Source organism: Lissotriton vulgaris, unplaced genomic scaffold (genome assembly GCF_964263255.1).
Source record: "Lissotriton vulgaris unplaced genomic scaffold, aLisVul1.2 SCAFFOLD_1715, whole genome shotgun sequence".
Lineage (NCBI taxonomy): Eukaryota > Metazoa > Chordata > Amphibia > Caudata > Salamandridae > Lissotriton > Lissotriton vulgaris.
The window spans coordinates 109,017-253,195 of NW_028246546.1; the positions used below are offsets into that span (position 1 = coordinate 109,017).

General features: G+C 45.1%; 1 protein-coding gene across 1 annotated transcript; it reads right to left on the reverse strand.

Annotated features, from left to right (window-relative positions):
- Positions 1 to 18,320: 18,320 nt before the first annotated feature.
- On the reverse strand, positions 18,321 to 109,844 carry GRPEL1 (GrpE like 1, mitochondrial). The gene is made up of 4 exons (XM_086949455.1): positions 109,677 to 109,844; positions 76,351 to 76,519; positions 52,208 to 52,289; positions 18,321 to 19,661 (listed from the first exon to the last, which is right to left on the reverse strand). The coding sequence occupies exons 1-4, from the start codon at positions 109,739 to 109,741 to the stop codon at positions 19,315 to 19,317; spliced, it is 663 nt and encodes a 220-aa protein (XP_086805581.1). The 5' UTR covers positions 109,742 to 109,844; the 3' UTR covers positions 18,321 to 19,314.
- Positions 109,845 to 144,179: the final 34,335 nt, after the last annotated feature.

The following is a 144,179-nucleotide window of genomic DNA, read 5'->3' on the forward strand; positions in this document are numbered from 1 at the left end:
TCCCCACGGCCAGCGGTGGACAGACGACGACTTTGAAATGTACAGATAAACCATTTGGAAAGCGACTACGTCCCAGTAAGTGCCCCCATGGTATCTTCATCGCTCATTATGGAGTCAAGGGACTTCCTTGTACATCCTATTGTAACCTCGATCCTTTAAATAATTGCAGGCTATATTCCACAACATAGGAACCCAGGATGGTCCTATCCTAACGGCCATTGAATTGGCCCCACGTAAAGTATGTACTTTATTTTTAATCCAGGCCCAGTGCATGACTGTTCCTTTTCAGTGGGTTGATACATTCATTGTAATTGTATTATTTGTAGGTGCTCCAGTTCCCTTTGTGTCCTGAAGAAGACCCCGGCATGAGGTTTCCAATAACCTTTAAAACCAGGGGTCGAAACGTAGACGACCAGTCCACATCATCCCTCTAAGCATAGGAGAAACTAATGGATTAATACAGATCCTGTGTTAAAGAGTAGTATGGAACTACTGATCTAAACTAGACTGTAAAGGGTGCACTGAATTTTACTGTGATTGTTTTATGGTCACAAGACCTTTACCCGTTCCCCACTTACATCCCATCACACCCATCCCCTCTAACTACCTCTTTTTCCTGTTCACTAAGAGCGCGCTGATACACCAGAAAGTAATTAATTCCTGATAACTTTAAATCACATATATGAAGAGCTTACCATTGAATTGATTAATACTTGTGTCTTCCAATTTATTTTGATCCAATGAAATAATTGATATGCCTTTAGTTTTGATTTCTCAAATTCTGATACTTATTGACTGATACCAAGTATCCTACTTACGATGTGCTTAAATAAAATACGAACTGCATTTATGAACTGTTTTGGGCGAATACTGGGCTAATGTGGCGACTACATTGGCCAACTGTAAAGCCTGCAACATTCCCTTTCGCTGGGAGGTGTACATACTGCATCTTTTTAGTTGCAATAAGACAAAATGGGCTACCTACCGATTTCTCGACACGGGACTGATCGCAGTAAAACACTTGATCACCTGAGATGAAATCCCCGATAGCACCTCACAATAGCTTGGCACCGTTCCATACTCAATTGGGCTAGGGGCGGAGGGGGTAGCGATGTGCCAATAGGATCTGCTGGGGATCCGCAAGTTCCCTCTGGCGAGTCACTGGGAGAATATAGTGTTGGACCTGCAGGGCCTGTATACTATCGCAGAGATGCTTCAGGAGGGGGAATATGACCAGTTGCCCAGCATTTAGTCTCAGAGAGTACACATATGGAAGATTAGGAGAACAGGCCCCACTCACATAGCTTAAGATCCTACATCAAGGAGCTGTACCTATTAGGTTTTAGCAGGACTCTCCCTTTCCAACACTCTCAGCAACAGATCTCAGACGACTACCCAATCCATCATTTGATTACTTTGTCCTCATTTTGTTGTACCCTACGCCCTCAGTTTAATTACGTAATGCACCATGATTAGACTGTAAGCGTGAGACATATTACAATGTCTCATTAACACCATTAAAGTTATTCTAATGCTACTCCTTCAGTACCTATTTGAAACGTTGCATTCACCAACTAACTTGCTTTCACAATAATTTGTACTTTGAACTGCATTGCCTACATGTTGTCATAGAATATGGTGTCATTTTGCTGTTCGTGTTGTATGAATATAAGAAAATGTCAATCAAAAGATTTAAACAAAAAAATAGATAGACAATAGCTTGCAGGGCCCAACTAATGGGGAATGCCTCTGATATACTCTCCTGGATTCCGGGAGCTACGGTCGGTCCAACTCCTGGCATTTAGAGATATTACTATGAAACTCTGAGACCGCACCAAATTATTGTGCCTCATCCAAGAAACCCGTGAGTGACCTTGCCGGTTCCCTTAGTGCCACTAGTACATCATCTGCATACCTGGTAATTAAATTATCTTCCCCATCGAAGGTTACTTCCTTCACCCCTGGATTGTCCCTCACTCTCTGGGCAAACGGCTCCATATACAGAGCAAACAAGAGTTGAGACAAAGGGCATCCCCGACTAGTGCCCGCCTAATCGGGAAGCATTGTGAACTATGCCCATTTACCCTAACCGAGGCCACTGGAGAATCATAGCCACTCCGCACCCACGCTCGAAATCTGTCTCTCAAGCCAAAGTGTGCCAGCGTCTTCTTAAGATAGGGCCAATGGACCCAATTAAAGCCCTTCTCTGCGTCTTACGGAAAGCAGCATAGCTTTGCTCTTCTTGAGAGTGACCTTGTCTATCAAGTGAAGAATGCTTTATGTGTTGTATGCACACTGCCTAAACTGAATAAACCCCGCTTGATCTGGCTCTACTAAACCCAGCATCAACAGACCCAGACAAGTTGCTATTATCCCTCTTAGCAGTTTCCAGTCAACATTTAGAAGTAAAATGGGCCTGTACAACCTGCATTGGAGTTTTTCTTTTCCTGGCTTAGCTATCAGCGTAATGGACGCTTCTGCCATTGATGGAGGCAGAGTGCCTGGGCCCTCATTTGAGTAGAAAACTGGTCAAAATCGGGGCCAATTCTTTACAAAATGTTTTATAGAAGGCCGCCGAAAAGCCGACTGGTCCAGAGGACCTGTGTGATTTTAATCAAGATATTACCTCCTCTATTCCTATGGATGCATCAAGGGCCTAGGTTTGCTGTTCAGAAAGTGTCTTGATGTTAGCTCCCACCAGATAGCGTGCAATATTGGAGGTCAGGCAATCCTGGGGCCATAAAGAGCTGTGTAATAAGATCTACAATTTTCCGCCATCTGCTTATTCCCCAATCTCCCTTTTTGTCCTCTCTCAGGGTTGTAATCGTATAGGACTGCCGGAGGCCCTTAAGCTTATTTGCTGGTAACCTGACGCATGTGTTACCCCCCACACCCCAACATAAAAGAAATGTTTAAGGCGCAACAGGGTATATTCCGCATGGTCTAAGTCAAGTCCAGCAAGTGGTTTTCCAGCTACTTTTAACTGCCTCCAGACTTTAGGCACCATCGTACGGTGATGAATCCGCTCCAGCTCTCAATTGCTGTTGAAGGTGTACCAGTTTCTCATGCTGCGTCTTATTGTCTCCTGTTGAAATACTAATAAACTCCCCCTGTATAACTGCCTTCAACGCTTCCCATACCATGGCTGGTTTCCCCTCCGGAGTGTCATTATTTGCATGTAGTTTTCAATAGCCATTCTAATCTGCTCCACAACGTATTTCCTGCTTAGTAAACTTTTCCTTAGCCTAAACAGACATGATCTGTCTCCTACCCTAGGGAAAGATACCACCAAAAGAATCGCGGAATGGTCAGAAGTCTGCGGTTCTTATTGTGCCTAGGGCCTAGTTTACCACCCACGTCCCCAATAAATAGTCCAGTCTCGCATAAGATTTGTGCGCATGAGAGTAAAAAGTGTAATCGCTCGTGTTCGTATGTTTGACCCTCCATAAGTCGTACAACCCCAAATCCTGTAGCCATTGAATTCCTTCCCTTGATATGGTCCCGGTTCTGTACTGAGAGATCCAACTCTCTGTGCATTACTAAATTAAAATCTCACAGAGGATCATCCTCTGTTTTTTGTAGGCATATCTGCTATAGCCCCTTTTATAAAACTTTTCTGCCCTTCATTAGGCACATAGAACAAGCCCACCACCACCATCATCTGCGTGCCCACCTGCACCTGGTATCCCAACAAACTGCCTTTTATCTCTGCTCCTACTTTCCCTGAAAAAGAACGTGCAAAGAGTATGGCTACCCCTGCAGCTTTACATGATGTCAAAGAGAAAAACTGCTGGGGGTAGTCCCCAGACCTCAACCTGTGTGTTTCTTGGAGAAGACAGATATCTGCCTTAGACTTTTCTAAATAGGAGATAATGGCCCTGGTCTTTACAGGATTGTTACGCCCCTTCACATTAAGAGTCAACACCTTCAGACCTTCCATTATAAAAGGCAACGGACAAGCATGCAACTTTGTGCCCTCTCCCCTCCCCCAGCTCCAATTATCTCCCCCACCCCAGATCAAAGTTCCAATGTCTTCCCACAAATAGTGGTATCAACCACTAAAAGCAAATATAGCACCCAGAAACACCCCCACCCAAAGAACAAAAAACAGTAATTGTCTCTGAAGTGAAGGAAGAGTCAGCAGGAGGGAAGACCCCATTCCAGCGGATAAGTGCCGTTGGGGGACGCAACCATCCCTCCCAGAACTTGCGCTCCAAACCACCCGGCTATCCCTTCAACCTTGTGCTCTCAGGCAGGGCCCTGTGAGTTTGAGTCTTCCGAGAGCTTGTCCAGCAGGGCCTTTCTCTCCGATGCAATGCACTCCGAATCTGGCCTGGAGACTCCTCGTTTAGGAGCCACTGTTCTCCACTGCCTGTATCCCTCCAATCGCTCACTCCACTTTTCTGCACGGCTTTTCTCTTCTTGTTGAGTATCTATCTGCAACAATGTACATGCCCCTGTCGAGGATCGTAGATGGTGTAATCAATCCTGCCAACGGAAAGTTAGCCATAATGGGTGACCCCACGAGTGAGTGATCTTCTACGCTGTCAGTAACCAGTTTGATCTCCTTCCGCTTAAGAAGTGTGGACGCGGCCAAGTCTCCTGTAGGATTCTTTTCTTGAGGGAGAAACTATGACACATGTCAAGATGTCTGCAAGATGTGTTTGCCCCGGTCCACTTCAGCCCACTCTGTGTGTCCTATCTAAGCGGATCTCGGTTGCTGAAATGTCCCTCCGTATCTGGGAAAACAGCACAAGGACATATTTCTCCACTTCTCCTTTATCCACATCTCGAGGGACTCCTCGGATCCGTAGATTATTCCGTCTCGAGCGATTTTCTGTGTCGGCCTGTAGGTCGAAGTGTTGCTCATTAAGACAAATTAGTTCCTGCTGTAGTTGCGTGATCTCTTCCGCTTTAGCTGACCCTTCGCTCTCGAGTGTCCACCCAATCCTCTTACACTGACTAGAAGAAAGTGTCCTTACTTGGATAGATTGCAAGCCACTGCCATCTACAAGATATCCCCATTTCTAACAGACTTTTATTAAAAGAAAATCTAAAAGAAAATGAGCAAGTAAATATAAATGCAAACTCTTAGTGTACTCATGATCTAGCTAAAAGTTACATTCCAAATGGTGTGAACATTAAAAAGGTAGAACGCTATGATAATAACTAGTTGCCACTTTAACTAGGAGGTTGCAATTGCATCCATTTCAAAACGACTGGCACATTTGGAAAACAATGAGATGATGTGCTGTCATAAATCTGCTCTTTATTCTTGTGTGCACCAGAATGGAGTTTCGTCACCAGAAGGAAGCTTCATGGGATGTCAAAAGCATCAAATGCACGGTACTAACACCATACAAGGACTAGAGAATGGTGTGATTCGAAAACTCCTACATATTATTCATAACTGGTTAAGATAGAAGTGGGCAATGCCATGGAGGAAACAATCCTGACATACTATCCTCCTCTACATACTTTATAATAGAATGGGCATTGAAAGCACAGAATTGAACAGGCTCAAGTCATACCTCTTCAAGTAGAATGCATCAAAATAGGCAACTTATTGTCGGCCCTTATTGCTATAACAGACGTGCCCATCCTTACTACCTTACTGTTCAACTTGCACACTGACCCAATAGCTCATTTTCACTAACGTTTCTTTTGATTTATGCAAATATGCAATTATACCTTAAAACTAACATCACAGATAACATTGATACACATGCTCAATGCCTCAGACGTTTAACTTAACGGTTCCCCCGATAAACATCAAGCGAAGTGAAAAGAAAAAAAGCCTCTTTCACTATTGTTCAATCTCCAATGTCCTCCCCACCAGCCGAAATTGCAAAACTACAGGCCCATAACATCTTCCCCAAGACGGTCAAGCTCGCAAACCCTTTGACGTTGGAGACATTTCAATTTTGACATTCATTTCAGAGAAATTAGTAAAAGTGCATGAATTCAATTAATGTTACTCTACAATATTAGAAACTTCGTCCCAAAAAATATTTCAAAACAGCTGTTCAAGCACAAGACTACCAAAACCCAGTCTAAACACTCTCAAAGCCATCGTCCATTCTGCAGCCAGATTGATCACCAGGTACAAGAAAATCTGACAGAACCACTCTTGCCATTAACTAAAATGGATTACTCTTGAGGTGAGTTCCATCTACGTGACTCACGTGTAAGATGTTGCACCACATCTTTCCCCCTCCTTACATCACATAAAAACTGTATTTATTTCAATCAAAAATGGGAACTTAGGAAGCAAACAAACTGCCTCACATTACTGTATTTCAAACACACCTATCTCAAACGCAAGATGTGGAATGCATGACTGAAATTGATTTTATAGAGCACAATAGCTGGCTCGAAAGGAGGCGTCTCAGCGCTGGGCTATTAAAGAAAGCAGGGCTGACCAGTTACATCTAACATAAGAGAGGGGGTCTTTCAAATGCGCCTTAAAAATATGTTCCTTGGAGATAGAACGAAGATAATACGGTAAGGTCTTCTAAAGCCTGGGGCAAGAAAAGAAAACTATCTACCTCCTGCTCTGGTTTTGGGCACTTTGGGTATAAGCAGGATTATGATTGGAAAGGCCCTAGGGAGAAAATATTTTATGACTTTTTCCTGAATATAGCATGGACCAATTCTATGAAATGTCCTGTGCGAGATCATCAGTGCTTTACATTTAATTCTCAAATTAACTGGCAACCAGTGCAGTTGTTTCAAGCCTCATCAAATAGGTTGTCTTTTGGGAGTGTTTCATATAAGATGTGCTGCTGCAATCTGAATGACCTTCCCAATAACAGACTAGCTTCTACAAATCGTCAAAACAAACAGAGAAATTATCCTACCAAGCCCTCCCCCGATCCCGGTCAGAGCGAATCACAAAAAGTCAATTAATTAACTTGTGCTTAGACCTCTGGTAGGCTGGCACAAAATCAGTCAGGCTTAACTTAGTGGCAATGTGTGAATAATGTATGCGGTACACAAACAAAGTGAACACACTACACAAGAAAATACAACACCAATTTAGAATAAATTGAGATTTAATAAATTTAACACCAAAATGACCAAAATCCAGTCGGTAGACCCAGATATATGCAATTTCAAAGACTTATGGTAAGTACAGTGCCTAAAAGCACAGAAACCCCACTTATGGTTATGTGATCGTGTGAGACCAGAAGATGGTCACAAGTTCAGGCCGACTGCAGTGAAGCACAGCCAGATACAGGGACCAGGTGAAAAAGTTATCTTCTCAAACTCCAGTTCACAGTGGAGGAGGGCGCGAGGAGCAGGGAGAGTTTTGCAGATAGTTGTCGCTGAAGCACTGATAGCAGGACGGTCATTGATTTTTTTTTTAAAACCTTTCTTTTTAGATTTTATAAGAGATACAAAAAGCAGAAACACCCCACCCCCCACATAGGCATCATTAAAAAACACAGTATTACATCAATCGATGGACTCATGGCATTCTGCAGAAAAAGAAAACATCTGTAATCAAGGAAGTCTATGTGACACTGATGCATCACCAACAGTACAGTACAGAAAAAACGTGAGGCATTATGGCCAGGTGCCATGACTCGCCCTCCACATGTCGATGTTCATAGACTCACTTCCCCCTCCCCCTCCAGTTCCGAGTCAGGAGCAGAGAACAGCTCGCAACTGGTCCCCTCCGAGTCGGACTGGGACTCCCGACCAAAGCCCGCCATACAAATCTTCCTGCAACTTATCTCTCCTGGAGCATTGCATAAGCGCTTCCTCAGCTAGCACCCATTCCCTTACATCTCTGAGCCAGATGTCTACCCCCGGAGCCCTCTGTCCCATCCATGTAATAGCGACCCTACGCCTAGCTAAAACTAACATCAATTGCAACAGCCTATACTGAAGTTTCCATTTCCTGGGTTGAGGTACCAGGCCCAACAGGCAATGCAAGGGGGACAAGTCAATTCGGAGTCCGGTAACGGCCGCTATACGACCAACCGCTCCCACCCAGAAGCTTCCAACCAGTGGGCATTCCCAGGCCAAGTGTAAAATAAAAATCCCGCCCCTCCTACGCCACACCTGGGGCAACTGTCGCCTTTGTCTAGTGAATAGTGGCTCACCGTCTTGGGGGTAAGATAGGTGCGATGGAGAAAATTGAAGAGAATGGCCTTGAAACGAGCATTACAAGACACTCGCTTCGTCAAGGTCCCTATGCGTTTCCACTGACCTTCGTCCACGGATATGCCCAAGTCCGCTTCCCAGGGGGCACCGGGGGGCCGAATCTCGCCGTATCGCCGCATACAACAAGGTGATCAATTTACGTCCCCTGCCACAGGAAAAAATGATATGAAGAGTGTGGGTCATCTGGGGATCTCCGGACATTGCGGCCAGATCGTACGGACAATGGAGCGTAGTCCCCGGTAGTGAAGAAATTGCCCTCCGCCGAGGCCAAAGTTTTCCTCCGCCTGCTCATAAGTCAGGAAGCTATCCGAAGGGTACAAGTCCGCCAACAACTCACAACCCCCCTACCTCCACGCTCGGAAGGACATCTGGGTCTCCACCTCCACCATGGGGGCCAAGATCCAAATTGGCAACTCCCTATGAAAAGGCGCCGAGCACAGGACCCCTTCCACGAAGCGCTGCCACACGTTAACCGTGTGCCGCACGACATATGGCAGCTCCGAGGGAGCTCCCGAACCCCGCATTAGTGCCTGCTGAAGCTCGTGCGTCGTGGCCCGCCCAAGCAGCAGTCGCGACTCCCACGTGTCAGCATCTGCAAACCATCTAGCCGCCGGGAGGAGTTGTGTTGCATAATAGTAAAGGTCAAAACGCGGGGCCTCCAATCCCCCCTCCTCAAAGGAGCGCACAACGGTGCTCAGGGCCACCCTACTACGCCGCCCCGCCCACAGTAGGGACGTAAGCAGTGAATTGAGCGATAGAAACACCCTCGGAGGGAGGGGGCACATCGAATTCTGTAGGACATACAGCGTTCTCGGTAGCATCATCTTGGGAATGGCGAGCTGGCCAACGGTGATGGTTTAAACCCAGATCTTTTGACTGGGTGTGAGTGTTTGATTGATTCAGATGCTCCGTCCATCACCAGCCCCGGGCCGCCATAAGTGTGGCAGGGTATGCTCAGACGTGAGTCCCTTGCTCACTTTGCCACTGGATTCAAGCAAGCCGGGCTGAAGACGGCTGGAATGACAGAAACCGGTCCTCGGAAGCTTGTTTCCGGTCCAGGGAAGACATGGCTTGGCAGTTCGAGGCTGGAAAGTTCCCATGAGGCACAGGGTCAGACTGATTTGCATATAGCCATGTCTGAACTGGGGTGGCAGAGTGGGCTAAAGAACGGTGATGGTTTAACCCCAGATCTTTTGACTTGGGTGTGAGTGTTTGATTGATTCAGATGCTCCGTCCATCACCACCCCCTTTTGTACCGCTTTTGGCCGCCATAAGTGTGGCAGGGTATGCTCAGACGCGAGTCCCTTGCTCACTTTGCCACTGGATTCAAGCAAGCCAGGCTGAAGATGGCTGGAATGCCAGAAACGGGTCCTCGGAAGCTTGTTTCCGGTCCAGGGAAGACATGGCTTGGCAGTTCGGGCTCGACTGTTCCCATGAGGCACAGGGTCAGACTGATTAGCATATAACCATGTCTGAACTGGGGTGGCAGAGTGGGCTAAAGAACGGTGATGGTTTAAACCCAGATCTTTTGACTGGGTGTGAGTGTTTGATTGATTCAGATGCTCCGTCCATCACCACCACCTTTTGTACCATGAGGGATAATGGCAGGGCATTCCAAAACTTGACCGATTGACGCAGCGAGGCCACCACCCTGTCTGCATTGCTGGCGAGGGACTGATCCTCCGTTGAAGTAACGTGTATGCCCAGATATCTAAAGCTGGTCAGATCCCACCGTAACCCTAGCTCCGGCAGGTCCTCCACTCGCATAGAGTTAAATTCCGAAAGCGGGAAAATCAGATTTATTACGATTGAGCTGCAATCCGGACGCCTCCCCGAAGGAGTCCAGCAGGCGTAGCAACCGCGGGAGGGCCACCCTAGGGGCAGACAGATAGAACAATGCGTCATCCGCGTATAGCGACAACACATTGCAGGTGCCACCCACCGTGATGCCCCATTGATGAAGTTCAGTGCGAATACGAACCGCGAAAGGTTCTATAGCCAAGGCGAAAAGCAGCGGCGATAAGGGGCAACCCAGTCTCGTTCCCTGCCCCAGCTGCCACTCCTCTGATCTCGCTCCTCCGGGGCGGACCCGGGCACGGGGAGAGCTATACAAAATCTCAACCCAGCGAGCAAAGTTGGGTCCGAAACCCATCTTCCGGAGCACCTCCTGGAGATAACCCCAGTCGACCGTATGGAAGGCCTTGCCCAGATCAATAGAGACCAACACCGTCTGCTCATCCCTACCGCTCACCTCGTGCTGTATGTGATTTAAATGTCTCAGGTTCATCGCCGTATTACGGCCCGGTATAAACCTGCACTGGTCTTGCTGAACCAAATGTTCCATGTGAGGCGCCAGCCGGGTAGCCAGCAACTTGGTCAATATTTTAACATCCCTTTTAATCATAGTGATGGGGCGGTGCGAGGAAGGGTCATGCTTGCCCCCCTGGCTTAAGAATCATACAGATCTCCCCCTGGGCTATGCTGCCCGAAAGTACCAGGTACGAGGCACCAGGGACCCCCACCGGACCTCACAGGTCACCGGGGAGTGGTCGGACAGAAACCGGGCCTGGCGTGTTACCTCTATCGCCAAGCTAGTCCCAGCGTCCGCCACCAAAATCCTGTCAAGACGGCTATGTGTATTGTGTGTGGGTGAATAACAGGTATAGAGCCTCTGGGACTGGTGTTTCAGGCGCCAGGTGTCTACTGTACCCACATTATGCATGACCTCCCTAAGCTGCGCAGTCATGTGGGGTTTAGTACCCTCCCGAGGCGGGGATCTATCTAGGACCGGATCAAGGTGCAGTTAAAATGCCCGAACCAAAGCAATGGGGTCCCCAAACCATGGATGAACGTGTCTTGCACTTCCCCAAAGAATGTCGCGTTGTCAGTGTTGGGTGCATAGGAATTCAAGAAGACCAAATCCTTTCCGTCTAGCGTAGCTCTAAGGAGCAGGTACCGCCCTTGGACGTCCACCTCCATGTATTGCATTGCGAACGGCACCCCTGGCGCCACCCAGACTAGAACCCCCTAGGATAAGAGGAGAAGGATGCATGAAACAACTGCCCTCTCCACTTTTTCCCTAGCTTCTGTGCCCCGTCGTCAACTAGGTGGGTCTCCTGCAGGCAAGCTATAGATATTTTGTGTCTCCGGAGGTAGGAGAGTACCCTGTATCGCATGGCGCATGTACCCAGCCCCCTCACGTTCCAACTCAAACTTATACCCCCATGGGCTCCCAAAACTGTCATCCCGTCGTACCCTCCCCCACACAGAGTAAGTCTTCCACAGTGCCCAGCCTGCAATACAAATGATGCCGTAAACATTTCCCCACAACTCCCCAATTAAACAAACCCCCCCTCCCCCCACCCATGAGCAAAATGTCAGCAACAACCACACGTGCCACTCTGCCCTTACCCTGCCGGTGCCAGGACGTGCACAGCCACCCCATACGGCTGGCCTCGGCGGGGGAACCAATGCACGGTGGGCCCTTTCAATTACAAAGACCTCCGAGAGCCCCCTCGGGCACAGGTGAGTTCAGATCCAGTCCTCTAAAAAGCGTTCCGCATTTCCCACTTCTGCCCGCTCTGGCACTCCAAGGACTCTGATATTACTGAGACGTGCCCTTCCTTCCGAGTCCTCGGCACTCCGCTCCAGGACCCGTCGTGGCAGTCAACTGTGAGACCATCTTCTTGAGGGTGGCCACCTCGCTCTGCAGCTGTTAGATATTACCCTCCGCCTCAGTGACTTTGTCCGCCACCTTCCGCAGGTCCGCCCGCAACAGATTCACATGTATAGACACTGTTTCTATTTGGCGTTCCAACGCTGAATGGGAGCCCTGAATCGCCTTCAGGAGTTCCGCCCTGGAGGGATCCCCAGGAGCGTTCGCGCCCTCTTCTTGGCCAGATTGCCTCGTCAGCCGTTGGGACGGGAGCCGCGGGGTGGTATATTGCGTGATGGTGTTGGGCTGCGAGGCCCGAGTCAGCTTGTCCTTGCGCATCCTATAGGTCCCGTTGCGGCCCTTCCGGTTCCGAAAAAGGAGTGGGGGGAACCACCCCAATGTAAGGCCAGAAAATCCGTCCCCAGGCGGGCCGCTGGTGTCGAGAAGCTCCAACTAGACCATCCGTCTACATGGGTCCAGGTTACAAATGTAAGCACCACCCCACCTGTACGATAAGGTGCTCCACACAGGTAACCCCCCTAGTCCATAACACGCACAAAGTGCGGGGGGAGTTATGTTGAGCGTCCTGTCGCCACGATCTCCAGGGTCCGCAAGGGCACTCCCCGGGGAGCCGAAACCCCCCAAATCAAGGCAGAGAACAATGGACCCCCACAAGTTCAAACAGGGGAAGAAGCCCCCGCGGCAGTTTGCTGATCCAGAGGGCAACCACTACGTGGCCCCAAGGCAGCGCAGGTCTGGCTCAACTAAGCCGGTCCCTGCCCACAGCACAGTCCGAGATGCCACCGCAATCAGGCGCCCCTCCGACCTGGGGGGCAATCGAGGGAGGCACGGGGGCCAGGCGCCCCGCCGGATCTTTGTGTTCAGTTATGCCCCAAGCAGCTTCCCAATGCGGCCACTTGTATTGCGGGTGGGGCCAACTGCAGCGCCGGAGATTGCTCAGGGGCCCCACTTAGCTGCTTTCCACATCCATGCGCCGCCACCATTGCCCGCAAGCAGCTTCCCACGTCAGGGCTCGCCCGGGCTCTCCGCGACCGTCCAAATGCCCCCGGGGCACAAGGGGGAACGTATACAAGGATCAAGCCGGTGGCCGGGTTTGGGACACCCGCCTCCGGCGGAGCTCCAGCTCCGTTCTCCGCCCTAAGGCGGCGCCCGCAGACTGTACCCGGCATCCACTCGACCGGAGCCCCAGATGGCAGCAGGCTCTGGTCCACGATCAACTCCCACCGGGGGGACCACCAGTCCGGGCCCGCGTCAGCCCGCAGTCGCAGGGCTCCGCCCCCACTCTGCCGCAGGCCGCAATCCCCGGTCTCGAGTTGCAAGAGGCACGGGGTGCCGCGAGGTCAGGATCTTCGGCGTCTCCACACGGGAGGCTCCACTGTCCCCCAGCACCTTCCAACCTCAGGGCCCGCCCGGGCCCGCCGCGGCCTTCCAGATGCCCCCCGGGCAACAAGGGGGAACTTCCTCAAAAGATCGAGCCTGAGGCCGGGTTAAACACGCCCACCTCCGGCAGAGCTCCGACTCGGTTGTCCGCCCCCAGGCAGCGCCCGCAACCGTTCCCAGCTGCTTCACAACCGGAGTCCCAGATGGCAGCGGGCTCCGGTCCGTGATCCGCGCCCACTGGGCGGACCACCAGTCTGGACAGTCGTCAGCCCGCACACTCTGCCGCAGGCTGCAATCCCTGGCCTCGAGTCACGAGAGGCCGGGGTGCCGCGAGGCCAGGATCTTTGGCGTCCCCACTCGGGAGGCCCACCCAAGGACTCGACTGCCGGGTCCCCCAAACAGTAGGGGTCCGGCTCCGATGCCGAAAATCTAGCCGTCGGGAGCCCGAAAAGGATGATAGACAGGATTTCCAGGGTCCGATGGACTGAGCCGGCGGAGCTCACGTCCTGTAGGCCATGCTGCTTGGCCACGCCCCCCAGGACGGTCATTGATGTAGTGAAAAGATCCTGTCGAGTGTTGCAGATGGTCGTTGCGTTGGAAGTCACAGCAGGCTGTCGATGCTGTAGCGTTAAATTCAGATCTTGTGTGACGATCGTCACTGGCGATTGCTGTAGCACAAAGAGTCTGGTTCTCTGGAGCTTCAGGTTTGCAAGTTCTTGCTCGTTCAGAATGTCTCAATGATGCCACACCAATGGTCCAGCACCAGAGAGGCCCCTCTAGGGTGATCAGGAACTGTCTACAGCAGAGGCTCAGGCAGGTACAGTTGCAGGTCCACAAAGGTCTAGTGCAGCAGGTTAGTTGTAGGGAGGCCTCTGGAACTTGTGTCCCTGTCACTAAGAACAGGAGGTCAGTCAGCTGATCTTTGGAGTACTTTCAGCCTGGGATGAAGGGAGCAGGTCAGTCTTTCTTCTCAGACAGCAGGGTAGGTCCAGTGCAGGTCAACTGGTCAGTCCTCCTTCTGTAGTATCCACAGGCCAGGAGTACACTGAAGAGTGAGTCTGAGGGTCCTAGTTTTATACCTGGTGCCCCCTTGAAGTGGGAGAGGATTCTGGAGTTTTCCCTTACCAAAGTCCTGGAATTTCCTGGTCCTAGTCTGTCTGGGGGCACAATAAACTAGTGAGAAGTTCTTTGTGAGTGTGCTGGGACAGAGCCTTTGAAGTACAAGTGTGGTAGGTGACCACTCTGTAACCCCCCTCCCCCAATCAAGCCAGGATGGCCCATCATCCTGCCAACACCCAGACCCTCTATTGTGATACTGACTGGGAAGAATACACAAAGCCCAACAGCCAACTACACTTAGCCATGAGACCCATAAACAGGCTGCAGGACCTAAAAGGTTAGGACAAACAAATGGCAAAAGTGGCATTTTCAGAATTATAACTTAAAATGTGACTTTACAATCAAAGAGGGCTTTAAAATACAATTAATCAGTCAACAAAAAGGGCCTTTCTACCTGCGCCCACACAAACGTTATCACATATTTAACGCAATAAGGTAACCCAATGATATGGGAAAGGTAGGCCTCACCATAGTGAAGAAAAAAAATAAGGGGGTGGTAGCTTGTCCGACTCTGTATTTCATTTGAATGTACCTAGATTGCTGCTATTGGAGAACTCTAGCTTATTTACAGTTCACAGAATATCCACGGAACAAGTTGAATTTCCAGCCACAGAAAATGTTATCTAAAATTGCAATATTTAGACAGGTGTTCCTCTTGCTTAAGTCTGTGTAATCCATAACACTGATCTCAACTAAAATACTAAGCATTGTAAAAATATAAATACACACATATATACGTATATATATATATATACACACACACAAATAACAAACAAAGTCTCCGCACTTCCCCACACTGTTAGGCAAATAGACAACACGAAACCTCCAGGTATAGGCACTGATGTTATTTATTAGTTAAAGAGCTGCAATCTGACGTGTTTTGGACAGGAATGTTCTTGCTCATAGATAGCTAGATAAAGCCTGCCATGTTTTTAAATATGCTGTGTGCACACCACGTAATTAAAAGACAGACGAAATACTATACACATACCAAATGTGAAAAACTGGTCAGTTTTGTTTTTTAATAGATAAAAACATGAAATCGTATTTGAATGCGAGATCATAAATATAACATACAAACATATTAGTAATTAACTTGTTGTAGTCCCAGAAAAATTCATTAGATTACTGCTCATGCATGCCGTATTGGGTCGTGTGCAAATATCGCCAACAAAATGTAAAAACAAGAGTACAAAAATGGGATCATCTCACCACAAAATTGTATAAGTCTGTGGTATAGTTATGTTGAAGAAAGCGATTGCCACAAACTATCAATATATATATATATATACATATATATATATATATATATATATATATATATACATATACATATAAGAACAATCTCAGCTTTCTCTCGCCAGGAGCCCAATTCACGGATACCAGCGGCGCAGAAGAAGAGAAGGAGACCCAAGTGCAGGTGAGCAGTGATTTATTCAATCGTGTGGAAGGCGCACCTCAGCATAACGTTTCGGCCTTCACAGAGGCCTTGGCCACATATACATACATATATACATACATACATACATACATACATATATATATATATATACACATACACATACATATACACACACACATATATACATATTACAATGCCTTCAAAAATGTACTCGCCCACTGGCTATGGTGATACCAAAGGGGATGATGGACGGAAATCAAACACTCACCCCCAGTCTGGGTTTAATCCAGCATCAATCTTTAGCTCACTCCACCACACCAGTTCAGATATGGCCATATGCAAATCAGTCTGACCCTGTGCCTCATGGGAACAGTCCAGTCTGAACTGCCAAACCATGTCTTCCCTGGACCGGAAACAAGCATTCTGCACCGGTTTCGGGTTCATAACCCTCATCAGCCAGGTTATCTTGAATCCAGTGGCAAGGGACCCACGTCTAGGCATACCCTGCCAACTTAGGGCGAACAAAGTGATACCAAAGGGGATGATGGACGGAGCGTTTGAGCAAATCAAACACTCACCCCCACTCAATTGATCTTCTTTAGCTCACTCCACCACCCCAGTTCAGACATGGCCATATGCAATTCAGTCTGACCCTGTGCCTCATGGAAACAGTCCAGCCCGAACTGCCAAGCCATGTTGACTGGGGGCGAGTGTTTGGTTTGCTCCAGCGCTTCGTCCATCATCCCCTTTCATATCGCACTGGCTATGGTGAGTCAGATTTTATCAGGTTGAGCCATATTTAGGACCTATTCACCCATTCTGGCGTCTTGACAAAGAACAGGGGTTCTATTCAGTCAAAGTGAAGGAGCCATAAAGATGCCTTTAAATCTTGCATCGTCACTTGCTCAGTCTTCAGAGACCAAGGTCAGAATTCAGTTTACAATTACTTTTCCTTCTCTGACTGCCGAGTTCCAGGATTTTGTAAAGTGAACTGTCTGACCTGCTGTAGGAAGTGTGGAAGGAAAGGCGGAAGGTATTAGGTTTTTCCTAACACACATTTAAATAGCCAAAAGGTCAACTGTACAAACATTTCAAATATATATTTCAGTAGTTGCGAAAGTCAATTGTTTTGCACTTGTGTGATCAAAATAAATATTTTAAAAGGATGAGAAACAAATCAGAACACTTGGTAATGTGCAAATTATAAATGTTTTCTGAAACCCAATTTTCACAGATTGTTAATACACTATATAGTTTTAGCAGTAAAGCTGCAAGGTAGTGGGAAGGTTTTTGGCTATTTCTTGGAAATTTACTGTCTGTAAATAACTGTGCGTGACCACATCATTCTTTAGTAATATATTTATTAAAAATGAGTGTTTAAACATGAACTGAGAAACACCCCATCCCTGATGGCAATGCTCTTATTAGGAAACTGAGAGTCAATGTCCGGGATCATGTGTACCCTATATGTGGGCCAGATTCTTATTACACGTGGAGCAAATGCTTAGTCTATTTAATCAAACATAAGTTTTGTTTTGTACAGCAGAAATGCTGAGCCCGTATATTTTAAGGTGCACTCAAGTGCCAATGAAGAAAATGGCGACTCTATAACATATTTGCCAATGATCACACAATTTGAGACAAGTTTATAGGTCAAGCACATTTCAGTTAAGTCTAGTAGATTATTCATATTACTCAACCGACAGGTCTAGAACATTCTAATGATTTTTTTTAGGCTCGATAAATAGATCTATCCTACACACACTGTCCCTGTAGACAAGTTCTTTCATAAGAATCCTTTATAAATTATTGATAACTCATGCTTACCATTTACCCTCTGTCTGAAGTCTTAACCACATCACAAATAATTTTTGTTAATTCACGTCGCTTTTTCACTGGTGAGTGTAGATCCCAGTCTGGTGGAAATGGTAACTTGCCCACCAGTATATTTTATTTGATTTTACCTGGATTGCTGCTATCGGAGGACAGTACTTCCCTAGAATCCATTATGTAAGTAAGTGTTTCCTTCCAATTTCCACCACAGAACACACTTGCCTGTTCTCCCAGGACAAGGTACATTTGTAAACGTTTCCAATAAGAGAAATGCAGAATTTGTGGATGCTCGCCTTCATTTGCCTGTACATAACACCTAGAATGCAACAACTTACCTCAAACCGACATTAGCTTCTGCAGCAATTTCACTGTCGTGACAATTTCCACATCAGAAAATCCACCTTGCAAGGGTAAAATCCAACCATCCGAAAGCAAATGTACCCGTGCCAAGATGTTTAGGGTTGACAAGTTGAACTGCTCTTGGATCATTACACTGGAAAGTTGGTCTCCACATGTGTTACTTCCGATAAGTACATGCTGCATCTCGATAGTGGGCAACACTGTGCACCTTAATGCAAATGCTTTATCATCACTTCTACTTCACTGGATCTGAACTTCAAGTTATTTAGTGGAAGGAAACAACCTTTCTTCCCGTGCAACTAACAGCCCTGTGGTTAAGAAATCAATTTAGGTTAGTGGGTAAAAAACAATGACAAAAATCAATAAATGCAACCTCAGAAATTTACAGAAGACAATCGTTGTCGTTTTATGTAACACTGTTTTATAGTGTATAACACTTTTGAAAATTATTATAAATCTATTTAAAGCAAATAGTTACAATATATATTAACACACACTAAATGTCTGTATAACACAATTTAATTCTGACTGAACTATACAGTTAGCTTAGTATAATTACTTTAGACATCAATGGTCCCGAGAAACTGAATCATCTTCGGAATGTAAATAAAACGCAGATCCGTGCATATCGTTTCTTTCAGTTTCTCTTTCAACTTCAAAATCCCACAAAACATACTGCCACTTTACTGGAAGGTGGGACCGAGAGGGCAGCCGGGCATGTCGCTTTCTATGGCAATCAAGCAGCCTCTGTGTTGACACAAAATCGGAACTCAAATGAGTAATTAAATTTCTAAAAAAAAAATTATTAAAAAAAAGTTTGGAAGGCACAGACTTAGGCAGATTATTTTTAATATCAGCTGTCCCTCAACAATTACGTACTTCGTGCCTATAACTGCCAAGACGCGAGCAAAAAATGGGGGCATAAAAAGGGAGGGCAGCCAGACCTGTATCATTTTTGAAACGTGAAACTGATCTAGTATACTTTGACAGCATCAAAGTCATGAAGATCTTAAGTGTAAATAACTGCAGGTGTATGCAAGATTTAGCAATAAATTCATTATAATTGTACGAGGACTTTGGGTGAATTTGATACGGATTCGGTCGTGCAAGGCTGCAACGCAAGATAAATTAGCCTTTAGAAATCCCAACTTTAGACAGTCTGCAAACGCGCAATAAAAACCAGGTTTTGAGGGGCCTACAAAGTTAACAGTCCAAAGAAAGTAGTGGCGAGACAGTCCGACTCGGCCTTGGCAGTACACACGGTTCACGTTCCAGCTGCAGAACAAGAGCTGTTTCCTGCTGGATGAGCCCAATCAACCAGTCGCAAGAATTGTACAGATTTTTCATTTATTTAAAAAAAAATAATACAAAGCTATGCTCCTTTCACCACCCCTACCAAGGCAGGTCGCAAGGTGCGCTCATGTAGCTTATAGCCGACCTTGGTCACCAGTGCCACCGTCCCTGGCTCCTTCCCTTCGACAGGAGCATGAAACAGTGCTTCATGCTCGTAGGGGTCAAACTTGGCACCCACAGGATTCAGCTTCCGTATGCCATGTTTTTTGAAAACTTTTTGCATCTGTCCTTCTGTCATCACAAGCCCTTCGTACAGGTTCTTCAGATGAGGGTTGTCGGCCTTAATCTCCTCTTTGGGTACACTTTCTGTTGCTTTTTCCAAGATGTCAGCCACTTCTAATAGGTCTTTGCAGAAACTCTGAATGCCTAAACATTAAGAAAAGGGAAAATAATGAAGTCAGAGCGGTGAAGAATGCAAGAGTGGAGACTAGCACATGACTAATCATTGACAATATGCTGGCCTCTGAATATTTATAAACAAGTTACAAATCTAGCGTTTCAAAAATGACAATTCAAGTTTACATGATCATTCAATTCCAAATTTATGAGTTAATGATAAATTTACTTATACCACTATAATATATTCTCATGTGGGGACAAGTGCAAGTGGCTTGGTAATCAGGCTGCGGTTCAAAACCCTAAAAAGAAAGTACTCTAGGTTCGATAATACTGGGTTGTGGATATTAACCCAGATTACGAGACAATGAGGGATACAAATAAAATGCAGAAATCAATATTTCACACAATCAGCTATATTTATATGCAGTTTATTACAAAGACAGTTCACCTGCTTTGAGCAGGGAAAGGTCTCGTTGAAAAACTAATTAGTCATGGTGCCCCTGTGCATCTTTGGACTTCATGAGGCGGGCAAGTAAATATCTCAGTGTGTGTGAAATCCAGCTCTGTTGACTGCTGCGTCTCTAAACCACAAACGCATCTAAACCCAAAATAGGAACTTCCACAAATATTTTCAAATATAACGATATAGAATGAGAATTGAAGTCTGTGCATGTGCAAGGAAACTAGAAGCCCTGTTTAAATCCACAACAAGCTCCGTCGTTACAACAAGAGTCATTTAACGCACATTCGGTAGTTTATGGTGCAAAAGTGTAATTTATTAAGTAAAGTGAACAACACTATGTGTTTCGGCCAGCATGCCTTGATCAGGGCTGCCTGGCCAAAACGCATAGTGTGTTCACTGTCCTTAATTGGTCTGTTGCAAAAGGAGAGAGGGGGAGAGAGAGAGTCTCTCTCTCTCTCAAAGCCGAGAATTCTGGGTAGGTGCAAAACAGTTCCTATGCAGAGCACTCTACAACACCAGCAGCACTTTAAAATATGCTCACCTCAAATGTCTGCTCTTCTAGCAAAGTTTTTTTAAAGCATAGGATTAGCATCCACGCCAGCTAGACAGGGACAGTATTTTGCCATTTATACAGCAAAGGATTTAAGCATTGGATTAGCAAATGCCATCTATGCGGAGCTGTAAAATGACAAAAGTATTATACCACTGCAGGCACAGTATTACAGCGTTGGATTGGTAAAATAACATACAAGCAATGGCAAATGACAATGTTCCCTGTAACCTGTAAAGGAAAGGAATAGTGTCTCCGGGTTCAAAAAACTTGTTTACTGAATCTATTGAATTAAGGCTACCTCCTATGTTAGTGATGATGGGCATTCAAAATGGAGCTAAACTACTAACTTGGGATTGTAGAGGTTTTGGGTTAACGACTACTCAAAAGAAGGATGGGGTTTCTTTTGTGCTGCAAGAAGTGATGAGGACGTCTGCGTCTCAGCAACACTTGCCGGTCTAGCTGGCATTGTACCACCAACAATGTCACTTCCTCAATCTTTTCAGCGCCCAATTTTGAAAACAACCCAAAATCAATGATCAGCCTAGGAACTCAGTTTACTCTCTCAAGCAAGGCTATGCTCTGTGGACAATATAAAGCCACACTTCAATGGTTCAAGTCAGTTATTTCTTCTCCTGAGAAATTGCACCCCATTGTCCGAGACTAAAGTGTGAGGATACCCTTCAATGATAAAGATTTTCTTTTTTTTATGATAACCCCAACAGTGTAAGGATCTTTAATAATTTTTTGGAACAGCCATTTGACGCAATAATATACAATGACAATGAAAAACTGGTTACTTGGCAATAAACAATCCAAAAGGCCCCCAAAATCTATAGCAATCTTTTTCTATGCTCTAATATGGAACTCAACAGGCCGCAAATATTTTATCAGTACTTGCACAAGATACACAAGACCCTACAAACTGCTCAATAGAAGAGTCCTTCGCTGGCCACTAATAACTTTCTCTTAATTTTTCCTTTATGTAGCGGCGGTCCTCCTTTGGTGTCCTTCACGTGCAAGGTTAATCAACCTATTCTGGAGCATCTCAGGAGGTACCGCAAAATCAACCTTCAAAATGAAAATCGCCTTCGATTCTGTACCCGGGCATACCATTTTAGTCCCATCCCTCCCTAGCCCCGAAGACATCCTACCTTGGGCAAACCAACAACAATAAGTCTTTCTACCTCATACAAAACACGCTCAGTATTAGTCAGAGAACTGTTGGAATGAAAAAGTCTTCGGCATGGTATGGACGTGTACTCAACTGTACTGCTGTCTGGATGCCTAATACGGATTTTTTTGGTCGACATGTTTGTGAGAGGGTGGGGGACAAAGCGCTACCCTTATAGTGGTGGAAAGCAACAGACTTCACCAAAAGCAAAGCAGCACTAGTTCGGTGGTGGCAACACACCTTGGAGCGATCAGTAGGAGTGAATAGGTCCTTAGTCGAGCCTGGGCAGCGCATGAGCTGCTCTGCGAGGCATGCTGAATTCAGTGTATGAGCTTTCAACATGCCCAGCACTTTTGGTTGGCCTGCATTTCAAAATTCCTTTACTCTGGTTTGCCAAAAGTTTCAATCTGTCCCGCCCTAGGTTGCTTGGTTCCCGAGCAGGGACATCACAAATGAATCCTTTTGGTTGACCATTTGCTGCTTCCTCGCACACCCTTCAGTTACTGCTGCTCTCCTTCCTGTGCCGCTGCATGTTGCTATGCTCCTCCCACCAAGCCCTTGCTGCTGTACCTCGCATCAACAAATCCACCATGGGAGGAAGATCCTTCTCCTACCTGGCGGCTAAAACCTGGAACTCACTTCCCACTCACCTTCGCCTCACACAGAACCACCTAGCTTTCAGAAAGCAACTTAAAACCTGGATATTCGACAAGTAACTCCCCACCCTTCTCCAAGCGCCTTGAGACCCTCTGGGTATGTAGCGCGCTATATAAATCACTGAATTGAATTGAGTTTCTTTGCACTGCTTTTTGTTGGCCATCTCTATCCTCCTCGCTCGCACCCACTCCCTCCCATCAAGAGCTTCCATTATGTTCTTGTTTCAAGATATCTGGCTGCTCTGGAGGCCAGCACTTTTAGAGCATTTATGTGTAAACATGATGGAGAGAAAAGGTTAATGTTTCAGTACAAATGGATAGACAGGAAAGCGCGCTTTAGGATCACAGACTGCAGTCAGGGAGCAGAAAGGCAGATTCCTCAGGTCAGAGAGCCGTATGACTTCCACGTCCTGAGCGCCTCCCTCTGGACAGCTTACAGTTTACATTTTCGCAGGGCCTAACATATTACAGCACCACCAGGTCGAACCACATTGCAGGAGGTGCTCAGAACAGTTTTAAAGGCCGGAGAATCCTTTCTGAGCAATAATCTGTCATCATTTTACTGAGCCAGACAGCATCAGGAATAAACCTGTACTTCCATTAACACAGAGGAGTAAATCATCTGTCTCCAGGAGAAGTCATCTTGAAAGACTTGGGGAAATTGCCGCTGGAGCATTACGGAAGTAACTGGCTATGAGCAATCCATGAATCACCTCATTCACTATTATGCAATTACGCTCTTGTTCTCAGGGGCGATGGCCACTTCAAGGGTCTGGCATTCAGTGCAGAGCTGCAGTTGTTTATGCAAATAAAAATGCAGTGCTTTATGCTGTGGAAATGTAAGGAGTATCCGCACATGCAATGATTGCGAGACAGCCGATGCGCCATGCCAATCATGGAGGTCTCCTATATATTTATAATATAAACCCTAAATGTCCTGAAACTTCATAGCACTTCAAATCCACAGTAATGGTCCTTAGAGGGATAAATGTGATTATGATAAATTTGAGCGGTAATACAGCATCTGCTGTGCTGGTGTTGCGCATACAGAGGCCTAAAATTGTTTACTTCTGTAGGAATATATGTAAATTAGGCATTCTGCCCCTTATATGGAACACACTCCCTTTGAGGTGTGCCGTAACTTGCAGAGGAGAGTGCAGTGCATGCAGGAAGAATGCAATTCCACCATAAAATGATAGATCTTTTGACCACCAGACTGATCTAGAGCATTGCCATGGCAAGTTATTGTTCGCGCAAACCTATAGTATTTCCAAAGTATTCCCAAAACTATATATGGTGCTCCAGAGGGAAAAGAGTGGCCAGCAGCACTCTCAACTTAGATGAGGGGAAAACCCCAACTCAAATGAATTAATGTTATGCCCGAGCAACTCAATGTCCAAACTAACAGTCCATGAGTACACTAGCATGTCTTTGTTCTTCGTATTTTTAATTTTATTTTCATCTTCACAATGCATTAGGTGTCCTTCAATATCCAGTAATCTCTTTATTGATTCCAACAACAAAAGAAGCCAACACGCGTTGTCATTAGGTGTGTCAACCTTTGACTTCCTCAGGGCTACGAAAAATAAATGAACGCCATAAGTGTTCATTCTAATCAAAGGTGTAACCCCAATATAACCCTGTGCTCATTCATCAGTTATTCATGAGAAGAACGTCTACGATTCTAACATATCAAGATCATCGCAACTGAGGTCACCAGTGAGATAGTAAAAGTAGTAGGTGTGTAAGGACTGTAAAAAATATAAATAAAATCAGACCAAATCAATAAACTGGTATACAAACATACATATAACTTTAGACCAAACTAATAAACTGGTTTACAATGTAAAGGTGGTCAATCCTTTGACCTTATCGCAACCAAAATGATATATACCCGCAAAATGGGCAAAAAGTAGCAACTCAAGAGGTGAGCACGGTTTGCTTCATGCATCCTCTTTGTGCTACCTTATATCAAACTAACTATATCGCTGTGTTTGGATGTCATCACACAAGCTCACTTGAAACCAAATGGCTCTATCTAAAGTAATACCACAGAGAAAGACTATGGCTCATGTATCTCCATGAATCTAATATAAAAGAAACTATATAGAATTCAGTACCACAAACTCACTGTAAACATGTCTAGGTGCCCAGCATGCACATACTACAAAAGGATCTCACCGGTATTAAACCAAGTGTAATCTTCCTCTCCTGTGTTCAGTTCTGTTCTGCCAAGTCAAATATCAGCATCTCAAACCTATGTAAATTAGGAATCGGTTATCAAACCCCGGTTACATAAGATTAGAGCCAAAACAAACTATTCGTACAAACCGTACTGTACTGTAATTGATTCTTCAATTCATTGTTAACAATATTATCGGATCTTATAGTCCCCCCATGCCCAACAATTAATCCGTTTGTTGCTTCGAACGTTCTGCGCCAGTGCTGAACGTTCGAAGAAACGGGTGCGGCCTCGTCAGCCAACGGACGTGCGAAGCACTGGCAAGGTAGTGCTTGCGACGACTGTTGGCCGACGGCAGCACTTAAGGGGTTAATAGATACTTCTAGCCGTACTCCAAACATTTACCAAGCCCTGATCTCCTACACCCATATCAAAAGTGGGGTGCATACAGCAAGTCAGAATATAAAAAGTATTTACTGGTATAACCCGCTCGTTTCCGAATGGAGAGTACTCCAACGTTGCATGTATGTCTGTGTGTAGAACCAGCACCATATTGTGTTGGGTTTAAATACCGTGAAAGTCAGCACTCATCATTCACTATAGCGGAAGATAAGGAAATAAGAGTAACTACATCCCAACTTTACGTACTAACAACTAGCGCGTCTACTTCTTCGCTGTAGATTAAAGAGATATATTTGATTCTTAACCTAATGTAAAAAGAATTTCCTATTTTTTCTTATCCATAAGCCACTTAAACCAGCATGGCGATCAAAAGTGCGTCTGTGAACTCCTGTTCTATGTTGTGAATCAACTCAGCGGCCATCTTGGAATGGTCACTTCAAAGTTTGAGTTTAGGATACCAAACCAACGTAAAAAGGGGACATCCCAAATGTCCCACGGTAAGGGAGTAACCAAATTTTGCTCACAGGGTGAATCATGGGTTCTCTGTATTTTGAAACCAAATGATCATATATGATATAACATCCAAACTTCGGGCGATTCACTCTATCGATAGTACAGTAAACCATGTGTGCATAGATTTCAGTATCATAGGTGAAAGCCACTAAAAGAGTAACAACCATAATATATGCACATGAGATCAATGGGTTCCAAGCTTGTACATATTTGTTGGGGAACAATACATCAGTTGGTCGGTATACTGAATCATAATAGAGGTAGAACAACCTATAGAATTATGTTCCAAGAAATTATTGCTTTCATGACCCGCATTAAGCCCCTTTTCACCTGCACATAGCTCCATTATGTCTAAGAAAATATTGCATTTTATAATTCACATGTAGACCCTTATTACCTGCACATTGCTCCCTTATCCAACATGACTCCAACTGTCTTAGTCTATAGGTATTACAGTAACCCATGCGTGCAAAGATTTTAAGTATTGTAAGAGGAAACTACTGGAAGAGAAATATCTCTAATATAGACTTGGGGTCAATGAGTTCCATGCTTGTACATATTAGTTGGGGAACAATAAATCCGTTGATAGGTTAACAGAATCATAAATGAGCCACAGAGGTGGATCAACACATATGACTTATGGAGCAGACTTGTATATAATTCTGTCTCAAGAAAATATTGCATTTCATGATCCACATGTAGATCCTCATCAACTGCACGTAGCACCATTACCCAGGGTGATTAATACGGTCATCCTCAGAGTTCACGATTACCTCCCCTAGCATCATGTGCTATGGTTTATATTCCATGAAACATAAAGCTTTTGTGTCTGGCCTGTGCATTACAGTCCCATACATGTATTGCAATTGGATATCTGGGATCATGCTTAAGTGCTTGCTAATGTTCGGATATACGTTATTTAATTGTTCGGATGGTGCTACCAACATATATATTAAACCATATTACAAAGAAGGATGTAGACAACATATTTAGTGGTGCAGTCTATGGGTGTTAGAATCTCATATTTACGGGAGCAGTTGGAACTGAAATCCTTGATACCATCATTGGCCAGTCTGCACATATTGCAGTGTCCACGTGTCTTAAGAGCCCTTAGGTCTCTTATGTAACCATGTCTCCTGTGTGCGCTGTGTAGAATAACTGGGGCTAATCATGTTAAGCAATGTCTTCCCTTTCCTATACGCGATGCTGGGTCGATCCCAAATAAAGGAGTTGAGAGATGTATCAGACACTAGTAAATATAGTATAGGGAGAGAGAGCAGTGCTATGCACAGTGTGTATGATGAGTGCATGTAGTGGGTTTATGTATACAGCAGTGAAATGCAGTGTGTCAATGAGGAGTGCATGTACTGGATGTATGTATATCTGCGAGGAGTACATTACACCGAGAGATGTAGTGTTGTGCGTTGCGCATATGAGCAATGTATATCCTGGCAGTGTCTGTGCACTTGAAATTAGCTCACCCTGGCACAATACAGAAAGGCAACAATACAGAGCAGTGCACACAGTGAATGTGTGCTGAACGTGTGCATGCTGAACATGTGCATGCTGAATGTGTGTAAGCCTGGAGTGGCACAACACATGGAGGTAACAGTGCTTGACAATGTGCATGCACCAAGTGCAAACGTACCAGTAATGCTACAGTGCATAGAGGACCCTGGGTTCCATTTCGAGAAGCACAGGTCTGCCTGGTTAAGACATGAGGAAGTAGAGGAATAACCCCAGACAGGTTTGTGTATCGCTGGATTCCACTGAGCTGGGTTGGAGACACCGGACAAGGAAGGCAGGGGAGGGGGAGAGATAGAGCTTGAGACTGATATACATATATAGATAAGACTGGAGAGAGAGACAGAGAAAGAAAGAAAGCGTGAGAGAGAGACACAGACTACCCCTGTACACGCCAAAAGGTGCTCTTTGATTCAGTAAGAGATCACATGGAAAGGGCCTGGAAACATATCAGGAAGGATATGGGAACAACAAAGGAATCATAAAGAGTACAGCTGGGAGCCCGGAATTAACCTTTTAATGCACATATCATTGTGGCCAACATCTAGGTGTGAACCCTAGTCACTCCCATGGCCTGTTTTGTGGGACTATCATAATCTCCTGCTCTGACAGGCGCAATGTCTAGAGGGAGAGGAGATGCACTTCAAAAGAAGTAGAACCCCAACATAAAACCGCAAAGACCCAGACCCTAAATCTCATTTGGTGTGTCTGGAAATTAACTAAAAGAAGGAGAGGTTGAGATCCCTAAATCGGTCATCTGCCAAGCAGCCAAACGGGTGGTGTGAGGAGGACAAGCTCTGCAAGACTTCTGCCTGTTACCAGGACTGGGGGGCCATGGCCTGGTAGACTCCCTGATGGATGAGGGGGCATCACCCAAGGAAACCAAGACCACCTGATCTGAAGCACCAGCACCTGCCAGCTTTCCAAGACCAGTGTTGATCTGTGAGGAAGAGCAGAGCGTTGGAGGGAGCAGGGTCCAATGGGCAGCTCGGTCAAGTGGACTCCTGGTGGGAGGTGCAGGCTGCTGCACAGAAACGGTTGTTGGACGGGTGCAAATTAAATTCTAATATTCCCCCATACTTTATGCAAGAAGAGGGCCACTGCATAGATAGCTGATGGCAGACCCCATATGCCAGGAGGAATACTGCTGGATAATGAGGGCCAAAGCCTGTGTGGAACCCAAGCGGCAACACTACATGCCAGGTAGGACCTCCATGGTACGGACTACCATGCAGTGAGGGCAGGCACCTTGGCTGGTAGTTTTGCGGCAATCGTGTAGGAGAGGAACATTTGCTGGTATCAAGAATGCTGTTGCCCGAGAACTGTTAAATTGTGACCCACAGGTCACAAAGGCGCACCGAAGAGAACTTTTGCCTCTTCCCCCTCCCCCCTCCCCCCCCCCCCAACACAAGTCTGAAAATTTGCTTGCAACCTACAAACATGCATGTGCTTCTCTTTTGATGGTGTTTAGTTTTGTTATTACTTTCTGAAATCCCGGAGGGAAAAGTTACTTACCTCTGGCAACGATCTTTCTGGTGGATACTCCATCTACCTGCAGATTCCTCACTTTTGAAAATCCTAAACGCAGACTGAAGCCAGTAACTTTTGCCACAGCTTTTTGTCACTGGTAGGTGGTGCTGGCTTTGTTGCGGCGCCCGCAGTGGAGTCACCTCACTATAGCAATAAAGCAGCCACATCTGCAGCAGTTTATCAGTGTTTGCCAGATCGTATTTGTATTACCAGGACAAGAATACCATCAGTTTTTTCCAGGTGCAGTACAAGACTAACTTGGAAACTGTTTACAGTATATATATATATATATATATATATATATATATATATATATATATATATATATATATATATACACAAAAATATCTATAAATGTAGAAACAGCCTTTCTTTAGACAGTGAGGAATCTGCAGGTAGGCCAAGTATCGCTACAGCACATAGCAGATTTTCAGTGAAAATGTGTAAAGCATTTAGAAGTACTAAAACAGTTAGAGTCATAAACACAACACAAAAATCCTACTCCAATGTATAAAAATAGAGAAGAATTTTATAAACAAATGGCCACCGAAATGCCAATTATCCAATAAGGGGAACCAGACATGAATTTTATAAAGAGTCCGGAGAAAAAACCCCAAGAAAAAGTAAAGCACCAATTGAAAGTTTTGTTCGTATGTGACTGAGACCCCAAGCGTGATTTAGGTTGGCAGAGATGGAGTGCAGGTCAGATGCACCATGCAGATTAATTCCAGTAAAATAATTTACCTTTTGACGGTCTCTAAAATCCTCCAGTGGGGCAAGTTGGCTGGCTATTTATTTAGACGGTCTTCTCCCAGCTGGATAGCCATTGGTTGACAACCTGAGGAAGCCACTGGTTTTGGAAGGAAGGTTGTGGAAGAAAAAAAAAAGTCACATTTCGTGCCCAGAGAGGTCCTCTAATGGGTCAGATATTGTTGGCGCCATCGACCAGTCTAAGATCTTTACTTTTAGACTTACTCTATTTTTTGGAGCTTAGATTCCCCTGGTAGAGCAAGGCAGCAGGTGGTAACAGAGAAGGTTATACCGAAGTCAGATAGACTTTCTGCGTGGGTTCCCTGAACTGGATTTTCACCGCCTAAAAGCTTAGAGTGAGACTAACCCGATTTTCTTGCTCAGCCTGGCAAAGCCTTGGGTGGTTGGTCCAAGTCCTCTGTAAGCCCAAACCTTTTCTAAGTCCACATTTTCCTAGCTATTTCAGAATAAGCCTTCCCCGCGAATGCCCCCTCGAAATCTGAGACAGCACTTGGGGGCCAAGTTCACTCCAGCAGCGACACCAGCAGGATCCATGCCTCTTTCTGTTACAAATGTTCACTGGTCATTTCAAGAGAAAGTCCTCTTTCAGCATGTGTCCCTGAAGCCAAATAGGAGGTCAGTCAACTGGGCCCTTGGAGTCCAATTACCCATAATTCTTCTCGCATTATCATATGTAAATTTTGCTCCTCTGAAGACCAGTTGTCTCTTAACTCCAGAACACCCAGTTGCACATTACCCAAAGGTGAAGGTGTCCTCCACAACCGTGGCCTCTGCTGGCAGGGGAAAAATGAGATCATTGAAAAAGGTGGCTCCCTACAGGCAAAATTCGCTGCACAGTCCTTGGATACGAGGAGGATGGAAGTTTGTTAGACTTCCCTCGTGTTGGAACCACTGTCTTTTTGAAGCACCACTGGAGAGTCCTCATGCAGCAGAATTGCATGAGTGACCAAGATAACGCAAGAGACCAAGCAGGCACAGAACCATCAGGACTGGAATACAAGCACCAAGTTCAAATACTGGAATCCTGTTCTGAAGATCTTGAATCTCTGTGGAGGAGGAAATGCTCTAAGTAGCCTATACCGCCCATATGAACGAGAGGTGCTAGGAAGGCTTCAGATGCGACTGTTGCACATTAAAACTCCAAACTGAACAACAGAGATGATGTTTTTTGCAAGTAGTGCAACACCATGTGCTGCAAATCAGCTTTCACAGCCAGTCATCGAGATCCGGAAACAACTTACGACCTCCGGAGATGAGCTGCTACCATAGACATCACCTTGGTCAAGACTTTTGGAGCCAATGCAAGGACAAATGGAAGAACTACAAACGGATAGGGAGTGGAGTGCGCCATGAATCTTAGATACTTCTTGCAGGACTGTAGGATTGGCTATGTGAAAGAAGGAAATCGAGAAATATGATCCAGTCTTTGCTCTCAGAAAAAGATATGTGCCCCTGCTGCTTGTTGCCAGAAAATGTCTTGTTGCAAGTCACAAAGGCCACAGTCAACTTTCCAGAAGAATTTTAACTAAGTTGAATTGCACAATTTACTACTTGTGTAACGATATATATGTATGAGACATTAGTTAGTGATAGATTCCTTACCTTAGAATATCCCCAGGCGTCAGACTGGATTCGGATTTTTTTTGCGTAGCAGTAACCATGCGCGTCGGTAGGGGTCGTCCGCGGCTCCGTGTTCGTCGTCGGCGCCGTGATGACGTCGTCGGAGTACTTAGACGCCGCCTCCGCGTGCTGACGTCAGTTCTTATACACAGCTTTTCGGCGCCAGAAACGCAGAGCCATGATAAAAACCAACACTGGTGCCATGAAACTAGGGCCCTGAAGGGGATGACCTTAACCCTAGATATCGGTTCGCAGAACGGGGAGGCTGGGTGGGTCGGTAAGGAATCTATCACTAACTAATGTCTCTTACAGATATATCGTTACACAAGTAGTAACTTGTGCATCTGAAAGAGACACGTTAGTGATAGATTCCTTACCTTAGAATAGATACCCTAGCAATACCAATCCCGGTGGTGGGTCTGCGAACCAATAATCACACCAGAAAGTCCGGGAGGACGGAACGGCCAAAAAAGCCATCCCTCTGGACTTGGCTGTCTAGGCAGCAGTGTCTTGCGAACGTGTGCAGCGAAGCCCACGTAGCTGCCTGACAAATGTCCTAAAAGGGGACTGCCCGGCCCCCCGGTTACCGTAGCCAGAGTGGAATGGGCCCTCAGCCCAACAGGGGGTTCCTTTTTAGCTGAGTAGCATGCCTGGATACACAACACGATCCACCGAGAGATGGTCCGTTTGTGCACCGCCCTTCCCTTCTTAGCGTCAGCGTAACCAACAAAGAGTTGATCATCCACCCGGAACTGGCGTGTGCAATCCAAGTAGAATGAGAGCGCACGTTTTGGTCTAGACGATGGAGCCTCTTTTCCTCTTTCGAGGGATGCGGAGGCGGAAAGAAGGTGGGCAAGGTGATGGACTGCCCGATGTGGAAGGCTGAGACTACCTTGGGCAGGAAAGAGGGTCTTGTCCGCAACACAACCTTGTCCGGATGGACAGAAAGGAATGGAGGTTTGGAAGAAAGAGCCTGGAGCTCACTCACTCTTCTGGCAGAGGTGATGGCAACCAAGAAAGCAGTCTTCTTCGTAAGTAGGCGGAGAGGACAGTTATGACGTGGCTCAAAGGGAGCGCACATCAGGTAAGTCAGTACAAGGTTCAAGTCCCACTAGGGCATCACGAATGGAACAGGAGGGAACATCTGTGTGATGCCCTTCAAAAACCTATTTACAATGGGGGACTTGAACAAAGATGGTTGACCAAGTAGCCTTAAGAAGGTAGAAAGGGCAGAAAGGTAGCCCTTGAGAGTGCCCAGAGCAGAGCCCTGCTGGGCAAGAGAAAGAAGAAAGAGGAGAACCTCAGAAAGGGGGGCAGAGAGTGGATCCACAGCCTTTGCTGTGCACCATGCCACAAATGTGTTCCACCTGCAGGCGTATACCGATTTCGTGGAGGGACGCTTGGCTGCCAGAATGACATAGACTTCAGGAGGCAAGTCAAATGGCCTCAACTGTCGCCGCTCAATCTCCAAGCTTGTAGGTAGAGACTGGACAGGTTCGGGTGGAGGACCGTCCCCTGTTGCTGCGTCAGAAGGTCCTCCTGAAGAAGCAGACGAATCGGGGGATTGACAGACATGCTGAGTAGCTCTGGATACCAATAACTTCATGCCCAGTCCGGAGCCACAAGGATAACCTGGGCCCGGTCGCGCCTGATCTTCAGCACTCTGGGCAGAAGTGGTATAGGGGGAAAGGCGTACAAAAGACAGCAACTCCACTCGCGACGAAAAGCGTCTCCGAGCGAGTGCCGCCTTGAAAATTCCAACACGCAGAACTGATGACATTGCGCGTTCTCTTCGGTGGCAAATAGATCTAACCAAGGCTCTCCCCACTACAGAAAGAGACCTTGCGCCACGTCCGAGTTCAGACGCCATTCATGATCCATCATGCACCGGCAGCTGAGTTCGTCCGCCCTGGCGTTCAGAGAACCTGCCAGGTGTTGAACCACCAGGGTCACGCCCTGAAGTTCCAGCCACTGCCAGAGGCGCAGAGCCTCCTGGCAGAGGGTCCACGACCCCAACCTGCCCTGTTTGTTGCAGTACCACATGGCGGTGGTGTTGTCCGTAAACACTTGCACCACACTCCCCCAGACAGAGGGGAGGAATGCCTTCAGTGCTAGACTAATCGCCCACAGCTCCAAAAGGTTGATATGGAGCCGGGACTCTGCCGGAGACCAGAGGCCTCTGATCTCCGCCTCTCCCATGTGGCCTCCCCAGCCCTGGAGGGACGCGTCCGTCACAACCACGTGCTCCGGTTGGGGTAAGGAGAGGATCTGCCGCTGACCCAATCGCGGTCCGTGAGCCACCACTGCAACTGTCTTGCAACGCCCTCCGAGATCAAGACATGGTCAGACCAGTTGCCCTGATGCTGGGCCCACTGAAACTTCAGGTCCCACTGCAGAGCCCGCATCTGCCACCTGGTGTGATGCACCAGAAGGATGCAGGAGGCCATCAGCCCCAGAAGCCGCAGCGTCAACCTGACCAAGACCAGGGATAAAGGCTGAAAGATTGGAATCAGAGCCTGAATATCCCGAACCCACTGTCCGGGAGGATAAACCCGAAACTGCCGAGTCCAGAACCGCTCCACTGAAGAGGAGCTTCTGAGAGGGACACAGGTGTGACTTCGGCACATTGATGGAGAACCCCAGCAGGTGCAGGAGGTCGGCCGTAGTCTGGAGGTGGCTGACGACTGTCTGGGGCGAGCCCGCCTTCAACAACCAGTCGTCGAGGTAGGGGAAGACTGAAACCCCTAACCTGTGCAGATGAGCTGCGACCACCGCCATCACTTTCGTGAACACCCGTGGGGCACTGGTAAGGCCGAAGGGGAGCACAGTAAACTGAAAGTGCTCGTGGCCTACCGTGAACCGCAGGTAACGCCGGTGGGCCGGCAGGACGGGGATGTGAAAATAAGCGTCCTGCAAGTCCAGCGCTACCATCCAGTCTCCAGGCTCTAGGGCAGCTAAGACCTGAGCCAACGTCAGCATCTTGAACTTCTCCTTCCGGAGGAAGCTGTTGACGTACCGTAGGTCCAAGATAGGGTGTAGGCCCCCTTTGCCCTTCTTGGGTACCAGAAAGTAGTGGGAGTAACAACCACACCCTACTTCTGGCCCAGGAACGTGCTCGATGGCCCACTTGGCCAAGAGGGCCGTAACTTCCTCCTGCAGGAGTGTCAAGTGATCCCCCGACACGCGGTGGCATGGCTGGAGGGGACGCCTCGAAGGGGAGGGAGTAGCCCCTTCGGACAATTTGCAGCACCCACCTGTCCAATGTGACAGTGCCCCAGTGGTGGTGGTGGTGATGGCGAACCCTGCCCCCCCCCACCGGCATCACATGGGCCTGAAAGCACGGACTAGGAGGGTTTTGAGGCGGATGCTGCAGGGGTAGGAGTGGACTGGCCTCGCCGTGGACCCCGACCACCGCTACGGCGGTTTCCACGTCCGCCACAGCGTTGGATGGTAGTCTGCGGTGCGTGGCTGGCGGCACGTGTGGGGGCGCCCCTTCCTTGGCCACGAAAAGCATCAGTTTGCTGGCACGGGGCCGAGAGGCCCAAGGACTTGGCCGTAGCCCTGGAGTCCTTAAAGCGCTCAAGCGCATGGTCTGCCTTGTCGCCAAAGAGACGACTGCCATCGAACAGCATGTCCATAAGTGTGTTTTGGACATCGTCCGAGAAATTGGCGGACCTCAACCAGGCGTGACGACGAATCGCCACCGTCGTTGCCATCGCTCTGCCCAGAGAGTCGGTAGTGTCCAGCCCACACCGGGTGGAATACTGTGTCGCATCCCGCCCCTCCACCAGGGCTTTAGCCCGTACCTAACTAATCATCCTCCTGTACATAGGGGTTGAAACATAGACAATCTACCACATGTCCGCAAGCTCATAGAATGGAATAACTTATGAAATATGTATCTATGAGCTATGTATATATGGGACCAACTGACCTATAATAGGCTGGAAAGGTCGTCTTTTACGTAACAATAAATGTGTTCATTTCACCATACCTTTACCCTGTCCCTCACTCACCAACTAACTACCATTCACCCTACCCTTCCTTCTCTTCACAGTGGGAGTACGTTGCTGATCCTTTTAGATCTCACAGCTGCGTTTGATACCCTGTCTCCCCTCGTCCTAACATCTCGACTGAGGGAGATAGGGGTGGAGGAGCCCGCTTTAAATTTGTTGGCCTCCTTGGACCAGAGGGAACAGAGAGTGAAGCTGGGGGAGTTTCTATCTCCATCCCTACCGGTGAAGTGGGGGGTCCCACAAGGGTCGGCGTTAAGTCCGACCCTGTTCAACATCTACGTGACCCCCTTGGCCAGGCTTATTAGATCTTTTGGGATGGAGGTAGTCTCCTATGCCGACGACACTCAGATCTTGCTGTCCCTCGCCCAGCCTGTTAGTTCTTCTGCCTCCAAGTTCAGACACTGTATGGAGGCAGTCGCACAATGGATGATTGGCAATTCATTGAGGCTAAACGGCGAAAAGACGGTGATCCTTGTGTTCGGCGAGAAGGAAGACATCTGGTCGTCGGAATGGTGGCCTGTATCCCTGGGGACCTGTCCGGCTCCAACCTTCGTGCCACGAAATTTGGGGGTCATGATTGACCCGGCCCTTGACATGGGTCTTCAAGTAAAAAGGACCATCTCCACTTGTTGGGGCATTATCGGAATCTTGCGGAAAATCAAGTATTGCCCGGAAACAAGCTGTGGTAGCACTGTTAGTATCTCGGCTTGATTATTGTAATGCCCTATACGCGGGAGCTAATAAAGGCCTCTTTTGCAAAGTCTTCAAAAGGTGCAAAATGCAGCGGCGAAGTTCGTACTCGATCTACCTAGGAGGTCGTCAGCCACCCTCGCCAGGAAATCCCTGCACTGGCTTCCAATTGATGCCAGGATTTCCTTTAAAGTGCTTTGTCAGGTGTACGGAACCCTCAACAGGAAAGAGACTGGAGGAGTAAAGGACCTCTTGATTCCCTATGTCCCTGCCAGGAACCTCTGTTCCTCTGTGAAGGTTCTACTTACAGCCCCTCGAGTGCGAAGAGCCAAGTGGGGAGGCAGAGCCTTTTCTAATCTTGCTCCCAGATGGTGGAACACTGTTCCCCTAGAAATCAGGATGTTGTTTTAGTTTTAGATGATTATAGGGCGTTAGTGACTACGTTTAGATCGAAGTAGAGGTCAATGGGATATATTGAGTCCTTGACACTATCCTTACCCGTCTGAGCCACAGTTGTAACGTCGGCGGTTGAATCACCGAAAATCTTTGAAAAGTGAGCCACCCACTCGTCAGCCGTCACGGCCACATTTAGATGTTGAGAGGCTGTGGCATCAACCAAAAAGGGTGATTTAACTGTGCGCCAAAACAGGGAGCTGTCTTTGCGTAGACAACTCTCATGTAATTGGGCCCAAAGATTTTTCTTAATTTCCTTTTTGCGGTTATGTTGTGCCAGTTTGTAAGCCTTTCTAAGTTTGGCAATTTCAACTAGATCTCTATTTTGTCTGTGAAGGGCTTTTTTTAGAGCAGTTAATGCTTTGCGGCAAGTAGAATCAACCCAACCTAATGATTCCTGTTCTCGGGGTTTATGATGACAGAATAATTCTGCCTGTATGATTTTTAGGATCTCCAGAAAGCTGGATATAATCAACTGAGGGGTGGAATCCTCTGCTAAACAATTATTCAACCAGGGGAGGGCTTTGGAAAGAACTTTGCCAGTAAATAGTTCAGGGTCAACTTTGGCCCATTTTACTAAAAAGCCATTTACCTTATCCATGCTCAAAGATTGTTGATTTAGTAAGCTGATCCTGGTGGGGTGAGGCAAAGGGATATTGATTGACAATAAGATACTATTTGGAAAATGGTCGCTGGAAATATCAGAACCTGTCTTAAATTGTTGCAGTTGTCCCTTCAATATTTGGGAGCATAGAATGTAGTCAATGAGACTTGACAGACCCCTGCCGTGAAATGTAGGCTTAAATTCGACGGGCGGGTCCGTAAGGTCATTAGCGTATTCTAGCTCCAGGCTGAAAAAGACAGTCGTTTAAGGTATTGCCTAAATGCGAATGTGAAAAATGGGTCAAGGAGCAGCCGTGTTAGTCTTGGAGACCGCAAATACCTTTCTTATAGTTGTTACACAAGGGAACATTGAAATCCACCCCCCCTCCAAATCACATAGCAAATACAAGAAGGGTGCTTATTTTGTTGTTCTTTTAAAAAAGAAGAATTTCATTTAAAACCTTAACACAGTCAGCAGGAAAGAGATTATAAAAATTAATGAACAGATATAACATGTACTTATTGATCATCTTTCAGGCTTATTCCATTTCATATTGCACTCCACAGGACTGCCAACCTCTGTGAGGCATTCCAACACAAGACAATGCCCCTACACTTTTCCCCATACTGCCACACTGCCAGCCCACCATCATACGATCATCCCAACACTACTGCCCATGGCCTCCTCTCTCCACCCCTCTCAACAGCACACCACCATCCCATCACTGCACTGCCACTACTAGAGGAACACCTCACAGTAGAACTCTACCACCCCTCATACTGCCACCTACCACTGCTACACTGCCTTTCCCATTCTTACAGGACTACCTGAAATAATCTCACCACCATCACACCTAGCACATACACTGCCACCTGTAACCACTCTACTCCACCCCTCTGCACTACTACCACGTAACACTGAACTACCCGCAACGTGATGTCCGTACCACCCACATCAACCTTTCACATTCCAGCTAAAATACCGCCATGAACCCCCCCCGCAAACAAAACCACATGATCAACCCACCAATGCACGTCACAGAACCGCGAGTTCATCCACCACACCGGGCAGTGAGGTCTCATTATTAAAAGACCAAGGTCCCACCCACACTGCTGTGCTACCACCTCCTACCACTACATTTTTGTTTAAAACATTTTTCAGAGTTTATATTACCCGAAGGTAATGGGTATCAGAGCGCTTTACAAAGCACCAATTGCGTTATATGAGGACACATTAATTTTTGTTAGGCACGGGGAGGTGAAGTCATTTGGCCAGAATCACAGGATGTTCAGCATCATTCCCGAGACTCGAACCCGGTTCCCCAGATTCAAGGTCAACCTCCCTAGCCGTTAGGCCAACTCCTCTCCCCACATTACATTACCACCACAAAGGCACTATCATCTAACAGCAGCACACGATCAGCCCCCATCACCACCGTGCTACCCCCGTTACCACAGAATGACCAAGTCATAGCAGCAAATGACCCCCACCGCTGCTCTACCACCCCTGTCAGTATTCTGTGGCCCCCATACTGTACTTCAACCCCACAACACAGGCAGATTGAGCTTGAGGTATGTAAAAAAATAACAATCACAGCATCTCTATATTACAATACCACAACAACAAAACACAGTCCAAAACATAACACCAATATCACAACCACTCCAATACAACCACAATACCATTACAAAACATCAAATATAAGAACAGAAAACAACAAAATACAATGAAATAAGGACAGAGCAACACGTCACAGAAGTAACACAATAATAACAGAAAACACACAACCTGTTGAAAAAAACAACACAGCACAAACATACAAAACAATAATAGACAGCACATGTCAACAACACAAAATGACAGAATACAATAGCAGCAACACAGTATACCAACAAAAACCATTACCACAACTCACTGCTACAAACAACACAAAAGTGACGCAATAACACAGCATAAGAGCCACACAAGAACACAACAAAACAGGCAATATAAAACAACACAAAAATGCAGTGTGTTACATTGCGATGCTGTGTTAGGATGTTTTATTCTGTGGTGCGTTTTTCTGTATTGTTGCGTGTGTTCATGTTGTTGTGCCGATTTTGTTGCTGTATTTTTGTATCAATTTGATATATTATTGTTTTGTGTGGAGGCTGCAGCTGTAATTCTTGTGAATGTTTTTGAAGGATGATGAATCAGTCGCTGTGTTGGCAGGGAGGGCATTGAGTCTGTAACATGCCTTGTGTGTTTAGCAAGGCAGTGGGACTGAGTATGCAGGTGTTTGCTGCAGACACAATGTTGCAGTTGTTTATTTATAAAGTTTTATGCGCTTGGTGTGTGCTTATAGTGCTCAACGCACCATTTTTTGCATGCATGTGGGGGTATATATAATACTAGCAGCCCGTCCCGACGTTGTCCCGGTATGAATTGCTGCCGGCCAGTAATATATTGTTTTGTAGGATTTCATTTTGATAGCATTTCTTATCTGTGACAGGCCTGTCTCCGATTCACAGTGCACTTAAGATTGCGCGTTCAGTAGTGTGTGAACTCTAGTTTCCCTACTTTATTTTTCCTTGCAATATTATATAGTGCAAACTCGACAACATGGCATGAGCACAATTTACATTACAGAAGAACACATTCATTTGTGGTAGGCACGGGGAGACAAAGCGATTTGCCTGGAATCACAGGATGTTGAGCTGATGCGGAGATTCGAACGTAGCTCCCCAGCTCTAAAGTTCGCAATTCTAGAAGTTGTGGCGGGAGGTGTGTCTAAAAGTGTATGTCGGTGCTGGCCTTCAATGAGAGAGACCTGTGCATTTTTCAAATGGGTGGTGAAAAAATATGAGTATGTTGCTGGAGATGTGGGCCGACGTGCCATCAATATACATACCATGAGAGGGTAAACACCCATTATTGCGCAACTTTCTTTCTGCATACCATCACTCTGCATACTATCATTTCGAAAGTACCATGTCTCCGCAATGCCGTTATAACGCATGGCTTTACATTTTATATATGTAGTATCCTGTATATTGTGTGTATGCATATTTCCCACTACTCCATCTGTAGAACACTCTGGTGTGATGTCATTTGGAATGTTGTTCTATGAAGCAGTCAGTTGGAGTAGGGCTGAGTGCCTAGCTGGGTGCTCCTGGAGGGGCTATATACTGATGTACTACTGATCTCCCATCTATCTTCAATAAATCTATCTGAACATCACCAACCTGCGTGGACTCAGTTACTACATTTATTTGGCGACGATTTGAACTAAAGAACCTGCATATGCTACCTCTGAAGACCACTGAGGACATCCTGTGTTCCTACTCTCAACCTCAAGTAACTTCAAGCAACCTTTGAAACTACAATTTTCTCCAACTCTTCATCTGGCACACATCACCCCCACCAGTGACCATCCACCGGTCGCCCTCAACGCTCAAGTGCCAGTTCCAGTTCCAATTTCTTAAGTGAGGGTAAGCCTGCCAGTATGCGTCCTGCGTGATCTGTTTGCCTGTTACATGCTTACACACTTGCCTGCTGTTCCTACAGTGTGTGGATAAGACTTTCTTAGTAACGCAAGCAGCACCTCAAGCTTTCACCTGTGTCCATCACACCGGACAACCTTTGACAAGCGTGCTGTGTTCGGGCTCAAGAGTCAACTCCTTCAAAAAGCTCCATGGAGGCTGCGCAGAGTTAGCTTTCAAATACAGTAAGCCTTTTATTACTTCGAGTTTACTACGCAGTTAGTGAAATTGTTTTTGACGAAGTATAAACGTTTTCCCTGATACCTGGAGACACGAGTCATTTTCTGCTTAAGTATTCCTACTCAGAATGTGTCTGGCATTTATATATGCACGGAGAGAACTGTTTGCCTAACACCAGTCTGTGACTTTTCCAATGTGTGCGCATGGAATTAAACTCTCATTAGTGTCAAGTGGAGTTGCTTTAAAACCTCTATACTTTCAATGGTCATGCCCCAGCTGTTGTCTTCAGCGAGGAAATCACAGTTATTTCGTGGATATACATGCTGTAAAATCACAATCTGGTATCTACATGCTGCCATAGACTAAGCTTTTACAGACAGACTAGTAAAAATATAGAAGCCAGATTTGAACTCTCCTACCGTGGGTCTGTCATGGAGTTTCCGTTTAATTGTGGACCTGTGTGTCTGCCTACGCGCTGATCCGCTCTTCACCATGCCACTTTCAAATCTGATGACGTGGTGGAATTTCTGTGTCTCAGTGGAGGAGCGTGGTGTCTTCGGCGTCATTGCAGTGTGTCAAAGAATCCTGTGTGCGTCGTTCAACAACACCGCGCAACGTCAAGAGCCCTGTGTTTGTCATTCCGTTTCGCTGCACAACTTGGAGTTTCTCACTACTATCTTCTCTGTGACGCATTTTGTGAAGCGCTGCACCTTCGTTTGTTTGGTGCAAAGAGTTGACTTGAACCATCCGGCAAGGCGTCAGATAACGTAGCGCCATCATGGAGTTGGTAGCGCTGTACTTCTAGCAGTTTCTCCTTGCCTGCCAGCCTGTCTTTTTGCCAACCACGTTTTCTTTTCGTTTTTTTTTTTTTATCAACGACGCACGATGATGACAAATTCAGGCAGACAGGATCCCACACAGACGTCTCATCTTTTGCAAAGAGCTCTACATGTACGTTTGGTTGGATAATTAGTGGCTCAAATGACAGCAGTATCGGAGCAGAGTTCCGGAGCAGCAGTATCGGAGTTAATGTTTTCCTACTTAATGTTTTTCTTATGTTAGCCTATATTCCGTGTTTATCTACATAGGGTATCGTGAGGGTTACAGTCAGCATGGTATTTATAAGGTTATTACCTCCATATGTGGTGTCTTTAATCTATGTATCTAGTAGTGCACATTGTTTTTACCTCACAAGGTCCATAGAGTTTCGCTTATCTGATACTGCTCGATCGAATCCGTCATGGGGACACTGCAGTAACAGGACGCGTGGAGCATTTGTGGTAGCAGCTTATTAAGGTCTGCGCACGTGCCTGTCTTTGGACGTCAAAAACATTTTACATTACTTTTTGGAATATTACCTTCTTGGATAATCGTGCCCTTTACCCATAAGCCCTTGACGTGTTTATAATATTATCCGGATATCAGAATTTTGATATCGGCTTCTGTACTGTTTTGGTCAAACGTATTTACTGACGTCATTCCGTTGCTTCAAGATCTAATAACATCCTTGCCCTGACGAAGCTCCCATGGTTGGGGAGCGAAACGCGTTGGCTGTCTTATAAATGAAGAAATAAAAGAAAATATATTTTTGATACTACGTGGTCCTGGTCTACTTCATACTTGGTGCTGCCTCCATTCTGTTTCTAAAGTCTTTGTCTGGATTTCCAGTAGGACCAAACCGCAGCAGGTCCTGGAGGTTATCAGCACAACAATAAATTGGACATTTGAGGGACATCGGAATATAGAGGTGCTGGTTGTCAGATCCGCTGTGGAACTTTTTTCTTTTGATGTATAATATTACCCTCACAATGTGCACAATTTCTAGGTTTCAGTCCTGTTTTCACAATGCACACTCTGTACCTCAACCTGAGGTGTCATTGCACAATATTCTGTTTGTTTTTCACAGTGCACATACCGTGGTGTCACATAGGAGTTTCTCTTGTCATTACAGTGCATATTGTTGTTACCCTATATGGGGTGTTACGCATGTATTTTGATCCTGTTGTTTCTGTGCACAATTTTGACCTCTCTGGAGGTGTGTTTATTGGGTCCGCCCATCATCCTGTGCATAACTTGACCTCATGTCGAGGTACGTTTTTAACACATACATGTTATTTTTACTCATGACATTACATGTATACCTTCACTTCAGTGCACATTTTTACCTTTCTTAAGGAGTCTAGTGTAGGTTAATGTTTTTTTTTGTCTACAGTGCACAACTACTCATGGCATTCCATGTGTTTACCTTTATTTTAGTGCACGTTTTAAACCTTTCTTAAGGTGTCTAGTGTAGGTTAATGGTTTTACGTCAACTGTGCATAAATGTTTTGGGTATCTCGTTTTTCCTCTGCACTTTCATATTTTACCCTGTTGAGTGTATAGTTTGGGTTTTACTGCAGTGGTCTATTAAGACTGGGCATTTCTTTATTCTGTTTTACAAACTTATTTCGCTGTAGCCCAGTACTTTTCAATTGTATTATTTATTCTAATGTTTTTTACTGTATAGAGAGGAAGGAATTCTAGATTGCTTTTCTCTTCTTCCCTATCATCTTATTTTCTCCTGATGTGGTTTACTCTTTTGTGTACTTTCCTGGCCAGTTCGTGCACAGAGGGTTCTCATTGATGGTTTCTGTTTCTTCACTTTATTTCTTTTCGCATTCATCAGAAAGGAGGATGGGAAACGGGTTTTGTATTTCTGTTTCTCATTATCTAGCTTTACTTCTGTTTCTCATTATCTAGCTTTACTTTGTTTCTCTAGCTCTCTTCTCTTTATTTCTGTCTACATTGTTATACACCTGAATATGTTCTTTTGCTTTTATTAGAAAAGAGGATATGTAGTATCCTGTATATTGTGTGTATGCATATTTCCCACTACTCCATCTGTAGAACACTCTGGTGTGATGTCATTTGGAATGTTGTTCTATGAAGCAGTCAGTTGGAGTAGGGCTGAGTGCCTAGCTGGGTGCTCCTGGTGGGGCTATATACTGATGTACTACTGATCTCCCATCTATCTTCAATAAATCTATCTGAACATCACCAACCTGCGTGGAGTCAGTTACTACAATATGCTTTTACCACGCATACATTTACAACGAAATTCATTGTAAATGCATGAATGGTAAAAGCATGTTTTTTTTAATGTTTGGATAAGGTAAGTATGGGTATAGGGGTATATGTTTTGGGGTACTGAGTTATATGTTTTGGGGTGTTTGGGTATTTTAAGGGTTCAGATATAGTTTTGGGTTATGGGGTACAGGGGTAGTTTTAGGGTTTAGGGATAGGTATGGGTTTTGGGGTACAGGGGTATTTTTAGGGTTCAGGGCTAGGTTTGGGTTTTGGGGTACAGGGGTATTTTTAGGGTTCAGGGGTAGGTTTGGGGGTACAGGGGTATTTTAGGGTTCAGGGGTAGGTTTGGGTTTTGGGGTACAGGGTTATTTTTAGGGTTCAGGGTTACGTTTGGGTTTTGGGGTACAGGGGTATTTTTAGGGTTCAGGGGTAGGTTTGGGTTTTGGGGTACAGGGGTATTTTAGGGTTCAGGGGTAAGTTTGGGTTTTGGGGTACAGTGGTATTTTTAGGGTTCAGGGCTAGGTTTGGGTTTTGGGGTATAGGGGTATTTTTAGGGTTCAGGGGTAGGTTTGGGTTTTGGGGTACAGGGGTATTTTAAGGGTTCAGGGCTAGGTTTGGGTTTTGGGGTACAGGGGTATTTTTAGGGTTCAGGGGTAGGTTTGGGTTTTGGGGTACAGGGGTATTTATAGGGTTCAGGGCTAGGTTTGGGTCTTGTGACACAGGGGTATTTTTAGGGTTTAGGGATAGGTTTGGGTTTTGGGGTACAGGGTATATTTATAAGGTTAAGATGGGTTAGTGTTTAAGGGTGTTGGGGTATTTTAAGGAGTAAGGGTGGGTTAGGATTATGGGTGCAGTGGTATTTAAAGGGAGCAGGATGGGATTAGAACACGATACGAGACATGGCATGAAGGGCGGAACGTACCACATGCCCCCAGCGTTTGTCACGCCCACAGCACAACGCAGACACGCCCACAAGGGACTACTTTGCTGGCACGGTTTTTTTACCTTTTAAATGTATGTGGTGGGCGCCTGCACAGCCTATGTCCTTCTGCTGCAACTGCCCTTTCCAACGCTGTATTGGGTTTTGGGATTGGTGCTGTGGTTCCTGAGATTACCCGCCTCAAAGGTTTGGGCTCTCTCTTTATTATATTAGTATAGATATAGATGGGTGTCTGGTGCATGAGGCTGACTTCCCCATAAATAATACATGCTCTGGCATCATAATGGCAGTTTTTCGCACAGTGGTGGTAATTCTTGGCAGAATGTGGCATCCATTTCAGGTGTGTGCTCACCATGAGCACGGTGCTGGCTTGCGCACACTGGCAGCAATTCTTGGCATAATGTGGACTCTGGTGGCGTGAGAATGGCCACTTCTGCATAATGCCCACACTGGCATGGTAATTCTGTATTGTGAGCAGTTTGAGAGCAGTTGTGAGCAGTTTGACACGTTGAGATACCCACTGGCCTTGTGTTAGTGATTCGTTCTGTTTTATTGACATTGTCATTTCTTCCAGTAAGGTTGGTGTAACCTATCTGCATCCATGCATGTAGTCACTCACTCGCCCACGTGAGCATTCTTCGAGGCACTCAGACATCCGTTCATCTATGGACTCACTTAGTCAACCATCTGCGGACTAGCCCACCGACTCAACGATCCATTCATGCGCTCTCTCGGTCAGGCATAAATGCATCAAGTCACCCATCCAAGTTTGTACACATTCTCCCATTCATCCACTCGCACGCTTTCCAATCAGTGACGAAGCGAGTTCACTCAGTTGATAGTGAAGCGTATTAGGTTCTCCTACCCTCGGATTATCGCTTTCTCCTACCCTCACGCAGCAGAGCTAACGCTGCAGCGGGAACGCCCAGCTAATCGCCGCCAGCAGCGAGTCAGCCGGTCCTGTGGCCACGCCCACTCGCTCGAGGCCACGCCCCCTTCGCCTTCTTAAACAGAGCTGATGACGAGCTCTGGTCAGATCACTACTCCTGAGGCACAGCCGGGAGCGCTTTTTAACTTGAAAGTACGCTGATTTTAAAAATAACTTGTGTCTAATAATTTGTCACCGCTACCCCCCCATTCCAACCTGATTGATTCACTGTGGGCTGATTATCGCTTTCTCCTACCCTCACGCAGCAGAGCTAACGCTGCAGCGGGAACGCCCAGCTAATCGCCGCCAGCAGCGAGTGAGCCGGTCCTGTGGCCACGCCCACTTGCTCGAGGCCACGCCCCTTTGCCTTCTTAAACATGTGCATTTCACGTACGCGCAGCGGGCGCGCCTAAGGCAAGCCCGTCTGGGCCCGTCCGGGCCCGGACGGACCCAGGCCCAGGGATTCTGCTGGATTCACCTCACGACCGTCTGGTGTACACAAGCGACATGCTCCGGGCTCTTCACCCAGAAAAAAAATCAGGAGTGTCGCTACATCCACGGTTAAGGCAAACCCTTTTCCATCTGCACACGCTGCAACCCAGTTACTCAGACCCTGGCCAAAGCTGGACTACAGATAGGCCTCCTTAACTGCCGCTCCCTCCCTAAGCATGCATATGAAACCAACCTGATGATACAGGATCATGGCCTGGACGTACTGTTTCTTACAGAAACCTGGCTTTCTGACAGCTCAGATCCTGATATCATCATCGCCCTTCCCCCAGGCTATCTTATTCAAGCCTTGCACAGACCCAGAGGGAGAGGAGGGGGGTTGGCAATAATCTACAGAGAACACCTTATCTGTAGAATCAGCAACGTCAACATTGAAGATTGCGAAAGCTGCCATTTTGCCATCCAAACCTCCCCGGTACATTCCCTTTTGAAGCTGCTGATTTACCGCCCTCCGGGCACACCAGGGAAATTCCTTAATGCTCTCACTGAAATGGTATCACAATTAGCCTCCTCCGCTAATTTCCTCATCGTGGGCGATCTCAATCTTCACTTTACAGACCCCACAGACCGGACAGCATCCGACCTTCTTCTGGACCTTATGTCATTCAACATACGGCTGGTGAATAACGAACCCACCCACGCTAAGGGACACCTCCTAGACCCCGTCCTCACTAATATCGCAGATATTACCACCCGTCCCCCCCTGCCTCTGCCATGGACAGATCACTTTCTAATCCCTATCTTTTGGGATTCACCCACAGCACCCCCCCAAACCGCTAAAATTCAGGTTACCGACAGACGGTGGCACAAGCTTATACCAACCGAATGGGCCACCATTCTTTCAGACTCTATCCCTATCCTTTCCACCGATCCTGTTACAGCAGACGAACAGTTCAACTCTTGGATCACATCCTCTTTAGACAAACTCCTCCCCAAAACCGCCACTCTCAAATATACCAAACGAGTGCCCCCCGCTCCTTGGTATACCCCAGAGCTTAAGTCTCTGCGACAGGAATGTAAGAGAACAGAACGTTCCTGGAGAAAGGATAAGTCTAAGGTAAAGAAGGACGCCTACCTCACCTCTCTACTAACTTACAAAACCGCCATATGCAAGACAAAAAGTTTATTCTTTCAGGAAAGAATAGAAAATTCTGTTTGCTCTAGCAAAGAATCTTATTATCTTGAAAGAACTTCTTAAGGTTCCAGATCCCGGACCGAGAAACCCACCAGACCCCAAGGCAGATCAGGAAAAATGCCATCAGCTAGCTAGCTTCTTCAAATAGAAGATCCAGAAAATCCTCGACTCGATCCCACCCACAAATCCGAGCGAGGAAAACGAGTTCCCCGATACTCCTACCTCCCCCCGCCTATCTTCTTGGGGACAAGTAACCACCAAAGAAGTTGAAAAAACGTTAAATACCATCAAAAGCGGATCTCCCAGGGACCCCGCCCCGCTACGTACCCTCAAGGAAGTAGCACCCATCATCGTTCCTCCCCTCACCCATCTTATCAACGCTTCATTCCAACAGGGAGTCGTTCCCTCTAGTTGGAAGGCGGCAGTCGTCAAGGCGCTATTAAAGAAACCCTCTTTGGACCCTGTGGACTTGGCCAACTACAGGCCAATCTCCCTTCTCCCCGGGACTTGCAAGATTGCCGAAAAACTTGCGAATAAGAAACTATCACAATTTCTGGAAACCAACAATCGGCTAAAAAGCTCACAGACCGGTTTCCGCCCAGGGCAGGGCACTGACATCGCCCTCCTTGCGGCGGTGGAGGAGGCCAGAGCACTTTTAGACGCAGGAGGATCAGTGGCAGTGATCCTCCTCGACCTTAGTGCGGCCTTCGACACCGTCAACCACCAGCTCCTTATCAAACGGCTTAGGAGGGTCGGTGTGGAAGGCACCGCACTATCCTGGCTTTCGTCCTTTCTGGGCCAACGATCCTTTCAGATCTGGGAGAATAACACCCGCTCCTCCGAAACACCCCTCCAATGTGGCGTGCCGCAGGGCTCCTCCCTGAGCCCCACATTATTCAATATCTACATGTCCCCATTGGAGGAGGTTGTCATTACGTTCTGAGTGAGTATCGTCAGCTACGCTGATGACACACAATTAGTTGTGTCCTTATCCCACCCAAGCCAACAACCTGCGGACTTATACAACTGTCTGACGCAGATACAAGGTTGGATGAACAGCTCAGCCTTAAAACTGAATGGCTCAAAGACTGACATTCTCCTCCTTGGTCAGAAAGGGCTCGCCCTCCCCCAGAACATCTGGCCACCCTGTCTGGGCCCCCCCCCCCCCCCCCCCCAAAGCCGAAACATGAAGTAAAAAACCTGGGTGTGTGGCTCGAAACCGATCTTTCGTTCTCCACACAAGCAAAAAAAGTAGCCGGGACATGCTTTGGGCTCCTTAAGTCAATGAGAAAGATTTTGCCCTTACTTCCTCGCAAAAACTGTTAATCCAAGGCCTGATACTATCTAGGCTAGATTACAGTAACTCTGTCTACTTGGGCGCCCCTGAGGCAACTTTGAACAAGCAACAAAGGATCCAAAACGTCGCTGCCCGGATCCTCACTAATACTCCTGCCAGAGCTTCGGCCAAACCAGCCTTGAAGCTCCTTCACTGGCTCCCAGTGAGGGAGCGAGTGAAGTTCAAAGCCCTCTGCCTGGCCCACAAACTGCTTCAAAATAAAGGCCCCCCTATTTTAAGAAAATTTATCAGACCTTATAAAGCTTCAGGATCCCTCCGATCTGATAAGGAGTTTCTTATCATCATCCCCAGATTCAAGAAGGCACGCTCAGGTGGAAGACGCTTTTCGGTCCACACCGCACGCCTCTGGAACGCACTCCCCCGCGACCTGAGAATAGAATCAAACTACCTACGATTCAGGAAGCGGCTGAAAACCCATCTTTTCCCTTAAAACTTTGTCCTCCCTGAACTCAGACCTTCCCCCCCTTCCCCCCCCTCTCTTTGCCCACTGACCCGCAGGTGTAGGGATCTTAGCGCTGGGATACCTCCGGGTGACTACGCGCTTTATAACATTTTTTAATAATAATAATAATAATAATAATAATAATAATAATAATAATAATAATAGGTGCGCCTGTCGCAGCTCCTCGAGTTACTCGGTTGAAGCAGGTTTGCGCTTTATTGGATGAACTGTAAATGAAGTCGGAAACAGAATGTTTGGGTGTATTTTACCCAATTAAAGTTTACCCTAGGGTTGTCACTGGTCACAATTCCTCCCTAGGCCTCGGGGGTGAGTCGCGGCTCACCACAGCGCCTCCCTGTATGTCCTGTGACCTTGGCCGGATCACCATTAGCACTCCGATGGCAAATATCCAGTGTCGCTCTGGAGAATGTGACCACATCATTGGGCCTTCGTGGTGGCACTGTGCCAATCACAGCTTCTCCCTGGTCTCAGAGTGTGATCCTGAGCGGACCATACAATCCACTTGGTCTAATCACCCCCTCCTTCCCTGGCGAGGCTGCGCACCCTACACAGAGCCTTGCTGCGGGCTTCGGTCTGACACTTAAGACACTCACTACGACTAACTGGTCTCGGTGGGGACCGTGAATAATTAAAGTCTCACTATGACCATTGGTCGGACACTTGCAGCATCCCCGACCCCAATCTTCCTTGACACAGCGCATATTCTATATCCCCGTGGTGATCCTGGGCTAATCCCACCGTCACTGGTGTTTTACGGTGCGATCGTGGACTAATCAGCCTTTTTGCTGTAGCTGTGTGAAGGAATTAATCACTTGTATCGTGATGTGATCAGATGCAGTCGCGACCCGGTTCCCGATTCCCGATTTGTCCATGGGCAACTCACAGCGCCCCGTTGTACTTAGTGTGACAATAATTACTCCCCTCCGTCTCATGGATGCAGCGCTACATTATTGACTATGTCCAGTTTTAGAAGCATCTTTCTTAAAAATAACAAGCATTGGCCGTGCGACATCGCGGAAGTCAGGCAGCCTTCGTTGAGACGTGGGCGGGCCTGCACAAGGAACAGGAAGGAACCGCCGGGAGAACGTCCGGAACCCTCCAGCATGAATGCTGAAGTACTGGCCCCATCAGAGGGACTGGGCGAAGACTGCATGGCACCAGAGGCAACACGGGGCTCCCGAGTGCTGAGGAGAGCCCCGCGGTGTGCCAGGAGACGGGCAAGGCCCGAGCCGGTAAGTGAGAGCTTTCAGGCTGTGTGAACACAAGTTGCGTGCACTTGCTGGTGGGGGGGGGGGGATAAATCTTTTAGTGAAGTTGGTTTTAACATTCTGTGTTTGAAAATACCACTTTAGGAAAGTAGGTATTTTCTTGCCTAAGCCTCCAGTGTGCTCTGCTGTTGTGTATGGACTGTCTGGGTTTAGAGGGGCAAGGCAGGCTGAGTCAGACCTGGGTTGAATAGAGATCTGCATTGAGTACTGGGGAGGGGTAGCTCTTTGACCTGAATAGGGCTGTGCCTGCAAGGTGAATGCTGGCTCCACCTCCTACTGTGAGTCTGATGGCAGACCCCCTCTTTCTGAAAGGGAGAATACAGCCTGGTAAACAAAGTGCTCCAGGCCTGAGCAGAACTGGTTCTGGCTGGGTTCAGTGACTAGAGACTGTTGAGAACAAAGACTTTTGGGGTATAAATAGCTGTGCACAAATACCTGATTTTTGTATTGCTCCTGGATGTCAAGAGGAACCTCCGTCTGTGTTACTAAAGGAATCTGAACAAGAGGACTGTGCTTGTGTGCTGTTTCTTGGATTGGCCTACAGTAATTCTCCTTGGACTTGGAAGAAGAGGGAAAAGGACTTTTGAGAGACTTTTATCACCCATGAGCTAGAAGAGAGCTAGCCTCCTGCTGGAGTCACAGGCACATCTGACTCCCCCACCAGCCTCCTGATTCCTCCCAGCAGGGATTTCTACCTGCAGGTGAGGCTCCTGTGAGTTCCAGGGCCTCTAGTTCTACTACAGAGAAGAGAGCGCTGAAAAATCATCGCTAACCGCCGCAGCTGAAGAGCGTAAGAGAAATCATTGCGCTGCTGCCGCAGAGCGCTCGCAACCCGAAGATCATCGCATTGCACGCTTGTGGGCGACAAAGTGCTCGCTAACCTCAGAGATCATCGCATCGCATGTTTGCGGGCTTAATGAAGGCCCGCTAACCCCAGGTCATCGCATCGAGATCATCGCAGAGCGGACTCCGTGTGTCGGCCATTTTCTTAGAATCGCACCCGGATCGTCGCTCGCGGGGGCGACATTTTCTTTCGTCGCAACAAGATCGCACATGCAAGAGGATCAGCACCTCATCCTCTCTTGCAGCAAGGATTCAACGCATCGCTGGCCTAGCGTGAAGAAGTCTGTCGCTTTGTCCTGCACGCACCCGCAGAGCGGCGCATCATCCTCCCTTGCGGCAAGGATTCAATGCATCGCCGGCCTAGCGTGGGGAAAATCATTGCTACGGCTCGTTTGTGACATTTTGCTTGTTTTGCTACGAAATCCAGGTACTTTGTAAGTAAAAGGGTCGCAGAGACCCCTGCTTTGAACTGAGCCCCTATTTGAACACTTTTTCCAGCTTTTTAAGAGTTCCCCCCCCCCCCCCCCCCCCCCCTTTCAGTATTGTGGCTTTTTACAGTTATTGGTCTTGTGTTAAGTCTATATATAAAGATACTTATTTCTTATAACTACTTGTGTGGTGTCCCTTTGTAGTGTCCTTCACTGTGTTACTGTGTATGATCATAAATGCTTTACACATTGCCTCTGAGATAAGCCTAGCTGCTCGTGCTACGTTGCCACAAGGATGAGCAGGTGCTATCAAAGGGTGTAGCCCCCTTACTCTGACTTAGGAAGAAGGATCCCTACTTGGACTGTGCTAGCCACTGCCCACTAGAGACCCCCATTTCTAACACCTTCTATCTTCTTAATCAAAACGAAGGGACAGAGATATGGAAGCTGGGATGCATCATGTGGGGACAAGTACTTTGCACTGGAAGGATGTCTGCACCCATGCACCCGACATTACTCCTTTTATGTGGATTTAAAAAAAAAAAATGGTGTCTCTTCCTAGGCACTAGATCCTCGGTTTACAGGAACGAGACTGGACCCAGCGATGCATACACTAACAGTGTTAATTTTTAATGTTTTAATTGTTGTACTGCGTTTTCAGCACATAAGCCTCGATGCACATCACAAACATAAAAAATGTGCTATACCTGTGCACAAATACAGTTTCGTAAAAACAAGTCACTCGCAGGTAAGACTTGTTCAAGTACAAGCAGGCACATCACTCACCGTATATCTTGGCCTCATCTATTAACTTTTGACTCCTCTGTCTTAGGTTTTCGGTATCTGCAAGGGCTCGTTTATATTTGTCCTGCAGGGATTAGAAGAGAAGCCAAACATTCAGTATTTTGATAGCCAAACAAGATACCAACAGTTCAAAGTGAATACATGGAAAAAAAAACGAATCTGGGTCAGAACTGTTTTTGTTACTACCAGGTAACGTTGAGGTTTTAAAGCAGCCTGGTAATTGCATACACTTTCAAAGGGATCACAGAAAAACTGTCCCTGGCCATTTATGTTACACTTTGATCAGTAGAGCTGTAATCTAGCCAGAAAGATGCATGCATTATTCACTTTATTCATATTTTATTTAGGGCACGGAACCTGGCACCAAATACATAGGAGATCTCTATAGCAACAGCTCAAGCAACACATTGACAATGGACAACAATGCAAGTTTAAAAAAAAAGCACGATTTGTTGCCCCGCGAGATCTGGAAAACTAGGGGTCCGAAAGCTGTTAAAAAAGTGGGGGTATGGCAAAAACAGTTACCTAGTCTGAATCACTAAAAGTACTAACAATAAGCATTGTACTCTACTGTATTATGGCATTTAAATAGAGAGTCATACTCCACAGTGAGGCACCAAAGTGCATTATCAGGGGGAAAGGTGTGAATGGTTGGATGGCTGTTTTATTTGTTTTCCGTGAACCTATGCAGGAATTGTATTGGTGTCATTCGTGAGTGATCAGAGGCTAGTTAGTATGCTGCTGGGAGAAGTATTTGCAGGAAACATGCAGCCTTCCATGCAATCTTAGCTAATGCTTAATAAACTGGGCCTAACTATGAAGGCAATTCTACAGATGACAGCATGGTACACAGAAAATCCAGCCTTGTTTTATTATATTCCCACCAAACCAAAATCTTCATTAAACAAAAATGTCTTGGTTTTTAAAAGTAAAGTTTTAATACCTGCATTCTTCAAAAAACATTTTTGCCCCAAAATCTAATTTCTGCAGATATGTAAAAAATTCGAAAAAAGAAAAAGATCTAAAAACATGTAATCCACTCCGAAATTTGTGGCAACTGGCATCAACCATGTCCAGCTGTGGGCATCAATTATGTACAGTGCTCTGATTAGGTTGATGATAAATCAATTCCATTACATTGTTAGTTTTCATCCTTAAAGGACAACAGAAAAATAACATAAGAATTATTTCCTTCGACAATGACGCTACATAGATTAATTTCCTGATTTGCCGTAGGGTTAGATGTCAGGACCTATGCGGCTGGATTCAAAGATTGATAGGTGGTTGCAAAGGAAGCTTGCCCACCCACAGTCCATCACCCACTGCCGACATAGATCGATTTTACAGTTGACAACAAAGTGATGACTCAAGTTCTCCAGAATGTCTGACGACCAGAATCTGTTGAGCTACTGTGGACTATACAAAAGTATGAGATGCCTTCCTTGCGTCTATAGAATTTGGAGCAAAGTGGACATTATAGGTTTCAGGGGAGTGAGGTGTCCGTTCCATCTTCACACCTGGTTGATAAAATCCACACCTTTTAAACGGGGACTAGATTTAAGTTGAAAACAAGTAGATTTGTTTTCAACTCCGTCTTGAAAAGATCTAGTAACCAGACATGGCAAATTAACCAATTATGTCACAATCATTCCCGTCAGAAGGAGCATAAATTAACCTGATCAGTTTCTTTAGCGGTCTACTCTTGCCTGTATCTAGTTGTGTGGAAGAAGGGAATATGCTGTACTCCTACTATCCAATACCAGAAGGTACATTCCTACTGGTATGTTGTAGGGGCGTAGTTTGCACACTCCCTTAGCATTTGACGTTTAACAGAAGATAGATTTACCACTCCCAACAAGCATCAATCAGGCCAAAACAATACAAGTCAGAAACACAATTGTGGCAATGAAACACGAATACTGGTATAAACCTGGATCGTAAACAAATGCTAAAAATGTCAGACAAATATCAAACAGGTTAATGCACCATCATAAATGAAGTACAATCTTTCAGTAACAAGACTAGAGCCCTCAGTCAGAAACATACATCAGCAATTTGCCATTCCAGCATTCTGTCCAAACAGTATAAATGTACTTTTTATTAATAATAATGGATGAGGCAGCTAAAAGTTCTATTTTTCACACTTACGTAGACTAACATCTAATATAGTACGTACAGATATCCCATAAACCTTCCAATATTTTACAAAGATAAGAAAAACTTTACTTTGGAAAGTCTTAGTGGCCTACAGTTAATACAATCTTACAGCACCACAATATAGTCACTGTCTTGGTCAAAGATAAGTCTTGCAATACATAAACACAAGTCACTGAAGCAACTTAAAATAGAAGATCAGAGAAAATTAAATACAAATGTTATTGGACTTCAAGTTCAAATGTAGACTGGTGAACAGACACTCATATGGGGATGCCATATTTAACCACATGGCTGCTGCTGGGATTTTTGCGCTGTGCTGCAAATTGCCATTTTGCTGGCACCATGACGAGCTCAGCTCGTCGTCATCAGCACACGACACCCGTGGGTGATGACGAGCTGAGCTCGTCAGCAGCATCGAAAGGGTTAATGAAAGCTTGTTGTACAACGTTTTGGCCAGAAAGTATGCTGTTATGCTTGCTGCCAGAGTGAAAATAAATGAGCACGAAAAAAAAAGTTCTTTAATATATAAGGCATTAAAGTTGTGGGTTTGACATTATAGAACACCACTCTTTTTTGCCCCCAAAAAAGAGTAAGAAAGGGGTTAGGAGGATGTTATCACCTCTAGTAGTTGAGTGTTCGTATTAAAACGGACCTGCCTTTAGTAGACAACAATACGATTTCTTTAATAAGCACAGTCACTACAGCACTCACTGCAGTATCAAATATTCAATTTTATTATTATTTCTGATCAGCATTCACTTTTACTACTACTGCTCCAAAGGTTTCTCCCAACAGCCACTGGTAGAGGTTACTAGGAGACAAATCAAATAGTATTGGGGGCCCTAGTTCCAGTGGAACATAAAGTTATGCTTCACCTATCAAGAGTCCAGGGCAGTGAGGAACACGCCTCTGAAATCTAAACCATGAGTGGGAGTGGAGAGTCCTGACCATCGTAGCTATGACCCATTTTACACATATGTCTGTCCCAAAACCACAATTATTCCATGTTGACAGACATACGCTGAAGGGGAGTGCCATCACAGTTGTAAGAAGTTCATATATGTTAAGGGTAAGTGATTTAAAGAAGGTAGTAGGGGTAAACTAACATCTCTTAAGTTCAGTTAGCAGACATTTTCTCCATACTGCCATTGTGTGAGATGGGTAGAGGTTAAGGAAGCAGGAGAACCAAGTATTCATATAAACCCTACACCTCGATCCCCATCAGGGGCCTCACCCCCTCCCGCAAACTTACTTTCTTAGGATTTGTGATCATCTCGGCAGATATGATTCAGAGTCTTTCCTCTTGGAAGATGGCCAAAATAAGGCACGAGGTGCAAAGGAAACTGTCCAAGACACAGACTGCCTTCCGTCAGATCACTGGAGTGGTAGGTCTCTTATTGTCCTCCATTCAGGCCATTTTCTCATGCCCACTTCACTTTCGGGCACTCCAGAGGCTGAAGGTGTCTTATGTACTCCAAATACATCCCTCTTTCAGAGGAAGCAAGGGATTTGTGTCTCACCCACATGGAGGCTTGGAACAAGACCGCCATTTTTGGATCACAACAGGACCTGGTGATCCAGTCTGATGCCAGTGTCATCGGTTGGGGTGCATGGTGTAGGCAGTTCACCACCCGCAGCAGATGAGCCACTGCAGAACAGTCCCTACATATTAAATGCTTGGAACTGATGGCCCGTTTCTTTGCAGTGAAATGCTGGACCAGAGATCAGGAGCAATGCAGTGTTCTTCTGAAAATGAACAATGTGTCAGTGGTCCACTATATAAACCACCTAGGAGGTACCAGACTCGGGCCCTCTCAGACCTGGCCAAGAGTTTTGGAGAATCAGGTGTCCTTTACTTTGAACACGGCAACCCGGGAATGCTTGATGTTAGACGTCCTACAAACCTATATCGGGACCACCAGGTGCTTACCCGCGCCAGTGGAGACTGGACTGGATCCTCTCCCGGGATATAAGCTCAGCTTTCACTTAACAGGAGCTTACTCTCCCATAAACAGACGCCTAGACGTACTTTGGCATTGGAGAGTGACTTGAACTCTTGAAGGAGCGTTTTCCATTATCCGGAATAACACGCATTGGGGATATTCATCCAAAAGGTCACGGGCCCTGCCGGGTCGGAAATATCACCGGTGGAGCGACCTATTGGCCATATTACCTTAACGCAGCCCTGAGGAGTGGCGAAGACACTGTTCCCACGCGACGAAACACGTGTCGGCTGGTTGTGGAACCATTAAACCTTCTCAAAGCACCTCTGCGTCAAATATTGTGCTTGTTGTTCTGTTGACTTTGGCTTTTCCTGAATTGTGTGTCATAACTGTAAATGACTGTGAAAGATTTCTGTTTTTGTGTGCATAGGCATTACCGTAGCAGTTGTTTTGTACGTTAGTCTCTGATAACATACTGTTGAGCGGTTAAGGGGTCTTCTCCGCTCGTCTGTTGCACCTTACTTACCCAGTTTATTCAACCATCGCAGCGTCCACTTCTGGTACAGCGCCCTTTGACATTCTGATACACTAAAAACCCTTTCCTCTACAGTCAGTGAAGGCGGAATACCTCCCAGGGACGGGCAACTAAGTCGCGTATTGGAAATCGCGACACCTCCGAGACATGAGACTGTGGAGGCTACCTCCGGTCTTGTTTCAAGCTCTCTCCTCCCGATGGGGCTCCTTCACAGTGGATCTCTTTGCAGCCAGAATCGACCACTAACTCCCCCTGTACTTCAGTTGAAGGCCAGACCGGAGCAGTGGTGACCGGCGCTTTCCTTCGAATACGGTTGAGGGGAGGTGGGCTAGGCCTTTCCCCTTCACCATGATCATGAGATTGAAAACCCAAGTCTGCAGGCAGGATACGGATCTGGTGGTCGTGACCCCAATGTGGAAGTCGCAAGTATGGTTTCCAATTCTGATGAAACTTTCCTGGGATTTTCCAATCAGTCTACCCTTAAATCAGCTTCTCCTCAGCGAGAAGCGTAGCAGACTTCCTTTCTTGGGCATGGGCGGATTGTACGGTAAAACGTTACTCATCGGCTTGGTCTCAATGTTTTGGTTGGTGTCTGCAGCGGAGCCTGGATCCCGTGGGGATATCTTGAATTTCATGGCTTCTTTGGCTTCGGATAGACTGGCCTCGGATAGATTCGGATTGCTTCGGATAGACTGGCCTATAGATCGTTCAATACCTTTAGGTCGGCGATTTCTGCTGGACACACTATGGTCAGAGGCCTGACTCTCAGGGAATATCCCCTGGTTAAGCAATTGCTCAAGGGCATTCAATTGTCTCTTCCCCCAGAACCACAGTACTCGGTCCTCAGGGATGTCAATAAGGTCTTGAACCTGTTCATCTAGTAGCCTGGTAAGAAGTACTTCTCCCATAAACAACTGTCAACCAAGTAGGCCACCCTTTTCTGTCTCATCTTGTGCAGTAGACTATCAGATGTTAGGCCCCTAAACATCACAGATAGGACCTAACCCTGGTCACTTAGCATGTCGCAAGACGACCAAGTGCAATTCCCGCTTGATTTGTACCCAGCATTTCCAGATTCCCAAAAGTTGTGTTGACCAATGTATCAAGGCCTACAAAGCTGTGACTTAGGAGCTTTGTCCCCAAGGGGAGCGGCAGTTGCTGGTTGCTCTGCGGAAGCCATTTAAGGTGGTTTCGGACCATAGCAAGATGGGTTCGCTGAATCATGCAGGAAGCCGGAAATGAAACCAACTTATTTGGGGCGCATTCTACCCAGAGAGATCTGGCTTTCAAAGAATTTGCTCTAGGAGCCCGCTTGGGGGATATTTTGAATGCAGCAGATTGGTAGTCTCATTCAACCTTTAAGAGGTTTTATTTCAAACCGCTCTCCTCCATTGCGGTTCTAGTAGTGGATAAGCTTTGACTAGCATAATCCTTGCCTCTGGGTCCCGACATACAATGAAAAGTTTCAATTCTATAAAGGACACTGAGGCAAGGATTAGCACACCTGATGGTAAATCGTGGCCCACTCAGTGGATCTGGTTATGGATGTAAGTGAAGTTCTTTTGAATTTACATCAGTAACAATATTACAGTAGGTTTATGCTTGCACGTTAAATCTCAATTGCCCTCGTTATTGATTGTACGGTTTGATTTTTGCTAGAAATGTCCAACTGCTCTCTGGATTATTACAGGAACTGAGTCTTCTAAAGAGGAGTAGAATCTCCTACGGTCAGCATCTGTCACAGGAAGAAAGAGGGCAAGAGAAGAGGAACAAGAGCAGATGATGGCACTCCCTATTAATTATTGGATATTGGGCTTACCTTCTTCGATCTTCATAGTCCCTTGGTTTATGGGAAATGCAGTTTTGTGTTTAATATGGCAGCTATTTGAATAAATGAAGGTCCCTAATAGAATTCAAACTTTTGCTACGTTAGGTAGGAATTTTTCCATTCACACTTGGGAAGACCAAGTTAGCATAATCCTGTCTGACACCATGATAGTCTTCGGAAGATAAAAACGGTTTAATCTTACTAATGGTTCTGAGCGTGAACACACATTTAGAGACAACCTTAATAGTTTATGGCTTAAGGGAAAGGGATTGATCAATGATAACTCCCAGCCATTGGTTTTGGGGAGAGCAGCACACCCATTGCAGGCGGCCAAAATGATCTAGTCCACGGGGAGGGTGTATGACCCAATACCACAATTCCAGCCTTTTCTGCATTGAGCTGGTCTCAACCATCCGTTGATGAGACACATTGTGCTCCTAAAGTGATCTAGTGTGGATACTAGAGTGTTAAGTCGATGAATCTAAGAAAAAAAAAAGTACTCATGCACTATGTGAGCTTTCAATAATTTTGTGCAATAAGGCAGTAGCAAGATGGGCTTGTAATTTTTACGTTTTTTAGAGTCATAACTAGAGTTCTTCAATAGTGGAATGACCATAGACTTTTTACAGAGATCAGGGTCTTACACTGCCCTTGGAAATGCATTTAATAGATTACTAAGGGAATCTATAATAGAAGGAGCTATCCACTTCATCCCTCTAGGTTATCGCTTTACAGCGGTGTCCTGTGGTACAAGTGCTATAGAAAAATCAGCATGACATTAAAACAAATGGGCTTCTTTCTTTTCTCTTGGACATCCCTTCGCAAGTTCTTTGGTCCCCCTTCTCTAGGGCATCCCCTACTCTCTAGCGTCATACTTCAGATCTTCGAATGAGAGGAATAGCACTAAGCAATTAAAATGAGAACTGAATGATTTTGTTCACAAATCTTCTAGTGAGTGTTACATGGAAATAATAAAGATGGCTCCCCGAGGAGTACATGCTCTAAAAGACTGGTATGGGGGCAACCCCAGCTAAGGTTCCTCTTCCCATTGCACCACTGTGCTTCCCACCACTCCCCCACCAGACCTGCACCCACAGTGCAGAGACTTACAGCACAGCAGGTGTAAGAATGTACCCTCTTTTTGCATGGTTGCCCCCACCTTTTGCTGAACTGTTGATGTGCCTTCACGGAGTGTTTCCTGGGCTTCTGCGAAACAGGTACCCAGGGCCTATGTTCTTTCTCTAACCTGCATTGCAAACACAACCCAATTGGCACTCTTTGGCCACAGGCCAGTCCCTTGTAAATGCTACCACAGGTACCAAGGTCACTGTGGCCAGGGAAGGCCTCTAAGGGCTGCAGCCCTTTTTGTGCCACCCTCAGAGGCCCTATATCTACCCACCTGCCTACACATACACCCCCCCCCCTAATTTAGGGAAATGATGGAGCTTTGCAAGAAAAGGAAGGATGTCCGTGTAAACTGTATCTAATTAAGATAATACTGGAACAGACAACGGGAGGCGGGGGGCGTGTGCAACTCTGCAGCTCTACATGCCAAGAACAGATGCATACTGGTAAGTAGCATTTTCCGTTTGAGACATAGGAGCTGCAGATTGCACACTCTGCATAGATTGTATAACAGCACCCACCATTAGCGGCTACCACCCCTATCAGTTGCAGTAGTTTGAAATAATGTTTTGAGAACAGCCTGGCCCACTTTAGCTTGTCACTTGGTTTGCACATCTACACAATAGTGTTTTGTGAATGTGTGCGGGGTAGACCATGTAGCTGCTCTGCAGATGTCATCTAGGGGAATGTTCCCTAAAAATGCCATTGAAGCCCCTATTATCCTTGTGGAATGGGCTTTAGGAGGAACAGATAACCTTGGTTTAGCTTTGTGGTAGCACATTTGTATGCATTTCACAATCCACCTAGCTATCCCAGATTTTGATATGGGATTCCTATTGTGTGGTGGTGAGAAAGACACAAAAAGTTGTTTGGTTTTACGAAAAGGTTGTGGTCTCTCAATTTAGTATAGCAGTGCTCTTTTGACATCTAAGGTATGAAGAGCTCTTTCTGCTACTATGTGGTTGCGAGAAGAAAATTGGCAGTTCCACAGATTGATTGAGCTGGAAGGGAGAAATGACCTTGGGTAGGAATTTTGGATTAGTACGGATAAAGACCTTATTCTGATGCATTTGCAAGAAAGGTTCTTGAATGGTTAGTGCTTGTAGTTCACTAACTCTCCGTAGAGAAGTAATAGCTACTAGGAACGCAACTTTCCATGTTAAAAATTGTAGTTCACATTCATGTAAAGGTTCGAAGGGAGGTCCCATTAGCCGTGTGAGAACAATGTTTAAATTCCACACTAGTGAAGGTGGTACTCTGGGACAAATTATTCTCTTAAGGCCTTCCATAAAGGCTTTAATAGTAGGCACTCTGAAGAGAGATAGATGCTGTCTGTTTTGAAGATATGCTGCTATAGCTGCAAGATGTAGCCGAATAGATGAGTAGGCTAAGTTACATCTTTGGCGGTGCAGTAAGTATCCTATGATGTGTTTAATACACACGTCTAAAGGATTAATAATGTTGTTGAGACAATATATTACAAAACGTTTCCACTTAGCTGCATAGCATGCTCTAGTGGTTGTGCGTCTAGCTTCTTTTATACCATTCATGCAGTCTGGAGGAAGGTTAAGATATGCAAATTCTAGGATTTCAGGAGCCAGATCACAAGGTTGAGCTGAGCTGGGTCCAGGTGCCTAATCTCTAAACGGTTCTGTGTTAAAAGGCGTGGAGACAGGTATAGTTTTTGGTGCGGTACTACAGACAGTTGTAGCAGTGTGGTGTACCACAGCTGTCTGGCCCACGTTGAAGCAACTAGGATGAGGGCCAGAGAATGCTGCTGTAGTTTGCGTACTACTAGTGGCATGAGTGGTAGAGGTAGAAAAGCGTACGCAAATCTGTTTGACCAGTTCATCCATATCGCATTGCCTTTGGACAGTAGGTGTGGATATCTGGTGGCGAAGCTTGGCCTTTTGGCGTTTGAGGGTGGCAAATAGGTCTATCTGAGGTTGTCAGCACATCTGAAGAACTTGCATATGAGTTCCCACTCGTGGGTCTGTTGTGTTTGACGACTTAACAGATCCGCAATGGTATTTTGTACTCCTGGAACATGCTGGGCTAGAAGGAATATGTTTTGAGGTATAGCCCACCGCTATATGTCCTGTGCTAGTTGAGATAGCTGCAGGGAGTGTGTGCCTCCCTGCTTCTGTATGTAATACATGGCTGTCATGTTGTCTGTGCGGACTGACACAGCTTTGTTTGATACTTGCTTTTGGAAAGCTTTTAGTGCTAGGAATATTGCTAGTAACTCCAGATGATTGATGTGGAGTAACTTTTGTTGTGGTGTCCACCTGCCTTGCATGGTGTGTTGCAGTAGGTGGGTTCCCCAGCCGGAGAGCGATGCATCCACAGTTAAGATTATCTGAGGAACTGGCTCTAGGAACGGTCGTCCCTGGGAAAGGTTTTTGGTGTTCCACCACTGCAGAGAGCGATGAGTCCGACCGTCTACCAACACTTGGTCTGTCAATTGACCTTGTTAGAAGAGTTTGTATGCTGGCTATCCTTGCTGGAGTGGGATAGACCAGCGCTTTTGAGGTGTTTATTGTGGAACCGAGGTACTGTTGTAATTTGGATGGTTGTAGATGGGACTTGGAGTGGTTATTGTGAACCCCAAGTCGTGAAACAGTTGTATTGTGGCATGAGTGTGTTCCACGCATTGGTTGTATGAGCTAGCTTTTATGAGCCAGTCGTCGAGGTACGGGACGACATGGATGTGTTGTCTTCGTAAATGCGCTGCCACTACTGCTAAGCAGTTGGTGAAAACTCTTGGTGCTGTTGTGACTCCGAATGGGAGTACTTTGAATTGATAGTGCTGTCCGTCTATTACAAATCTGAGATACTTCCTGTGAGCCTTGTGAGTGGGAATGTGGAAAAATGCATCCTTGAGATCTAAAGTAGCAAGGAAGTCGTTTTGCGACAGAAGCAGAAGGACTTGTTGTAGTGTGACCATGTGAAAATGGTCTGACTGTATGTATATGTTTAGTGGTCTGAGGTCTAGAATAGGCCTTAGAGGGCCGTCCTTTTTTGGAATCAGAAAGTATAGAGAGTAAACCCCTTTGTTTTGTTAGTGCAGAGGAACTGGTTCTTTTGCACTTTTTTGTAGCAGAGATTCTACTTCTTGCTTTAACAGTGCTAGATGTTCTTGTGACATTGGATGCTGTTTGGGTGGTATGTTTGGCGGAGGAGGGGGGTAGTTGTTAGTTCTAGACAGTAACCTGATTGAATAATTTGTCGCACCCACCTGTCTGATGTGATGTTGGTCCAGGCAGGAAGGAATTGTTGCACTCTTCCCCCCACAGGAGTGGAATGTTGGGGGGGGGGGGGGGGGGGGGGGGAGAGGGAAGGAAAGTCATTGGGTAGGGATAGTCAGAGCGGGAGTTGTTGGTTTTGCCTCTGCCTTTGTTGTTGTTACCCCTGTAACCCCCTCTTTGGTAGCCCTTAGTGAATGTGGATTGGCTACGGGTTTAGTAAGAGATGGAGGGACTTTCGGAGGAGTAGCCTCTAGTGTTCCCTCTGTATGATGAGTGACGAAAAGAACGTCTGGGAGCTTGCTGTTGCAAGGCTCCCATAGATTTTGCTGTATCGGTGTCTTTTTTAATTTTTTCTAAAGACATGTCAACATTTGAGCCAAATAAATGTGTCATCAAATGGCTGATTAAGTATGGAGTTTTGTACCTCAGGTTTAAAACCAGAGATACGTAGCCAAGCATGTCTACGTAGGAGGGTGCTGGTATTAATTGCTCTTGAGGCGGTATCTTCCGCATCTAGGGCACAGCAAATGGAAGTGTTGGTAATATTTTTAACTTCATGTATAAGTTCATTGGGCCTATTTTTGTATTTGTCAGGTAGATTCTGCATTATGGACTCTAGTTCATCATAATGAGCTCTGTCATATCTGGCCAGCAACGCTTGGGTGTTGGCGATAAGCCAGATATTAGCTACTTGAGACGCTGTTCTTTTGCCTGAGGCGTAGAGTAGCTTGGATTCCTTGTCTGGTGGTGAGGCCTCACCTGATGTCTGAGAATTAGCACGTTTACATGCATTAGACACTACTAAAGAGTCTAATGGTGCTGGACCTTTAATATAGACTGGATCTGTAGGGGCAGCTTTATATGTTCTCAATGATTGAGGACCCTAGCCCTGAAAGGATTTTTAAAAACCTCTGTTGCATGTTTGAATACACCCTTCCTCCACCGCATCTGTGTGTAAGTCCACCCCAGGATATTGGGCAGCTCTTTGGACTAGTAGGTAAAACCTATGGTGTCCTCTGGTGGGGATGGTCTTGTAGGGTATATGTCGTCTTGTGGGACATAAGGCACATCAGGGGTGTTGTAATCAACCCATGGATTAGGTGACTGAGGGGGACTATTGGTCCCTGCTGGGTCATGTGCACCTCCATCATCAGAGTCTGTCTACATCATCTTGTGGATTAGGGGATGGTGTAGGTGAATGGTGAGGTGGAGTAGGTGTAGGAGGGGGAACAGTATGGGGAGGTGGAGGAGAAGGCACCCGTAATGGAGAGGTGGCAATGTGTCTCTTCTTTGGAGGAGGTGTTGGCGCATCAAGTGGTCTCTTTTTGGAACAGAGTCAATTGACCAGTCTTAGGATCCATGACAAGAGTTTTTTGGTTAGGATCAGGTGTGAAAAGTTCCTCTGCCAGCATCTTGTGGGAGCGGCAAGCTGATGTCCGGAGGTCTTCTAAATAAGGAAGGAGGCAGCCAGCTAAAGAATAATTACATGGTGATGTAATCACAGCACACCAGTACAATCGTACCTTGGCGACATTGGGCCTTTGGCACGGATATGAAATCATACCTGGAGAGCCAGGCTTGGCTCTAGGATTAGGTTGCAACACACAGTCCAGATGAAGACTCGCAGCAAAGGCTTGAATTCCTCATTGCACAGTTGAGTCGAAAGGTCGACGCTCTGATTGATCAAGACCTGTACCTACATCCTAATTTGTCACTCCATTGGAAACTGCATTGAATGCACACTGAAATTTACAGAATACATGTAAATCCTATAAGGAAAGGCTTGCATTAACTGATCTTTGTTATCAGTAGTTGTAAAATATCGAAATGACTATCTTTTACTCTTCGATTCACACTTTCACTACCCAACACCACTACGTATCCTTTCACTCCTCTTTTTGCGTGCAACCCATGGTGATTTAACCATGTTGTAATGACTTCTACAATGTAAAAAAAAAAATCAAATTGTTGGTCACGGACCATTGTTTTCATTACCGTATTGCGCCCAGGTCAGTCTTGACTTTAGGGGCTACCCCATTATCAATAATGGTCCTCTGAACAGGGCAGATCCTTCAGTGTCGAGGTTTTAAGCTCCGTAGGTTTTTTTGGCACTGAGTTGGTAGCAGATTTCGAAGTGTGCCCTTTTGAAGTGTCCTTTACCGGAACCTGTTTCTTCGGTTCCGGTTGTTTTTTCGGTTCCGAAGCGTGTGAATCTGGAGCTTTAGGCGTTTTTTTAGTTGGCTCCGAATGCAGTTTCGGCATCGATGAGCCGCTGGGGGTCGACGATCTTACTTACGACCCGTTGAGCTGGAGTGACTTCCTCGACGTCGGAGTCTTCGGCATCTGAGGAGCTGGTACTCTCTTCGGCGTGCTAGTGTTCTGGCACGTAGACGCCCTCTTCGAAGATGTCGTTGGGGATCGAAGCGGACGAGCGAGCCATTGTTCTTCGAGCTAGTCGGTCCTGAATCGTCTTCTTGGAGCGGAAGGAGGCACAAGCGGAACAGTCTTTAGCCTCGTGCTCCGGTGAGAGGCAAAGGTTGCACACCTCATGTAGGTCGGTGTGGGGGAACTTCGACCCACATTGAGGACACTTCTTGAATGGCGTCCTTTCCATGAGCCATAAGTACGGTCTAGGTAGGCCCGAAGGCCTTAGTCGACGACCGGAATCGAAGACTTCGAAGGTGAAGAACCGCCTCGATGTGGAGAACGATCAAAACAATACCGTTGAACTGGGTGAGGATTGCGCGCCGAAGGAAATTCGGTTCCTAACCGGAGCGCAGGAAACACATCAGAGCCCAATGGCAGAAAAAAACAATCTGAGGATGGAGCTGATGTCCATGCGCAGTATGGTCCAGAGGAGGAGTCACCCATCTCGTGACTTCCAAAGAACTTTCAGGACAAAAACAAACTACAAACATCCGGGCTCAACAATAGGTGGCGATCTATGCACAGTGTGCAATCTGCAGCTCATATGCCTCAAACCTTTTTTTTCCTCCATAGGATTGCATGGGCTGCTTTTTCCTAAACATTGTTCTAAGTGCGGAGTTGGTTTGTATGGAACAATAACAAAACTGCAAATGTACTAAAAGTAATTTACTTACCTTTTGTCTAAGAGATGTCTCAGTGTGATATCTAGTCATAGCACACTGATTATCAAAATGAATATGAAAAGTAATCTAATAAGTAACGTGTAAAGTAATTTACCAAGTAATTGAAAAGTAATCTCGAAACAGTAACTTACCTGTAATTTATTTAACTGCATTTGAACCTTTATTCAATTGTAAAACAATGCAGAAGAATTTAGCAAAACATTGATTTCACTTACAAGCACCAGGCTTGGTTCTAGAAATCATTAATTGGTCTGAGTTCAGTCTGAGTGTGTAACATCATTTGCAAATTGAGTGTGTACAACTAATGCTTAACATTGCCCTCTGATAAAGCCTTACTGCTCGCCCACACTACCACAAATGGTGTTAGCCTACCTTTGGGGTTCCACTGGATTCTGTGTACACTATACCTCATTTTGGTATAGTATATACAGAGCCAGCTTCCTACAGCAGGCAGCACCCCCAAAATACATTCCTGGGCTCTAAAGGGAGAGAACTGTTGCAGTGGTGTAACACAGGGCCCTGCAGTCCCCAGGCTGGGGAGGGGGGGGGGGGGGGGGGAGAGATGGGGGGGAGGTTAAAGAGGAACTTCCTCTACCCTCTTGTCTGCAGTACCCCTCATCCCCATTAGGCCCCTCTGCAAAATGTTTTACTGAGCAGAAAGTCACAGGTTGGGAACACTGTTGACTCTTTCTGGTACACTGGTGAGAAGGCGCCTCATGTCTCACTGTCCCAATGTTTCACCCAAAACATAACAGGCCTTGTCTCTCACACTCTGCCATGGAGGGCAGATCGTTACAGTCCCATTCTGCAGCATGGGGCAACGAGGTACATATCCCACCAAAGCAGCACCATTATTCAATTATTAGTACCAAAGTGAATCCATTCCACTCACTTCAAATGGTGGGCCTCATGGGTGGAAAACAATCCTGGACCCTTGTTAACCCATCACAAATTACAATGTGCATTTGGTGATCAATCTCTAGGCATTGAGGAAAAGTAAACTGTTAAATCTAGCTGAATGCTATTTCCCGCCTGTGCAAATAAACCATTTTCTTCTGACCCCTACCGCAGTGCTTCCCTACTCTCAAACTCTAAACAAATAATTTTCCCAGATAATATGACTATTGTGCTAGTAGTACCCAATTCTCTGTCACTTTCTCAACCTTGGATTAGAAGAAAGAATCCCCTGAAAGACCGTTCCTCTTCTCAGGTTTAGTAAGATGTTGTATGAAAAACAAACCATTTTAGTCCCCAATACTGATTTTAAAATAGAAATAAGAAGACCGTGATCGTGCGGGTAGAGAAGGTTGACCTTTGGAAATCTATTTTTCACAATGCCCCCATTCTACATTAATTAAGTGCCTCTTCTCTGCAAACTGAAAAGCATTTTCTCATTCTAGATGAGGTCACCTAATGTTCAAATTCTAAGGGTAGAGGTAAAAGTGTCGGTCAAACCTGTCAACTGACTAAAACTCACAGCGGAATAACTGTAATGCAATAACAATGTGATCTTGGGCATCACTCTGTAATTGTGTGGTAAAATTGCTGGAACAGCCAAAATCCCCGAAAGAAACATTTAAATAGATGATTCCAAATCAAATCATTTTGGAGGTTATTCTATAACTATGTGCTGCAAAACAGGTAAATTTAGCATCACTGGAGTGTGGGAAAACAAAGGAGAAGAGTCATGTTTCCGGTACGGCATGTTAGGACACAATCTACAGCAAGGAGTGCCCAGCTATCTAAGTACCATGCAATAAATGTTCAAGGAAATGTGATTATGCTATATGTTGGGGGAGTGGGTCGGCATCAGAGAAGAAGACTCAAGAAATTAAAAAGCAATCGAGGAGGTGCTACTTCAGGTGGGAGGCAGCTGTGAGAGTAATCTGAGAGAGTGGGTGGTAGGCAAAAGACAAAAAAATTTGTTCCAAGTTAATAACAATTTCCGAAAGTGTGAACAACAAACTGTTTGCTTTAAGAGTAACTGAAGTCCATGGATGTTAAACCAGGTGGGTATGCAGGGCAGCCAATTATGACAACTGAGTCCGACAGTAGGATCATAGTGGGCAAGGTCTACATGTCGAAAAGGGTGATGAGACTTGGCGGTGGCCACATCAGAAGGATTTAGAGACATGGCTGGACCCCAATGCAGATTTTCAGGGTCCGATTAAGCAAATGGGAGATTGTTGTGCCAAGTTTGAGTGTAGCTTCGAGTCCATGTTTAGCAACAGGTTTGGATGTCTCAAGGCGTATATGCATCATGTTAAGCTGTGTTAGAGTGCCAAAACCGGTTTCAGGAAATAGGAGGAGGGAAAAGGTTGCCTGTGCCGGTATAGGATGCTGTCAAAGAAGAATTGGATACGTTGTGAGAGCTCGGGTCATTACGTCAGTCAAGCCAACTGAGTGGCTTGTACCTTTGCGTTTATGAATAGATCTGGGAGCTCTCAACAAGGAGGTGGTCATTCACCCCGTCTTATATCACTGAGATGCTCATGGGATTGGTAGGGGCCAAGATCTTTTCCACACCTGATCTAGCCTCGGCTCATCATCAAATGAGGCTGCACTAGAATTCAGGATCTCACTTCCTTTTTCACACCAATAGTGTTGTACCTAGAAAGGCACATACTGTTTGGCGTTGCAGCAGCAGCCTCTGTATTTCAGAGGTGATCTGCTTGTATTGGCAAGCTCCCAGAAGTACTGTTCCATCAGAAGGTTGTACTAATATAAAGTGTAACATAGGAGGAACACAATGAAAGAGTCAAAGTAGTATTGGAGATTTTTAGGCGGCATGGCCTGACTCGGAGGCAGATACATGTTTTAGTGGTGAGGAGTTACATATTAGTATGTGTAGAGGCCCAAAGAAGGAATTTGTGGATTCGATCAAGCTATTAGAGTAGCCATAAAATAGAGAGGAGTTCTTCTTCCTAGGGACAGTAGAGGAAGGATTTGTCCCTTAAGCTTGGGCCCATGAGTGTTCATTGAAGAAAAATGCTAAGTATTGTGGGAATAATTAATGAACTGAGGAGTTCAAATCTAACAAGTCTATTGGGAATAGGCCCCATGTCTAAAAGCTTTCCTACCAGGGGGGGGGAGAAGTGCCCTGTGGTTACTGATGCAAGCTGCAAGGGTCTGGGCACTATGTTGTTTCAGATTATGGCGGGTAAAGAGAAGACAATTGCATTTATCACATACTTTAAGTTCAAGTTCAGGAATTTATATAGCGCACTACTCACCCAGAGGGTCTCAAGGCGCTTGAGGGAAGGAAGGTTAATTATTTATCGAAAAGCCAGGTTTTTAGCTGCTTTCTGAAGGAGAGGTGGTTCTGTGTAAGGCGGAGGTGAGTGGGGAGAGAGTTCCTGGTCTTGGCCGCTAAGTACGAGAAGGATCTTCCTCCCATGGTGGATCTGTGAATGCGCGGAATTGCGGCTAGTGCTTGATTGGATGATCGTAGTTGGCGGGTGGGTGTGTAGAAGGACAGTTTTGTGTTGAGGCATTCGGGTCCTAGGTCGTAGAGGGCCTTGTGTGCGTGGGTGAGGAGCCGGAACGTTATTCTCTTGTTGATGGGGAGCCAGTGGAGGTCTTTCAGGTGAGCGGAAATGTGAGCATGAGGGGGATGTCCAGTATGAGTCTGGCTGTGGCGCTTTGGATGCGTTGGAGTTTTTTCTGTAGTTTGGTAGTGGTTCCGGCGTAAAGGGTATTTCCGTAGTCCAGTCGGCTAGTGGCCAGTGCGTGGGTGACTGTCTTTCTTGTTTCGGTGGGGATCCAACAGAAGATTTTTTTGAGCATGCGTAGGATGTTGAAGCATGAAGATGAGACGGCGTTGACTTGTCTGGTCATCGAGAGGGAGGAGTCCAGGATGAATCCCAGGTTACGTGCGTGATCTGTAGGTATGGGTGCTGTACCCAGGGCTGGTGGCCACCATGAGTCGTCCAAGGATGAGGGGGATGATCCTAGGATGAGAACTTCCGTTTTGTCTGAATTCAGTTTTAAGCGGCTGTTCTTCATCCATTCGGCTACTTCTTCCATTCCTTCGTGTAGATTGGTTTTGGCGGTGTTTGGGTCTTTGGTAAGGGAGAGGATCAGCTGGGTGTCGTCTGCGTAGGAAATGATGTTGAGGTTGTGTTGTCGTGCGATGGAAGCGAGGGGACTCATGTAAACGTTGAAGAGGGTGGGACTGAGTGATGATCCTTGTGGTACGCCGCAGATGACTTCGGTGGCCTCTGATTTGAATGGGGAAAGGCAGACTCTCTGGGTTCTCCCGGTGAGGAACGATATGATCCAGTCCAGAGCTTTTCCTTGTATTCCGACGTTGTTGAGGCGTTGTATGAGGGTGTTATGACAGACTGTGTCGAAGGCGGCGGAGAGGTCGAGTAAGATGAGGGCGACTGTCTCTCCGTTGTCCAGTAGTAGTGTTCTGATGTCGTCTGACAGTCAACTGATGATCCATAGCCTTTTAGAATGTGGGTAGTAATGAAACAACTAATCTATTCAGGGCTGGATTCCTTCACTCTTCCCTTCCAATAGCCATATGCTAACAATGACAATTTGTTGATGACTTGCGATAAGACATTTTGAGAGCTACAGAATTACACCCATGACTGTCAGGACACCCTCCTTTGCAGAATCTGAAGTAACACAGCAGATGAATTAGAAAGCTGATCTAACAGGTGTTTGTATTTCAATTAAATAGCTCTTCACAAAAGCTTCAATTTCCATACTCGGCTGCCGTCCCATGGACTAATATTGTATAAACCATGTCCTCTGCTGGATACGGTTTCTTAAAAATTAAAGAAATACTGCTTACACAAAAAAAATTACACCAGTATCAATGAAATAACCTTTCATAGGCAACAGTTTCCAAAAAATAAAAAGGGACTTATTGTGAGTTTAGTAGACATGGCACACCACTAAAAGTGGCAGATGTCCTGTCTGCCCTAGTACAATTTATCTTCAGAAGGGTCAACAATTAAAGCATTTTGAAATCAATGGGATGCCTCACCCTTGGCCCAAGGCACTAAAGCTAAACTGATCTAAGTAGATTTCAAGGTTGGCGGACTTTCAACAAATAGTGGTTGGTGTCCAAGGACTTGGGACAAGGTTTGACCAATTACCTCTAAAGTGGAGGGTGACGTTAACAGATGGTACTATTGTTTCCTCTTCCGAGGCACATCTCATGTACCTTTACAATTCAGAAAGCACCTATTATAATTGCCATATAGAAGAATAAAACTACATGCAGTTACCATGAATGTTTAGATCTTTGATGTTTGTATCATATTTTAAGCCGGTTTTTTATTTGCATTCACATAGGCCTATCCGTGAAAATGTCGATTTTGTGCAAACCACTACTGAACTTCGAGAACTGATGCACTTTTTTAGCCTTCATTTTCATGCTCCACATGAACAGAGGCAACAAGTTCTAGGATTTGCTATTAGCAAAGTCCATAGGCTGTAAATCCTAAAATACACAGATGTCATGTTCTTGAACATCAGGCATCTGAATAACAAAGATTGAAATAAAAAATAAAATATGACCCAACGTCCTCACTGTTTAAAATGCTCCCACCATATACTACTTTTTGTTTCAACTGTGCTCAGGTTCAATGTGTATTATGTAAAGAATGAAGTAGTAGCAGACAAGTTCTGAAATGAAAAAGATGGCAGATAAAAATTGGAAAACTCGGAGTTGTATGAACTAGTTTGCAAGAGTTGCAGTAAACACCATCCAAATATGTTTATATACAATGTCCACACTTTTAAACGTAACTCTATTGGAGTGCAAGATGGCAGAAGAATACACAGTATGTGAATTTTGCAGTAACAGATCTGTGCCGGTTTGTTTCAGAAAGGTAAGTATCCGGGAAATAGGAAATACAAACAAGCATTGGCAAAGCCAGCAGGTCTTAGCTTTTGGCTGCCAATGCAGAACTATTGGCTTTGCCAATAGTGTTTGACGATGTTTATCTAAAAAAAAGAAAAAAGAAAAAAAAGGAGTTTGGGAAAAACTAATGTAGGAGTCCAATGAATTTACTTTTCTAAGATCAACAAAATAACGTGTTAATGTAACTAGTGTTAGCTGCCTTTGCCAAGTTAACTGATGATGTGAACTAATTAAATGACATTACCACCTACGAGTCAATGAAACTCAATCAGTTACAGTTTGTTTCCTGATGAAGCTGCATGGTTCAGCAAACTCCGTGCCAGGCAGATAAGAGCACTCAAAATTAAAATTTGACTAGAATAACTACTAAATGATGAAGGGTGATAAGCAGTTTTGTGAGGTGGCATGATTAATGGTTGCAAAAAAATGTGTACTGCATAAAAACACAGGTATAATCATTACTATAAGTTGAGCAGCAAAACTTATTGTGTAAACAATTAGAATGATTTCTACTAGATACGTTTCATTATGAAATAAAATATTTGCACAAATTGATTTCAGTATAGTTATACACAATTACTTGAAGTTATGCAAACAGCAGTGTGGGCAATAGGGTCTGCACCAGTGTATTTAATTGTAATATATGTATAGTAGAGATGCTCAACTTCCCGTGACCCCACCGCTAAGAAGTCACAAAAATAAGAGAAAAAACTCTCTCAAAGTAACTAGGTTCTGAAAAGGAGCACACAATTGAACGTAATACCTTCATTATGCACAAGCATGTAATTAAACATCTTTTTCCCTCAAATTATACAAAATGTTATGGGATCCACAAAATACATGCAAATATGGATTGCAAGGAGTCTTGAGATTTCTTATCTTCAATTATTCTTTATTTGTAGTCAAACGCATCAGTCCAGCCAGAACATTTTGTATAATTTGGGGAAAAAAAGATGTTTCATAAATGACATGCTTGTGCATAATTAATGAAGGTATTACGTTCAATTGTATGCTCCTTTTCAGAACCTAATATCTTTATACACAATTCTTAAGTTTTGTTATAGAGTGTATGTCTTTATATGTAGTAAACGCAGACCACACCGGATACTGAGCTTCCGAAGTAGGATTTTAAAAACTATCTTGAATGTGCTAAATACAGGTGCTGAAATAAAGCAAGAAATATATGTTGCCTCATATGCCCTTTAAAATAAAGAATACAAGAGCCAGTGAAAAATATTTAACAAGCTACAGTTTAAAATATTTTGAATTCCTAATCGATTAGTTTATGAAAAACTCAAGTGTGTTTTGAGGTTTGGTTTTGCCTGCTCTGCCCGGTGGCGCTGGTTGCTATCCATTCCAAGATGGCGCCTGCTGTGCATGTTGCAAGGCAGAACCCTTATTTGTGACCAATACATAATCATTGAAATAGATGCTCGTTCTGGTCGCTTACATTTCTGCAATGTGTACAGACTGTGAGATGAAGGAGTTCCCCGAAAGTATAAGTGTAGAAGACGGTCTGCTTGTGAAGCAGTAAGCGCCACGCCGCCCACAGACACCCCTACATCTATGAGCAGTGACAACCTTTATGTACACGGCCGTAAAGCCAAATGCTTTCACATGAATCTAATATACCTGGAGCTCATATAAAGCGCTCCAATACCTTTGGGTTGAGTTTGCTTGCGCTGCAGGGGAAAGAAATACCAGGCACAAGGGGAGTGGGAGAAAGAAATAGTACCTTAATAATAACACGAGCAGTAGATGGGCTCTAATTAGATTTAACTAATCCTTGCTTCGTCCAAAGGAAAGGAACTGATGCATGGCATGTGCTGCAGCAAAAAAGAGTGAAGATTAAATGAACCAATCGTTTCGCAATTGGAATAAAGCCGATCTCAACAAATTTACTGCTCTTCTGAGCTCATCGTCCCCACTCATTACTGGACCCAACACCTCCACTGACCTTCAGTCCAAACCCCTTACACACTGGCTCACCACTGCGGCCGACTCTGTGGCACCTTTAAAACCTGTCAAGACAAGGCGCAGACATGATGCCCAAAAGTGGTTTACCGCTGAGCTCAGCGCACACAAACTCAGTCTCCGCCAGGCAGAGAGATGCTGGCGCCGGGACTACTCCCCCGAATCAAAAGAGATTTTTTCGTCTCGGTTGAAGGAGTACAAGAAAGCAATCACTGCGGCCAAATCATGTTACTTCTCAAGCAAAATCATGAATTCCTCTAATAAATCCAAAGATATTTTTTCTATAGTGGATGAACTATCTAACCCGGAAAGAGTCGCCCTAGCCCCCCTTCCTTCCCAATCCTTGTGTGATTCCCTCAACCAATTTTTGTGGAGAAAATCATCAAAATTAAAACCAGCATCTCCATTTCTTCACCTGCTCCTACATCTTTCTGTGTTCCCAGTTATTCTTACACTCACACTCTCACTCACATCCCCCTTATTTCAAAGGACAACTTTTTATCACTCCTACACAAAGTCTCTTCTGGTTCTCCCAGCGATTGTTGCCCCCCTCGGTCCTCCGAGAAGCCTTCACCTCCTGTCCAGACCCCCCCCCCCTGCTCTTTTGAACAGCTCTTTGACCATAGGGGAGGTCCCTGGACCCTTCAAACAGGCCGAGGTGGTCGCCATTCTAAAAAAACCCTCGGCAGACCCCTCCATCATGAGCAACTATCGCCCAATTTCCCTCCTTCCTTTTATCAGCAAAGTTTTAGAGTCGCACGTCACTCAGACGCTCAGTTCTTTTGTGGAAGACTCTAGTGTACTGGACCCCCAGCAGGCTGGATTCAGACCCGCGCACTCAACAGAAGCTGTCATTCTTTCTGTTATGGAGGAATTGCGCAGGGGAGCGGACGCTAACATCTGCCAGGCTCTGGTCCTCCTGGACCTGTCGGCCGCCTTTGACACGGTCGACCATGATATTTTGGTCAACCGTGTCGGGGAGGCCGGCATCCAGGGTACCGCCCTGGCCTGGGTCTGCTCCTTCCTGACCCAACGCCATCAAGCTGTCAGACTATCCCAGTTCTCTGCTTCCCAGGTCAAACTCACCTGTGGTGTCCCGCAAGGTTCTTCCCTATCCCCCCTCCTTTTCAATTTGTATCTTTCCCCACTTATTCGTGCCCTCCGACAGTTTAATGTCACAGCGTTCAACTACGCTGATGACATACAACTAATTTTCAACATTGATTCCTCTGCTGATTCTATTGCCACCTTTCAAAACACCCTATGCTTCATTAGCAATTGGATGAGCTCAAACCATCTGAAGCTCAACCCCGACAAGACCGAGCTGGTTCTTGTCGGGGGTTCTTCCAACCCTTGGGACTCTTCCTTCTGGCCTGTCAGCCTCGGCAGTCCACCCCGCCCTGCCAACTGTGCCAAAAGTCTGGGAGTCGTCATCAGCAGCGACCTCTCTATGACGCCCCAGATTAGCGCGGTAGTCTCCTCCAGCCATTTTCAACTAAGGAAAATCAGGAAAATCTCCCGGCTACTTACTTCCGAGGCCCTTACCCTGGCCCTGCTTGCGCTAGTAATATCGAGGCTCGCCAACGCGCTCTATGTTGGCATCCCAGTCTACCAACTTAGGCGGCTTCAGCTGATCCAGAATCAGGCTGCTCGCCTGATCCACTTTCTCCCAAGAGATCAACACGTCCGTCCCCTTCTAAAAAGCCTCCATTGGCTCCCGGTAGCCGCCCGCTGCAAGTTCAAACTGGGCTGTATCATTTCCAAATCCCTTGCAGGTCAGGGCCCCCTCTTTATTTCGTCCCTCCTTCAACCCTATGTCCCTCCTCGCACTCTCCGGTCTTCCCAATTGGCCTTGTTATCCATTCCCAGATACAAGAGGAAGAAACACGGCGGGCTCAAGTTCTCCTTCCTGGCCCCCACTTTTTGGAATTCCCTCCCCCTGCCTCTCAGAATGTCCACTCCGTACCCCAAATTCAGATCTTCCCTTAAAACTTTTCTTTTTACCGAATCCTACAAATAAACGGCCTCTTTGCTCCTTCATCTGCTCTCTTCTTTATGGCGCCAAGAAACCTAATGGTGTTAGCTGCGCCTTATAAATTTGTTTAACATAACATAACATAACAATCGTAAGTAATTGGCGGACTCAAAGCCCTTTACTGTATACAATACCCTTGTATGCTGTTAGGACAGACCTAACGATAAGTTGGCATATCTGTCAGTCACGCTATACACCCAAGGAATTCAATTTGTTAGTCATATGATCAAATTCACACCATCAATATTCACAAAAGCATATACAGGAGACCAAAGTACCAGCATCTTACAGTAATCTCGTTCAGTTTATCTTCCAACTTGGACTTTTCCTCAACAAGCTCCTTGTCTGCTGCAGGAGGAATGTCAGCTTTTTGTTCATTTTGACTACGACTTTGGTCTTCAGAGCTTGGTCCATTGCTTTTTTGTTTAGTCGCTGTACAAAGTAACCGTGGACACGATCTAAAACCAAATGAAACCGAACATAGAAACAGGTTACAATGATGATCCAGAAGTTGTCTCAATGCCACTTGGACTCACTTTACAGTTCTTTCACCTTCATAACGCTGAAGCAGATAAGCTCACTGGATCTCACAGGATCCAACATAGACAAGGCAGCATCTTTCATTACTCATAAGAGAAAGTGGTATATGTATATTGCTACTGTTTGTGTACTCAATATTATGGGTTTGAGCATGCATACATTATATATTTTTGCACAATTGTTTAGTGCACAACACAAGCTAGTGTAACTCTTTATGCTTATTAAGAAGTGGGGAGTGGATATTAATACATGCCCCGTTACAAGGCAAATTATCAACAAGCACGTAGTTGGTAGCCAAACTCAATATAGCCACTACATTAGGCAGCTTTTGTGCACAAGTAGTCAAAGCCCCAGGTACAAAAGCACAATGTGTATACAGAAAACATTACATTCGTCAAATTATCCACCCACCTTGCTTACACATATCAAATTTGTTATACAGACTATTTTTTGTGTGTTTAACTTACAAGGCAATGTATCGTTTTCCGAATTTTCCAAATTAGGGTCAAAAGTATTCAGCAGCAAGAGAAGCAATTGTGAATTCACAACTGTTTTTCAAAATTAGCCTCTTCCACAGCCTGATATTCTTATAGTAACATGCTGCACTAACAAAGCCCTAGCCTCAATCAATAAATAGAGTAATAGAAGATTTCAGGATGCAGTAATAATGTAACATCTATAACAGCTATTCAACCAAGACCATAACAGCCCTTTAGAATTGAAATATCTGAGTGGGAAACAGAGGAACTGTAGAATTTTGGCATTACTTTTAATTACGGATTCTGAGGATAACTACCGTCATTAGGCAAATTGGTTATTAAAAACCACTTGAAATGGGGGCCTTAGTCTGAGACTTTTCCAAACATTTAATATCCTTTGTTGGTCAGGCCTTCTGAAATTCTGCTTTTGTTTGGAAAAGTATTCATAGGCCGATTTCGACACAGGAACTTTACTAACACCCTATGGATTGAGCCCACACGGTTCGAACTGGACACACTTTTTTTTGCAGCTTATGTTTTTTAGTGACGTTTACAGATAGAACCCTCCTTCCATAAGGGTGAGTTCTTTCAGACGCTAAAGCACTGCACTACCAATCCATTGAAAACCCATCAGACGAGCCAGAAATAGTGCAACACTACAAAAAGTTTCAGACATGTATCCATATAGCAAAGATACTTGAACCCAGGGCTTTAGGTGGGATGAAAAAACGGGGAGGGTGTTGTCTCAGAGGGCCGTGGCCTATGTAATCAAGGATGTGGCTTAAACACAACCTAAAAATCTGTGCTTACCATAGTGTACTGCCCGACTGGTATATTGCTGCCTCTTTCCATTCCTGCATCCAGATACAATACAACAACCGAGTTTACCCTTGAAACAAGCTAGGAGTATTGGCTTTGTCAATGGCTGTCAGCCACATAAGCTAAATGAGTAAAAACAACTTTGTTGTAAAAATATTGAAAATCCTTCAATACTGAAATGATATTGTGAAATAACTAACGCTCAATTAAGAATGTTAGATCAAACTGTAAAATATTGACTTATTTATTGTGGGCTTGAAAATGTCTGGAAGCTGCTAATACAGGGCAGCAGGAGCCAATGCAGCGGCTTTAACAAGGATTACATTTAGAGCCTGAGCTCTGCCCTTCACCCCTCCTGCCCCACGATGTATTCCACGGAGTGCGTTTTCAGATCGCTATCATGTGATCATACCTTCCGAATAGCTCTGGATTGTGGCAGCATGCTTATTTATTTATTTTATTTTAAGAGTTTTCTATAGCGTGGACCAGACCCAAAGTAGGGTAACAGAGCGCTTTACAAAGTGAGCAGGGAAATAAAAGTACATTTGTTACCAACAGCAACGACAGAAAACAACGCAAATAAGTAACAAGGACATATTAAAGTTCGGGGGGATACAGGCAAAGAAGGGGGAACAGCTTTGCGATAGGGAGTCAAATCGGACTTGAAAAGTCATTATCTTCAAGATAAATGTTGCAGCTGGCTTGGTATTTGTGTGGATTTTAGGGCAGGAGTTTGCTCATCATGAATGTTTTTGCTTCCTTTTTGAAGCGGAACGTTGAGGGGATTTTTCCTGATAAATGGCGGAAGCGAGTTCCAGATTCAGACCTATATAAGGATATACTCTAAATATGGTTATATAGAAATCATAACCATATTTAGACTTAGTCTATGCAGTCCAAATACAGGATGGCTACATCCACTAGTTCCGAAAATGCAGAACGATTTCGTTGGAAAACCCGCCTTCAGCAGACAGGGACTTCCCCTTGATTTATCCAAGAACTCATGGAGTTTTCAAAGAACTGAATCTTTGATGACGTTATTATGTCCAACCTTACGTCAAACTAGGCACCTTCAAGGTATAAATATGCCCACACTTGCCCAGTAAAACACACGGTGGTTTGGAGCAGTTCGACTATCTACCTACACGACACAGCTCGCCGCAGCAAGTGCCGAAGGAAGCCGACCCTCCAGCAGACGCACTGAGAGAGACGCTGTCTTTTCTCTTGCCGAGAAATCCAGCTCCAGTGTTTCCAAGCTACCCTTGCGGGTTGTTGGGAAATAGAGTCCTGAGAGAGAGATATCAGACTTCCTTCATTCTAAAACCAAGGTAAGGAGCGGATTAGACCCTTAGAGAAATCTTGGATAGGTTCTTGGCAAAAGAATATGTAAACTGAACTACACCTCACTTACTTCTTCCCTTGTACTAGACCTAGGTTAGGTACACCGGGGTAGGCGTATTTTAGAAGCACCAGTTGAGTACTTTGAGTCTTAATTTATTAATGTATGTATCTCATGGCTTAGAAACCATAATATGCTTTTACAGTATTATTTTTATAATACTCTTCGTACTGTACGCATTGTACTTTGCAACCAGTATTACGATTGTAGCAGTTAATTTCCTCTGCATGAGAAAGAAGACTGTTCAATAAATACTTTTATTGTAAACGCCCGTCTCTCTATTTCTCTGCACCTCTGGTGAAACGAAGCATGCACGATTGACTAGGTGAAGTAACTATCTTTTGTTTCCGCTACTCTGAAGATACGTTTTTATCTCGGGGAAACAAAGTTGTTATGTTTTAAGCGGTTGTCAGAAACAAATCCCTTCTTGTTTATTCGAGAAAGTTTCTAGTGACCTCTGGGCTAGCTGTCACTCACAATTAAGTCTAATATATTCGATAGAGACCTAGTCGACCTCAGTCCTACGTCTAATCTATAGTATATGTTATTCCAATGCGCAGAGCCTATTGGGAATATAGGAACTACACTACATGGCGCCCAACGTTTGGTAAGGCGATAATTTAACGCTAGATACTAGAGTAACTCAGTTGTGCTTTTCACACAGACCCCTTTTTCCCGTAAAATACTCCAATAGACGTCTGGAGTGGGTAAAAGGATATAATATCCGCCATAACGGAGTGGGACGAAAATCCTATGTATTTGTTTTTTGGTTTGTTCAACGTTGAAGGATAGTGTTCTAAAAATATTGTGCACCTTATCTTTGTTTCCTTGAAACTTGCTCTGCAAACTTTCGGTCAACAAAATGTCAGAGAGTGAAGACGAAAGGGAGAGAGCTGCAGCAGCTCAGGCAGTTTTAGACGACACAAGTCTCCAACAAAATGACCCGGATGCTATACTCATCCCGGTAAATATAAGGAAAATAATCACTATAAAACTTATAAATAATGGAGTATCCTCGTGAGGTGGTAAAGTAATATTTGTTATAGAGGCACATGAATATCGTCAGGTATTCTATTCATGAATGGTTTCCTGCAGAAAATCCAGTAACACACGAGTTCCACTACTACAAAGTAGAGGAACCTCCAGTGGAATACGTTCCTTTCGAGGACGTTGAAATTCCACTAACGTACCAAGAGCATCAGCTCGGGTTTAACCACATGCGCGCTGCTCTGATTCTACTGCTATGCTGACATTTTAAAAAACCCATTGTTCATGACGAGCTGGGCTCGTCATCAGTGTTTGAGGAGGCTACACCATGACGAGCCCAGCTCGTCATCAGCCTCGAAGGGGTTAAAGGCGCCCTACAACATCAAAATCACATTACCAGGCTCGGTCCACTAGGTAGACCAGGAGCAACATGGCCGTTATTAGCCAGCTATACACCACATCCTGCCATTGAACGAGTGACAGGTCCAGAACTATTAGCTCAGCTAAAACAATTAATTAAAATACATAGACAGTTGGTTCAATATGTCATGCAGACTTTAACAGTCCAACCTGCTATAAAAATTCCACAGCAGCCCCCTCATCAGGGGAACACAAATTAAAATGACACCACAATGACATACAATCAGTCATTGGTAAATTACCCGCAAAACGGAACAAATTCCATTCTGGTTAGCTCAAAAAATTACTCAAATAGAGGCAGTATTTCCCCGATAGTACACCTCATGAGAAACATAGGATTCTGACAATCTGTTTACCAATGGGGATCGCACCACACATGGAGGACTAAGACACTTGGGGTACATTCTTTGCTTCAATCTACACAAAACACATGGTGTTCAGTCTATGGCGTTAATACCAGACGTCCCAAGACAGATTCAAAATGAATAAGGACCAGAACCTGCCTTAAATATTGGTATGAAGTTACTAAAAGATTAACAGGTCTCGGCTATACTGTTAGCTAACATCAAAGGTGAAGCAGCATCCATGGCAATCTGCCAGAAACTAAAAGAAACTGATATATCAGAGCAACCATATGAACTTGCAAGAATTATTGAAAAATCCTATGGATAACTAGGAAGAGATAGTTTGGGGGGGAACCAGTAAAACCCGAACTAACAGAAAATCCTGAAAAGGTTTTTATTAAAAATAATCTCACTACTCCTAAAAAGAAGTGGGAAAATAGTAAACAGACGCTTCCTAAAGAGAAAGGCCCTCAGTCCAGGAGGTGGTTATCCTCAAAAGGAGCCCTCTGAAAAGAGGTATAACCTCAGAAATAGGGATAATTTGAGAAAACCTGATAGATAAAGATATTGACACACGTTCCTCTCGTACCTTTCAGACTTCCTCGCAGAAATCCAAAAGAAGAGGACGATCAGAACAAAAGGAAGAACGCGTGAAGTCCAAATACGAACAGCACGTTCCAAAAAATAAGAAAACTCAGTTCACCAAGAAGAAGGTAGCAAGTCTAAAAGATCAGACATGCAGAGGGTCTTGAGGACCCAACTCCAGAATGGGGAGTGGGCTCAGACACTGCTAGACAGCGCAGCAGAAGTCACCATAGCTCGCAAGATCCTGAAGGATCATCTGGAGACAGTGGACTTGAATGAATGTATTCAAGTTGGAACTGCCGACACCAGGGTTAGTGTACCTCATAAGTTATATGAAGTAACTCCGGATGGAGGGGGACATAACTAGAAAAATAAAAGCACTCTTTTGGGAGAAGCTATCTATGGGTTATGACATTTTTTTAGCTGAACAAGACTGGCCACCTGAATTTGTCGGGGAGTGCCCACATGGCGAAGAGATAATTATGCCAGCCTTCTCTAATCACATTCCAATTCATAAAAAATACACCTATTTCAGAAAATGGGCTGTAGACCAGGCTCCAGGATTATACAAGAATCACGTAGGATGGGATGAGGATTCTCCTCACCATAAAATCCAGTTAAAAACTCAACCAACAATGCAAAGGCTATATCCTGTTAAACAGGAAGCTAAAAAACAGGTCAGGGAGATTTTAAATCAACTTTAATACCAAGGGGTGATTAAAACATGCACCTCATCTATGAACAATCCCTTGTATCCTGTCTCCAACACAGACAATACATATGGTCTAGTTTTGGACTATAGACACAAACTCTTGCTGCAAAACGTTTGCAGTACAAAATGCACACAGTGCAGCACTGATAAATAACATTGTGCGGAAAAATATAAAACCACATTAGATATTTATAACGGTTTCTTCTGTTAAAACATTGCACCAGAAAGCAGGAACTTGGCCGCTTTCTCAATTATGGGGACACAGCGACAATTTTGCCGTCTCCCCCAGGGATTCAAGAATAGTGCAGGGTTATTTTCAGCCAGAATAACAGAGTTACTACAAACGTATGATGATGAGGCATTATCTTATGTCGATGACATCTATCTTACAGACAATGATTTGGACGTGCACTTGAAAAGAGTGAATACCATAATACTTGGGTTCGCCTCTGAAGGGTATAAATGCAATTTTAAGAAATCTCGAATTGCCCACCTCAACGTCCTATTTTTAGGATACAAACTTTCAAGTGAAGGCAAAAGCCTAGCAGCAAACTTTCTAGAAAAATATGTGCTGCTCCAACCTCCAAAAACGCTAAAAAACTTAGTCAATTCTAGGTTTCCTGAATTTTGGAAGAGCTTATGTTCTAAATTACGCAGAAAGGGTTAATAAAACCGGATTTCAAACCAACTAATTGGACTAAAAAAAAAAAACAGAAATTTTGCATTCAGTGCAAACAGACATGTTAGCAAAAACACAGTTACAGACACGCGACAACGTGCGCAATCTTGTGATCTGAATCATCCCAGGAAGATCCGGATTCACATACCTAACCTTTAACGAAGGTGAAAAGGTACCAATAGCTTACAAATCACACTTGTACACACAAGCTGAAATTAAATTCACTTCAACAGAAAAGATTCTGACAGCAGTTCAAACTGCAGTAGCAAAAGAGAGCCCTTGCGCAGGGTAAACGCATAATGATCGTTACACCTGTACCTGCCTTAGAGGCTGTGACAAAAACGAGCATTCCAAATGCTAAGGCTTTACATCCGAGATGGATACAATGGGTTAATTCTCTTGCTGCAACAGACGTTAAATACGTTTTTGACCCCTACTTGAAAACACAAGAATTTCTACAATACGAACACGAATGTCCTCTGCCAACCGAGATTCTGCCTTTAGGACATTACAGATGTATAATTTATACAGACTGATCAGCACAGCCCGCATTTGGGGGTAAACAAGCCTATAGTGCTGCGTGCGCGATTGTTAAAGGTCGCTGGCGCGAAGGTACATTTCGACCTATGTTCACTAAAACTCAATCACTGAGACTGTACAGCTCAGCGAGCTGAACTACAGGCTTTCAAGATGGCGCTTGAAAATACAGATCGTGAATTCCTCACACTCCTAGTGTGCGATTCGTATTATTGCGTCCAGTCTTACAATTAATATTTGCAGAACTGGGTTCAAAACGGTTTCAAAGACGCAAAAAATGGCACAATTCAGCATAAAATGTTTTGGGAACAAGTAGTTCTATTACAAAAAGAACTACAAAAGACTCATGTGATCCATACACTGAGTCATCAGCGTGATGGTTTTCACATTGCAGGGAATTCATTGGCTGATGAAGCTGCAAAGAAAGCTGTGCAAACGGCTTCCATAGCTTCAATCACTCGTTCAAAAACAGAAATAGATGGTGAAACAATGCTGTCATTGCCAGCTACGTTACCTCTAAACTATCCACTCGAATATATATACATAATTAATGCAAACTGCGTTCCTTTTGCTCGAGTCCTGGAGTGGGGGACAGAGCAATTCCAAACAGGAAACGTATAGGTGCTTTGATACAAGAAGCACATATGGGAGAGGGTCTGACACATCAAGGGATCTCAAAATCTCTAATAGAACTGAAAGAGATGTACTAGGGGCCAGGGATGAATGCCCATATTTACGAATTCAGAATTAAATGTGATATCTGTTACAGAGATCACAGCTTTGAAAGCCACCAGGTACCAGCCTACAGTGTAGCCAGCCCAGTTCAGACACCACTGTTAGACAGCATTAGACTTTCTACACGCAGACGTCACCATGGACGGATGTGGTCCCACAACTATTAGGACAAGATTCATTTGGATGTGGCCTCAGCGCTCGGCTGACGCCCGAACTGTTATAAAAGATGCCGTAGTGGAAAGAAAAAACCGTGACATAAAGCAATCTATAACAGCTAGGGTATTAGGCTTAGGTGATGGGTGGGTCAAACATCTAATAATCTGCCAAGAAATTCTCTGGGTGGAATCACTCTATATGAATTACTGTTTGGTACTAAAATGATCATGCAGGATCTTGATTGTCACACTTAAGGGGTGGAACAAAAAACTTTTGATATCAAAGACTGTTTGACTGTTTTTCGGGACTTAAATGAAATAAGAAGTCGTGTGAGCAACACAACACAAAAGCCAACGACCACTGAAGAAAAACCACCTGTCTGGATTCCAAAGATTGGGGAATCTAGTCAGGGAAAAGATCGCGGTGAAGAAGGAATTTGGGCGTTCTTACAGAAAACCAGTACCTGTCTTAGCAATCCACGGAACAAGATCAGTGTTACTACTGCCACTTGCTGGAAAAAGGGAGAACAGAGTCGTGTCCATCGACCTCGTCAAACCACATCATGTGGCGGATAATAAGTAGCAGGCCCAGTGGACTCCCAAGATGTAGCAGACAACCAAATCTTGCTACAATCCAAGAGGTTCAAACTGAAAGACTTATCACCTTTGATAAACCTGCAGTGAGAAAAGAAGGACTATGCAACAAAGCATTGGAACTTGTACCTCTTGAGACCCAAATAGCAGTTAGTCAAGAAACACCTGTCTACAATGATATAGCCTCTGACTATACTAATATGACAAAGGAAAAAACAGCTCCAGCGATTCCAAACAATCCTGATGCAATTCGAACAATTGACAGAACTGCCTCTGGCTATTTTATCAACTTTGGTACATTTTCTGAGGATCCCAGTGAACCTGAAACCACGCCAGCTAATAAAATTAAAAAAAAAAAAAATAACATAACTCTTTCATCAACTCGAAAAAACATACCTGGTTTCACCATGGGTTGAATTTTGGATTGTGTTAGGTGTACTTTTCCTCCTACTTTGGCTAATTCTGGTTTTAAGTTTGGGAAAGAGGATAGATGGAAAATATAGTACAATGGACACAGCAAGGAAGAATATCAACTTGCTCCTAAAAGCTCACAAATCTCATTGTGAGGGAAGAGACCTGTCATCAGTGAACATCACAGCCGTTCCTATACCTGGTGGTATAGCATGGGACACAACCGATTGTGACATTTATGGCCCGGTGGAATTGTTGAAAGATTCCACACCAATTTAAGGTTTCTTTGAGTGACTTTGTTATACTCAACACATTTTCTGATGATTGGGACTTGAGAGACTGTTAATAACATGATGACAGATTCAGAAATGTCAGCTAAATTCACAAAACATTAATACTTAGAAGGTTCATCAGATTATGAACAAATATATTGTTTTAATCATTATTGTCACCATTACTTGCACAAATCTTCAAACCCTAGAAATATTTTTACTTATAATCAATGGGAACATTGTCCAACACCGCCAAAAGGCAGTTCAAAAATATTTTATGAAAAGTTTCCATACTTCTCAGGGTTTAAGGTCATAAATCCAGAAACGTTTTATTTAAAAAATGTGAATAAGACAGGAATGAAAAACATGTCGACTAATACTAAACAAATTTATTCTGTAAACTTTTATGCTGAGCTGCCTACATTAGGTTTTAACTTTTGGAAAGGCAACACTGAGACAAAGACTCTCGGGGGCACAAAAGACTGGCGGGTGCAAGGTTTAGAAGCCTTATTCAGAGCCTGCATTATCCCAGAACAAATAATGTTTTTAAATGACACTATTCAAACATACATCTTGTCTTGGCTTGGCTAAGATAAAAAGATTCAAACAAACCGTCCATACCGAAGCCCACACCTGACAGTAATAGCACTGCAGATGAGGAGGTAGACGTAAAACAGATTTTACAACAGAACAAAACTAATCCAGATTGGAAAAAATGGATAATCTGGCCCACAGACACGAACTGTCAAGATATATTCTGAACAAAAACACAAGGGTTCACAGTTGCTAGGCCAGATCCAAGATATTCCCAGAGACAACATCCAGGGATAGTTACAACATACAGTGTAGGAAAACTATGTCTTGAGTGGCTACAGAAATCCACACTAAATTAAACAATACTTAACTTTACTTAAAGAAGGCGTTGATTTACGAGACTTCTTACTTGGACCTCGTAAACCACGTCAAAAACGTTTCATATACGCCGGTATATACTCTGCTTACAATGAAGCATGGAAAATCATGCAAATGGAAACTGCAGAAAGAATACAAGAAATTGATCGTATTCATTTAGAGAAAGCTCTCGCTGTAGTGGACAATGGGTTAACGACTCTGCCCTCCAGAATCTATTCTTTGGACAGCATTGTATCCTCTGCCATTGACATAATAGAGCAGGACTTGCTAATGTTACAACATGGTCAGTCTCAATTGCGTTCTAATAATGCTGCTAGGCTCGACGTTACAAAATCTCCGTTCAGGCTACGTGCCATGGCGTCTAATCAACACCACGTCGTTGTTTTCTGTATTTAACCTTACACATAAACAAATCTCTTTTGCACAAAGAGGAGCAGACTATACGGTGCTGAGCATAGAAAAACTGGAAAGATTACCATTAACTGTTTCAGAGAAATGGATAATACATGGCACCATCACAATACCAGTGATGATTTTCCAGTTTCAGTATTGCTTAAGACACATACCAGCGGGCCTGTATGAAAGGTTGGGTAAAGAGTACATTAAGTCGACCTGGAATTTACCATACACACACAAATGTTGGAATGGGGGAAAGGAGGTATTTCTTAGTGGAAAAAATTGTAAGAACTCGCTAAGCGGTACACTTTTATGTCAAGGTATTAATTTACAAGGAGCCTGTGAGGGTTCTTCAAATAACCTTTCTTGCCACCTGCACGGTTCTCCAGCAGCAGTGATAGACCCAGTTTTTAGGCAGCTATCCAATGGTAGCTACATAATTTTGAGTGATCACAGCTGTTGTGGAATGATGCCAGGTATAGCCTATCTAGTTAGTGTGTTAGCCAGGGTCACTTGTTGTATGCAAGTATTGTTTCCTAAAAACAAGACAGACGGGGAGTCACCGCTATGGCCTTCACTGAATATCTCTCCTATACGAATTGATACTTTAAGCAGAATGAAAGCCATTCTTTTGCAAAAAACCGTGCCACTGACCTTATCCAGAGAAACGTAAGATCTGCAAGTCGAAAGGACTTCTGCGGAGATACATACCCTATTATCAACGAACTGTTCAATACATTTCGCAGAAATGTTAGGTCGTATCTTAAACATGTCTGATACGAGTGGTATTGTACATGTATTTAAGACAGTTTTTTCGGTACTGTTAGCACCCTTTGAAACGGTCCTAGGCATTTTTCCCAATTTCGTGCACTGTGTTCAGCGGCCTACCCCTCATTTTGGGACTCGTAGCAGGAATTCTATTTTTGTTTCTTCTGCTCCGATATGGCAAGTCCAGTCACCAACGATACCCAGACTACCATGGAGAACGCTCTCCTAGCCATGCGGTACCGTGACTGAATTACACAGATACTTGGCTTGGCTCGTTTAAGAGAGCTGAATACCACATGGTTTCTTTCGTTCAGACCAATTTGGCAAGATTGCAACTTATCTGTTCTACGCTGCCTGCTTTGCGGAGAAGAATGCGTGTTGGACGTTTGTCTTACACTTCCATCAGCACTGCCAACAGATGTTGACGCTTTGCTAGGTCCGGTAATGGCTCATGCATCGTGTTGCCCCCAACGGCTGCCAATCCTGATGACGGCATTCGTAGAGATCTCACCAGCAACTACAGCTAATGGTGAGGTACGTGGAACAACAGGCACACAGGTACCATCTACTGCGAACATTGCTAATGCGAATGACGCTGACGGCAATGCTTCTCATCTGTGCACAATTGATCTACTTAATGAAGTAGTTCCACTTCCTCCTACTGTGGTTGACGATTTCTTTGCCAGCTTAGACGATTTGATGTTTTCTCCTGACATCTAGAATAACTTTTGAAATTAGCACACGGCGTTCCATGAACTCTGAATTCGACCTTCGCTCGTCAAAACAAAACTTCTAATTCTGGAACTTTATTTTCTCTACTATTTAGGATATGACTTTTTCCAAAATTTAACTCTTTTTTGCCACTAAGTAATCTGCTTAAAGTAGAACTATTCATAGAGAACAATAAGTCTTTGAATACTTCCTAGAGACAATTTTTGCCCTTATCCTCAAAACCAAAACAGTTTATATATTCTGCTATGACATGGTCTCGACCTTTTCTTCTGTAACTTAGAGCCAGTTCATAAATGTCATTACATGATTCATTCAGTTAACTTTGCCATCATAATTCATGTTTGAATGACGCTTATTGCTTTGAAATGCGTACTGTACAAATGCTCATTTTTGTGTGCAACCTTATCAAATGCATTTTGTATATTTTGGGTGGGATTGTAAACACATGCTTGAGATATGTTTTAGTGCTTATAATTTAGTAATGTTAAACATAATAAAGTGGACTGGGTTTGTATATGAATTTGGGACCCTAGTGTAATTTTCTCGATTCATGCCCATATATAGGTATAAATCACCCTATCCTTATATAGGCATAGAAATCATAACCATATTTAGACTTGGCCTATGCAGTCCAAATACGGCATGGCTACTTCCACTAGTTCTGAAAATCCTCAACGATTTCTTGGAAAAACCCGCCTTCAGCAGACAGGGACTTCCTCTTGCTTGAATATTGATTTATCCAAGAACTCATGGAGTTTTCAAAGAACTGAGTCTTTGATGATGTTATTATGTCCAACCTTACGTCAAACTAGGCACCTTCAAGGTATAAATATGCCCACACTTGCCCAGTCAAACACACGGTGGTTTGAAGCAGTTCGACTATCTACCTACACGACACAGCTCGCCGCAGCAAGTGCAGAAGGAAGCCAACCCACCAGCAGACGCACTGAGAGAGACGCTGTATTTTCTCTTGCCGATAAATCCAGCTCAAGTGCTTCCAAGCTACCCTTGCGGGTTGTTGGGAAATCGAGTACTGAGAGAGATACCAGACCTCCTTCATTCTAAAACCAAGGTACGGAGCCGATTAGACCCTTAGAGAAATCTCGGATAGGTTCTTGGCAAAAGAATACTGAAACTAAGCTACACCTCACTTACTTCTTCCCTTGTACTAGACCTAGGTTAGGTACACCGGGGTAGGCGTATTTTGGAAGCACCAGTTGAGTACTTTTAGTCTTTATTTATTAATGTATATAATCTATGTATCTCATGGCTTAGAAACCATATCATGCATTTACAGTATTATTTTATAACACTTCGTACTGTACGCATTGTACTTTGCAACCAATATTACGATTGTAGCAGTTCATTTCCTCTGCATGAGAAAGAAGACTATTCAATAAATAATTTTATTGAAAACGCCCGTCTCTCTATTTCTCTGCACCTCTGGTGAAACGAAGCATGCACGATTGACTGAGTGACTGAGTGAAATAACTATCTATTGCTTCCGCTACTCTGAAGATACGTTTTTATCTCGGGAAACAAAGTTGTCTCAAACTAATCCCTTCTTGTTTATTCGAGAAAGTTTCTAGTGACCTCTGAGCTAGCTGACACTCACAATTAAGTCCAATATATTCAATAGAGACCTAGTCGACCTCAGTCTTACGTCTAATCTATAGTATATGTTATTCCAATGTGCAGAGCCTATTGAGAATATAGGAACTACACTACAGTACTGCTGCGAAGGTAAGACTTTTCAAGGTGGAGGGGAGGGTAAAAATGGAAAGCCCGATAGGGAACAGTCTCAGCGCCCACCATTTTAAACTGATGGACCCTGCCTAATTAAAGCCCTGCTTAAACCTGATGTGGTAGCCTGAAGCAAAACAACCTCCTCAGAAACTACCAATCAATGTTTTGCCTCATGTGTAGCACGAAATCATCCACATGAATACCTCTGAAACGCTTATACCAGTGACCACAGTTAATCGGCGCATTCAAGGTCATGGACTATTGGGAGATTCTTCCGTCCATCAGACAATCAACACGTATGGTACATCATCGAACAGTTATGAACAAAATAGCTAAGTGATTTATTTGTCCCTCTGATATCTGCTTATGTAGTTTGGTGTTTACAAGTTACACAAAGTATGTTTAAGTGTTATTAATTATTTATGTACAAAAAGGCAATATACTGTGCAGTTCCTAGTGGTATAGTGTGGATAAGTATTTTTAGAAAAATTAAATTAAAGAGGGAAATCAATTAATTGATGTAATTGCAATATTATGTATTTTGAGAAGTTATGACAACGTGTGGGCCTTGTGCCACTGTACCATTAAAATCCTAACCCTATTGCCTGTAAGATACCTGCACTTGTGACTGCTTGTTTAATAGTAAATTATAGCAATATTTGATGTTTAGAGGGGTTCCTAGAGCTTGGGTCCCGGTGTCAATGCACCTGCTGCACCACTGGTATGAATCATGCCCTTAGTGCCTGCAAGGTAACTACACTTGTGACTGCCTGTTTAGTAGTAGAGTTTAGCAATATTCTGAGTTTAGTGGGGTCCCTAGAGCTTTTGGTCCTGGTGTCACTGCACCTGCTGCACCATTCAAATCAACCCCCTTTTAACTGCGATATAACTGTAATTGTGTCTGCCTGTACAGTAATAAAATTTAGCAATATTAGGTTTTTCGAGGAGGTCATGACAAATTGTAGGCCCCGTGCCACTGCACCTGGTAAACCATTCAAATCATGACCCTATTGCCTGCCAGATAAATGCACTTGTGTCTTGTTTAGTATTCAAATTTAACAATAATCTGGGTTTAGTGTGGTCCCTAGAGCTTTTGGCCCAGTGCCACTGCACATGCTGTTTAGTAGTCAAATATAGCAATATCATGTGTTTAGAGGAGTTCTAAAACTTTGGGGCCCAGTACTACTGCAACCGCTGCACCATTCAAATCATAACCCTGTTGTTTACAAGTTAACTGCACTGGTGGTTGCCCGTTTAGGAATAAAATATAGCATTAGGGGTTTAGTGGGGTGCCTGGAGCTTTTAGTCCCGGTGCTACTGTATCTGCCGTACTATTGAAATCATGACCCTGTTGTTTGCAAGGTAACTTCATTAGTGACTGCCTGTTTGATTCTAAATTTTAGTAATAATCTGGGTTTTTTGGGGTCCCTAGAGCTTTTGGTCATACTGCACCATTCAAATCAAGTCAATTTTAACTGAAAGGTAACTGAAATTGAGGCTGCCCGTTTAGTAGTCAAGTATAGCATAGCTCCAGCATATTAGCTTTATTTTTAAAGTGCAATGTTTATTACAACATTCAGAATTTGATCATAATGACCAAATAGATTAAGTTTGAAAAGAAAATCAATCTGATACTGCCTACAAAGTGCAAAGAAAGGTTAATAGGAAATACCACAAACGTTCTAAGGCTGAAGTATCTGCTTTTCACAACTAATTAAAAAACAAACATTCAAGCATGCGGTTAGAAGCGGTCTGTTTTTTCGGTGGGAAGATATCTTATCCTGAAAGTGAATGGGGCTGAAAACAGTGTGAACAGTGTTAGTAGATTCGTGCAGCCAGGGGAAGTTAACAAAAAAAAGTTTCTAAGCAAATGAACACAGTAATTCAGCAATGGAACTAATAAAAAACCCCTTTTAAGATCTATTAAATACCTCAAATTCACAGATGCACAAATAACCACTATTCTTAAAATCATTGTCTTGATCATATTTTCAAAAAATGGAATAGTTTCCTTTATACCCATTTTTCAACACTATATTTTACCATTTAAATTCATGCACGGTCGGTACACAATGAAAATTCTTTATAAGGTGCAGTTCAATTGAATGCTATTGCAGGTTTTGGCCAACCAACAACCAATATATATTCCTGCGACCAGAGATGCTGTGGAATATTACTTTTGTGATTTACTGCTGTGATGGCTGATTTGCAGATGAAAACATCACCACCATTTCTATTTTTTCCTACTTTTTATTAGTTTTTGATTTCAAGGATTAGTTTATTTGGGAAAACAATGCACTATACACAAATAATCCCCTGCTGTACTCAGAATTTGGTCTACTTTCCAGAAATGTACAGCTTTCCGGGTTCATGTCGGTTTCCACCACAAACTGCATGTGGGTACGGTCGGAAAACACCTCTATTTGCATGTTCCCCAGGATTTTCTTAACTGGCGTTACTGTTTTTTTTTTTACTCTGGGCACTGAGACTCTTCTGACTAAGTCCTGTGCTCTGCCCCCAAATACAGGTAAAAAATGGCTAACTCCTCATATTTAAATTAGCTATAAGTACCTAGTATATCGCACAAAGGGTACCTAGGCCCTTTAAATGAAACGTAACCAGTGAACTGTAGCACCCATTGTGCCACCCACAACAGTGACAGTGCAAGCATGACTGCAGGCCTACCATTGTTGCCTGGGAGTGCAGTTTTGAAACCGCAAATTCAACATGTCAAAACAACACCTTTTGACAGTCTTAAACCTTCCTTTTAAATGTTAATAGGTCACCCATGAGTAGGCCTTAACATGGATAAAGCAGGTGCACAGTAATTAAAATAGGACATGTGAAAGTTTAATGTTGAACATGTCCTTACAGTGAAAAGACCTCAAACGCCATTTTCACTGTAGCAGGGTGAGCTGTTCTGTAGGAAACAATGGGATTCAAAAATAAATGTGAGAATGTGTTCTCAACGCAGGAAACAGCTAAGATTTTTTTAAATATTTATTACAAGCCCAATTAACTGGTAAAGTTGGGTTTGAAATAAATATCATGGGAACAGGACATTTAGAAAGTTACCTGTTCCCTACCCAAAGCCTCTAGAAGCCCATGTTCATGAGCTTCCAACTATCAAACAGAAGCTGAATAGCCTACTTGGTGATAGGTGCTACACTGTGTTCTGTTGGGTCATTCAATTGCTTAGTTTAAACGATAATAATTAAAAGACAATCACAGTAATGATTAAAAAAAATCAAAGGATAAGTCAAAGGCACACCACACACAAGGTATACTTAATATATATATATATCACAATAATATACCACTTGAATGTATCATATTATATATGGCTGCTACACAATTAAATTAAAGGACAAACCACATCAAAGGACTAACAACATGAAATGTGAAAATATTCAGTACATATTTACAGATCAATAGAATTACAAAAACAAAGACAAAAATTATGGAATTCCGTCCTATCACTAAATAAATGTAGTTCGACTTCCACCCTATTTTCATTAGCACTGGCTCAGCAGCTGAAGCGACTCGAGGCGTGAAATTACTATGCGTTGACGTTTCGACCCAGGATGTAGGTGTTATTATGGGAACATCACAGAGGGTCTTCCTCAGGACTGGTGTAAAACCATGTAGGCAGCCAACGCGGAAAATACTCCTCCTGGTCTGGATTGAGTACACAAACACTTATTCAGTTAGGTCCTTAGTCAGGTTCGGAGGGTCATACATGATTAAATATTCTCTGTGTACAACTCCATGTAGTAGATTTAATAAGGCAAGGACGACAAACAAGTGACCCATATTGTGGATTTTATCAGAGAATGAAGGGTCCGGCTCAATAAATTAGCATTAAAGTAACCCTTTCTTGGTCTGGCAGTAAATGCAAGCGCCGCATTTCTGTGTTGTGTCTAGGTGCGAATGGCTGACAAGGACAAAATAACAAGGGACATTGTTGTTGACATGGTCTACTGTTCAGACTAAATCCCAGGAAAGAACAGAACAAGAAAACAAATGCAGGTTCTGTGTGAAAATATAACGTGGCACAGAAGCCAACATGATTATGTAGTAATGTGTGCAAAGCTAATGCAGCCTCTGTCGTGCACAGTAAGGCTAACATAGGGAAAACTACAATAAGCCCTGTATGAAACACATGACAGTGTTGCATTTATTTAGGATAATGAATCTGTGTATATTTTGGTGTTTTAAGAGCGATTTGTGTGGAATTCTTATATTCTTGGTTGCTTATGTTCTATAATACAGTGATGTGTTTCCAGGGTGTTTGGAATGTTTTAGATTGAATTGGAGATTGGGAGGGGAAGAGACTGTTGCTGAACTGTGCGCTCCTGATGGATGGGGTCTTTGTATCTTAACCACAAATAAACCTTGGATTTTCTATACTCTCAAGTGGCTTTATTCTTTCAAGCAGGTACTCCGTTCCTTTAAGAGAACGACAATCTGGACTGGGACGTAATTACCTTCAATGATGCCTCCAATGTCATAGGGATGTAGCTAATACGGGACTGCCCCTTTGTTTGTCCCTCTAGTCAGCAAGGCATTGGGACAGGTGCTGTCTGTGCTGCCTCCAAAACCGGTTGAGTAACCACAGAGGAAGGGTTGCTCATTTCCCTAGCCATGCCTCTATGGTGGGCTCTGCACTGTGGAAGAAAGGTTCTGCTATTTAGTTTGAGGTAGAGGAGGGCACTGTGGGATTATTTGTAGAGAGACACACAAGAACTGCTGTACAAGTTGATAGGCTTACCCGTGGGGACTTTTACCTATTGGTTAGGGAGGGACCAGGAATCCCTCTAACGCACGGGCTAATGCCAGGCATAAATGTGGCACCCTCTTTAAAACACTACTAGACCCATGGAGGACAGAAGAACAACTGCAGAGAGCCTCTTTGAAGGCCCTAAGCACAGGGTGTACTACTGACTGGATCACTTCAGCCTCTGAGCTGGCAACCCCACAAAACATCACTATTACATTTATGTGCTCCAGCACTCTTCTCGTGCTCTAAAAGGTCTTTAAAATATTTAGTCCAAAAATTGTAGAATGATCACCTTTAACAATTCCTCCTTCACCAAAACCATGTCTCTTTTAGGGAGGCCCTTAAGACCATCCTTTGCAAATAAGCCTCTTATGGCATCCACTTAAATTGCAAGACGGCAATTCATTGCTCTTAACACCACAATACCTCCAGGAAATAACATGTACATTATAAATGATAGCACAAAGTAAGGAGTGAGGTGCGCTGGCAGAGCTGTGTGCTTGAAGGACTTAAATAGCAGTAGGTGCAGCATGTCAGGACTATGATGTACTGCGCCTCTGTCCTCTTCCTACTCCCCTGCCTTTTTTTCAATCAGTTTTCTACCAATACTCAAACATGTGTACAGAAACTGAAAACCCACCATATCAAGTCTAGTGTTAGATAAGATCCGGTTTTACTAAAATGATATTTTTAATGTCATTATTTCGAGGGGATTTCTGTCAGCCCTCGTCATCCACTGATATATTAGTGTGCCATTTACATTATTCTTCTGCCCACTACACCATACACAGTGGGGCAAATGGTTAGCTCACTTCTGCCATTGGCTAATTTCAGTGTGAATGACCACATGCTACCCTTTCACAAGGAGCACACCCATGTATAAAGTAGTTGCCTTTTGTGCCAGGACTACTTTGGCTGGCAATGCATGATTTTAGACCCAAAAATTATATTTGCCTTCAGCCCCCTTTTTTTTTTACATTGACAAGGGTCTGACAGCCCGAGTTTTGCAATAGCCATGATAAAAACACTGACAAAGACTCGCAGCCAATGTCAGACCTATTGGTCATGTCACTTTTTGTTAGTAAGTGTGACCATTTAATAAGCGTAAACTAAGGTGATGTTAGTGCTCGCGAGGCCAAAAAATAAATAAAAAAAACAGAGGCACATGCATGCATTTCCCTACGATGAACAGCACAACACCAGTGTCTAACTTTGGTTGCACTTCACAGGGTCAGGAAGCAATGGCTAGATAGAATGGACTTTACATGCAGATGGAATTTTATACAAATATTATGATAACATGGTATGTTTTAAGTTAGGAGTAGTGTTTCTTGGCATTTAGAACTTTCTATGCCCGACGCATGATGAATAACTAAGTCTAAGTAATACTAATGGTGCTGAAGCACCTTATCATGGCTATACTCTTATGTATGCTCCTAGTTAGCTCTGAAACCCTCTCCTTCGTCTCTACATCCGTTTCACTATCTTGCTTTCCAATAGCCACTGAACCGAGTGACCGCACTTATAACTTAACAAGACATCAGGCACCCATGGAATCAGCAAGGCTTAAATATCGGGGCTGGTGGTGGACGTCTGGCAATGGCTTCTCCAAAATCGGAGGTCAAACGAAAGAGGCCCAATGTCTTATGGCCTAATCGTTTCCCAAACTCAGAGGTCATGTACACATTTCTGGGCATTGCAGATAGCTCTGTATATGTCATGTATATTAAGTGGGGAGGGAGTGACGATTCTTTTGTTCAGGGTATTCATAGTTATAACACTTGCTTATCTGCGAACAGAGTAAACGCAAGCAACGTCAATCGGGGAATTGTGAAGGGTGCCACTCACCCATGAGGGTCTCAAGGCACTGAGAGGAGTTTGGGGAAATCAGCGCTGAGTAAGACGAAAAGGCAGGTCTTGAGGTGTGGGGGGATTGCCGAGGGCTGTGGGCCACCAGGTGTTGCCCCAAGCTGAGGGGGTGGGTCCAAGCACAAGGATTTCTGTCTTCTCCGAGTTGAGCTTCAGACAGCTGCTGCTCATCCAAGCTGCAACGTCTTTCATTCCTTCCTGGAAGCAGAGTCTGGTGGCTTGAGGGTCCTTCGTGAGGGACAGGTTGAGCTGGGTGTCGTTGGCGTAGGATACTATGTTGAGTACATGCTGTCTTACGAGGACGGCGAGGGGGGCCATGTAGAAGTTGAAGAGCGTGGGATTGAGCGATGATCCTTGGGGTACTCCGCAGTTGATCTCTGTGGGTTCGGAGAGGAAAGGAGGGAGTCTGATCCTTTGCGTTCTGCCGGCGAGATAGGAGCTGAACCAGTCGAGGGCAGTTCCCTGTACGCCGGCGTCGTGGAGTCTGGCTGCGAGAGTGCAATGGGAGACGTGTCGAAGGCTGCGGAGAGGTCTAGTAGGACGAGGGCCACGGTGTGGCCTTGGTTGAGGAGCGTGCGGATGTCATCTGTAGTGGCGAGGAGGGCTGTCTCGGTGCTGTGGTTACTGTACTGCGGAATCCAGATTGGTAGAGTCGAGGATGGTGATCTCTTCAATTAATTTTGGCAGCTGGGCGATGACGATCTTCTTAGTGACTCTGGCTGCGAAGGGAAGGAGAGAGATGGGCCAGTAGTTTTTCAGGTCTGCAGAAGGGTTTCTTGAGGAGGAGCTTGACTTCTGCGCGTTTCCAGTCACCTGGAAAAGTGCTCGATTCAAAGGTGGCGTTGATGGTGCATCGTAGTTTGGGCGCTATAGCGGCGGCAGCTCTGTGGAAGATGTGCGACGGGCAGGGGTCTGTTGGGGCTCCTGAGCGAGTGCTTTTCATGGTCGTGGTGGTATCTTCGGTGGTTACCAGGGTCCAGGCGGTGATGGTGGCCTGGCTGTTGTTGCTGGAGGAAGGGGTGATTTCTGGAGTCTGTTCGCGGAAGTTGTCGTAGGGAGCCTTGATTTTCAGGTGGAAGTAGGAGCTGAGCTTGTTGCACAGGTTCTAGGAGGGTGCGACGACTGTGGCTTCACTGGGGAGGGTTTGGTGAATTGCTGCATGATGCTGAAGAGTTCCTTCAAGTTGCTGAAGTTGGTGTGGATTTTGTCCCAGATGAAGGTCCTTCGGTGGATCTTATGAGTTGGTGGTATTCGGTCATGGCATTCTTGTAGGTGGTCTGGTCTTCAGTGGTTTTGCTGTTCCTACATCGTTTTTTGACATGTCATCAGGTGCGCCTGGATTCTGGTCGGTGGTGAACCAGGCGGCCTTCAAGTGGCGTTGTCTGTCGGGGTGCTAGGTTGTTTGCTGCACACTTGGTGATCCATCGGTGTAGTTCCTTGGCTGCAGAGTTGGCGTTGGTCGAGGCAGGGGTGTGGGGGGTTCGTGGATGAGGGTGGAGTTGAGGTACTCCTCTGTGACCTTGTTCCAGTTCCTTCGCGGAGGGTGTAGAGTAGGTTTGTGAGCAGTAGCAGTGTTGAAGGAGAAGTTTAGGTAGTGGTGGTTCGTCAGGAGGGGCTTGTTTGGTGTTGCTGAAGTGGATAGTATTTCCTCCTGCGAAGATGAGGTCAAGGGTGTGTCCTGCCTTGTGGGTAGGGTTGGCAACGAGCTGTTTCAGTCCGATGTTAGCGAGGTTGTCCACAAGGGCGGTGGAGTCGGAGGTCGCTGAGGATGTCGAGGGGGAAGTTCAGGTCTCCAATAAGTATGTAGTTCATGGAGGAAATGGCATGGGGGGCGATAAGGTCGGTGATGATAGTGGTGAGCGAAGTACAAGGCCCGAGGGCGCGGAGGGGAGGGCGCGGGGGGTGGGACTCTGTAGGAAAGGGTGACATGAAGCGTTGGTCTGGATCTGGAAGTGAAGGTGTTCGTGGTTGAAGGGGAGTCGCTCATGCTGGAGGGTCAGAGGGAGCTCGTGTGCGATGATGAGTTCTCCTCCTAGGCGGTTGGGGCGGCCCTCCCTCTGGACCACCAGTGATGAGGCACAGACAGGAGCCTGCGGATGAGGAGGGCCTTGAACACCTACCAGTACAGAGGTTAACTGGGTCAGCGTCAGCAGCACAACAGCAGAGCTGCGGGGAGAGAGAGAATATCTCTGACCAGGAGGTCAGAGGTCTTGCTCGGAAACCTGAGCAGCAGCCGCCATTAAATAGGGAAGCGCAGCTGAGAGGTGGGAACAGGCAGGAGTGAGGGGCCACGGGGGCAGCAGTAGCGCGAAAGAAATGGGCATGGATGAAACGAACAGAAACAGGAGGAAAGACAGAAAAACAGGAAAAAAGGCACAATAACAAGACACCACAGGCACAATAACAAAACACTAACAAAGACAGAAAAACGGGCACAAACACAGAGACAGACAACAGCAGAAGAGCAAGGCTCTCCCACTTGACCACCAGGGATGAGGCGCAGGCAGGAACCTGCGGGTGGATGAGGGCCTTGAACACCTACCAGTACAGAGGTGAACAGGGTCAGCGGCACAACAGCGGAGCAGCTGGGGGGGGGGGCGGTGAAAGAGAGGTCTTGCTAGTATCTATGCTGGACTGGAATTAAGAGTCCTTATGGGGCAGACTTATTTTAACGTACTTTAGATTTCTGGGCATGACTGCTTCTACTGCAGCATCTGGATCCTGAATAATTGCAGACTTTTCTACGAAATCCCACGTACCCATCTTCTTCTTACACAAATGAGGCTTGAAGGCATCAATTATAGATTTGGTGAGTGTATAGTGCTAGCTAAACAAAATTGTGTTGTGGCTTATTGACCTTTCTCTAGATTTTGATGACACAATCTACTTTGAGGGAAATTCTAGAATCCTGCTAATCCCGACCTTAGAAATGACAGGCAGTCTTCAAACTGCAATGGAAAGTACAACCTATAGGAGATTCTGGATTGGTAATCCATAAGGGGGAGAAGGTTTTTCAAAGCAGACCTCACAAACCACCAACTTACAATGATAGATGCAATCTTAGGTTTTCCATGGCTTGGGCTGTGATATTACTAACATTTTGGAGGTAGGTATCTACACACAAGGGAGGTAAGTGATGTCAACAGAGCTACATGTATGAGTTAGAACATAACATTTTGGGATGATAATGATTCTTAAAACAGCTTTATAAAGAAACAGTCACTCCAGCCTTGTGCCCAAGATTTTCTGTCTCTGAAAGATGTCAGGAGGTAAGAAGATACCCCAGCATCTAAAATATATCCTTTATTAGGGGGAATGTTTTACATGTTCTGAAATAAAATGCTGAAAGGATCTGATTTTTCAAGAGGTATTGTTTTGAGGCATAATAGAGTTCCAGCAAATATTCTCTGAAAAACATAACTGGCAAGCTAGATGTAGACCTTAAAATTTAGCTTAGATTTAGCTTAGAGAGGTTATCAACAATTTGCTAATGTTTATCGAGAGGGCTTAAAGTGAATAATTGCACATTTCTCAAAAGTACAAGGACACAAGTAGGTGGAGTGAAATGAGATATGCAGTGGTGAGACTGCATCTGTAAGTGTGTGTGAGGGTGAGAGAAAGAATTATTCTTAAAATGGATACCTATTACAAGTAGTAGTCAAATGGAGAGGAATATTTTATTTTAATGTTCATAATTTATGCCACTGCTTAAATCTCATACAAAAGCAGGGCAACCCTATTCACCTCCCGGCTTTTGGTTGTAAACGTGCCAGGTTTTGCTGAGTCCAAAGATCATTAACAATCAGTGACCTTTGTGCAGTATACTTTTAAATGAAAGGACGTTTTAAAGAGGCTAAAAGCAAACACTACCAAACTAATTTCCAAACAGGTTATGCTACTTCGTTTTTTATTTAATACAAATTTCTCTCAGTGATCCCTGCAACTTCCAATATTTCTAAAACCACTCTGACCATCAGGAATCTCAACATCCCGCTGTAATTGTGCATCCCAATTATGTTCTGCACTGTGACAGTGGTCAACCATGCCTCCAACTTCATATTGCAACACAACCAGATTTTCAACATCAGTACCCTCCTTGATAATCTGTGGCACTTGGCAACAGTCAGGCTTGGCGAGTACAGCAGAGCTCCTTAAACTGATTACCACTGTTACTATCATGTGGACAAGCTTTGCCGAGTGTCTTTGTAGTTCTGCAGCTCCTTGCCTACTAATCATAAAGGAAGTCCCTCATGGCTCAGTCACACCATTTTCTTTCAAAACACAAGTCTACTAAATGTTCCCATCCTTCCACAAGGATGTGCTAGTAGGTAGCGACTATACGACGCAACCCTGAAAGGCAACGTATTGCACAGTGCTTAAACAGGTCAAAACGGAGATCATCAACTTTGTCACTCAATGCTCAACATCTGTAAAAGATAGCCCGAGACTATATTTTGCCAAAACTGTAAGCAATGCCTTAGTCCTCTGCAAGCAGGATTATTAAAACCACTTCCTCATAGGCCTTCCCCATAAATTCCTCATAGGCCTTCCCCATAAATTCTTCCACACCCTGAGTCACATGCTCCCTACGGAAACCAACCAAACCCTCACTTTTAAAAAAAAACATAAATCATAAACAAAGTTGGCCTTCTCACATTGCACAAAGTGACCCCATTCAATACCCTGATTCTAGCATCCAAATGTCTACACTCCATCTTGCAGTGGTTTCCATCTATACTGCTGGCTGCTTCCTACATGCCAAACCCAATATTGCAATGTCTTGCAGATAGCATATTACCCACCCACTACATTTAATTCTTCCTACCTGTCACCCAACATCTGCAAAATCTGAGACCAAAAACCACTGTACGCAATATTCATCAAACAATCCCTGAACACAGTCTTTCAATTTTCACTACTCTCCAAGTTCAACATCTCCAGTATATCATGAATAATCCCTTGTTTTGTATCGTATTAAGTTTCGTAGTGCCATTTGATGAAACCTCTGTACAGCATTCATTTCAGATGCGCTGTAATTGACTGAAAATCCTAGGGAGTACTGAATGTGCTGTACAGTAGTATAGAGAAACCGGACCTAACGAGAATTGCTAATCATTCTGGTCTACCCTCTTTGCAGAGATGCATAAATATTTTCCCTTTAGCTTAGATCTTGATTTGCTAAATAACATTCTATTTTGCCAAATACATAAAGAAAATGTAACACATTAGTTTGAAGCAGAATGGAAATAAACGCCAGGCTCTCTACATGGGAAGATTTTAAAATTACTCAATATGTGAATCCTCATCCTGATTGTATCCCGAATTGACCTAGAAAACACTGTCTTTACGGGCCTTCCTACCTTCACTTTTGCTTCAGCTAAACTAGATTGTGTGAGTGCAGTCCGTGGTGTAAACAAAGAATTTCAATTCCATCACTAATATTCTCTTAAAGCCCTCACTGGTAACTGATGCAAGAATTAATGAAACACACAGTGTTCGGAAAAGCATTCAAAACCATACAGAACAGACTTCAAAATAGCAAAATAACTAAAAATCTCCGGAGCAGAATAAAAATGTAATAAGCTAGTCCATTTTAAAACTGGAAACTCTAGTATATATAGGCAAGGGCTTCCCCAGTTGTTTTAGGAAGCAGCTACAACTATTTGCTTCCAAACGTAGACAATATCAGAAAGTACGTAAAAACTGTTCTGAACCCTCTGCACTTGAATAGGATAATCTACTCCATCTCTTCCTTGGCCTGCTTCACCCTCTCACCTTTAGTGGTGCATTTCTGCAACGCTATAGTTGTTAATGATTCTCCTATGATGAATGTATTCTTCGTAAGGATCACTTGGCCTCTTGTTAGGCTTCTCTATGCAGTGCTGTGAAGACCACAGGCCTTGTCCAACTTTGCTATACATAAAAATATAGAAACCTACGAATAACATTTGTTTTCTTCTTCCTACAAAAAACTATGACAATTCACAATTTGCAAAACAACAATTATCTTTGAGATGGAAGATCACTAGGTTCTCTCATTTGGGCAACTCCATTTAATATGAACAACACTGCAACTCCATTTAATATGAACAACACTGCATCTGCTCTCATGTTAAGGGTACTTGTGATCACAAGGCAATCCAGAATGTTTGTCCTACATGATGTTTGGGACTCTTAAGACTGCGTACTCTTCCTCAATACTTTGTTTCTATAGTTACATTGGGTGGTTATCTGGACACTATATATTAGTTTTGACTGGATCCATTAAGAGAAGCAACTTTTGCCTTGTGGAAGTTTCTCGTTTTGAGAATTACATGCTTAACTATTTTCTCTGCATTGTAAAATAAGGGATTATTATGACTGAACAATAAAGAACTTTGACACGGACACAACATTCTCAACCTTTATTGAGATACGGACTCTCTTTTGTTCCTTACACTATAGATTATCTCGTCTATTCTACTATGATTCAACTAATGATGCCTCTACGCTCTTGACTAAATTTTCTATATATGGGCTAAGGACAGCTAGCTCATGGATGTGGGCAACTACATCTTGAACACTCGAAAGTGCCCCTTCTCCCCCACAAGAAAAGTTTGCAAAGATTACTCTGATGTCTCATCAGGAGAGCATCTAAAGAGTGGTCAAACTAACCTTTGTCTAGGACTACCCAGTGACAAACACTAACCACTGAATCCAGTAATAGCCAGGAAAGGCCAAACTGGCATAGTGTTGAATTCTTTTAACAGTTCTTCACCATACCCATTCAGTTTCAACTTCAAGGACACCATCCAGTCTCTACAGAGGGACTTCCCATCACTATTCTAACCAACCTTATAACACTGTTTAATTTGTAAAATAATAGGTTCTGGTGCCCAAACATTTTTGTCATAAGCTGCTGCCAGCAGTGCAGAAGTTTGTAGTGCCGAACATCACGAATGCTTAGTTTTGATTTCCCCTGAATAATCTTTAAACCATGATTAAATACTTCCAACACCTGAAAGTCACTTGTGTTTATTCTTTTTCGTCTCGGTTTTCTCCCTTTGTTGCTCGTTTTCTGTCTCCCCCCAAATCCCCTTCCCCCCAATTAATAAGTGCAGGAGAGCCCAACCTGAAAGCACCATCTCAAATTAAGCTGTGCTGTGCTTTACACCCATGTACCAACATTCATCACTATAAAGAGACTTGAGGTTTGTAACCTCTACTTATGGACCACCAACATAACCTGTTCATCCAGTCAGCTCCTCACAGGAACTCTGCGCTTCCTACACCAAAGAAGGTTCATGAACCAAAGGAGTGCACAACATAACCCAAATAGTAATCATATTGACAGAAGTCTAGCGAATCGAACCATAGTTTATATATGGACCTCTCTGCATAAGGCCCCAAAATATAAGTTACAAACTGTATACACATATGGCATTGAAAAAGCACAGTTTGAAACAATCGAAAATAGCATGAAATTAATTAGGGTTAACTACATAAAGCAACATTTTGCTCTTAGTTTGATGGTATCGGTGGCAGTAGCAGGTTACAAAATGAGGTGTAGGGTGATTTGGTAAGTGCTTCGAACAGATTAATGTCACCAAGGGCCCGATGCTCAAGTCCTGGGCTTATTTTTTTTCTTCTTCAAAACATTAATTTCAGGTATGCTAGTTCAATCGAAGCAACTAAAGCTGGACTACAACTATACTAAGCTGCAGATTCATAATGTAGGATTGGATCAGTTCACTCTTGTTAACATAGATTTATTTAGCAACTTTATAATCGGAAGTCAGAAAGGTTGTCGTGGTTTGGCAAGCACGGTGCTCGTGTTAGCTGGTCACAGCAGGAGGTGTACTACGCATCATCTTAAAGGTAAACATGAGGCAAGTAAGCAGCGACAAGACTGCTAACATTCGTGATGGAGGCATTGGAAAGCAGGCCATGACAGGGGAAGTGTGCAGATGACCACTATGATAGTATGTTAGTGACTTGGAATTCATCACACGAAAAACATAATTTACTCAGTTGTGAGGTTTTACGACTCGTCTAATAGCAACCAGCCACGTAAATTTTTAGCTAGAAAAAAATATACATGCTCTGCTCGCAAAATCTGTTAGTAGGGTTTATCCCACAGTGTTGAATGGTATGTATGCAGTCCTGCCAAGTATCACGCATCAGGTGTGACATTCACGCATTTCAGTGCAGTGTTCGCATTACCTCACTAAAATGCAATGTCACGCATTGTTAATGCTACTCAGAAACTCGTGCTGACTTGTGTGCAGGCTCTGCAGACTCACTTAGTTTAAACAGTTATTCTGTCTCTCTAGCTTAGCCTCTGAGAGTCAGTGAGGTGCTACAATGTTACGACTGCCCTGGCTTTGATTCCCAGTCCCACTGCGCGGCTGTCAATCACTGACTCACTCCGACCCTGGAGCGGAGCCCTCAGCTCAGCAGAGGTTGCTACTGGCTGCTGTGGCGTTGTGTGGGGGTGGGGGGGAGAGATGGAGATGGATTATTAATCAGATGTGACCTCATCCGGCTGCCTGCACAGGAAGTGAGGGCCCTGGTCGTTACAAGCGGCGGGGGACTCGAGAGATAGACAAGTGAGTTGAGTGCCTGCTGCCTCTCAGCCTGCCCATAATTTAAAATTAAATATTACTACCGGCGCCCGGCCGCGACCCTCGCGGATTGTGACTGTCACTACAGTTTCAGCAATGGGCCCGCACATCAGGCATTGTGATCCTCCAGATGATTGCGGGAGAGTCTGGATACCCTGTGGCTCATAGCCGAGGCCGCAGGACCGCCAGCAGTGTGACTGTGTGTTGAGGCGGCCTGTGCAAATAATTGCTGCTCGCCTCGAAGCAAAGTGAGTACAGCCTGGAGAGTGAACTCTCTCTCACTCTGCTTGACCTACAAATGTGATTTCACTGGATAGCGCGAGTGCTGCTGTGCCTACAGTGAGGGGCATAAATCATTTGCCGGCACGCTGGCAGTGTAAAGCTTTGAATTCCAAAGTGCCTGCACGACCCCCACTCGCACCCCTACCCACACTTGGTGTACACATTTAGCCTAACATGCACAGACTGCAGTGCTGTACTATCTACTAAAATTCTTACACAGACCGTCAACACCGTCAACCTTTCCGGGCAGTGCAGGATGTGCATGATCTGTACTATGTATGCTCTGCCTGCCGCGTATGATGAAAGGAGCGGAGGTAGTAGCAGTGAGACTAAATTAGAAAGTCAAACAAAACCTTACCTTCGTTCAAAGTGCCACCTGTGTCTGATGCCAGTTCCAGCCACGTGTCTGTAGATAGTGTGGCTTTTTAGTAATCAAAATAATGCGCAGACTTTATGACAAAAATGTCAGTGAGACATTGGCAGCCACGTGTTAACCTACAAATGTGCTTTTTATTGCTTACTATTATCAAAAAACAATGGCCCAACCCGTGATTGTTTGCTGGCTCAATAAATCATATGCTCACAGTTGATCACTTGTAAGGTTAAATGAGGATTAAGGTTATTTACCTCTAATTTGATTAAATCATAAAATATTCATTCCATTAAAAAAGCAACCACCTATCACAACTCATTTATTTACAAAAAGGAGTTTTAATAGAGTACTCCAAACACAGCGAGACATTTATTTATATACATTTGTACAGTATTCACAGCGAACGGTAAAGGAAAGAGCAACGTGCTTCTACAAAGGTGCCAGAAAAAGAAGAAAGTAGTGGTTTAAAGAAAAAGGGGGGAGTAAGCCTCAACAGAAAAGTGACATAAGATTTTGTTCAATTAAAGCAAAAGCTGGAAATCATCCAGCGTGTTATGCAATCAGGCCACTATTGATATTATTCCAATTTTAACAATCATACAGTCAGGACTGGCATGTATAATGTTCCAAAGAGTAGTGGTCCTGATTATAGGAAAAGGGGGGCGTCGACGTTTCGACCCGTCTTGGGGTACAAGGGTAACTGGGAACCTCGACCTGCGGGTCTTCCTCAGGACGTGTAAGGCAAAGCCTTCGTACCGTAGCTAACACGCTGTAAGCCCAATTAGCTTTTTTGGGCAGTTCACAATCCTCCTGTATCTCGAAGAACGTGAAGGGAATGGCCACAATCCCACTCCAATTTATTGGTCGTAGACCGTCAACACAAAAACTCAAGTGATGATGACAAGGGTATTAATACTGTTCTCATACAAGGACTCGTCCGTTACTTCAAGTGTTCGTGTATGGATATCACCGTGAGGTAGAGAAGAGTGAATCTTCGTCCTGGCATCTGACGGTGCTTTATGCGTCTTCGGTATCACCCTCGATGGGATCCATTGACATGAGTGGGCGTTGTCCCAAATGTCAATTGCCAAATGCGCGCGCGAGTAGTTTGTTTGTTGACATCGACTCGCCAGGCTCGAAACGCACGTAGCGTCGTTCACATAAGTGGGCGTTGTCCGAAATGTCAATTGCCAGGTGCGCGCGCGAGTAGTTTGTTTGTTGACACTGACTGGCCAGACTCGAACTGCACTGATAGGTGGTTGCTTTTTTAATGGAATGAATATTTTATGATTTAATCAAATTAGAGGTAAATAACCTTAATCCTCATTTAACCTTACAAGTGATCAACTGTGAGCATATGATTTATTGAGCCAGCAAACAATCACGGGTTGGGCCATTGTTTTTTGATAATACTGATTACCCAGGTCCAACAACCGTTTTGGGTTACCCCATTTTCTATAATGGTTTTATTGCTTACAGCGCCATCAGCTGCCTGCCGCTCAAATTTTATGGACTCAGACTCGCCAGCATTGGACACGATAACAAGGATGTTTATTGTAAAATGTCCTAAATACTGAGTGAAACCCGACCTCCCATGTTGAGGTACTGGCAGTCACCGCTGTCCCGTAGGAGGCCTGAACCTACTGGATGGAAGAAAATGTCATATGCCCAGCTCTCCACGTGTTGGAGGGAGGGCACTTCTCAGCTCCCCCACCTGACCTAGAAAACAATCTGTCCACTTGTAAGGATGCGCGGGCCAAGGCACACTTGCCTGGTCCTGCCAGGTTCACTGAGCCAGTACCTGGACTCCACACTGCCAGCACTCGAGCTCCTCTGCCTCAGCCCAGAGACCCTCAGCCTGTAGCAGCTCACCAGCAGCAATGCCTGAGGCCAGCAAGCTGTGAACTTATCTGAGGCATGATTTGCAGCTAGACCGGTTCTGTGCTCCAAGACAGTGAGAGACAGTCTCCGAAGTGCCCCTGCCTTCCGTACTGTGGAAGCCTAAGTAGCATAGTAACAACCGGTAAGTAGGGTTGACACCTTTTACAAATAAATACCTGCTATTTCTTCACCTTCTTTTAAGATTTAAGAGTCAAACGTGATATACAATCTTATAAAAATTGTGTTTATAAAGTTTATTTGTTTTTATAGATCACCTTTCTGTCGGTTTACTTTAGTTACTAGCGTTGATCATTAAGATGGCAGCTCCAGAATATTGCAAAGTGATTTCATCTTCTTGTTTTTACTGTTTAAGGTATGTACTAATGAGGGGAAAAAAAGACCCGCTTTAGGTGCTTTTCACAATTTTTGCAAAGGCAATAAAATACACCTCATGCCAACAAAAAGACAACCAGGTGTAACTCTACTGGTAAGTGCCAGCTCAGGAGGACATACCTGTGAACTGTTGCAGTTAATAAAGGCAATAATCCAGAGAGGCTAACAGGTGATTATGCATGGGCAGACTGAGAAGAATTTGCTACAGCATTTGAGCCAGACCAGGCCGGGTTGTCACTTCTTATTATTAAGGACTAAGGCTATTTATGAGGTGACGTGTGTCAGAAGGTGGCTTTGAGGGTCACATGGTACGGGAGGTGGATACACTGTGCTGGTACATTCTGGGGCTTCTCAGCACCGTTTGATCAGTTCTTGCAGAGGGAGGATGAGGCATGTGGTTCTGATTAAGTCCACCCATGGGAGCTCCATCCTGTTTTGGGGGGCTGTGAGGCTCATTAGTAGGCAGTATGGCCTCTCACATCCTGTGAGGTAAAGTCGGGCCCACATTGCCCTTCTAGTTATAGGGCTTTGCAGCAGTTGTAAGATCTTAGAGTTTCTCGTTGCTCAAATGGGTGTAATTTCTGATATTAATTTGTTGCTGTCGTCTTGCGAGAAAGTGTCGCTCATAGTCGTTGAAATGTCACTCAATTACACTGAAATTATTAAAAATGTCACACATAGCAATCCGAAACCTTGGCAGCTATGTGTATGTAGTATTAAATTATGTGTTCAGGCCCGTTAAGATTTGTGATTTAATGCTAATGTTGTATATGCTTATTTTTGAGTGAAATTCAAAGTTATATTTGTGAGGTTTTTATCATACAATAAATTTGGGGAGAACTGAACTAAGGTAATAACTCTGCCTAGATGCAAGATAGGGCACTGTGGGAATAATGCGGCAGTCAATCTTGGCAATTACCCGATTACCAGGGAGTTTCATCAGCAGGAATTTACACACTGCCAAGACAGGTGTTTCCCTTAAGTTTCAAAATGATCACCGTGCCTTCTCTTCTCTGGGGGAAAACACGTACCATAAATGAACAGGAGCAGGTCATTACACGCTCCAGATCACCTTCCCAAAAGACCTTTCGCATTGATTCCGCAGAGTGAAAAAGGCATAGATTCCTCTAATTCCCCCGACTCTCCCACAGGAGTGACCCCTGCTAGAGACACTGAAATGACCTCTGACAACGTTCACACCCGCACTCTTACCGCAATGATGTGCTCCTCAAAATCAAAGTCTGCCGCAACGCCGTCCGCATACACTGAGCCGCCATGTCTGACCTGTCACACAGCGCACACACGCCGGTCAAGCAGCACCTCCTCCGACGCAAAGCAATGACGCAGTCCCGTAATCAGCCAATCACTACACTTACAACTGGCACGACATAAAGCAACGCCGAAGACATTCACTCTCTCGAAACAAATAATAAAGTGGCCATTGCTAAAGCCGCCACTCTGCTGAGCAAAAACTTAGGCGAGCTGCTGCTTTTGACAAACAGTAAAGTAAATATACCGCATATCTTAACAAATTGCGTGAATGTGCCAACAATTGTACAGCTTGTATTAATCCCGAACTGTTCCAGTCTCCCGCAGTGATTCATAAGATTATAATATTTCTTACATGTAACTTTACACTTTGTGACTAAAGTTGATATTACGACTGAATAACTTCAGATGTGTAGGCTACCGACAGTTTTCGGCAATACGAAGGAGGGAGCGGAAGTAGGGAAAAAGGCATTTTAGAGTTAGCGGCCATCGCAGAAAGGTGTTTGTAACAGTGAGGCTAACTCGGGCATAGTCATTACCTTGCAATAACGGTATTTTTTTGCTCTCACCAGGCTAACCTTTAAACTGCAAGTTTGTAATGTTTTACAACGCTTTATTCAATAGAAAGCATACTTGTATAGCTTAAAATATATCTATATACGTCAGAGATGATCTCTAGTGTAACCTCGTTATATATTTTTTTATAGAAATATTGGTTTCCGAAATTACAAAGCTAGAGTGCTAACATACTAAATGGATGGAAGAAGTAAAGCAGCCATTGACCCATGATGTTGGATCTCTCAAATTTGTAGCGTCCTCCTCAGCCCGGGAGCATGCAAATCAATACACCACACATGGTACTCTGGATTGTGCTTTATTCCTCGCCATACACTCTAACTCTGTGCTCTGATTAAGCCATAACCGTCAATAACCCCACCTTAACACCCCCCCAACCAGTTACGTATTTCCTCTACTGAGTCTGCCCAGAACTGCAAGGGCCCTACCACACAAAGTCACACAACACTACATCTCCCTCTATGTTAAATAAAAAGTACAAACAACAGTTGTATTTCTAAGATGAGCCGTTGAAGTGTTCGCATTAGTCGATCAGTTCGAGTGACGGAGTGTTTGAGATGCACTCTGTTCAGGCACTGATGGTTGAGGTTATGATGCTTGATCTGCACTGTCTGGTGGGACATCTTTATCGGTAGGTGTAGGAGGTCCGAGCTGATGATGTCAGGGTTAGGTGTTTGAAATGTGATAAGTCCCGTGTGATGGCTTGTCCGGGACAATGTTCGGTCACCATGTGTCTGATTTGCACATCACAACCCTCAGAGGATCGACAGGAAATGGAGTGTCTGTTTTCCGCTTTAGCTTCTGCCTAGCCAGGACTAAGTCACCTTCATTGTATGCTGTCTCTTGGGCTTTTTGATGCCAATTGGCGCATGCCTTCCTCTTGCACTTTTGAGAAGTGTTGGTGACACGAACCTTGTCAGCACTCAAGGATAGCTCTGCTGTTCATTGTAGCAGTTTAGTTATGATGGCTCCCCCAAACAAGGTGGCGGGGCTTTCACACATTGTGGAGTGAGGAGTTGAATGATAAGCATGGGGGGCTTAATACAGAAAGTGCTTCAGTTCAGTCCAGCGCTTAATTTGTAAAATATGAAGTCCAGGTGCTCAAATGTTTGTCGGAGGCCAACACCCACTTTCGCCGACTCCACCAACTCACTCGATTGGCTCCACCCACATCCTCAACTGGCCCTGCTGAAAGTCAGATGTAATACGCGATCTGAATTTCAGCATAGGACTCGGAGCCTTCCTCAAGTAAAGATTTGATAGGAAGTCCCTCGCACCTCATCTCTCCATAGCCCCTTTCTCGAGTATTTCATTGGTTTAATAGCGCTTCTCATACCAGATTATGGTGTCATAGCACTTTACATCAAACACTAATAAAGACAATGAATAATATATGTGTAAATAAGTGTATAGAAAATGTTACGTAAGACCAAGGGCACTAGCAGGTGTAGTCATTTTTTAAGAGTGCTTAGGCTGGAGAAGCACAAACTTGGGATCCAAAACGTAACACGGTGGTTAGGGTTACATTTATTAATAAGAATTTACTTCTACCCAAACAAGCCCTTTTTAGCAACGTTGGGATATTGAAAGACTGAAAAAAACATAACTTTGTAACCTGTACTAGGTAGTTTGCATGCGGCTCTTTGATGGTAGTTCATAGCTCATTGAGCTAGATTATCATTGTAACTTATGAACTGTACAGAAACAAAAGGATCTTTTGTGACAAAAGTAGTAACCCATAGAGCTATGCACATAAAATACAATTATGTGATCTGCATGGTGCTTATTCTTGCAGCACAGCTGAGTTTTCCATCAGTGAACACCTTCCTCCTGAGGCTCCTGTTTTAAGCCAGGTGTTGTCACCTATGTTGGGCCTTGTTTGGGAGGGATGGGTGAATAGGGAGCTCTTGCAGAAGCCTTACTGTGAGACCACCTTTCCCAGGGGAAAAAACAAATTGGATGTCGCTCTTAGTCAGAGCTGCTGACAGAATGAGGTGCAAGTCCCGGCGTCAGCTCAACTTCCTATGATTCTGGGCCAATAATGTAATCTCCCTTAAAATAAGATTGTCTTAGGCTACATCACCTGGCGACTAAGGGCATAGAGTAGAGCAGCAGGGCTGCGAGCGCCAGGACAGGGACTCCATTTCCCAGGAGTCCCTGCGTGATCATTACCTGCACCTGGACGCTCTCCCTGTTTGCCCCGCCCCCCGACCACCGAGTGAAAAGTGCTTGCCTGCTCCTGCATTGTTGTGAGAAGCCCTACCTTTCGAGCTGAAAGACGCTGTGGAGAGTCCTATTTGGCTGCTGCTTTCTTGTTTCCTCAGAACCTCGCGGTACCCGCTGCGTGGGTCCCGCATCCCTCATCCTGCTGGGGCAATCATCACTGGACCGAGGATACATCACCAGGCGACTAAGGGCATAGAGTAGAGCAGCAGGGCTGCGAGCGCCAGGACAGGGACTCCATTTCCCAGGAGTCCTTGCGTGATCATTACCTGCACCTGGACGCTCTCCCTGTTTGCCCCGCCCCCCAACCACCTCCTTCCGTTATTAGGCACTGCTGCACCCCGCAGTGCGGGAGTGCGCGGGAGTAGCCCGGGACAAGGGCGGGACAGTCTGCGACAGTCCGCGACTGGCAGAGACTGGACTGGGCCAAGAACGCTGCCCAAAATACCAGCTGTGAGTTGTCATCTATTAGTTTTATTGTGGAACCCTTTGAGTATTTGCTCTCTAACACTAGCGCGATACACTGTCCTACTTTCTCATTGTTCATTATCTAGTGTGTCTCTTGAGGGAAAGGTTACCTACTGTGTTTGCGTAGCATGTCGAAGTCAAAAACCCCCCTAGCAGTAAACACCCTCGATAACTATTTAGTTCAGGTGGTTGCCAAAATTAACAATGATAGAAGATCTTCATTGGGCTTGAGCCTATCCCCTTCATTGTCTATGGTAGAAAACATGCCTGTACCCGAGCCAGATAATGAGGTTTTCTTGCAGGATCAGCACGATAACAATACATTAACACAGTTAATAGTGGCCTTAGCAGAGTCGGACACAGAGAGTACACATGAATAAGAGCTAGTGTTGTTAGAGGACGAGCCCCCGGTGCCGGTCCCAGCACCTAGAGGCACTAGAGGGGGGGACAAGGGCCACCCCAAGCGTGGTGGGTTACGCTCAAGTAAAAAAAGACTAGATATCCCACCCCCCAAAAGGGATGTAGAAGATGAAAGGGGGAGAAAAATACTCCTGGATGAAGACCAGCTCAAGAAATTAGTAAATATCCTAGATACTAAGATTAAGACCATTACAAAACCTCTCCTGGGAAAAATTGACCATCTTATAGAGGAGGTGCATAGATTAGGGGGGCTCTTACAGAAGACATTAGAAGAGGTGGTAAATATCCCTAATCAAGTAGTATCTAGAGTAGAGACCAAAAAGACTCCAACAATTCCCTGCCCGGGGCCAACTGAGAATGTATCTTCCCTTCCAACTATGACTAGTCATTTGGGGGGAGGAGGTCAGGATTTAGACAATGGGGTACCCTCAGGATCAGGCCCAAGGGAAAAGATTGGAGATCCCAGGGCAGAGAAGGGCCCAGTAGAGCTAATTGTGGAGGCCTCCCCCTTAGTGCTGGTCTTGGCCAATGTCCCCCATTTGAAGCCTGGGCAAATAGAAAATACACCCTCCCTAATAAGCAAGGCCCTGCACTGGTTATCTCATAACATGGCATTCTCACCCGGGGGTATGAACCAGCTGGCAGAAGAGATAGTGAAGGCAAGGAGAGTGGAATGGATTGGGGGTGGCCATAAAAAATTCAGGGGGGACTGCGTGGTGCTGCACTTTACAGATCCGGAAGTTCCGCCAAACATTCTGTCGAATATATATCCTCCCCAACGCCGAACCGCTGAGATCATCCCTTTAACATTAGATTTCTTCTATGCCAGACGAGGTAACATCTCGAATCCTACCATCCTAAGAACCAAATGGAATACTGTGGCAAAAAAGGGAAATACGATTGGTCCAAAAACAGTTGGGGTGTGTCCCTTGAAAATAGATACTCAGCACTATCAGATCTCAATGAGTGCGACTGACTTCATGGGGCAGAAGCTGCTGTTGATTACAATCCACCCAGCCTCACAAACACCAAGTCAAGTAGTGTCAAGGGCATCCCCGAATCTACTTTTAATAATCCTAGTAGCAACTGGACACGCAGTTTATTATCTAATTTTGGGCTAGCACCCAGTAGGCAAAATGTAGTGCCGTCCCAGGATATAGCTATACCAGATAACAGGAGTCTAAACCTCCTATCATGGAACCTTGCTGAAAATTTCTAACAAAATGATTTCCCCAGAATGGTGTGAGTTCATAGAGCACCATGACATAATCATGTTTCAGGAAACCTGGGCAGTGAACCCAGTCTATCGGCATGGTTTCCTAAATTTTTATGTCCCAGCAAAAAAGAACCCCAAAGGGCGGCCATCAGGGGGATTGATTATCTGGGTGCGTCAATCCTTGCATTGTAATATCCAGGAAAGATCCCTCAACAATAGTGACATACTATCAATTAAGATTACCTGGGCCAATGGCCAAGAGATGGCCATTTATAACATATACGCTAGGGGAGTTGCAGGGGGAAAAACCTCCGAGGTAATAACAGCACTTGATAATGATCTCGAACTCCTTCCATCTCATCTTTCTATCTTGGTGGGTGGAAACATGAATACGACCTTCGAACATTTGGGCTCGGAGAACGGTGAAATGTCCTTAGAAGAGGATAATAAATGGAGAATCCCCCAGTTGGACCTACCATTGGTCAAGAGATGGTCTGAGGTAGCAATTCAAATCAAGAGCTTGTGCTTAGCAAGGGGCTTAAGAGCAGCTAATGGGCGCACCCCGTCTGACCGACGGGGTGATCACACATTTGATAATGGAAGGGCAAAAAGTCGAATAGATTATATCCTAGTGGATGTGAGGGATTGGCACAGGCTGTTAGATATGAGCATCACATCTAGATTAGAGAGTGACCATAATCCACTATGCTTGATCATACAATTTAACCAGGGGGTGCCAGCTCCAAGCCCGGAAAGGGGCGCAGTCAATCTGGATATTATCTCTACAAATAACCAACGCCATGTAAGGTGGGGCAGACTGATTGAGAAGCCAGATATGTTAGAAGATCTAAGGAAGTTAGTTGTCTCTGAGATTACCATTATGAAGGAACATTGTACCGAACCCAACTTCTCCAGATTTATGGAGGAGGCACACTCTGAGTTTTTTTCCAAAATTCAGGGCTTTTTTCTAAAACCAGTAGGCCAAAAAAAGGTGGTAAAATCACCCACAAAACAGGGGTGGTATGATCAAACATGCAGAAGAGCACGTCAGAAACTTAGTCTTGAGCTAAGGAGTCAAAGCAGAGAAGGAGTGAGGAAGGCTAGGGATGTCTACAGAAAAGTACAAACCAAAGCGAAAAAACTCTGGGACGAAAATCATTGGCTTGACCTCAAATCAGCATGTGCAGCTAAGAAGCAAAAATAGTTCTGGGCAATCGTAAAATGGGACAGGGGGGGGGGTAGCAGAGAGTCCACAAAACAACGTTGCAAAGAACTTATGGATTGACTTCTTTAAGCCACAATATGCATGTAATCTGGACACAGGCCAATATCTACCTCCCCCAATGGTCTTCATCAAAGGCGAAGTGTTCACCCTGGGTGATGTAAACATAGCGTTGGATGGGGTGACTGGGGGGAGAGCGCCAGGAATGGACGGAATACCGGCCGATGTATTCTTAAGCGACCGGGCTTCATGGTGCCAATACTTTGTCTGGTTAGCAAATTCCATCGCCCATGGAGCTTCCATACCCAATTCATGGAAGGGTGCGGAGATCATCCCAGTCTTCAAAAAAGGTGATAAGACACTCCCAAGCAATTACAGACCCATCAGTCTAATTGATTCTGCACAAAATGATGGGTCGATTGATACAAAATAAACTACAAGCATGGATAGATGAGAAGGATGTTCTCTCCCCCTACCAAGCTGGCTTTCGCCCCCTAACAAGTTCTATTGACCAGGTCTTTTACTTTTTAACTTTGTACTGGAGAAACGTGACCTTGATCAATGGTCCATTGTATGCCGTATTTGTTGACTTGAAGTCAGCATTTGACTTAGTCCCGCAACAAAAATTGTGGAGCGTCCTCGCGGAAATAGGTATCAGCCCCGAATTATTGACATTGTTAGTCCGCATGCATGAAAATAACTACGCTAGGATCAGGTGGGGGGCCCAGGGTGAGGTAACTGATTTTTTCCCTGTAGAGCGTGGGGTTAGACAGGGATGCGTCCTGGCACCCACCTTATTCTCATTATATATCAATGGCATAGTGGACTACCTGAAGAAATCCCCTACGGATTCCCCAATACTTGACGGGGTTCGTGTACCAGTATTAATGTTTGCTGATGACACGTTGCTGGTATCACAAACTCCTAGTGGCCTTCAGAAGGTAATTAATGCTTTCGGGGATTTCTGCCAGATCCGGGGCTTGGAATTAAACACTTCAAAGACTAAGTTTATGTGCATGAATCCAGCCAAGCCATATAGGGGCACAATAACTTTCAATGGGGCCGCCTTAGAACAGGTGGATGCTTTTACATATCTTGGTATCTCCTTACAGTGCAATATGAAATGGAAGTCCCGTATTGACTCAGCTGTTTTAAAGTTCCATCAACTAGCAGGGGCTCTAGCACTTAAACATAAATCTTCACTAACCAAACCTATCCATCCTGTGTTAGAGATTTATAGTATGAAGGTGCTAAATGCCTGTCTGTATGGTTCAGAGTTGTGGGGTTTTTCTAACTTGAGCATTTTGTCCACTGCCGAGAACAAGTTTTTGAGACGTCTGGTTGGCGTTCCACAGAGCACACCAACAATCCCCCTGTTGTATGATCTGGGGAGGAAAAAGATTGAGGCTCTGGCTCGACTGCGCCCATTACTATTCTGGAGGCGAATAATGTCAACGCCGGAGCTAGGTCATTATGCCTCCGCCCTCATGGACATTATTAAGAAGGACCGATTCCATACAATAACATGGCTCAACGAGATCCGGAACCTATTAACAAAACTCCACCTAGACCATCTATGGACTAACACTGACCCAACTGCCTTCCCATCAAAGGAGATTGTGAAAAAAATGTACTGAGATATGACTTTGCAATTTGTGTTGACCTCTAACCCACATTCCATGTTAACATCCCGGTATTTGGAAATCAAATTTGCTCCATTTTGTGAACAATACTGGGATTTTATTACAAAACCTATGGATAGAAAATTGTACTTCCAATTTAGAGCTGGCAGTTTGCCCCTTAACGCTTTCACACAAAAGAGGTCGCCTAGTAATGTTAATGTATGCAACCATTGCAAAGACTTGGTTGAGGACACTTCGCATTTTCTGTTTGCCTGCCCTCTCTATGCTTCTCCAAGAAGGAGGTGGTTAAAACCAGCGTGTCAGAATTTAGGGACATGTAGGTGCCAGGAAGCACTTAGAATTTTGGGATCAAAAAGCTCCCCTCCTTTAGCAATTGCAGTAGCAAAATATTTGGGATGGGCATGGATCATTCGCACTCGCACTTTAGCCAGTGGAGTTAGAGGAAATGTATCGTGATTTTATGTAGACTAATTATTTAATTAATCATGTTTAGTGAATTGGAGTTTTTAGCACTAAATGCATTCCTTTTAGTCATGATTCGTCAGCGTTTTGAATTTAATGTGTGTTTTAAAATGTGATTGTATTTTAGAATAGTATTTACTGATGTATTGGTTAGGGTGTCAATGCTTTTATGACAATGCTGTTGAATAAAGCTTTTGAAATTGAAATTGAATTGAAGATTGTCTCACCTAAAAGAAAAATAAATTGGATCCTGTGTAATGTTGGTGTTCATGTACACAAGTAGTGTGGCTCACTGGTTAGAGGCGGCAGACCCGAGAGCAGAGGACGGCCCGGAACCAGGGTTCGATTCCCGGCGCGGCAGGTTTCTGGACCAGGGTCAGCGGACTCGATAATTCTCTCGCCTCGGTGCCCACTCTGATCAGCGTTCACACTCGGCAACTCTGGGCATTAGCTTGCCTCATCTTCACTAACGGCCCCACCAGACCGCCGGGGATGCCTGGTCTCACCCTGGAGATACCCATTAAGGGACCATCTCTCAGGGAAGCCAGGAAGGGTTTCGCAGCGGTCGAAGCGCCTTGGGACCCTCCGGGTAAGTAGTGCGCTATATAAATGCCTATACATTTACACATTTACATTTACACATTTACTGCCCCAGTGCCAATGGGCTGAGTTCACGCTATATAAAACTACACAAAGAATAACAAAAAATAGCCTGCCAGATTCCAATGAGACTAACTAGATGGTGTGATTATTGAAACAGACGATTCAGGAATGTGGGCCAATTTTTGGGTGGAGTGCTCGGGCCTAATTGTTTTATAATCCGACCCAGTTTATGAATCTTACTGAGCGACTGGAGTCTAGGTGGTCCTTCACCACATTCTGCAGAGGGACCCAATTACTTTGCATCAGGCCAGTAGTTAAACCGTGGCCTCACTGTGACAGTGACTTTCCCGTGGAGTTCGCACTGGCTGCACTTGCAATCACCTGGGAATGCGGACCTGGATGCTTTCGGTTTCCTCTCTCCACCTCAGCCTATTTTAGGTGAATTACAAGGCCAGAAATGTTGCTGCACTGCAGCCTCTATGTGCCCAAAAGAAACAAAGGCTGACATCCTTCTGGACCGTGGCAGGCATGACACCCACCACTGCGCCAAGACACTGGTCTGACTAAGAACTGCCGCTATTATTCAACAGCCAATAGCTGAAACTAACCACAGTTTGACATTGACCCCGAGCGAGGCCAGGAGCCTGAAATATTTCTGCATCGGGCGAGTTCCAGCCTGCCGCCCTTTTGCTCAGAAGCACAATGTTTACTCAAAAGCACAGTGTTAACAAAACAGCATGTCCGTGCTTCAAAAGAAAAGTTTAATTTTTGCTCATGAGTTCATATTTTTAATATATCTGTAAAACGAATGCAGTTTTGTTTCTGACAAAACTTGTGTCTTTTTTTTAAAAGCACCGGGGACTGTTTCGTATTAATGTGTGTTAAAATCCTGCAGTACTCCAAAGTCTGGCTATGTCCACTGAAGGGGCACATGCCTGCCGTACTTTTTTTGTATTTCAAAGGATTTTATTAAAAGGATATTTTGTATACAGTTCAGTACAGTACCGGTACATGAGGGCAATACAGGTAAGTTACAAACGCCGTTGTAGTTACAGAGGGCGTGTCGACAAACATGACTGGTCTGGTGCAATACTGGTCTGCGGTCGGCCGGTTGGCGTGTCTTGTTTCGGCTAGCCTATGTATTACCCTCGAGAAGGGGAAAATGAAAATGTGCAGCAGGAAGAAGGCGGGAAGAGAAGAGAATGGGAGGGGGGGCAGAGCAGGTGCGGTGGCCGTTATCCGCCGAGCCTCGAGTGCCTGTAGTGGTAGTGGGGGTCTATCTATGGGGGCTTGTGTGGCTCCAGGTGTTCGTTCAGAGAAGCCCACATCTCGCTTCTTGCTGTATGGTTGGGTGAGCCCCTAGCTGTGATGTTATGTGACCCCTGAGGAAGGTGACCCAGTTGACCCAGCTTTCGAAGGACGCCTTCCCTGTGTCCTTCCAGTTCGCTAGTATTGTTTTGACTGCTGCTGTGAGTAGCAGGTCAATCAGGTCTCCGTCCCCCATGGAGTCGAGTTCTGGGTCCATGAATGCGGTGACTAGCTCCACGAAGCCGGCTGTATGTTGTGCCCCACTATCTTGTTGATGAGGTCCCTCACTTTGTTCCAGAATGACTTGACCTTGGTGCAGTCACAGATTAGGTGTGCGTGGTCGCCTTTTTCTTTGTGGCAGTTCCAGCATATGTCATTATCTCTGATTCCGACCTCCGCAAGGCGGGCCGGGGTCCAAAACACCTTGTGGAGTAGCCAGTATTTTGTTTGTGCCAGTTGGGGGAGACTTTGTTCCTGGACGCTGAGACCCAAAGTAGCTGTTTTTCTTTCTCGCTGAAATTTCTGTTTTGCAGTGTTTCCCAGAAACCCAGGGTTTTGGTGTTTAGATTCAATGTTTCCGGGCTCAAAAGTTTGTATAGGTGGGCAGTCTGGTGGCCAGCCTTGTTCAGGTTTCCCATATATTGCAAAATGGAAGGGACCCCTTTGGCTAAGTTTGCTCTAGTGAGGGCTGCCCTGATTTTGAGGAAGACGGAAAACACAATGTCTGGGAGGTTGTGTACGTGTTTTAAGGTGTTGAATGTTAGTGGTGTGTCATTCATCTCTAGTTGAATAGGGGTGGAGATCCCCCTCTCATACCAGGTCTTGTTATCTAATATCCTCTCTTTGTACTTTACTTTGGGGTTGAACCAGATGGATTCCCATCTTGTATTTTTTATGCTTTGTGCCATCTTTTTGTCGACCTTGAGGAGGGCGGCCTTAGTGTTTTTGAGGATAACGTTGCTAGCTTCTGGGTGCTTGTTTGCCGTGAGCATGGCCATGGGGTCTAGACCATCTAAGGAGACCGTCTCTAGTGCCAGCCACACATGCGTATAGTCCTGGTCCGGTATGAGTCAGTATATACCCTGTTTGGCTAGGCATGCCGTGTGGAATGTTTTAAAGTTTGTGATGTTCAGCCCGCCTAAGTTTTTGTGCAGCCTAAGCTTCTGTAAGCTTATCCTGGGTCTCTTGTCTCTCCAGATGAATTTGTTAATCATGTTATCTAGCTGTTTGTGGAAGTCCTCTGTTAGTGTTAGTGGTAGCATCACTAGCATGTAGTTAACCATGGGTGTTATCATCATTTTGATTGTTTCCACCTATCCCCACCAGCTGATGAACTTCGGAGACCAACAGTTGAGTTTTTGCCTCAGTTTCTTTAGTATAGCTCCCTCATTGTGGTCTAGCGTAGACTGGAGGTCCCTACCGAAGTAGAGACCGAGGTATTTCAGGGAATTTTTTTGCCAAGGCAGCCCGGAGCTACCTAGGACTGGATGTGTGTATGTTCATGGGTTTGCATTCTGACTTGTCTCTGTTTAATTCGTATCCCGAGACCAGCGCATACTCCTCTATGGAACTCATTAGTGCCGCTATCGAGGTACCCGGGTTCTCTGTTATAATCAGTATCCCATCAGCGTACGTTGCTAGTTTCACTTTGTTGTCTTTGATCTGGACTTCTTTTATCTCCGGGTTGTCCCTGATCATGGCGAGCAGCGGCTCTAGCGCCAGTAGGAATAGTGCTGGGGATAGAGGGCAGACTTGTCTTGTTCCTCTCTCTAGGGTTAATGGTTCTGATGTGCCTCTGTTCACCACCACCCTGTCTCTTGGGTCTTTATAGAGTGCCATGACCATACTTCTGTATTTCTCCCCCATCCCGAACTTTTGCATACATAGTTCCAAGAAGTGCCAGGAGACCCTGTCGAAGGCCTTTTCGGCGTCAAGTGCAATCATGACTGCCGGGTCTGTGCTGTTGGACGTGTGGTTGATAAGGTGACATAGGAGTCTAGTGTTGTCCTGGGCCATCCTATTTTTAAGGAAAGCTACTTGTGAGTTGTGTATTAGTCCGGGGAGCTGCGTGTTTAATCTAGCCGCCAGGACTTTGGCATAGATCTTGCAGTCCACGTTGATTAGTGAGATTGGACAGTAGTTTTGGGGGTGCTGTGTGTCTTTGCCTTCCTTCGGGATAACTATAATGTTGGCCTCAGCCATTGAGTCTGTCATGCGTCCCTTACGAATACAGTGCCTGAAAACTTCGACCATAGTAGGTTTTAGCAGATGGAGGAAGTGCTTGTAGAACACCGCCGTATATCCATCTGGCCCTGGCGCTTTGTTCTCCTTGAGTGTTGCCGTCGCTCTCTCATTTTCCGCCCCTGTTATGTCGTGTTCTAGTGCCTCCCTTTGGTCTGCTGACAGCTTGGGTAGTGCCAGTTTATTCAGTAGGCTCGCCCCCCCATCGGCTTTGAGGTCCTTATCTGCAGTGTATAGCTTCTTGTAGAAGTCTTTGAAGGTCTTCAGGATCTCTTTGTTTGCCGTATGTGACCTGTTCTTGCTGTCGGTTATTGCTGCTATTGAGTGTTGTCTCTGTTTCCCTTTTAGGTATGATGCTAGCGCTCTCCCTGCTTTGTTAGCTGTACATAGATTAATAGCTTTGTATTTATTTATCCAGGTGCCCGCTCTCTCGCTCAGTATTTTGTTAAGTTCATATTTCTTCTTTATCAGGTCAGTCAGAGTGTTACTGTCTGTTAGGTTGGCACAGTGGCCCCTTTCCAGATCCCCGATCTGGTTCTCTAGTTCTGTTATCTTTTTGTTCCTTTCTCTGTTCATCCTTGCCTTGATGCTTAGGAGTTTACCTTGTGGTAAATAAAACATTACCCTGTCATAATTTCTATACATTAATAAGGAATAAGGATAGCTCATAAAATGAGAGGCAGAGTCCGTGGTGTCCGAGTCAAAAGGGCTTTAATACAATGACTCGAGTCAATGGAGAATCGGGTTCCATCACCACTAAGGTTCAGGAAGGGTCGTCATCTGACGTTTTATTCACATAACACATTATATATAGTAAAGCCATACAATTGCAATGAATAGAGAAGGCGGAACGCTCCAGGCGGAGCAAGTGAAAGAGAGAGAGATAAGAACACATGGGCGTGAAAAGAAGGCGTGTAAGGAGGCGTACACGTGGGTGTTCACTTGATGAGTCATAGGTGTGTCATAGGTGGGTGGATGCATAGAGGAGGTCTGCAGGGTCAGCAGAAACCTTTACCCTACTTGTGCGCGCAAAACTGGTCATGACGTGGAATTGACGTGTAGAGCTGACTTTAGCACTAGTAGAGGAGTCTGGGATGTCAGAACGACCTGCACCTTTAGCACATCTGATATCTTGTGTTTGGAGGATGTATTGTCTGAAGTAAAGGTCTCTCGAGCAGAAGCTGTTCATCACTAAATGCTAGTGTGTGCATATATTTCTTCGTGCATTGCATAGGGGCCATGGGCTTTCTATGGCAACGGGTTCAGTAAATCACTTGAATGGAGGCAGGAAGGCTAGGCCCTATGCTCTGCAGGTGGAATATGTTTACCCCTTTTACTAGACTGGAATGTGTTTTTGCGGAGCTGAGCAGATAACTGTAGGCAAAATACCGTCTTGGCAGGCAGGCCGGGCACCTCTCGGCTGAGCAGGGAGTAAGGGAGAGGTCAGGGATGCATACCTAAACTGCAGCTTTCAGAGTCAGAAGAGGCTCGGAGCCTGAATTCAGGGTCTGGCTCGGCTGGGCCACAAAAACGTGTGCCTCTCGACTTGTAAACGTGTACCATGTAAATGCATTGGCAACGTAGGCCTCAGTGCAGAATTAATGTTTCATTCATGGAAGGCCTAATAACTGACATGTTAACATTGGACGGAAATGCAGGGGCATTATTATTACAGGCACGAGATGGGAATTACATGGTAACATGGACATACAGGGGCATAGGTACATGGATAGGGTGCGAGTGGGGGACACACTGGCCACATAAAATTTCTATTTCCTCATTCCCTCCTTGTCCCCTACTGCGCCCTTTAGGACACATTTATATTCATGAGACCATCTATTTGTTCATATAGCATCATTTGCTCATCCTTTTTCATTTGTGCACGGGAACGTGGACGGGGAATACAGGCAGTGGCACACATGCCGCAAATCGCTGGGCCACATTGCAGACAGAGACAGCAACGAAATACTATGAGCAGTATTATTCCTAGGAATGACAGTACTGTCCAACCCCATCCTGCTATTACACTCCAGAGCCAGCCGGACCAAGACCATGAGTCCTGATGCATATCACGGGCTATCTTATGGAGTCTGGTTATTGCTGCATACACTGATGGTGCGTTATTTGGAATAAACACACAACAACTGGAGCCGATCACTCTACAAGCTCCGCCCCTATCGGCCAGGATGACGTCAAGAACAAGGCGGTTTTGAAGAACAACAAATCTCATAGCAGACTGCTCCTCGGTCAAGTTACCTAAGGCAAAAGTAGTCTCGTTCACTACTGCTTCCAGTGTTCTTGTTAACCTGCGTATTAATTTACTATTTTGGACGGGACCTACGAACCAGAAATAACCTCTAATATAATCCTTATACTGGTCCCATGCTGACTCAGTCTGATCGATAACTGGGGGGAGGTCCCTCTTATGTCTAATATGTACAAGTCGGGAATCTCGATAATAATGGGATGGGGCTAGAAAAACAGGTGGCAGTAGGAATGCAATATAACACGTTCCACCCCAGTCTAAGGGCAGACGTACGTAGGCTGTCTGACCGCAAATGAAATAGGAATGGCGGGAAGCTTTGAAAGTAGACTTTCCTTTATCATTGAATTCGATCACAGTATTACAATCACTGTGTCCTAGGTGCACTGAACAATTCTTTTTAACACATAATTCACCTTTTACTGGTAAGACTGTTATAAACGGTGAACCTGTATTTGTCTCGGACTGGACGTTCAGAATCATAAGACTAAGGGAAACATTTCCTAATTCGTACACTTCATTTTCTAGATCTGTTCCTTTCCCTTGGGGAAAACCATCTTTATCGGGAAAACATGCCTTATTCATTACTATATTCATTTCCCCCCAAATCCATTCACTCTGGGAATTTGTGAACTGTCTGTCCTGTGTTGATGACATTAAAGCAAACCAAGCTCCGCACGAACCATTGTGCGAAAACGGATAAGGAAAGAGGGGCAGAACTCCCTTCATTTTCTGATAAGGTGGGAGTCGGCCACATACCCAGCAATTCGTTACATTGCTGGTCTGGTGAGAATGGTGTAACATACGAATAAAGATATTGTTGCGCAGGGCTAGTCGATATGACAATTCATGGGGTGGCAGATCACTGAATGTGTGTTCTACAGTGTCATTGAAGGAAGAATGTATATGTGAACCAAGAGGAGGAAAGAAAACATGTAGCGTCAAGCTTATACATATAATCGATATACTTAGAAAAAACATAATGATCAGAGTTACTATGCATCTGCTGCGTAAGGCTTTGCAGTACTTCTTTTTCATCTCTTTCTGCCTATCTCTCTGGCTATTTGGGTCTACGATCTTATACATGTCAGGAACCTGTCTAACCGCTTCACCCGAGGGGGACTTAAACAATTAAACGCTGTCTGACTTACTAGACCGTAGTTTCTGTCTATATTCTTGTTGCGGAGTCTTTTCTAGCAAAGGGAGTTTAGAGTCAATGTTTTCGGGACAGTCCTTAGAGTCTTTTACTGAACCAAGTCCATGGAAGCGTTTCACGTGGTGGGCATGGAGCCAGCCTTTTCTCCCTTCGACCTTGACGGCGGTCCTCGTTGTTAACAACACCAACTTGGGAGCGCGCCAGCGGGGCTCCAGAGGGCTTGAACGGTCGAAGTTGTGGACAAACACCAGGTCTCCCGGAACAATTGCATGAGTTTTTACCTGGGTGTTGTCGGGGAAGGCAGCTGCAACCTGTGAACGACAAGAAAGGAGTGCAGACATCAAGGAAGCCAGGTAATCTGTCAGCATAGTACTGTCGACATCTGTTATTTTTCTCGGCATAGGCGTACCCCACATATTCGGCGGTCTACCAAAAACCACCTCGTACGGGGATAGTCCGGTTCTGGAATGAGCTACCATATGCATGTAAAAGAGGGCAACCGGCAAGGCTACCATCCAATCCACGCCTTTTTCTGCACAGACCTTCGCTAACTTGGTTTTGAGAGTCTGGTTGTGTCTCTCTACGAGACCTGCTGCCTCTGGGTGTCGTACGCAATGGAATTTCCACTGGTACCCTAACAGAAGAGATACTTGTTTCATCAGTTCAGAAGAGAATGGCTGCCCATTATCTGAGTACACGACACGGGGCAAGCCATATCGCGGGAAGAATTCTCGGACCAACTGTTTGGCAGTGGTCACAGCAGTGTAATTTGGGACTGGGTACGCTTCTGTCCATCTGGATAGGGCACATACAACTACGAGGACATACTTGAATCCTCGACATCTGTCCATCTGAATATAATCCATCTGGAGGACTTCAAAAGGGTGGTCAGGAGGATGGAATCCACCTTGTTCCACGGGAATGCCTTTGCCTGGATTGAACTGACAACAGATCATGCAGGTACGCACTTTCTGTTTTGCTGCTGCACGTAAATGCTTGTTGAACCAGATGTTCTGTAAACTGTCTAACATGGCTTTTTCCCCTAAGTGTGCTGGACTATGTGCTGTGTTTATGATAGCTTGAACCATGGAGTCAGGGGGGAACCACGTGGCTTTGCCCTTTGTCATCCATCCCTGATCTGTCTGGACCCCTCCTTGTTCAGTCCATTTCTTGATTTCATCTGGAGTGGCATGTGTCTGTATGTCGAGTATATCTTGTGAGGGATCCCTGACTGTCATGCAATTCGTCAGCGATGGTACTTCTGTCTTTGTCGTGTCAGTTGGAATGTCGGCTTGAGTCTGAGCTGTAAGTTTAGCTGTTCGATCTGCCAGGTCGTTACCCTGGGAAATAGCGTCAGTGACTTTCATATGTGCTTTGCACTTCATGATGGCTATGGCTGTAGGCAAGTGTATTGCATCTAACAGAGCTTGAATGAGGGGACCGTGCTGTACTTTGGCCCCATGAGAGGTCAGAAAACCTCTCTCCTGCCAAAGGACTCCTAAGTCATGTACGACTCCTAAGGCATACTGTGAATCTGTGTATATGTTTACTTTCAAGTTCTTGGCTCGTATACAGGCTTGGGTCAGAGCGATGAGCTCTGCTGCTTGGGCTGACAGGGTGTCAATACGATGTGTCTCTATGACTTCAGTATCAGTGGTCACTGCATATGCGGCCACTAACTCTCCTGTGCTTGTTCTCATGCATGAACCATCCACATAAAGTGTCAGGTCTGGATCTGGCAGTGCAATGTCTGTCAAGTCTTGTCTTGGCTTCGTCACTGTATTAATTACTTCCACACAGTCATGCGGTGCAGGGTCTACTGTGCTCGAGGGTAAAAGTGTAGCAGGATTCAGAGTATTGCATCGTCTGATCTCTATGTGTGGCTGGAACAATGTCAGTTCATATCCTGTCAGTCGTGCTATAGTCAGGTGTTGTGTCTGTGTCCTGTTCAAGAGAACTTCCACTGAGTGTGGAACCTGTACTGTCAGGGGATGTCCTAACACGATGGAATCGCTTTGTCTGATTGCTAGAGCTGTTGCTGCAACTGATTTTAGGCACGCAGGCAGAGCCTGGGCCACCGGATCCAATGTACTAGAAAAGTAAGCACAAGGCTTGTGTTTTCCTGCTTGATCTTGTGTAAGGACAGATAATGCTGTGCCTTCGCGTTCAGTGACAAAAAGTGTAAAAGGTTTGCTGTAACATGGAGTCGCTAAATCTGGTGCTTGACATAGAGCTTTCTTCAATTCATCAAATGCAAGTGTATGTTCCTGAGTCCAAGGGAGGACAGTCGAAGTCGCTGCCTCCTGTGTTGTCAACTGTATGAGTGGTTTGGTTAGATATGCATACTGGGGAATCCATTGTCTGCAGTAAGAAGTGAGGCCAATGAAGGCCCGTACCTCCTTTTGTGTCTTGGGCTGTGGAAGATGTGCAATTAACTGAATGCGGTCAGGTGTCAACTGTCTACCCGTCTTGGACAGCAAGTGTCCAAGGTACACCACTTGCTGGGCACAGAATTGTAACTTCGAAGGGGACACTTTGTGCCCCTTCTCTGCCAGGAAGTATAAGACTGTCAGTGATGCACGTTCACAGTCTCGTTCTGTTCGTGCTGTGATCAAAAGATCGTCAACATATTGGAGCAGTGCAGTGTCAGTAGGCATGTGAATACTGTCTAGTTGTCTTTTCAAAGCTTGGCTGTAAATACTAGGACTTTCTGTGAACCCTTGAGGAGCCCTCGTAAATTTGAAGCTTCGTCCATTTAAACAGAATCCGAAGAGGTATTGGCTCTCTGGATGGATCGGGACACTAAAGAAGGCGTTCTTGAGGTCTATGACAGTGAAGAACGTCGCTTCGGAATCAATTTCAGTCAATAGTGAAGAAATGTCTGGGACCACTGGGTACTGCGGTATTATGCATTTGTTCAATTCTCGGAGGTCAATCACTAGTCTGTAAACCGGTGGTGCATTTGGGTCAGTTCGTTTAAGAATCGGAATGATAGGAGAATTACATACATTGGAGTCAGTTTCTACAACCACTCCCTGTGCAATGAGTTCGTCAACAATTTTCAGTAATGCAACTACAGCATCAGGTGGCAACTTGTATTGTCGTATTCGTGGCAGCACAACTCCTTGCTTGAGTGTGACACGGTGTGGTGTAATGTGCATATAACCTACATCAGTCAGACCTTGCGCCCATAAATGCTGTGGTACATTCTGGAGTCTGGGGTCAAAATCTCTCAACACATAATGTCCTTTAAAATCACGTAAAAACAATCTCACTCCTTCCGGAGAACAACAAATCACTGCTCCTAGTTCTTTTAATGTCTTTATACCAAGCAAGTTTTCTGGACATGATTTCGTAAGCAACAAGTCTGTAGTGCGGGACAATGGACCGACTTCTAGGGAAACTGGCTTTGACATTTCGTTAACAATAGGCTTTCCTGAAAATCCCAGGGAAATATTCTGTGAGCCTGAGAGGGGTGCCCCTGGAACCTCGTCATGACTGATGGTAGTTCTGCTCGCCCCTGTGTCAATCAGAAATTTTCTGTCTTTTCCCAATACACGACTATGTACATAGGGACCCTCTTGATCTACAGGAACCTCAATAAGGGGCAAGCCAACCTCCCTCTCTAGGCTGTTTCATGAGTACTGTTGATAATCTGGGTAGTCTGACTGGGCATACTGGTACATTTGTTGCGTGACATGTTGTGTGGCAGCAATGGGTTGAGGTACAGCTACTGTCTGTTGCGTGTTCTGTGGTGTTTGCGTGTTCTGCGGGATGTTATCCTGTCTAGGAGGTCGCGGTCTTTCTTTCGTCTTGCCTGTACCTATATTATGCTTCAGGACAGCACATTCATTTATATAGTGACCTGGCTGTTTGCAGTAATTACAGTTCCCTTTGACAGGTGCCGCGCCCTTTTTATGGCCATCAGCTGGAACTGATTGAGCAACTAGTACTTTCATTTACGTATCTTTCATGCGTCTCTTTTCGTGTTCCTGTTCTTCTCTAATTCGGTTCTGGTGATACTGTAACATTTGTAACATTTGGGAAGGGCTATTTGCTTGCCAGGTACTCTCAACCTTCAGTACTCTATTTTTGATCGAGGGTAAGGAATTCTCTACTAACTTGCTCACAAAAAGATGGGGGTATGATTCACTACTTGTCTTCAGGCCACTGTTAATAATAAAACATTTTTCGAATCTAGAATAAAAATCACTAGTGTCTTCATCTTGTTTCTGTTTGCAGGCTGAAATAGCATCCCAATCTTCCTTTTTGGTAGTCAATAATCTCGGCAAAACCTGTATTAATAGTTCGGGTAGTTCTTTAGCTTTGTCCCCAAGACCAACACCCGGGCCTCGGAGTTTATCCTCGTCTTCTAATTCTGTCCAGCTGATCTTTTTCTCACCCACCTCCCAATCTTTTTCTTTAAGCTTTTCGTAAATGCCTGCTGGTAACAGTACTTTCAATAATTTAATGGTATCAGCGTATGTATAATCCCCCATGCGGAGCATGTCTTTTAATTCACGGTGGAACCCCCTGGGTCTTTATCATGACAGGGCAGTAATTTTTTCATTTCCAGTAATTCCATTTTCGTCAAGGGTGTGTAAACGTATACTCGTTGAAGCGCACCCCCTGCAGTTTTAACGGGATGAACCTGTCGTAGGGGATTCTGTCTGTATATGTGAAAGGTCTTTCTTTCTCGATGTGGGGCAGGAATCAAGTGCGGGGTCAGAAAAGTCAAGTACTTATGTCGTTGATCTAGAATGACATTAATTAATTCGGCACCTAGGCCTCTCCATCTCTCTAGGAGTAAATCGTCCAGTAGTTTATACAAGGGACCTGAATCAGAATGCTGACTCTCATACAAGGTGATGAGATGTTGAACCATGTAAATACCAGCTAAACGTTGTTCTTCCGGAGGAAGGCTCAAAAATGTCTGCGCTACTATGTCATCCTTATATATGTTAGAATTACAAGCCCATTGAACTGCTGACCGGGCTAGTTCCTGTTCATGCATAGTACAAAGTTCACTGCTCCCTACCCGTTTTTTCAGTGCATGTTCAGTAGCTTGGAATAGGTGTTCGAGGGAATATCTTTCTGGTATTGGAGGGAGGGGACGTTTATTGTAATCTAGACCTATGGGTCTGTCAAACGGTCTTGCCCTGCCTACGTAATTCATTTTATTTATATCCTCTGTTACTGTATCATCCTCCTCTGAGAGTTCGTCGTCCCCTTTCTCGGCTTGCTCTTTCCTGTGTATATTCAGAATTTCTTTACGAATTTTCCTGCACATGCATTCTATTTTGTTCTGTGTATCATGTTTACCAATAGCTATATTGTCACTCCAAGTAATCATACCATTAGTTACTTCTTTATCTGGCTGGTCTTGTTCCCTGATCAAACAATTAATCAAAAATCGTAAAAGCATGCTTTGAAGCTCCACCTTTCTATTTGCCATGGCCTCATGTATACTTTCTGGTGCCTCCCCCGTTCTAGCGAAGTGGTATATTCTGTCTAAATGTTCCTTCATGTCTGGCAAAGTGACCAAATAGTCTGCAACGCGTCGTAAACGTATTGAGAATGTGAGCATTGAGCCCACACCTGGTACTGGATCATATATACAATGGGAAAGTGATTGTCTAAGAGATGCTGTTGTCATTGTCGTTTTTGGAGTGCGTTGTAGTGCTAATTCTCGTAGTGTTCGTGTTAATGGTGGTGGGGTGTTCGGTGTGTGTGGTATGTCTCCATTAGGCCCCCCTCCCGATGCCCCTAGACTTGAGTCGCCTTGGCTTGAGTCGTCTTTCATTGTCAGTGACACTACTGGTGCGGGTTGATCTTGTGGTACGGATGGTCGGCGAAAAGGATTAGTAGGGATGTTAACAGGAGGATTGGTAGGGTTGGGAGGAGGAAAATCTGTATTTACATACTCCGGAGCAGCGTCGTCTAAATAGGAGGAAAGAAAAATGTCCGCTGTTGTCTGTCTATGACTATGGAGTTTAGTCGGGATCAGTGGTGGCGGCAAGTTACTGGGTACTTCCGGGGTCACTTTAGGTAGGCCCTCGGCGAGGATGGGATACATGCCTTTAATAAGGGCATTTCTTTGTCTATCAAATTGTTCTGCTTTAACCCGTTCACCTTCTTCCTTTAGCTCTTTTTCTTTGGCTTTTTCTGATGCTTCTCTACTTCTCTCTGCTTTATGGATTTCTTTCTCTGTTCTTCTATGCGCTTCTTTACGCCACAACTCTATGGCGTCTTTCTGGCATTGTCTAGCTTTCTTTTTCCACAGTGCTTCCTCTACTCTCATGATGCAATCAGCATCCCATGTCCCTGAGACAGGCCATCTATATTTCTCTTCCAGATCCTTCGTGTAATCTACCCATAAATCTAAGTACAGTATGGCATCTAGGCCATGCTTCTGGTACATAAAATGTCCAGGAGTGTCCCTAGGCGGGACGGGAACTGCCTCTTCGAGTATCCCTTTCCTGGTTCCTATCTGACGTAATTTCGGGAACAGCGGCATGTTTGAACTAACTTGAACGAAAACACAATAAGCACAATAATAGACTGAAAACAATCATTCATACCACGACATTAAAACATTAGAAACAGATACTAGTTAGTACATAGAAATACACAGTCCTAAAATAACCTTGTTTACTGTATGCACTGCTAGAACAGTACAGTCATACCGGTCTCATAAAGAGACACGTCTTTACCGCATCCACCTAAATGGACACGTCTGTACCGGATCTGTGTACCCAGACCCGTCTTGACCGGGCTCAAATAAATGAACCCGTCTCTATGCGTTCCCAACAACGGTACTCACCGGGAAGCAAAACTGAAGGCCTCGGAAACTCGATACTGGACTGGACTGCTACTGCTGCTTGCTGCGTATGCGCCTCGGAACAGGTGGGCCTCGGGATACCTCGGACCTTGCTCTCTCGGCTTGGGCTCTGGTCGGGATGGTCCGCAATCCTCACCGCCTCGTGTGGATGCCTGGTCGCAGTCTCCGTCTCCTCCGTGGGCCTGAGGGAGTTGGCAGGAAATCCCGCTGATGTGTACACTAGAAGTCCGTCACGGCTATAGAAGGAGTCAGGGGGCTGCGCTTACATCGCCGGCGCGTGGGGAAGGGGACTCGTCCCTGTTCGGGTGCCAGATTTATGTGGTAAATAAAACATTACCCTGTCATAATTTCTATACATTAATAAGGAATAAGGATAGCTCATAAAATGAGAGGCAGAGTCCGTGGTGTCCGAGTCAAAAGGGCTTTAATACATTGACTCGAGTCAATGGAGAATTGGGTTCCATCACCACTAAGGTTCAGGAAGGGTCGTCATCTGACGTTTTATTCACATAACACATTATATATAGTAAAGCCATACAATTGCAATGAATAGAGAAGGCGGAACGCTCCAGGCGGAGCAAGTGCAAGAGAGAGAGATAAGAACACATGGGCGTGAAAAGAAGGCGTGTAAGGAGGCGTACACGTGGGTGTTCACTTGATGAGTCATAGGTGTGTCATAGGTGGGTGGATGCATAGAAGAGGTCTGCAGGGTCAGCAGAAACCTTTACCCTACTTGTGCGCGCAAAACTGGTCATGACGTGGAATTGACGTGTAACTGGGGAGAGCTGGGGGGAGCTGACTTTAGCACTAGTAGAGGAGTCTGGGATGTCAGAACGACCTGCACCTTTAGCACATCTGATATCTTGTGTTTGGAGGATGTATTGTCTGAAGTAAAGGTCTCTCGAGCAGAAGCTGTTCATCACTAAATGCTAGTGTGTGCATATATTTCTTCGTGCATTGCATAGGGGCCATGGGCTTTCTATGGCAACGGGTTCAGTAAATCACTTGAATGGAGGCAGGAAGGCTAGGCCCTATGCTCTGCAGGCGGAATATGTTTACTCCTTTTACTAGACTGGAATGTGTTTTTGCGGAGCTGAGCAGATAACTGTAGGCAAAATACCGTCTTGGCAGGCAGGCCGGGCACCTCTCGGCTGAGCAGGGAGTAAGGGAGAGGTCAGGGATGCATACCTAAACTGCAGCTTTCAGAGTCAGAAGAGGCTCGGAGCCTGAATTCAGGGTCTGGCTCGGCTGGGCCACAAAAACGTGTGCCTCTCGACTAGTAAACGTGTACCATGTAAATGCATTGGCAACGTAGGCCTCAGTGCAGAATTAACGTTTCATTCATGGAAGGCCTAATAACTGACATGTTAACATTGGACGGAAATGCAGGGGCATTATTATTACAGGCACGAGATGGGAATTACATGGTAACATGGACATACAGGGGCATAGGTACATGGATAGGGTGCGAGTGGGGGACACACTGGCCACATAAAAGTTCTATTTCCTCAACCTCTTATTGTGGCTTTCATGGCATCCCAAAGAATGCCCTTGTCTATGTCTACGCTGTCATTAAGTGCAAGATATTCGTTGATGGCCTCTTAGATTTCAACTGTATTGGTGGGGTGCTTCAGGATGTCGCTGTTTAGTCGCCATCTGTAACTAGGGCGCTCGTTATGTCGACCGCTGAGCGCAAGGCTGATGTGTGCGTGATCTGATATTGTTATTGGGGCGATTTCCGTTTGGTCAATGAGGTGTGTGTGCTAGGCTGACATTAAGATGTAATCGATTCTGCTATATGAGTTATGAGGGTGCGAGTAGAATGAGTATTCTCTTGCGTCTGAGTGTTGCAGTCTCCATGGGTTTCTAAGGTGGAGCTTGGTACAGAGGTTCCTCAGGGTTCTCTGCTCCTGGGACCCATGGCTCGCCCTGTTTGGATGTCTGTCTAATGCCTGGTCTAGCACCTGATTCAGATCCCCGGCCACCAGCAGTAGGTCGTCCTGGGGAAGATTGTCCAGTCTGGACTCCACCCCTTCCCAAAATGCCTTGTCCTCTGAGTTGGGCCCATATATATTGGCTATGTGTATCGACTCATCGCCTCTCTTGAGGCTCGTTACTAGTAGCCTCCCATCCTGGTCAGCGTAGTTCTCGTGTAAGGTGAGTTTGGCTTTCTTATTTACCAATGTTATGACCCCTCTCTTTTTGTGTATGGCTGGTGAGCAGAAGGAGTCGCCTATCCAGTTTGCTTTGAGGCGCTGCGCGTCCTCCACTGAGAGTTTCGTCTCCTGGAGGACGTACACATCACTCTTCAGTTTCGCTAAGTAGTTCAGAATCTTCCTCCGTTTGACTGGGTGGTTGAGCCCTTTGACATTGAGGGACACCACCTTTAAATCGGAGAGTAGCTGGCTGTGTACTGGGGGTGTCATCTCATATCGTAAACTTCGCCCGACAGTATGGTGGTCTCAACAGATTGCCATCGCTCTGCACCACCCCATGGCATATCAAATGTTGTTATCGCACTTGTGTAATGGCCTGGAAGCCCTGACTGGCGTGAAGGTAGTTTAACCTAGTCCCAGAGGTAGAAAAAAGGTGTGGAGTGGGAATAAGAAAGAAGAAAGACATAGAGATAGAGAAACACGCAGGACTGTACCTGGAGAGCCACCCCTCCCCAGCCCCCCTCTCCACCACCCCTCCGCCCCACCCTCCCCCTCCCCCGTACTTTGCACAGCAGGCGTGCGACAGCAAGGACCCTCCCCTCCCCTCCCCCCCGAGTATAGTCCTGAGCTTAGCCCCATGTTGTCCTGCCGAAAGGCTGCGTCCCCCTTGCAGGATCTCTATATATATGCACATGAGGTAGTACTTAAAGGATATGTGTGTTCCCCCTTTTGGATCTTGACTTGTTCTTGGGGCCATGGTCACCATGGCAGGTCTCTGAGGTAGCTCTGTTTTATGGTCTTACAGCTCTCTTTCCGTCTTGCTTCTGAGAGCTTGCAGTCCACTGAGGTAGGTTGGTTGATTGAGCAGTGTAGCGGTTCAATGTAGCAGTTCCGGCGGGAGATTGTCTGTGGTGCTTCCGGCTTTGGGCTTAAGAGGCGGGACTGGATTCTGCGTTGTCCGGCGGTTCTCTTCTTTTCCCGGTGCCCAGGCTTTGTGCCTCCATGTCCTCTGGGTCTGGTCCATGTAGGTACCTTCTTAACTCGTTGGGATCCTCAAAAACCAGAGTTCCCCTTTTATCAGTGATCCTCAATCTAGCTGGTCCCGCAAAACTGAAGCCTATGTAGTCTCTACAGAGTCTGTCTCTTAGGGCCAGGAACCCATTCCTGGTTTCCACTGTTTGTCTTGAGAAGTCCTGCGTAATTATTATTTTGTTGCCATTCCATCTCAGATTCTGGCTTTTCCTTGCGACTGAGAAGAACGCTTCCATTTGGTTCGCACGTAGCGGTCTGCATATGATCGGGCGCGGCCCTCGGCCATGTTGTGGTTTGAGCGCCGGCACTCTGTAGGCCTTGTCTACCTCGAATTGTCTATCAAAGTTGAGGCCCGTCAGTTGTGGCAATAGAGCCTCAATTAGGGCTGAGCAAGATCCTGGTTTGTCTTCTTCCCCTTCTGGGATGCCCAGAAGTCTTATGATCCCCCTTCTGCTACGGTCGTCCTGCTCTGCCAGCAGTTTCTGCAGGCTATTTGAGGTCTTGGTCACATAACCCAGGTCTTTGTTTGATTTGACATTGGCGTCTTCCAAGTCGCTGATCCTTTTCTCTGCTGTATCCAGCCTGTTGTTTGTCTTGCTCTGGTCCATTCTTATGGCCGCCAGTTCTAATTGCATGTTGTCTATAATTTTTTTGGTTGCTTTGGCCAACTAGTTCCCTTCCGTTATCTTTTTCAGGATTGTTTCCAATGTGGTTTCATTCTTGAGATCATTCTTAGTCTTTGACGGGGAGTCCGGTGGGTCTTTCCTGACTTTTTTGCTGTCATTCATGAGTTTACCGTCTAGGCCTGCCATCTTTTCGAACCCTCTTCTGGCCAGGTATGTGTGGAGTCTACCGTCCTTTTGTTGTCTAGTTGTGTCCTCTCTCATGCCCGGGGGACCTTTATTTGTGCTCGAGTTTTCTAGCCGGAATCTGCTGGGCTCACGGATCGCCCCTGTCCTGGTCTTTGTACCCGCCAGCTCCCTTTCCTTCGATGTGGCCCTCGTGCTTCGACGCACACTGGCTCCTTGTTGGATGACCCTTTGAGCCTCTGTGTTGTGTCGATTTTGTTCGGCCTCACACCTTTGTGCGCTTAGAGCTCTTGGTGTTCTTTGCGCTGTTGTTGCTGTTGTGGTTGCGTCCTGTGAGCACCCCCCCTTAGGCCTTCGCTGTTGTTGCTCTTGCACGTTGTACGTTGTGCCCCAGAGCAGCACTGCTTTTAATTGCGCTGTATCGGGGGGAGGGTCACCGCTGCTGCTGTGTGGACCCCCTTACTTTGACTCCCCTTTGTGAGCTCCTTCTTCCTTGTTCTGGCTGCTGACTTACAGGGGTAGGTACCGGGTTGTAGGATGGGCTCGGGCAGGTTACGGCTGTTGTCGCTAGGTATCAAGGAGCCCCCCCGGTGAGGAGGTGGGGAGGTACCCTGGAACCTTTAGAGCGTAGCGTTTCACGGCTTGAGCTCTGTATCCTTCTGGCTACTCCGGATATATGATGTTACAACGCGGACTTTTACTCCGCATACCGTTACAACGCATCTTTTACAACGCAGGTACTGTTACAACTCATGTTTTTACAACGCATTTTTTTACAACGCAGGTACCTTTACAACGCATACCATTACAACGTAAGTATTGGTAAGTATATATTAATATTAATATTATAATAGTAAATTAATTTTAAAACATATAATTTAATGCAATGTAATTTAATTTAATTTAAAAAAATAAATTTAATTTAAAATAAATTTTACTTTATTTTTACCCTGTACCCCTGTACCCCAAAAACTCAAAACTGACCCTTAACCCCAAAAATAATTTAATGTAATTTAATTTAATATATTTTCAAAAAATTAATTTAATTTAAACTTAATTTTAATTTATTTTTACCCTTTACCCCTGTACCCCAAAAACTGAAAACTGACCCTAAACCCTAAAAATACCCCTTTACCCAAAAACTAAAAACTGACCCTGAACCCTAAAAATACCCCTTTACCCAAAAACTGAAAACTGACCCTGAACCCTAAAAATACCCCTTTACCCAAAAACTGAAAACTGACCCTGAACCCTAAAAATACCCCTTTACCCAAAAACTAAAAACTGACCCTGAACCCTAAAAATACCCCTTTACCCAAAAACTGAAAACTGACCCTGAACCCTAAAAATACCCCTTTACCCAAAAACTGAAAACTGACCCTGAACCCTAAAAATACCCCTTTACCCAAAAACTGAAAACTGACCCTGAACCCTAAAAATACCCCTTTACCCAAAAACTGAAAACTGACCCTGAACCCTAAAAATACCCCTTTACCCAAAAACTAAAAACTGACCCTGAACCCTAAAAATACCCCTTTACCCAAAAACTGAAAACTGACCCTGAACCCTAAAAATACCCCTTTACCCAAAAACTGAAAACTGACCCTGAACCCTAAAAATACCCCTTTACCCAAAAACTAAAAACTGACCCTGAACCCTAAAAATACCCCTTTACCCAAAAACCCAAAACTGACCCTGAACCCTAAAAATACCCCTTTACCCTAAAACCCAAAACTGACCCTGAACCCTAAAAATACCCCTTTACCCTAAAACCCAAAACTGACCCTAACCCCTAAAAATACCCCTTTACCCCAAACATATAACATTTAAAAAATAATTATATACTTACCAATACTTACGTTGTAATGGTATGCGTTGTAAAGGTACCTGCGTTGTAAAAAAATGCGTTGTAAAAACATGAGTTGTAACAGTACCTGCGTTGTAATAGATGCGTTGTAACGGTAGTGCGTTGTAAAAAATGCGTTGTAACAGGTGCATACCGGCTACTCCCCTCTGTTCTTCAAGACCCGCTGTCCCTCCTTGCTTTCCCGGGCTGCGGTTGTTGGTGTGGGCTGCTGTAGCTTTTTGCCGTTCTTCTCTGTTCGGTTCGGGGCCTGCCGTTGTATTAGGGTGTTCCCTGTCAAAATGGCCGCCCCCTGTTAGTCACCTTCGGTTTCGTTTCTTTCCGTGCTGGTCGGCTGTTCTGGCCTACTTGATGGCCCCCTCCATAGTGTTGGCTGCGGTGGGAGGCGGGTGGCTGCTGGGCGATTGCCAGGTCCCCAGTGAGATACCTGGACGGCCTCCGGTGTACACTCTACTTGTTGGTACAGTTGTTGTCTCCTACCTCCGGAGTTGCGTTGCTATGCGTGTGCGGCTGCGCAAGATGGCCGCCTCCAGCGCTTGTGGCTTCAGTTTCGTTTTGTCGCTGGGGTGTTGCACCGCTCTTCACCCCCTGCTCCGGTGTCTTTCTTAGGGTGATGGCCGGTGGGGGCAGTGGTGGTAAATGGGGGGAGGCTTGGAAAAACTCACTCTCCCTTACCCTTGACCCCCGCCTGGGTCTCCGACCGATCGATCTGTCCGTGCTATCTGTTGCGTGTCGCCATCTTGGCTTGCGTGCTTGCTTCCTCTCTCCGCTGTTTCTCCCCTGATTACTCGAGTCTCTCTGATCAAAAGTGAGTTTCCTTGCTAGTCTTCTGTGCCTTGCTTGTTCAGACACAGCCTCCTTCGGTCTTGTTCTGGGCTAAGCCCGTCTCGCCGTTTTCCTAGACGTTATTTGACTCAGAGTGGCGGAGGCAATGGACTCAGACACCCGTCCACATTGCCGTCCAACCCACGCCCCCCATTGCCGTCCAAGCCACGCCCCGGCTGCCGTACTTTAAACTCCAGTGCCAATGCACAGTAGGGCCAAAACCGAGGATGGGAGTGAGGGTAGTAAGTGATCCTTCAGCGCACAAGGCTTTAATCAGAGAGCAAATAAACAAAATCATATTTGAGTGGGGTCTTTTTTTTTTCTTGCCGTGGGACAACGTCTGATCTCCAAACACCTTTCTATTTCTGAACAGGTCACTGCTTTCGAGATACAAAGAGGATCCTGTAACGGTAACGTTCATGTAAACCACCACGCTCAAGAAAATCAACTGTTGGTTACTTACTGATTAACAGCTCCTGCACGACACTCAGCTTCAAATAATAGTGCTGAACTGTCTGTGTGTCATGCGTGTGTCATGATAATAAGGTGGGCGGCAGCGTGCAATTTTTAAAAAGGCTACTCACGCTGCCTCAGGCAGCCCCACCAGCCCCACGCAGCCCCACGCAGCCCCAAGCAGCCCCACATGACCAAATCCAGCACAATCAGTGGCCTGCCTACTTGCAACCCTGACTGAAGGCATGGATTTATAACTGGCAGAGTTCTTCATGGAGCCTCGGAGACAGAGTGAGAATATGAACACATTAGTTTATTGTGTGACCCGTGTTATGCAGTCACACACAGGTCTAGACCCGGCCCTGATAAATAAGTGCCGGTTCTAAGCACCGGAAAGCACCAGCACAAATTAAGCACTGGTTCAGTTCCATCAAAAGATACTTGCTGAATAACCCTTTTGAGGGTACTCATAAACCGTTCCACAACATCATTTGTTTGGTTCCACAGAAGTGTACTCATTTGATGCTTGACGTTCTTTCTGATTAAGAATTCTCGAAACACTTTGCTGTTGAACGGCGGACTGTTGTTAGATGTGAGAATGGTGGGGATACACCATGCTGTAAAGATGTTGTCCAGCAATCAATGACCTAGTAATGGGTTGTTGATGACATACCCTTTACCAAAGGGAAACATGAATGTTCCTCAGTGGTTACCGTGAGATGATGTCTGTTCCCTAGGGGCCCAAAGAAATCAACTATATTTTACTGCATGGTGCGTAAAATGCCTGCACTACACTAGGCAATGTTAGTACATTAACAGGTCTTGTCAGACATATTAGTTATTGCCCTTAATTTCCACAGTTGGAATCAAACCACTTCCCGAATTGGGTGTTTAGTTTGAAAGTGGTGAGAAATTTAAACCACTTTTTTTAACCTCTTTTTAAACACTTTCCCAATTTGAACATGCTTGACTCTGGCGTGAATTCCTTTCCCTTTACGTTGTCTCCACTCTTGTCTCATTGTCCTGAAGAAGTCCTGTCATGATTCTTACCTATTTCATGTCACCTATGTCATTTGATATTGTTTCTGAACTCTGACGGCCATGTAAGAATATATGATCTATAGAGAAAAAGTAAAAGACTGACTTCTCTGCCATAATTGTTTGTCTTTTGTGTTCCAATTCAATTTGTAAAGAAATTTATGACATTCATTTAAATTGTTTTCATATGTTTAAGACTTCATGACTCTAAACGCAATTATCTTACCTGACAGAACCATTTGTAGCTTGTTATCTATATATCCAGGTTATGAGGGACACAGGGTCACCTCATTGTTTTTTTACATCCTTTTCCAAGCCTTCATAGTAAGACAAGGTCAGTGGATGTTGAGTCACTTTGGGGTAAAGGTAGGTGCAAAGATGACATTAAGTTGAGCAAGGATGGCCCTCAACTCCACCGGGCTCGCATCCACTGTAATCTCAGTGTGTAGTTTTGTGTCAAAGTAGGCCATCTCGGTTGCATTCTCAATTGCATGTTTTATTCCTTTGAAACTGTGATCACATTCAGTAGCCTATTGGGCATTTTGTTTTGTCAGTGCTCTTAATGGAGCACTTACAGTAGTAAAATCACAAGTGTACCTTGAGCAATAGCTGGCCATACCTAGAAAGTATCGTACCATGGTGAAATCTTGTGGGGGGCAAGTAGCCGACAATGCTTGCATTTTGTCAGGGTCAGGACTCAGGAGTCGATTCCCAATCAGAAAATATGCATCCAAAGAATGTTATGTTATGTTATGTTACTGGGTATTTGTAAAGCGCACGACTACTCCAAAAAGTGTCCCGGCGCTAAAAGACCCTTTTAACACTGCACTGACTGCACCTGCCTTTACGACTCCGTAAGTGTTGAAAGAGCCAAGTTTTAAGACTTCACCTGAAGCGGAGGAGATCCTGTATCAGTCTCATAGAAGACGGTAGGCTGTTCCATAGTTTGGTGGCCACCACTTAAAAAAGAGCGGCCCCCCATACGAGAACGATTGCACTTCAGCACGATAGACAGTTGGAGGGTTGAAGACCTTAAGGTTCTGGATGGGGCATAGTGCTGAGTTATGTTTCTAATATAAGGGGCTCCTATGTTTCAGAAAGCCTTGAAGGTCAGCACCAGGGCTTTAAAGTCAACCCTCTTTTGCACCAGAAGCCAGTGCAGGGACTTTAAGTGAGGTGTCATATGTGTCGTGGGGCCGACCATAAGGATTGGCCTGGCTGCCACGCTTTGTACCACTTGCAGACGTCCTAATAAATACTCAGGGAGGCCGAGGTACAAAACGTTAGCATAGTCCAACCTTGACATCACCAGGGCATGAACCACTGTTTTTCTGTGCTCAATCGAGAGTAGGGAGGAAGTTCTTCATCAATTTTTAGAAGGCCAAAACAGGTGCCGGCCACTGTTTGCACTTGGGACTTCATGGACATGTCAGCGTCCAGTTTAACTCCAAGGTTTTTTACGGTGATGACTGGACTTACTGGGGGGGACAAGTTTTGGGGCCACCATTTGCGCCGTTCCTCTCCCGGGTATGACCAAAAAAGATGATTTCAGATTTGTCTGTGTTACAAAGCAAATGATTTTGGCAAAACCAGACACCCATGGTGTAGGACCATTGGAGCGCTCAATAATGTCTTGCTTCAACAGCATTCCTAGTTCTTTCTCAACAGCTTCTTGCAAGTGGCCACGCCTCTGACCATGCCTTCCGTCCATGGTAGGTTATTTCTACACTGGGAAAATGCATTAGTGCTGCAGACGCACTGTTGGTGCACCAAAGGCACGCCAACGCAAGCCCCTCTGTGCCGAGGGCCAGTCCCCCTGGATCACCCAAGCCAGCTTCACAGCCTGAATACAGGTACACCCGCGATGCGCTTTTAGCACTCAGCTCCACATGTAGGTGCTCAGGTCCATGTCCATCAGTCATGGCTGATGTTTCTTTAACTGGTCATTATACTTGCCGTTCTTGTAACCTAGCTCTGGGCCCTTTTTGCTCCTGCAATTGGCCCTCTTGCCATTATTCCTTCCACCCAAATTAGTCCTACATCCAAATCTAACAAATACCACACCTATCTTGTGTGCTCATCAATGCAAGATCAATGGCGAAACACAACACAGAATTCTTCCTTTTCATGGAAACTTATAAACCAATTCACTCCTTTATCACTGAAACGTGGACGAACTCCACATCCGCTCTGGATATTCTGTGAGCTATTCCTGCAGGTTATGCCATCCACCGCCAGGATAGACTTGACAATAGGTGTGGTGTCATCGCACTGATTATTTGATCTAATCTGTCAGTTTCTTGCAACCACTTGCCAGCTCCCCACTGTGATGCACTTTCTTTCAGCATCTTGCTGTCTAATACCCAATCTTTCAAGGGGACTTTGGTTTACTGTACCCTGGGTCCTTGCTTAGTCTTCACTCAAGAATTTAGCAGCCTACTAGAGGCGAGATTTTCCTAAACGATTATACAGTGCTGGCGAATTTCAACTTTCACTTGGAAGCCCAGTCAGGTACTGCTACCTCAGCTTTTCTTCAGACTATGTCCTCCCTAGGTCTCTCACAGCTGATTGTTGAACCCAAGCTCACTTGGCAGGTCATACCGTAGATGATAGTTTCTCTAACAAATCCTCCTTGTCCATCAGTGATATTCTTTCTTTAACTTGGACAGATCATACTGCCATCTTGTTTCATATTCCTGCCAAGGCGCCTCTTCTCCTTACTTGATCTACTCACCACACTGAATCCACCCGGACCTGGCACAAGTTGATTCAGAAAATGTTGCCAAACTACTACTGAACTCCGAACCTACCCTTTCTGAAAACCTGATTACAGCCATTACCCAGTACACTCATTGGATTGAGTCCGCCGCCTGTACTGTGCCCCCCTCAAATCGGTTAAGCTGAAGAGAAACAAGGCCTTTGCCCCTTGGTGCTTAGAAGACTTGGGAGCTCATAAACAGAGCTGCAGAGGTATGCGACACGAAAGTAATAATACAGAAAGGATTACATTTATGAAAAGTCTGAGTACCAACTAAGCTAAGATCCTTATAATAAAGGCTGCTTACTTTAGCTGGCATTCTCCATCATCAGGGTCAGGAGTCTTCAGTGCCACTCTTATGCAGAAGATATACAGATTCAATTATGCATCAACAGACCTGATGATGCTTTTGCACACTTAAGAAGCATATTGGTATCAACCCTGGTCTCTCTTAAGACTATGTCTCGATTCCCAGGGTGTGTTGTGCTCAGAATTTGAACCCAACAGGTTAATTAGGAGTGAGTTCAGCTAGCGTTAAAGGTCTCACTGGACTATAAATCAGGACCTTACGATGGTGTACATAACAGTTTCACAGTGAGCCCGGAACCCCTTTCTGGGCAAACCCGGCGCACTTAGGGCGAGAAAGCAAAAGACACACAATTGATGGACGGAATGCAGAACAAATCAAAACATTCACCCCCAGTCAAGAGATCTGGGTTAAATCCATCATTCTTTTGCTCACCATGCCACTGGAGTTAAGCTATCCTGGCTGATGAGGGCTGAAAGCCCTAAACAGGTCCTAAGATGCTTGTTTCCAGTCCAGGGAGGACCTGGCCTGGCAGTTCAGGCTGGACTGTTCCAATTGGGCT

Coding starts and splice junctions, on each gene's coding strand:
- GRPEL1 (XM_086949455.1), bottom strand. CDS start 109,741: ATGGCGGCTCAGTGTATGCGGACGGCGTTGCGGCAGACTTTGATTTTG. Junction 52,290..76,350: donor ATAAACTGAACGAGATTACT/GTAAGATGCTGG, acceptor TAATCCCTGCAG/GACAAATATAAACGAGCCCT. Junction 19,662..52,207: donor AGATGAGGCCAAGATATACG/GTGAGTGATGTG, acceptor CTTAATGTTTAG/GCATTCAGAGTTTCTGCAAA.